Source organism: Caretta caretta, chromosome 12 (assembly GCF_965140235.1).
Source record: "Caretta caretta isolate rCarCar2 chromosome 12, rCarCar1.hap1, whole genome shotgun sequence".
Classification (NCBI taxonomy): Eukaryota; Metazoa; Chordata; order Testudines; family Cheloniidae; genus Caretta; species Caretta caretta.
In genome coordinates this window covers 4,133,274-4,255,169 of record NC_134217.1, presented here as the reverse complement: position 1 = coordinate 4,255,169, position 121,896 = coordinate 4,133,274, and the positions used below count along the sequence as shown (strand labels likewise).

General features: G+C 50.5%; 1 protein-coding gene across 4 annotated transcripts; it reads left to right on the top strand.

The window, feature by feature from the left end:
* The first annotated feature begins 1,932 nt into the window (after positions 1–1,932).
* ST3GAL2 (ST3 beta-galactoside alpha-2,3-sialyltransferase 2) lies at positions 1,933–87,064 on the top strand. Of its 4 annotated transcripts, none has more exons than XM_048816857.2 (7): positions 1,933–2,100; positions 64,575–65,859; positions 72,102–72,295; positions 79,002–79,181; positions 80,543–80,588; positions 81,223–81,342; positions 85,693–87,064. In XM_048816857.2, the coding sequence occupies exons 2-7, from the start codon at positions 65,530–65,532 to the stop codon at positions 85,696–85,698; spliced, it is 876 nt and encodes a 291-aa protein (XP_048672814.1). In that variant the 5' UTR covers positions 1,933–2,100; positions 64,575–65,529; the 3' UTR covers positions 85,699–87,064. The 4 variants fall into 4 exon arrangements, with proteins under 4 accessions (XP_048672814.1, XP_048672811.1, XP_048672813.1 ...); XM_048816854.2 differs by having other exon boundaries at positions 1,936–2,100; positions 82,467–87,064; XM_048816856.2 differs by lacking the exon at positions 1,933–2,100 and adding an exon at positions 2,405–2,647 and having other exon boundaries at positions 82,467–87,064.
* Positions 87,065–121,896: the final 34,832 nt, after the last annotated feature.

Sequence of the window (121,896 nt, the reverse complement as noted above, 5' to 3'; positions counted from 1 at the left end):
TATGAGCTGAACTGTGTATTTAAGGAAAGTCTCTAAGGCTCAAAGCAGTTTAACTTTCAAATGAGCAGTTAATTTAAAGCAAGAAGAGCGAGTATGGCAGGACAGATAAACACATGGGCCCGGATCTGCAAAGGGACTTAGCGTTGCCATGAACATCATCGTAGTGCCTAATGAATCACGGGAACAACACTGTGATGCACAAAGCGTGAGGTAGGTTCCCAGGCTCCCTATACAATGAATGGGGAGAGATAGGTTCCTTAGAGTGGAATGCAAACAAGCCAGCACACTAGGCCTAAGCTAGCCCACTGGAAGAGTCAAGAAAGATGGGAACAAGGATCTCCTATCTCTCAGGCATGTGCTTTAACCACTGAGCTATGGATATTCTGATAGGAGAGGCCATCAGTCTCTCCTGTTGAAGCTGTTCTACTGTGGATTAACTAATTAACTAGTCATTAGGCCAGAGAGATCGAAAAAGCAAGCAAGTGGAAAGGACTCTGTAACCCAGTGATTAGGACAACCATTTAGGAGATCCAAGGTCCAATCCCCCTTCCATTATTTGTCCACAGTGGAACAGCATCAACAGGAGAGATTGAGGGAGTACCCACCTTGGGGTGACCAGATGTCCCGATTTTATAGGGACAGTCCCAATATTTGGGGCTTTGTCTTATATAGATGCCTATTATCCCCCACTCCCTGTCCCAATTTTTCACACTTGCTGTCTGGTCACCCTAACCCCCTTCCTCCCCCAAAAAATCATAATACCCCATAGCTCTGTGGTTAGAGCACCCTCCAGAGAGGTGGGAGAGCCCTGTTCAATTCCTTTCTCTCCCTCTTGCAGATGGGGAGTTGAACATGGGCCTCCCACATCCCTGAGTTATAAGGTGGGTGGGTGCTGCTACGACCTCTGCATGCCAGATTGTGAATGGGATCTGACCTGGTAGGCAGCCTCTGAGCATGCCTCCCAGACCCAGCCCTGCTTGTGACTAGGAAGATGAACATCTGCCTCCCCATTCCACTGAATTGTTTTGGGGCTTAGGTGGAGATAGGCAACCCGATGCCTCAAAACTTAGGTGCCTACAGGGTTCAGCGGGAGTTTGGTGGATCAATCTGCAATGGAGCCAAAACCAGAATTTATGCATTTCAACCTGAGACTAGGGCTGGGCACCCATGTACCGCTGTGGGTCTGGGCCATGGAACTGTAGTGGGGGGTGAGTCTAGGCTGCACTGTGCACGTGGGGAAGGGAGAGCCTGTCACAAGCCATGTCGCTGGTCGCTCTGTGGGGCTGTGTCTGTGTCAGACCCTGGGAATAGCTGACCTGTTCCCAAAACATCAGAACGGCCAGACTGGGTCAGACCAAGGGTCCATCGAGCCCAGTGTCCTGTCTGCCGACAGTGGCCCGTGCCAAGTGCCCCAGAGGGAATGAACAGAACAGGTATCATCAGTTGATCCATCCCCATTCCCAGCTCCTGGCAAACAGAGGCTAGGGACACCGTCCCTGCCCATCCTGGCTCAGAGCCATTGATGGGCCTGTCCTCCATGAACGTACCTAGTTCCTTTTTGAACCCTGGTATAGTCTTGCTTGGCCTTCACAACACCCCTGATTTCCTCCTTCCCCTGACACCCCTGCAGCAGCGCGTTCCCCTTTCTGATCACAGCCCGCAGTATTTGCGGCTTTTAGTCTAGGGGGCGCGCTGCATGCTGGGAACGGTAGTTTCCCCTGGCCAGGCCCTTCCCGGGGAAGAAAACCCCAGGAGGGTCAGGAGACTACAAGTCCCACCAGCCCCGGCAGGAGCCGCGGCTCCGCGCGCAGCGCATCATGGGAGCTGTAGTTTCCTTCCCTCAGAAGCGCTGCGGCTGCCGGGGGCTGTTGGCCCCGCGTGGACTACAACTCCCAGCGTCGCGTGGGACCGCCCCCCCCTCCCTCCGAAATCTCTGCCCGCGGCGGGCGAGGAGCCCCCGTGAACTGAAGTGGGGCTGCCGCGGGTGGGCGGGTAGAAGGGCAGCAGCTGCCGGCCGGGAGCGATCGAGGCGCCCGGCCCCGGCGGTCCCGCAGCAGCGCCGAGGGGCGCCCGGAGCGGAGCGGAGCCGAGCCGAGCCAGGTGCCGATGCTGCCGCGCGCGCGGGGGGCGCGGGGGGCTGCGGGCCCCGCTCACCGGCCGCTGGCCCCGCGCACCGGCGGGCTGTCCCCCGAGCCCGGCCCCCGCGGCGGCAGGGACAGCCGCCGCTTCCCTCGGGCTCTCCAGGCTGCCCGGCGGGCTCGCTGCCGGGGTCCCCGGGCGGGGCGCGGGGTGACAGCGGAGCTGAGGGGCGGTGCTGTGTCTTGGGGGAGGGGATTTCCCGCCCGCCCCCTCGGGCCGCCGGGCCGGCTGCTCGCAGCCGCAGCCGCGGGCTTTCCCGGCGTGCCCGCGGCCCGTTAGCCGCGCGGTTCCTCACCCTGCGGCGCGGGGTTCGCACCCGGGGCCGGCCCTGCGGAGTAGCGGGTCGGAGCGGCTCCGGCTCCGGCTCCGGCTCCGGCCGCGGTCTGCCCTTCCCCGCCGCGCCCCCGGCTTTGGGCGCCTTCCCCTGGTAGGGGCGAGCGAAGCGGCCCCGTGGCCGCAGCCTGCGTTACGGACCGTCCTGTCGGCGGGACTCTGCCTTGATCTAAATGTGCGTTTCAGCGGGTGGCTGCCTTGGTTTACGTAGGTATTGTGGCATTTGAGTCCAAGCCGTGTCCTGGGCCCAAGAGGGAGCCCTGGGTTAGCGCGTCGGGATTGCTTTGTGGCTTTTTGGTAGCGGCCCGGTCGGTGTCTCCTCCTGAGATGAGCCGAGGGTCGCTGAAGGTGGAGTCAGGGTGCCTTGAAACCTGTTGGGGTCAGCGCCTAGCGACTCTCTGCTAAAGGTCTGAAATAAGAAGGTCGCACAGGCAGCTGCGGCTTGGTGAGAATTGCTCCTCCCCAGGCGTGTGGGGGGGAAAGGAAGGGGAGCTGTGCTGTGGAGTGGAGAAAGCCCTACATGCCAGCGGGCTTTAACTGGGCACCCGGTGCGGTTTGTGACTGTCTCTAGCACCTTGCTGGAGGTACGCTACGGGTGGGCTGGTTTGTTTTGGATTATTTGCCAAGATGTTCAGCAAACCTAGCGTTTCCTCTCCTTTTGCCCTCCCAGTGCCATATGGCTTCTGGCCTTTGTGCATTGTGGCATGGGCACTAGATGTCTAGCGGAGGGCAAGAGCCTGGGCCTTATGGCCGAATTAGAGGGCCTTCCATCATGAAGTGTCTCCAAGTACTTCATGAACTGACTGATGGTATATGCCCCGGCTCCTCTCGGGTGGTGGATGGCATGCACTAGCAGTAGGAAGAAAGGGACTCTAGAGCAAAGATTTAGGGACAAACCCCTTCTTTTCCTAGCACTTCCGTGGGATACTTGCTGTGAGTTTCTCCAGAATCGAACTGCTCTAAAAACCCGCCAACAGACTACTGGGTCAAGAGATCCTGAGTGCCTCTCAGTGACATTGGTATCCTGTCTTCTCAGTTCTGAAGTGAAAATTAATTTTGGCTTCTCCCCAGCCCTTTGCTAACTCAAGTCTGGGATCTCAAAGTCAAGCTGGGTTTTTCCTGGCATATGCCTAGTCCAGGCCAGGCGAGATTCTGTAATTGATGTTCTCTTGTTGTACAGCGCAGAATGGAAATGAGCTCTCAATGCTGGGTGACCAACATTAAAAAAACGGGTACAACTTGAAAGTCCGCAGCTGTGGCACCCAGCAAGTGGTACCCCTCCTTCACAGGGTCTTCTCCTGTTAACTGGACTCTTAATGTCCATACACAGGAGACAGGACTTCTACTAGGCAGGTTCCAAAAAGGTCTTGAAGCTGTAAAGCCAATAGGGTTCAGCTCCATTCTCCAGAAGGATGAATGGCTGAATTGGCCATGTCGGCATGTGGACCTCTGGGGGTTGGGTTCTCTAGGTATGTCCAACCTGAGGCTCTGAATAAGCCATCCCCTCTGAGAGTGCTTCATGACCCCTATGATGTCAACTCTTCCTCCCTTCTGCTAGGGCTAAGTGAGTACCACATAGGCCAGCGTGTGGCCTGCTGCTTCCTGTCCTCTTGCTCCACTGTTGCGTTTTCCTTGCGCTCAGTATGGTCTGGGGGGCTCCTGCCTCTCCTTAAACAAACCCACTCTTCCATCCCACTGTGTGTTTGCTGAAACAACGGCCATTAAGCCCAGCAGTGGGTAGTTCGGCATTGATTTCTATTTCTCCCTCCTCTCCATCAGCTGGTTGTGGGATGAGCCTGTTCAGAGGTAACAGGCTTTCATTAGCAAAGCCCACTGTCCACCATGCTGCCTGCAATGCACTGCTGTTAAGAAAGGCCTAGGTGTGCTCCTGGGGACTGTGCTGTCTTCTGCATCATAACCACGCTGGTGGGATATGGGAGTGGTGGGTACCTCTGCAAATTGGGATCTTATTATCACCCCTGGGCTGATCAGAGCCTCTAACTCTCTCTGCTCTAGAAAACTTACGCCGAGGATGGGAGTGTGCTGCTGCTGCTGCAGTGTGCACGTTTTTACTTCCCACTTGGATCGCTGCCATCCGACGGAGCTCGGCCGTGACCAGCGGAAGCACGGATGGGAAGCCCATTTTGAAAGTTATGCAGTGTGCAGGAGTGAGCAGATTTGATCAGAGCCAGATGTTCTGTCTGCAGCAGAGACCGGGGCGGGGGGGAAGGAGGGGGAAAGGAAACTGTTAACCTTGTAATCCGAGACAGGGTAGCCTCTGCAGCTACTTGGGTTCGCTGCAATTTTTTTTATCTCTCAGGCAGCCTTTGGGTTTCCTGTTGTTGCACTGCAGATGCCTGTCCAAAGGGTTTTCATTGTGGTCCCATTTACTTGGTGCTGACAGTTCAAAAAATATATCTAGATACCCAAAGACCAAAGGGAAGAGACTTAACCATGGGATAGAGTTGCTGGAGTCCTAGATAACAGGATGGAGGTTCTGTCACCGGCAGTAACCTGTAGCTCAGCACTCAAATGCTGTCAGTTTAGTAGGCCTGAAATTGGCAGTTTCCCAGGTTTATTAAAGGCTCCTGCCAAGCGAAGGTGGTGGAGTTGGTTGGACTCTGTCAGCAATTGTTAGTTAGAATGGAAACCCGAAGAGAAGCCTGCGTGGTGTATTCCTGGCTTGGAGTCCGCTGCTTCCTGCCAGTTCCTGTCCTAATGAGCAGGAATGGGGGTTGCTGCTTAGCATTGACCTTGGGCCCCATCCTGCAGGGTCTCTGTGTGCGCTGACCTCCCTTTTTGCCCTACGGGAGTCATGTGCATGGAAGAACCCTCCACTGGGAAAGCAGGTGATGCTTTTTCGTAGCTATAGCAGCCCGTGGTGCTTTTCTGTAGCCTTCCAGGGTACCTGATCCTCAGTTCTTGAGAACTAAGGGGGGAACAGGCCTGTTCCACAGCAGGGGGAGCTGAGGCACCTGGGAGATCACACAGCCCGTCAGCTGCAGTTAGGACTAGGTGGTAGCCCAGGTTGTCCTCCAGCTATTTAGCAGAATGCTTTGTCTGCTGAGCCCAGTTCTTCAGCTGATGTGTATATATTTGGGTACACTGCCCCTTGGGGCTGCTTGTCTAGTGGTAACCACCAGAGCTGCTTGCTTTAATGACCGAAGAGTTCTTACACCAGCCACATTGACTCCCGAGCCCTGCAGGCGAGTCTAGCTCTTCTGTCTGGTGCGTCAGCAGCAGACCAGAACGGCCCCTTCTCTCTGCAGAGGTCGCGTTGCTGGGGATGGTGACCAGGCAGGGGGTAGTAGAGTAGGGCTGGGTTGCGTGTGCCTTGGGTGCTCTGAGCTTGCGGTGCCAGCAGTTGGGGAAAAGCGTCTTTCCTTGTGAGCACGGCACGTTTGCCGTCGAGTCACTGTGTGCGTCAAAAACTGACCTTGATGTGTTTTAAATGAAATCTGAGACCAGCGATCAGGTCTCCTTCCTGCCTGCTAGTCCTGCTTATTCCCAGAGGTGGGGGAGTGGGGGGGTCGCACCCTACATGCTACTGTCCTATGGAAGTTCCCATTTTGCGGTAATGACACCAAATGCTGCAGTGTTGCTAGCTTAAGCTGTAGTGGATTTGGGGGCGTTATGGTAGAATAATGGGACGTGCATTTTTTTAAAATGGTCCAGTGTGCCAGTAAAGTGACTTTTAAAATGAGATTTGATGCCAGAGGCTCTTATTGGTTTGTACCATACTGAGCACAAGCGCATCCGGATTGGTTACCTTCAGGGGCTGCTACAAGTCAGATAATTAAAGAAATGCAAATAACTCTTCCTTTCCTGCACTACTATTCAGAGCAGAGGCACGCATTGTGCAGGTAAATCACCACCTGACACCTAACCGCTAATAAAACCACTACACTGGGAGAACATGCTTCCCAGAGAGGCATCTAAACATCCGCCTACAAAGAGAATGTGCAGTGGTGAAGAAGGTGGGAAGTAGTTCTCATGAGTCCCCTGACTTGCTCCCTGTCTTAGGAGAAGGTACCCATAAGACAAGTGTTTCCATGCTTTGACTGTTCACCCGTGGAAGGAGGAGCGTTTCTTCCCCTGTTGTAAAGGCAGTTCCTAGCAATGGGCAGCAAAGCCAGTAGGAGTGTCCCTTCCTGTGTGTGCTTCAGAGAGAGTGAAGATAAAACCAGTGAGGAAATGTATCTAAAATTGAACAGTATCCTGTGTGCTCAGCTCAACAAGGCTACTCTCCTCCCCAGCCCTGTTTCCTCGGGTCACGGTTCATCCATTCCCACCCTCCCTTCAGAGTCACTCCCAGGGCTCCAAAATAAAATTTTAAATTAGGCTTGGGATAGCTGGTCCTTTCCCATTGCTTCTGGGTGAATCCAGAGCTTCCAGCGTCAGCCCTGGCAGGCTGCAGAGAGATCTCTACAGATGGCGTGTGATCCTGATTAGTCAGTGGAATACACTGCCCTTGAACTCCTCCAGCCTGGAGTGTGGCTGGCAGGCAGGTTGGAAGTCCCCCTGCATGAAGCTGTGACTTGCTTTTCCCTTCAGCCTGACATCTTCCCCTCCCCCTGCCAAAGCTTTAGCTTGCTGGCTAAGAGCTCCTGGGAGCCTGTGTGAGTGCAGGAATAGCCTGCATGATGGGGGAAATCCTAGCACTTGTGGTGTGGCTGGGAAGTGAGGGCAGAACAGAGCCGGTGGAGCCTCCCGGCAGACTGCGCGTCAGTCACTGTCCCTGCTCGGTGTCCCTGCTTTGTGCTGATTCCCTTCCCCATTGGTGCAGATGGCAAACCTGGCTGATGCTATTGCTACCTGGCCGATTCTGTCCCTAATGTCATGCAGGAGACACAGAGACTGAACGAAGCAGGCAGGCGGAGGAGGATTGTGACTGGGGAAGCTATTCACACACATCTCTGTAATCGGGCCCTGTTCAGGGCAAGGGGAGGGAGCGTGTGGGAAGGATGACGTGATGGAGTAGAGCTGCTAAGCTTGCATGCATTTAGTCTATGGTGCATGAGGCAGGGGCCCTATCCTGTGTTTGCTGAGCATCCTCCCGTCCCGTTCGGGGGGCATTGTCCAGGATTTTCCCCTACCGAAGGCCATGTGTGCTAGCTGAAGAACACCACGATACCAGTTTGTGACCCCCTCACGCTACATCTCACTTGGTAGGTGCCCCATGGCTACAGAGCTCGCTAGGGTATTTCTCTAGCCCCTGTGACCTCCGAAATGGCCGCGTGGCTTTCTGTTTCTATGGAAGTTGGGGGCATTTGAATCCTGTTTCTTAATCCCTTCCCAGACTGTAGCTGTCCTGACCTCAGGAAGCTGGAGATCCAGTGTGGCCCTGGTGGGGGCGTGGCACACTGGACTTTCACGCTTCCAGTCGAGTTACACAACAGCCGTGCTATTTTGAAGGTGGGGATCATGGCTTAATTTTTATCCTAGATCCTTGGACTCACTTTTTGTGGGAAGCGTCCAGCTCCTGGAGGGAGATCTTTATTTCTCCCCTTGCTTTAGCAGCTCTTCTCAAATGCTTGCTCACCGGCGGCCAGGGTAAAATGCTGTAGGTGTCGCACTCCGTCCAGGCCCCCATCCCTCACGCACCAGAGTTTCTTGGCCGCTGTGGCGTGCTCTGCTTTGTACCCCTTTCTCAGCATCCTGGGTGCTGCTGCGGCGAGGAGCTGTCTTCTAACCTGCCCAGCCTCCAGCCTCCCTCTTGGGTCCAATGTCACAGCAAATAGCTAGCCTGCCAGCAGCGCTGAGAAAATGGACATGATGCTCGTCAGTGTTGCTGCCACCCACAGGTTCTGAATGACGGAGATGGATGAGGCTTGGCTCAGTTTTCACTTAGCTGCTTCTAGAAGAAGGCCTGATCTCTCTGTAGCTAGCTCAGGGGTGGGCAAACTACAGATCAAGCCCGCCAGCCGTTTTAAGCCGGCCCTTGAGCTCTTGCTGGGGAGCAGGGTCTGTGGCTTGCCGCGCTCCAGTTGGGAAGCAGGGTCGGGGGCTTCTCCATGTGGCTCCCAGAAGCAGCGGCATGGCCCCACTCTGGCTCCTATGGGTAGAGGCAGCCAGGGGGTTCCGCTCTGCACCCTGCCCCCGCCCCAAGTGTTGCCACCGCAGCTCTCATTGGCCAGGAACTGCAGCAAATGGCAGCTGCAGGGGTGGTACCTGCGGATGGGGCAGTGTGCAGAGCTGCCTGGCTGCGGCTCCGTGTAGGAGCCCAAGTGGGGACATGCTGCTGCTTCCAGGAGCCGCTTGAAGTAAGCGCTGCCCGGAGCCTGCACCCCGAGCCTCTCTCCATGCCCCAAACCCCTTCTCCTGCCCCAGCCCTGATCCCCCTTCCACTCTCCAAACCCCTTGATCCTAGCCTGGAGCATGCTCCTGCATCCCAACAAAACGCCCCTGGACTAAATTAAAATGGTCTTGGCCCTGGCAGCCTCCTTGGGGAAGGATCAGTATTTCAGCTGCTCCAGGAAGCTTGCCAGATGCCGAGGCCTTCTTCTCCCTGATCTCATGAAGGCAGGGATTGTATTGCTCACATACCTGCAGACTGTGGCTCCTTCCCAGCTCGCTCCTCACTTGAGCACTAATCCACCCTCCTCTGCAGCTGGGTGAAGAGACTGTGTCATGGCTGTCCCAGGCAGAGCTCATTGAAGCAAATGGGTCTAGGTCTGAGGCAGCAGCCTGTGGAGCTCTCCAGAGACGCACGGCTTGTTCACCCCGGCTTGCTACTGCCAGAGCGCCCAAAATGCCTCTTCTTGCCACATTAAGGGTCAGATCCTACTTGACCCTCATCCCCAGAGAGGCGCTGTGTTTCAGTGGATAAAAGCACTGGACTGGGAGTCAGGAGATCTGGGTTCTATTCCCGGCTTGGCCAGTGACCTGTCTCCCTGTGCCTCAAGTTCCTTTCCCATGCTTTGACTTGTCTAGTTAGGCCATAGGTTCTCTGGGCTGTCACTGTGCAGTGCTCAGTGCCACAGGGATACTGCAATGCCATTCACTATAGTGGAGTGCTCAGGTGAGCAGGGTTTGGCCCGTATTGCTGTTAGCTGTCATCCAGCCCAGGCTAGTCTGGTGGGCTCTTGGAGGCTTCAGCAATTGAGCCCTAATCCTCCCCCTGCTTGACTGCAATTTCTGTCGCATGCAGACATGTGAGGGAAAGCCTGTGCTGCCATGGGATCTGCAGGGAATCAGAGGGGTGGAGGTTGCAAGGGGCACATGAGGTATAAATCCTTGCTCCCAGGAAGGACTGGCACCATCCCACAATTGGGAATGAGCAAATGAAGCCAAGCAGATGGGGCTATCTTCACCTTGTCTCATTGGTACACTCCAATGTGAGTTTCTTCTAACCAAGTACAATGGGCCACCCTGGGTGGGAGGTAGGTTTAAAACCAAGGACCTTCAGCAGCACAGTATGAGCAGCTCCTGCTTGAGCTACAGGAGTAGCTAGGCTAGCTGGTGGCAGCAGTAGGCTGCTGACCTTTAGTGAACCAGCCAATAGAGGCCTCTGGAATGCCCTATGCAGTCCATGCTTTGCCACTCTGCTACATGACCACTGTAGTTGTGTGATTGGGCTCAGCCATTTGGGGTGGGGTTGGAAGGAAGAAGATATAGAAGAACATAAGAATGGCCAGAATGGGTCAGATTAATGGTCCATCTAGCCTGGTATCCTGTCTTCTGTGTGGCCAGTGCTAGATGCTTCAGAGGAAATTAACAGAAGAGGGCAATTTCAAGTGATGTAGCATTGCAGCCTGAACATCTGAGAACCACTGTAACAGAAGTTTTAAAAACTTGACTTAAGATCAGTATTTAAAATCAAATCTCACTCGTTAAACGCATAAATTCCTCTTAACTCAGCCTTTATGGAACATTTTGTTCCATCTTCACTATGAATCCTTGTGGATAACAACACAGCCTGCGGTTGTGTGAGCACCCTCTTAGTCTCAAATACCCTTTCCCCTTTTCAGTATCTTAGGTAAGCGTGAGACAGTGGGGAAGGGATATCTCAGTGGTTTGAGCATTGGCCTGCTAAATCCAGGGTTGTGAGCTCAATCCTTGAGGGGGCTGTTTAGGGATCTGGGGCAAAAATTGGGGATTGGCCCTGCTTTGAGCAGGGGGTTGGACTAGATGACCTCCTGAGGTCCCTCCCAACCCTGGTATTCTATGATTCTATATCCTTAAGAGAAGGAAGTCTGATTACATATGAAGACTTATTTCACCCACGTGCTATATTTGAACAGAATAGCAAAGCAAATTATAGCCTGGCAAACATAAGGGCTCACTGTAAAGTAATGACATGAACTGTTGTGAAAACTGGAGCACAATCAGTTGGTTTGTGAAAACTGGAGCACAATCAGTTGGTTCATTAACTCTTCCTACTCCAGACAATGGAACTAGATACGCGGTGCTTGGAAACAACCTAACTTCCTGTCAGTTTAGGAGGAGTCTGTTATAGATGTGATGTTGGGGAAGGAGTGGGGAATTGCTTGGTGGAATTGCCAAACGGAAATTTGAGTAACTCAGCATGGTGTGATTTGTTTTGGGTTTTTTTGCGCCATAGTCTATTTCCCTCCTCCCTCCACCCCAGTTCAAAGGGATGACTTCCAATCCTTGTGTAAAGGTGCTGTATTTAATAGTCTTAAGAAGATTCATTGGGAACTGAAATTAAAAAGTTTCTAGTCATTACAGTGAGATTCTTTTACGTGACCTGCTCTGAGTTTTATTAATGTTGTTTTAGAGCACGGTTATAAAAAAGGGGGCCATTTAAACTTTGTACCTCAGTTCCTCATCTCTAGGCTGGGGATCTGAGGCACAGAGAAACTAAGACTTGCCCAAGGTCCCACAGGAAATGTATAGCTGTGACATTCTATACCACTGTAACCCCCATATTCCTCATTTTCATATAATCATGGTCTTACCTTACAAGGCATGGTTTATATGTATCGGGAAAGGTTATGATCTGCTGAAAGTCATTTCTCTATCCATATATGTGTATCGTTGATGCATATGGCGTTATGAGAATTGTGTTGTAAAGCATGCTGTAAATTGGGGATCAGCCAGATATTAGCTCCCCAGAGGCAACAGCAAGGAAAGTACCAATGCTCGGGCGGGGTGTCAAACAACCATCAACAGCCATTGTCCAGCAAGGGAGCTACAGTACAATGACTCACCTGCACGAGGCCACACCAGGGGAATTACTCAACCTTGCTGGGAGAGACTCACCAATGCCCCCCACATGTGCCTGGACTAGTGTTCTACAGGCACATGGACTGAGGGTATAAAACAGACAGAGTGGACACATACTGGGCCCTTCTCCTGACCCCACCTATGGTGCAAGCAACCAAGACACTGAGAAGAAGACAAGACTCCAACACAGGAGACTGGCCCAGGTTTAAGGAACAAACCTGTATATTAAGGACTGCAATATCCAGTGGGGTGAGAAAAACTGCTTAATCTAGTTGCTGCCCAGCCTAATAGGGTTGAGAGTTTAGACCACATGCTTATATTTTATTTTATTTTGGTAACCACTCTGACTTATGCTTTGACTTATAATCACTTAAAATCTATCTTTATAATTAATAAATCTGTTTGTTTATCCTACCTGAAGCAGTGCGTTTGGTTTGAAGCGTGTCAAGAGTCTCTCCCCTTGGGATAACAAGCCTGGTACATATCAATTTCTTTGTTAAATTGACGAACTCATGTAAGCTTGCAGCCTCCAGTGGGCATAACTGGACACTGCAGACGGAGGTTCCTAGGGTTGTGTCTGGGACCGGAGATATTGGTTAATGTCATTTGGCTGCAAGTAGCTGGGAGCAGCTTACATGCCAGAGGCTGTGCGTGAACAGCCCAGGAGTGGGGGTTCTCACAGCAGAGCAGGGTAAGGCTGGCTCCCAGAGTCAAGGATTGGGGTGGCCTAGCAGATCATCAGTCCAGACAATACCAGAGGGGAACATCATGGTGGCAGAGCAAGGAGTTGGGAGCCATAGCCCCCCCAGGTCCCAAGCTAGCTCCCTAACATCTGGATCATGCCCCCCTTGAGGTCAGATCCGCAGCTGGTGCAAATGAGACCACCAGACGTATCATTAGGGGAGTGCGTCTGGGGCGCATGTGGCATCCTGGCATGGGGTGCAGGATAGCGCCTGGGGGCCAGGAGCTGGAGTTTTACTCCCTGCTGTGCTGCCAACCCTGGTGAATTGCTTCACCTGCATGCGCCTCCATTTTCTCATCTGTCAAACAGGAAGTCCTGGAGGGCTTCGCAGACACTGAATCTCCATGTCCAAGAAGTGCTTCAAACAGGAGATAACCCAGTGTATCTCTGTACTCTCCCACTGCTCCCCCCTCTTGCTCTCAGGCAGTCTAGCCTGTCCAGACCTCCCACCTGACTGCAGCTTTTCCCCTTGCAGTTTGTCTCTGTGGAGCATGGAACACCTGGGGGAGGCAGTATTTACTGCTCTGCACCATAGGGATTTCAAGCAGGCATGTCCCTCATCTTGGCACCAATGGGCTTCTCTCCCAGGGCCATCTGTGGAAGTACCTGATGCCGGGGTAGCACTGGGAGCTCCCCTGACCCCACCCCTCTGCTGTTCCCTATTGATGACGTGCAGGCAGTATTCGCTTTGCCCCCTGAGCAATCCCTGCGGATTGATCCTGCCTTCCTGAAATTGAGAGGGAGCTTGGCTACTGACTCCAACTAGGTCAGACATTGGTCCTTCAGTGGCTAGGGACCCGTCCTTTGCCACCTGGGGCTCTCATGAGATGGCCCTTGAGATCTGCAGGGCGCAGCATTGTCATGGGGGCGGGCACTCCAAGGACCCAGGATCTCCAACTCCTGGGACCAAGGCCAGGTGTTGGGCTCCGGTCCTGCAGTCTAGCCAGCAGGGAGTCGGCCCGCATGGTCCTTGGAGCTGTTGCTCAGCTATCTTCCTAATTCAGCCAGCGCCAACACTCCAGAGAGCAGCCAGTCACTGTGCTGGCAACTCACAGGATTTTATCATGAGTCTCAGGGTAATTATTGTTCTCTGTAAAGCCCCAGCTCCTGGAGTCAAGGTGCGGATGTGATGAGTTCAACTGTCCTTCTGAAAGAAAAAGTAAGTCTCTAGCCCTTGTGGCTGGGGAGAAAGAGGTCACATTTTGAAGCTAATGGCTCAAAAGGTAAATAAAAAGAACCCCAAATCTATTATTTGTACATAATCTCTGGATTTTTAAAGCCAGTCTCGTGATTTTTGAACATTTGGGGTTGGCAATACAGCAGTCACTCTGCCTTGGCTCTGCTTCCCATCATGCACTGCAAGTTGTGTGATGTTCGGCTCTCCCGAAGCAGCCCCTGGTTCGAGCAGGCATTTGCTTTCCTTTCAGACTTCCCCTTGGAAGCCAGACACCCGTGCAAGCCACCAGTCCCTCCCTTTTATGAACTCTAATCCTGGACCTGCTCTCTGGGCTCACTTGTATTAATCGAGATGCAATAAAAGACCCAAAGAGGCAAGTAGGCAATGTCAAACAGCTTTAAATGAGGTTTGGTATCCAGAGATGCCAGCCTGCTTATAAGGCGAACGCACCATTAAACATCCATTTAACCTGGCACTGGCTACCGGAAGACAGAATACTGGGCTAGATGGACCTTTCGTCTGACCCAGTGTGACCGTTCTTATTAGATACTGAAAAAGGAAAAACAAAGCGTTTGCAATGTAAGGTATTAAGTCAGGCTTCCATTTTAACATCTTCCCTTGTTTCTTTTAGCTGGAGAGAGTCTTTAGAAGGAAAAAAACCCTCGTTTGACCATCTTAGGTGATTTGAAAGATGATAATAACTGTCTTTTTGGGAAAAGAGAAAAAGTTGAGTTGAGATGGGCTGGATAAAGTCTGATCCCATTTCCTGCAAGACAAACACACACATGCAAAGGGAAAGGAAAGAACAATGAAGGAAAGAAAATGCAGCTTCTGTCTCTGGGGTTGACTCTTGTTTGCAACCTGGCTGCTGGAGAAACACAGGTTCAGCCCATGGGCAGATCAGCCACACACAGACCTGGCAAACTTGTCCAGGTATTGGGCTGTTTAGGGCATTGCTTTTATCAGCTTTCTGGTCACAGGCTTACAGCAGTGTTGCAAAATTACAGTCTTGGCTGGCTAAGCCCAACTCTTATTAGACTGAAGGCAACAGGAAAGAGAAGAAACAAGGTGGGGAAGGAAAAGGACACGCTGGGAGAAGGTGTCTGTGTTAACGTCTCACATACCAGGTGGTGGTTGCAACCTCCACCGGCTCTGGCTAAACCCTATTTGTCCTCTTGCTCCCTCTCTCTCTGGCCTGGTCTGGTTGGACATCTCTCAGGATTAGGATGAAGAAGATCCAGGGTTCCAGGAGACTGGGGGTGACAGCCCTGGAAGTGCGCTCCTTCCCCTTCTGTCATCTTGCAGCCAGCCAGTGTCATAGTAGGCAGCTTCCCCCCAAACCAGTCCCTTTTTTTTTTTTTAGGACCCCAAAAGGGAGAGGTGGGTGGAATAGCCCATCCCCTTGTTATTTTGCCACCCATTAGGCCTAATTTCTGACACACCAGTTTTGGGCCATTGATTTTTGGTCCCACATTTCTCTTGTTTACCAGCATGATCATAACATGATCCTTGAGGCCTCTTTGTTTGGACTAATTCCCTCTGTCTCCTTTTCGTACCCTTCCCCATCACTGTTTGTTCGGTTATTCTGCATGAGCTCCCACTCACTTTTCCCAGCTGAGCTTGCAGTTAGAGGAAATTCGTAGGGACAGATCTTGCCACACGTTCCTAGCGGAGATCTATATGTTAAGGAATGGGGAAGCGGCATGAGTTGATGGCTTCTCACACTGCCTCCTGCTGGCTGATCTCGGTAGCACTGGTATCACATCTCTTCTGGTCAGAGGACTGGAGCTATGGCCCTAGCTGTCTAGAGGCAGGAGGGCTGCAAAACTGGTGTGGGCCCAGTGGAATAGCCCTGCGCTGCTCACTCTTCTAGTCCCTAGAGGAAGAGGTGTGGCCAGCGAGCAGTGTTGACTGCCCCCTAGTGGGCCAATGCAGTTACATTGGCAGCTAACACAATGTTGTGTGCCCCCAAAATCCTAGCAAATCAGTGTCACCTGGGAGCTTCATGTTGACAACAGGGCTGAAGCAGGAAGCCTCCTTATCCAGTGGCTCAGGCCCCTCCCTCTGGAGCACAGCAGTATAAGGCCTATGACACAGCTTGGGATGTCTCCTGGTCTTCAAGCATCTGCTAATTGTTACAGCCAGCGAGGTGGGGCAGTATCTCTGCCCTGGCTGCATGGGACGGGTGTGTGTGTGTGTGTGTGTCTTCCCATGGCCACCCAACAATAGGCAGCAGAGCTTGGTAGTTGGTGTCTCCTACAGAGTGTCAAGGTGTTCTGATGCCACCTTTCTTACCCCTCCCAACAGCGGTGACCACTATTCCTGCAGCCAGGCCTCAGCTGGGGAGGGCAGGTCAACCGCCATCTGGCGTGCAGAGGGTGCTCAGGGGGGCCAGGTCTGAGCCAGGCAGATGAAATGCTCCCTGTCCTGCCAGGACCTGCGAGAGCTGCTGTGCTTGGCACTCCCCTGCCTGGTCCTGGAAACAGCTGCAGGTCCTGGTCAGCCAGTCCTCCTTGATGGATGCTTGTGGGAAGATGGCAGACAAGTCCCATCAAGCTGCTCCTCCCCTTCCCCACTGACGCCAGCTGAGCTCTTATTTACACCCCCAAATCTGTCCTTTGGATGCAGGGCAACCCCACTTGCAGCTGTCGTTCCTGGGCCATGTCACAGCCCTGCTGAGCCCCAGGCTGCAGCACAGTGGGAAAGCCAGTAACTCACGGCTCACTCCTCTGGCCTGGGAGACCAGGCCATGGCTGAAGCACTGGACCAGTGACCTTAGAAGGGGCTCCTAGGAGAGCTGATCTCCTGCATGGGTAGCTGGACCTGAGCTTGCCTGTCAGCCGGGGGAAGGCCTGGCAAATGCTGCCTGCCGGGCAGGCGGCAAAGCATGGGGCACCCTCATCTCTGATCCAGAGCCTGCAAGGGATGAAGAAGCTGTGACTCTCCCAGTGATCAGCTGGCTGGAGGAGTCTCCAGATGTTGGCATGCCCAGCTCAATCCCTCTCTTAAAGGTGCGCTTTTTGTTTACAGTGACTTTAAGTGAAGTATGTTGCCCTTGCCCTTCTGGGACTCGGTGTGGGTCTGTGCCAGATCTTCCAGTGTCGGACTCTCGCCCCCAGTGCCTGCACCCATCTGTTGGCCTTTCCCCAGCTCAGGGTTAGGATCCCGGGGAGGGGACGTTGCAGGTTAACCTTCTATAGCAAATTTCTGTTAGGCACGCTAGATGGAGCCGAGACCCCCAATGATCTGAGGTCCTGGCTCTGGTGTTCAGGGAAGGCTGCTGGCACAGTCCGTCTAGCAGCATGGGTGGATGTTGGGAGGGATTGACTGGCACCCTCCAGCCAGGCTGTCTGCTACATCCAGCTACTGCTGAGTGTTATGCAGACAAAACTACACAGGATCGTTTCAGGGGACAAGACAAGATGTCACATTTATTATAAAACAATTTGATTTATGACCAATAACTAATATCTAACACCTAGGTGTATATATACGCCCACATGCACACCAAATTTTCTGCAGCTGCTGTATAGTTACCAGTCCTGAATGTAGCTTGAGTTTGTTGCTTGGGTTCGTAGCTTGTGGCATGCCCTTCCATGTTGGCAGCAGAATGTTACCCTCCAAAGTCTTCCCTCTCATCCATCCTTTTTGTAGGCTTTAGTTTGAATCCAGAATCTATAGGTCTTGCTATGTCACGCTGTCTCTGGGTTCGGTGTGATTGATCACCCGTCAATTGCAGACATGACTTTCAGCCTAGGACCTGGCTTTGATGTTTCTTCAACTGTACTTTGTTCTTTTCTTTTTAGGGTGGACTCTTCTTGCTTCTCAGGGCTATTGTCTGCATCTTCAGCCTTTGGTGTTTACACTTTATTTCATCAGGACAGGCTGGGGCTGGAGGTTGACTCCATCATCCATACATACCTCATTCACACATCTAAACTAAGCTCATAAGATTACAGCAGGGTTTTGCAAAAATGAAAGTTGCAGCAAGCTTTTACAAAGTGGGGTGAACATTTTAAAATGGAGTTTGGGACAAGTTAAAATGGAGTTTGAGTTACAGTATGAACAAGTGTAAGGAATGGCAAACAGTGAGCAGAAGTTACAATGTTGAAGCAGTGCAAGTTTCAGCGATTTAAGCAGTAATTGGATTGAAAGTGAAACTCAATTAGCCAGTTATTCGGGTACCTGGTTTTATGAATGAATGTAGTTTCATTCATAAAACTTTACTTATGAAGTCACATTAATAAAGTGAACAATTAAAAACAATTTCATTGATCAGTTCTGCACAAGTGCCCTGGGATAGAGTGCAGGGGTGGCTCTGACCTTGCCAGCCGGCAGTGTTCCTCCGGGGGCCATCCTCTGGCCAGGGTTGACTGGAGCACGTCATGCTCTGTGCTGCAGAGGGCTGAGACCTTGCCCATTGCAGAGTCTGCAGCAGGAAGTTCCAATGAGTCTCTACTCACTGTAGTATCTGTACCTCCTCCGAGCATGTATCCTCACAACCTACCTGGGAGGAGGAGCGTGCTATTATCCCCCTTGCCCAGATGAGGAAGCTGAGGCACAGACTAAGTGACTTGCCTAAGGAAGTCTTGTGGCAGAGCAGCTTCTGTTTGCCAGAAGCTGGGAATGAGCGACGGGATGGATCACTTGATGATTCCCTGTTCTGGTCATTCCCTCTGAAGCACCTGGCACTGGCCACTTTTGGAAGACAGGATGCTGGGCTAGGTGGACCTTTGGTCTGACCCAGTATGGCCATTCTTATGATTGAAGCTGGGTCTCAGGCTAGCTCCTGTTCTTTCTTTTGAGAGTGTGGTCTGGTGAGATTCTACCCCTTCTCGGGTCTAGGAGTGATGGTTAGACAAGAAGATACTACAAGACGCGTAACTTGCTCCCAGTGGCTATGCTGCTCTTGTTCTCTTTGCCATCAGAGGATTCCTGTAGGACAGTGAGAAGTTGGGGATGGGGGCGAGTTTCTCTAGCCCATGACACGAGGCTTTGTGCTTGCATGTGGGTGGTGGGATCCTCTCTGGGAGGAAGGGGTTGGAGCTCCCTGCCCCCACGAGGCTGGACCTAGCCCAATGGGACGTACAATCGAACAGTGCCATGAGGGGCACCACGAGGGAGCTGTGACGGGGGAGTTCAGGAGCCCTGACTTAGCTGGTCAGTTGCCACCATGTGAACTCCAATGGCAGGAATTGGCTGTCCCTTGTTCCCCAGCAGAGAGAGGCGCATGCGTGTGCTGCCACCAACTACTACCCCCCCCACCTCCCCCCACTTAGGTAGTGCCTATTGGTATCTGGGCTTGGAGTCAGACCAGTGCTGAGCTGCCTGATGCTACTGGGGTGAATCCAGGGGTTCCCCTGTATTGCGCTTCCTGCAGTCCAGAGGCTTCCCTCTGAAATCTAGCCAGTTTCCCATCACTGGGGACATGGAGGGAGCTATTTTAGTCAGCAGAGGCAACAGCCATGACCTCTGAAAATGGCTAGGTAAAGCCAGCGCAGTCACTGTTTTCTAGGGCTGGGGGGTCTATTCTCTTGTTTTCCTGTCTGTCCGACTCGGAGTGTGAACCACTGAGAGGGGGCAGGCGCTGCTCACCCAGCCTGCTGCTGTTTACATGGGGGGCAGGGGAGGTTGCCCTCAAGGCTGCTTGAGAAATCCTCAGTAGGAGCGTCTGTGTGTCTGTCTGTCAGTCCGTCCTTGTTCTCCTGACTGGGTTCCTTATGACTCACTGATGACAAACCTGTTCCTTCTCCTGTTTGTACGGATGCCCCTTCAGATTCAGTTCACCACAGAGCCGAATCCCAGCGGCTGTAGGTATTCGCCGTGGCAGGGAGGGAGGGAGTCTCTGCTCCAGTGTGACCTATATCTGTTTTTTCCTAGCCTGGGAGCTGTCTGAGCCATTGCTGATCTGTCACATGATGGGATTTTACTGTAACTCTTTCTCTCCCCCCACCCCCTTACACATTGCTCTGTAGCTGCCTGCACAGATCATGCAGGGTCTTGTGATGAAGAATGAATGGGGAGCTTAGCAGGCCCTAATTAGGTAGCCCCCAGTCCTGCCAAGCACAGCCCGCACCAAAGGAGAAAAGGGAATTGATCATCATGGGGAGAATGAAGTCTGACACAGCATCCACTTCCTGTCTCAGGCTTGTCTTCACTGCAGAGTTATAACCTGAGTCCCGTCCGCAGACACAGCCCCTCCGTTTGAGTGCGGTGGCTGTCTTGGCAGGGGTAGCAGGCTAAGTGAGCGCAACTCTTCAGCTGCTAATGTGACCACTCTGCAGTGTGGACACCGGCGAGCGCCCTAGTCTTCCAGTGCCTTCCCCCCCTCCCTGTGCCCAGAAAGGACAGACAAATTGTCCCACAATGCACTGGGAAAAATCAGAGCAGCTCAGCCTGCTGCAAAGAATCATGGGCTCGGCCCCTAAAAGTCCTAGCTCCACACTCAAGCTGTGGCATCCACGCCGGGATTCGTGGGGTTCACAGTGGGGCTGTTCTCACGCAACAGAACACTGTGCAGTGAAGTCAGACCCCTAGAACGCAACTATGTGATCTGGGACTGCTCATTCCTACCTCTAACGGCTCTGGGGAGAAATTGAGGAATGGAATAGGCTCTGGGGGGGACGCCTCTGCCTCTGTCTGCAGATACCAGGGGCTACCCCTATGGTCCTGGCTTGTTGTCTCTGGCACATCCCCTAACTCTTGGCTGTGGTGAGCTGTTGCTATGTGTATGTATAAAGAATGATAGCTGTCTATATAGTTTCTGCTGTCACAATAGTTGACTTGTTACCTCCTATAACACTGGGTTATTTGTTACATAATTTACCTGCCATATAAAACCTAATCTTATTAAACTGTGGTGTTACATGAAGAGGGAGGGATAACTGAGTGCCCAATCTGGATTGGGATTGGAGTCCATGGCCCTGTATAGGGTGGTGGGCAGGTATGCCAGCTGGAAAGTTAAAATAAAACACCAATTCTAGACCAGTCCAGTTTCTTCCAAGCTGGCTTTATTCAGTCTAGGAGACATCGAAACAGTCTCAAAGCCTTAGTCTACACTAGGAGTTGAGGTCGAATTTAGCAGCGTTAAATCGATTTAACCCTGCACCCGTCCACACACTCAATGCCGGCGGCGTAAGATCAGCATCTTAATTTAATTTTAAATGAAGCTTCTTAAACATTTTGAAAACCTTGTTTACTTTATATACGACAATAGTTTAGTTATATTATATATAGACATAGAGAGAGACCTTCTAAAAAACGTTAACATGTATTACTGGCATGCGAAACCTTAAATTAAAGTGAATAAATGAAGACTTGGCACATCACTTCTGAAAGGTTGCCGATCCCTGACTTAGAGGAATGGTTTCATTTTCATTTTCTTGGTGCGCTCTGAGTCTAATCTTGCAGGTAAGAATTGCAAATGTCTGATATTTCCTCTATACACTTGACCATTATTAGTCGTGACCTCAGAAGATTGAGGTGCTACCTTTTTTTCGTTACAATGGCTTTCTGAGCCCGCTTTCTTCCATTATAGATATGTATTCTATCATTCGGGTTCAAATAAGGTAGTTTATGTGATCCTCTATCGTAATTCTTCTGTTACAAACCTTGACTGATATTTATACTTATTCCTTTCCTTACATCCTCCTTGAAAGAACGTAACTAATTTGTTTCTAAGCTTTCTGTTAAATGACAACTATGTAGGTGATAAACCTTGTCATGGCGATTATCTATAGTTTAATAATGCAAAATATAAATAGTTTTTTCAGCTTTGTTTAATAACCTTTTTACTATTTGAACACTATTGTCAAGTAGTCCATTAGATTGTGGGTAATCTGAACTTGATGTAATAGGTTTGAAATCATATGCTATGATAAAACTTTTAAACTCTTGACTGTGAAATTGAGATCCATTATCAGTCATTACGGTATTGGGAATGCCATACCTGGCAAAAAATGATTGTATTTTATTAATGACTTGTTTGGCACACGTGTTTTATAGGGCAGATACTTCAGGAAAATGTGAAAAATAATCAAGAACTGTAACATATGCATGTCCTTTACATTCAAATAGCTCTAAACCAAGGTCTTAAGTTTTCTTGGTTTTTCATTGGTTTTTTAGCCTGAGCATTTCTATGTTTTTGACACATGTCACATTCTTTTGTATAATCCTCTCTGTTTTGCTTCATTTGTGACCAATATAGAACCTCTCCTGCTGTACGCTTACATTTTTTCTGTGCCTAAATTTCCCTCATGTATAAGTTTCAACATCTCTCTTGTTAACCCTAAAGGAATTACTACTCTCTTCCTTTAAACAGAATTCCTTCAATTACTGATAAGTCTTTGAATAAACTGATTATATGGCTTCGGTAACATTTTTTATTATCTCCTTTTTCAATAGCTGTAATATTCCTTTGTAAATTCTCATCCTCTCTAGTTGCTTGTACAGTTTCTTCCTGTATTCTTTGTGATGTAGGAAACCATTTACGTACATCTACATGTGCCACATCATTTTCTTAAATTACATTGGTTACATCATAAGCTTTAAAAAGAGAATCAGCAACAGTGAATGATTTGCCTGGCTGATATTCTAATTTTAAATCCTATAAATACAATTGAAAAAACAATCTTTGTAACAGAGGCAGTGTGTCTGTCATGTTCCCTTTTGAAATATTAACTAATAGTTCATGCTCGGTTTCTGCCATTACAGATCTACCACCATATATAAATATGTGAATTTTTTTTGCATGCAAAAACCAATGCTAAAGCCTCTCTTTCTATATGAGCATATGGACTTTCCATGTTTGACATAGCTCTAGATGCATAAACAACTAGTTTCCATAGATGACAACACTTTTGTAACCGAACTGTACCTAGGCATCAATTGGATGCATATGAAGACAATTTCGTTAATCTGTTACTATCAAATAGTTTTAATATCGGAGCTGTTTTTATTAGTTGCTTAAGCTGCTTATTTTTCAGAGCAGCCGCCATGTTAGTCTGTATTCACAAAAAGAAAAGGAGTACTTGTGGCACCTTAGAGACTAACCAGTTTATTTGAGCATGAGCTTTCGTGAGCTACAGCTCACTTCATCGGATGCATCCGATGAAGTGAGCTGTAGCTCACAAAAGCTTATGCTCAAATAAATTGGTTAGTCTCTAAGGTGCCACAAGTACTCCTTTTCTTTAAGCTGCTTAAAATCCCAATGTTGACAGTTGCATCTCCGTTGATTATTTTTACAAAGTAAAGCACTCAAAATTTGTTGGGTTTTTTTGGGCTAGGTTACGTATGTATTTTCCCACAGAATTAATCATAACCAAAAATGTCTGCAACGATTCCTTATCTTTTGGGTAAGCAGTCTTATCAATGGCTTGTATCCATTGTGGATCAACCTACAGCCCCTGACTGGTCAGCTTTTCTCCTAGAAACTTTAATTCTTGCACTCTAAATTTACATTTATTTTTAAGTTTCAGTCCTTCTTTTGCTCTAGATAATGCGTTAGTTAACCTTTGTATCATGCGTACATAGCAATTGACTTTCTTGCTCCACTGGTATTTGCCAAAATCCAATCAAAACATCTAAAGAAGAAAAATATCTTGCTCCTGACATTGGTCTAAATATTTCTTCCCTGGTAGGTATTTTAATATGTTCCCTCTTAACATTCTTATTTAAGTCTTTTGGAGTTAAACATAAGGATCGATCTTTCTTTTCTACTATTACTAATGAATTCACCCACTCTTTTAATTGTATCTAAATTAACTAGCTAACCTTTCAAATTCCTTTTGCACCCTGTGTCTTAAAGTTAGGGGTATTTTTCTATTTGCACGTATAACTGGTTTCTTTTGTTTCATTTAACTCTATTTTATACATTTAATCCAATTCACCACCTATGAATAACTCTACACTGATGTTCTATTTCTAATGTTTCAGAATCCTGAAGATTCTGAATTCAAACAATTAGATTTAGCCCTAAACATGTTTCTAAACCTAAAATAGAAATACCTTGTCCCTTTTAGAAAAGATAAGATTTGTAGCAGCAGTGGAGCTGGAAGTAGGGGTGCTGCACCCCCTGGCTTGAAGTGGTTTCCATCATCCAGAGTAGGGGTCTCAAACTCAATCTACCTTTGGGCCAGTGCCAGTCCTCAAATCCTTCCAGTGGGCCAATAATGTCACTCATGTCACCCAGAAGCCATCCCCCCAAACTCTGCCCCCCACCTGCCTAAGGCTCTGGGAGGGAGTTTGGGTGCAGAAGGGGTGAAAGGTTGGGCTCTGAGATGGAGTTTGGGTGGGGGAGGGGGTCTGGGCTGGAGCAGGGGGGTGGGAGTGCAGGAGGAGGGAGTGGGGTTGCAGGCTCTGGGCCGGAGGAGGGGGAAGTGGTGCAGACTCTGGGAGGGAGTTGGGGGCGGGAGGGCGTGTTTGGGAAAGGGCTGGGGGTGCGGTGCTTACCTGCGGCTCTGGGGCGGGGCGGGGGGCCTCCATGCGCTTCCTCCCCCTCCAGGCACTGCCCCCGCAGCTTCCCATTGGCCGCAGGGGTGCTCGGGGCGGGGGCAGCAAGCGGAGGCACCGCTGCGCTGCTGGTGGTGGGCGGGGCCTCGGGCCGTTTTAAATTGCCTGGGGGACATGCGGAGCGCCTGGGGACAGCAGGCAGGGCCAGGGGAGAGACCCGGCCCCAAACTTGCTGGAGCCCCGGGGGCCACAGTGGGGAGGTTCTTGGGCTGCAGATGGCCAGGATTTTCAGACCGCTGATCTACAGGGTTTACAGGATGGTAGTTTTTTCTGTTCAATGGTTCTCAGCACCTCCACTGTACAAATTGTCCAAGCACCCCTGTGTAGTAGTCGTCATTAGCTATGACCTGTAATTTACAAATACCCAGAACAGGAATATTTTCACCACTGTAAGATTGTAAATTAATACATATTTGCTGTTTTACTATGTTTTACCTTTAGCCTTATCATTTCTTTTGAAATTTCATTAGTTTGTGCATCTGTATCTGTTGCATATGAAATAAATGTCCCATTAGTAGATAGTGTAATTGTCCAATACTCCTTGTACTTTGCAGAGTGACTCTTGTTTCTGGGAATTTTGAAATAATTTTCTTCATCTGTAGTGGCAACTCTGCATTCCTTATTAGTTATCTTCTCTGAGACTTGATTTTTGAACTAAAAGTATATTTCTATGTTTTCCCAGACTTCTGTTTACAGACTTTTCCTAATGATTCCGTTTCTTTTCGATGTGACCATATGCTGGAGATTGCCTAGGTTGGTGCCTCCTTCCACACCTAGACCATTCTTTCAGGCCTGCCGACAGAAATTCTGGGCCCCAGGGCCAGGGCCGTCCCCGGGGGGGCCCAGGGTGGAAGTGGCAAATCAGTCCCTTCCAGGACCGCCCACGCTGGCCAATCTGAGCCCTGCAGCCCACCCAGGCAATTTAAAAGGGACCGGGGCTCCTGGCCGCTGCTACTCATAGAATATCAGGGTTGGAAGGGACCTCAGGAGGTCATCTAATCCAACCCCCTGCTCAAAGCAGGACCAATCCCCGACTAAATCATCCCAGCTAGGGCTTTGTCAAGCCTGACCTTAAAAACTTCTAGGGAAGGAGATTCCACCACTTCCCTAGGTAACGCATTCCAGTGTTTCACCACCCTCGTCGTGAAAAAGTTTTTCCTAATATCCAACCTAAATCTCCCCCACTGCAACTTGAGACCATTACTCCTTGTCCTGTCCTCTTCCACCACTGAGAACAGTCTAGAGCCATCCTCTTTGGAACCCCCTTTCAGGTAGTTGAAAGCAGCTATCAAATCCCCCCTCATTCTTCTCTTCTGAAGACTAAACATCCCCAGTTCCCTCAGCCTCTCCTCATAAGTCATGTGTTCCAGTCCCCTAATCATTTTTGTTGCCCTCCGCTGGACTCTTTCCAATTTTTCCACACCCTTCTTGTAGTGTGGGGCCCAAAACTGGACACAGTACTCCAAATGAGGCCTCACCAGTGTCGAATAGAGGGGAACGATCACGTCCCTTGATCTGCTGGCAATGCCCCTACTTAATACATCCCTAAATGCCATTGGCCTTCTTGGCAACAAGGGCACACTGTTGACTCATATCCAACTTCTCGTCCACTGTAACCCATAGGTCCTTTTCTGCAGAACTGCTGCCGAGCCATCTGGTCCCTAGTCTGTAGTGGTGCATTGGATTCTTCCGTCCTAAGTGCAGGACTCTGCACGTGTCCTTGTTGAACCTCATCAGATTTCTTTTGGCCCAGTCCTCCAATTTGTCTAGGTCCCTCTGTATCCTATCCCTATCCTCCAGCGTATCTACCTCTCCTCCCAGTTTAGTGTCATCTGCAAACTTGCTGAGGGTGCAATTCACACCATCCTCCAGATCATTTATGAAGATATTGAACAAAACTGGCCCCAGGACCGACCCCTGGGGCACTCCACTTGATACCGGCTGCCAACTAGACATGGAGCCATTGATCACTACCCGTTGAGCCCGACAATCTAGCCAGCTTTCTATCCACCTTATAGTCCATTCATCCAGCCCATACTTCTTTAACTTGCTGGCAAGAATACTGTGGGAGACCGTGTCAAAAGCTTTGCTAAAGTCAAGGAACAACACGTCCACTGCTTTCCCTTCATCCGCAGAGCCAGTTATCTCGTCATAGAAGGCAATTAGATTAGTCAGGCATGACTTGCCTTTGTTGAATCCATGCTGACTGTTCCTGATCACTTTCCTCTCCTGTAAGTGCTTCAGAATTGATTCCTTGAGGACCTGCTCCATGATTTTTCCAGGGACTGAGGTGAAGCTGACTGGCCTGTAGTTCCCAGGATCCTCCTCCTTCCCTTTGGAAAAAGGCTAATGTAGTGCCCATCTTTAAAAGTCATCTAAGACCTCCCCCGATCGCCATGAGTTTTGAAAGATAATGGCCAATGGCTCTGCAATCACATCCGCCGACTCCTTTAGCACTCTCGGATGCAATGCACTTACTGTGGCAATGGAGGCAGCCAGCAGCCCCGGACCCTTTAAAATCACCCGGGCCTTTGGGCAATGCCCCTTTTACACCCCTCCCTTGGAGGGCCTGCATTTTTATATGCTCATATGTTGTAATTTCAATATTTTTCACTCTGTTTTGCTCCAGTGACTTACTTTTTTTACTCTTCCTTATTAAGTCTACATTCACATCAGTTTGTTTGCTTTCTAAAATATGCAATCGTTGTTGATTAAGTTCAGCAGTTTGGCAAATTCTCACTGCTTTTTTAAGATGTAGATCTGACTCTTCTAACCATCTTTTTCTTACGTTGATCAGATTGTGAAGGGGATAAAAAGATATCCCTTACCATTGGCTCAGATTGTGGAAATTTCATGTCTGACTTCTTATCTTTAGATCTATTAAAAATTATTCAAAAGTCTGTTAGATTTCTTAAGTGAAACTGAAGTGTTTCAAATGTTTCCTTTTCGTTTTGGTAAACAGTACCCCTAGGAATCTTTAAGACAAACTCATAGTCAACTTGTTTTCTAACATTAAGCTTGAAATGAATTCTATAATGAAATTGCTTTACTATGTGCACTGTTCAGGAAGGTGGCAGTCTCTTGCTTCACTTCCAATTCTGTTTAAACCTTTTTTCAATTTTCTGCAGCATTTCTTGACTTTTTTTAGAAATGTGTGAACTCTTAATGGATTGATCTTATTTCATACAAACTTGGTTTTCATTTCTGAGTAACTTTTACTTGAGTGATAGGTTTCAGAGGGGCAGCTGTGTTAGTCTGTATCAGCAAAAATAACGAGGAGTCCTTGTGGCACCTTAGAAACTAACACATTTATTTGGGCAGAAGCTTTCGTGGGCTAAAACCCACTTCATCAGATGCATGGAGTGAAAATACAGTAAGCAGGATATATATTACAGCACATGAAAAGATGGGAGTTGCCTTACCAGGTGGGGGGTCAGTGCTAACGAGGCCAATGCAATTAAGGTGGACGTTGCCCATTCTCAACAGTTGACAAGAAGAGGTGAATATCAAGAAAGGAAAAATTACTTTTTGTAGTGACCCAGCCACTACAGCGTTTGAGTGTGTTTTTAACTTCTTCCTTCTTTCTATCACGTCCTTCCATTCCATGTATTCTCTTACATTCAAGTAAGCCGCTAATCTTAATAATAATTCATTGCCAGTAATTGAACAGTCTATTAGATGCATAGGTAACATATAGACAAGCATCTTAATCCTGGTCAGTCTGACCTAAAACCAGCCATCAGCTCCCACACCCTGTAGACTCTCTCTTCATTCTCTTCAAGCCACAGTAACACCACAAGTTCTAAGGTATTCATTTATTTTCCTATGACTTGTAACTTGCTTCTCCCATGTGATGGCAACTGTGTGGCTAACTTCTCTCCGGCTGCGCCCCCCCTTCTGAAGGTGGGGGGTGGCTGCGCTCCTGCCATCCTCGCCCCTTGCTGGTGTGGGGGTAATGATAGCTTGGCATCCATGGGACACTCAGTCTCACTGCTAGTGGTGGGTGTTGGGTACCACGCCAGGTGAGAGAATGGCGTGCTGGTGTTGCAGGGACATGGGCTGGCGCAAACTGGCAGCGATGGGTCACTTTAGCACCCCTCCCTCTGTGCATGTGGGCCTTGGCTTGCTGGATGGCATGCTGCTGGGTCATGCCCTGCAGGGCCTGTGCCCTGCTGGGAGTCCCATTTCATGGGCTGTTGCTGGCTTTCTGTACTGATGGTGTGCCCTGAGTCATCTATCTGCCACCCCGACCAGGAAAACCGAGAAGTCTGCTGCTTGCCAGGAGCTAGGATTCACGATGTGACGGAGAGACTGCTGAGACTCATCAAGCCCTTGGATCGCTACCCCTTCCTACTTCTCCACGTGGGCACCAATGACACTGCCAAGAATGACCTTGAGCGGATCACTGCAGACTACATGGCTCTGGGAAGAAGGATAAAGGAGTTCGAGGTGCAAGTGGTCTTCTCTGCATCCTCCCTGTGGAAGGAAAAGGCCTGGGTAGAGACTGTCGAATCATGGAAGTCAACGAATGGCTACGCAGGTGGTGTCGGAGAGAAGGCTTTGGATTCTTTGACCATGGGATGGTGTTCCAAGAAGGAGGAGTGCTAGGCAGAGATGGGCTCCACCTAACGAAGAGAGGGAAGAGCATCTTCGCAAGCAGGCTGGCTAACCTAGTGAGGAGGGCTTTAAACTAGGTTCACCGGGGGAAGGAGACCAAAGCCCTGAGGTAAGTGCGGAAATGGGATACCGGGAGGAAGCACGAGCGGGCAGGGCTCCTGCTTCATACTGAGAAAGAGGGACCATTAGCGAGTTATCTCGTGTCTATACACAAATGCAAGAAGCCTGGGAAACAAGCAGGGAGAACTGGAAGTCCTGGCACAGTCAAGGAATTATGATGTGATTGGAATAACAGAGACTTGGTGGGATAACTCACGTGACTGGAGTACTGTCATGGATGGATATAAACTGTTCAGGAAGGACAGGCAGGGCAGAAAAGGTGGGGGAGTTGCACTGTATGTAAGGGAGCAGTATGACTGCTCAGAGCTCCAGTATGAAACTGCAGGAAAACCTGAGAGTCTCTGGATTAAGCTTAGAAGTGTGAGCAACAAGGGTGATGTCGTGATGGGAGTCTGCTATAGACCACCGGACTGGGGGGGATGAGGTGGACGAGGCTTTCTTCTGGCAACTCACGGAAGTTACTAGATCGCAGGCCCTGGTTCTCATGGGAGACTTCAATCACCCTGATATCTGCTGGGAGAGCAATACAGCAGTGCATAGACAATCCAGGAAGTTTTTGGAAAGTGAAGGGGACAATTTCCTGGTGCAAGTGCTGGAAGATCCAACAAGGGGCAGAGCTCTTCTTGACCTGCTGCTCACAAACTGGGAAGAATTGGTAGGGGAAGCAAAAGTGGATGTGAACCTGGGAGGCAGTGACCATGTGATGGTCGAGTTCAGGATCCTGACACAGGGAAGAAAGGATAGCAGCAGAATACAGATCCTGGACTTCAGAAAAGCAGACTTTGACTCCCTCAGGGAACTGATGGGCAGGATCCCCTGGGAGAATAACATGAAGGGGAAAGGAGTCCAAGAGATGGCTGTATTTTAAAGAATCCTTATTGAGGTTACAGGGACAAACCATCCCGATGTGTAGAAAGAATAGTGAATATGGCAGGCGACCAGCTTGGCTTAACAGTGAAATCCTTGCTGATCTTCAACACAAAAAAGAAGCTTACAAGAAGTGGAAGATTGGACAAACGACCAGGGAAGAGTATAAAAATATTGCTCAGGCATGCAGGAGTGAAATCAGGAAGGCCAAATCATATTTGGAGTTGCAGCTAGCAAGAGATGTTAAGAGTAACAAGAAGGGTTTCTTCAGGTATGTTAGCAACAAGAAGAAAGTCAAGGAAAGTGTGGGCCCCCTACTGAATGAAGGAGGCAACCTAGTGACAGAGGATGTGGAAAAAGCTAATGTACTCAATGCTTTTTTTGCCTCTGTCTTCATGAACAAGGTCAGCTCCCAGGCTACTGCACTGGGCAGCACAGCATGGGGAGGAGGTGACCAGCCCTCTGTGGAGAAAGAAGTTCGGGACTATTTTAGAAAAGCTGGACGAGCACAAGTCCATGGGGCTGGATGCGCTGCATCCGAGAGTGCTAAAGGAGTTGGCGGATGTGATTGCAGAGCCATTGGCCATTATCTTTGAAAACTCATGGCGATCGGGGGAAGTCCCGGAAGACTGGAAAAAGGCTAATGTAGTGCCCATCTTTAAAAAAGGGAAGGAGGAGGATCCTGGGAACTACAGACCAGTCAGGCTCACCTCAGTCCCTGGAAAAATCATGGAGCAGGTCCTCAAGGAATCAATTCTGAAGCACTTAGAGGAGAGGAAAGTGATCAGGAACAGTCAGCATGTGTTCTGGGCCAAAGTGTTCGAAGCACCGCAGGCCAGCAGAGGTACTCTGAAAAATGAGACCCACATGCAGCTAAGCAGCGAGTTATTGGCTTTATTGAAGATTAGTGACACACCCGCAACGTGGACTACAAGCGTTGCTGTCGTGGAGGCGGAGAACCCAGCACACTGGAGCTTTGCCTGGGACGGAGTCCAATGAAGGGGTGAACAGCAAGCCATAATAAGCACTACACAGAAACAGCTCATGAATATATAGTTTGGTACTTTCCAAAAGGGGCTTTCCGCTACCTGGCAGAGGGCCATGCAGAGCAGACAAAATTGGCCTAAAGGCTGGTTATAGCTGGTTTCCCATGTCCTACAGTGTCCGGGCGGCCTCGAGAAAGCGAAAGTTCCCTAGCTAGGCCGTAACAAAGTCTTTCGCAGTCCCTTACAGCATGGATTCACCAAGGGCAAGTCATGCCTGACTAAAATAATTGCCTTCTATGACGAGATAACTGGCTCTGTTGAGGGGAAAGAAGTGGACGTGTTGTTCCTTGACTTTAGCAAAGCTTTTGACACTGTCTCCCACAGTATTCTTGCCAGCAAAGAAGTATGGGCTGGATGAATGGACTATAAGGTGGATAGAAAGTTGGCTAGATTGTCGGGCTCAACGGGTAGTGATCAATGGCTTCATGTCTAGTTGGCAGCCGGTATCAAGTGGAGTGCCCCAAGGGTCAGTCCTGGGGCCGGTTTTGTTCAATATCTTCATAAATGATCTGGAGGATGGTGTGAATTGCACCCTCAGCAAGTTTGCAGATGACACTAAACTGGGAGGAGAGGTAGATACGCTGGAGGGTAGGGATAGGATACAGAGGGACCTAGACAAATTAGAGGATTGGGCCAAAAGAAATCTGATGAGGTTCAACAAGGACAAGTGCAGAGTCCTGCGCTTAGGACGGAAGAATCCCATGCACCGCTACAGACTAGGGACCGAATGACTCGGCAGCAGTTCTACAGAAAAGGACCTAGGGGTTACAGTGGACGAGAAGCTGGATATGAGTCAACAGTGTGACCTTGTTGCCAAGAAGGCAACATTTGGGATGTATATGTAGGGGCATTGCCAGCAAATCGAGGGACGTGATCATTCCCCTCTATTTCACATTGGTGAGGCCTCATCTGGAGTACTGTGTCCAGTTTTGGGCCCCACGCTACAAGAAGGATGTGGAAAAATTGGAAAGAGTCCAGCGGAGGGCAACAAAAATGATTAGGGGACTGGAACACGTGACTTATGAGGAGAAGCTGAGGGAACTTGCCTCTTGCCAAGAGACTCTCTGCATAAGCACAGAGGTCCCCAGCATCACCCCAGAGAGGAGTGGACGTCAGTCACTGTTTCAAAGGACCTATCAAACAGAGATGGGAAGAACCATCTAGAGTCACCTCCCCGCACTTCCCTGAGACGAGACACCTCTCCCGCAACCATGTGCCAGCCCTCTTGGAGATTCACTCCTTCCACACCAAGGACACCCCCTAGGCTGGCACTACCCACTGGGCCTGTGTGCATTGCAGTCTGAAGGGGCAACTAAAATCCTCAGGGCACAGACCATCTCTGTGTCTTGTAGGGCATAGAATCATAGAATATCAGGGTTGGAAGGGACCTCAGGAGGTCATCTAGTCCAACCCCCTGCTCAAAGGAGGACCAATCCCCAATTTTTGCCCCATATCCCTAAATGGCCCCCTCAAGGATTGAACTCACAACCGTGGGTTTAGCAGGCCACAGCTCAAACCACTGAGCTATCCCCCCATCCAATATGGATGTTGTGCTTTAGAACTGTAAAAATACCTGCTCTGAACCTGTGAACCCAGGCTGAAGGGGGGTCAAGGAGGACTGTCAAAACAAAATGGGCCATTGTGGGACATGGCGATACAAAGCCAGAGTTAATGGCCCTCTCGCACCCATAAAGGATGCTATGCGAAGGGCAGACATCCCATGAGCCTGAGTTCTGGAAGAAGGAAATCTAGATAGCTGACATGAAAAATGTTCATCTCTCTTGTGCTTTTCGGACTCTCCCAGGACTGGTGCTAGGAAACAAAAGCTGAGATCCCCAGGGTCAACCTGGGTCAGCCCTAAAAGGCAGTCAGTGCTGACCGATCACAACAACTTTGTCACCTTTTTGGAACCATGGACTGTAACTCATTTATGTATATACACTGCCTGCTTTAACCTGTAAATAACTCTCGTGTCTTTTTTCCTAGTTAATAAATTCTTAGTTTACTGTAGGATTGGTTGCAAGAGTTGTCTTTGATGTCAGATCTGAGGTACAAATTGACCTGGGACAAGTGACTGGTCTCTGGGGACTGGAAACAACCTGAGTCTTTTGTGCTTTTCGATGTGTGACAAACAACTATCACTGAGTCCAGCTTGTCTGGGTGGCAAGACAGACTGGAATGCACAAGGGGGCTGTCTGTGACTCCATGGTAAGACTGTTGTACTGATCCAGGTGATCACATTTGTTACTGGCTTGGTGAAATCTAATTATAGACCGTACAATCAGTTTGGGGCATCTGTCCTGCTTTTTGACAGCCTACCCTGAGGTTGGTGCTCACGGTCGTGAACCAGTCTAGACAGCGTGTCCGTCTTGGTCTTCTGTGGGTTGGTACCAGCCCTTGCACTAACAGGACCGTTTAATGGGTAGGGACCTGTAGCACCCACGTGGCTGGCACATGGCAGGAACACAATTCCCTGCCCCAGAGCTTCTGACCAATGTCCAGCATGACCCCACCGATGAGGGTTATGGGGTGAAGGTCCCGCACCACGACAAGGTGGGAAGTTGTGTTGGGGTGTGTATGGGGAGGGGGGGCAGGACCTGTTTCATCCAACCAATCTCATTGGGGAGATTGAGGAGAAAGTGCATCTGTTTGCAGGAGGGTTTGTTCCCCTCTTTGTGCCACCCCCTGGTTCTGGGCACATGCCTGGCACCCAATGAGAGGTATGCAGTGTGTGGCCATGGGCCCCCATCTGTGCCCGGTGTGGTACAGAGTTAACCAGGCGGGGAGGGCGCTTTGGGGACCTCCCTCTGGAAGGATCCTCCTCTGGTGTCTGAGCTTCCCAGAAGCACTGTGCTGGTGCACCTTGCCTCTAGTAGGGGAGGGGGGTCTGTATCCAGATTGCTTGAGGTAGGGGGAGGGAAAGGGCTCAGCAGCTTGGCATAATGATGTCATCTAATGAGCATAGCCTGGGTCATCTGCTTGGGGCTGGGAGAGGAGGAAATGGCCCCCTCCCTGTGACTGAACCGCCTGACTCTGGGAGGAACCTCTCGGAGCTGAGAGAGCCGTTTCCTCCTCTCCCAGCCCCATCTGTGTTTGATTTATGCCTTTCCCTTGGCGGCCATCCAGCTGTGCGCAGGGAGTGACTCTTCCCTCTTTTCTTCTCTGCTTCCAGCCTGCAGCACAGGAATGGGGACCCAGCGTGTGCACGGAGTGCCCTGCCTCATCCCTCAGGGCCCTGACCGCACGTGTGTTCTGCATGGCCCTGGGGCCCAGTGCTGTGATCCCCACTCAGCCCAGTCCAGCCGTCACTAGCCGGCTGGCTCAGCCAGGCGTGTCCCCCACAGTGGGGCCATGGGGAGGGGAGGGGGTGTTCTGTGGCTGCATGTTGCTGATATCGGAGGCTGCTCCCTGGGCTCCAGCAGCTTGGTGTCGGCCCAGGGGATGAGGCATGTCTGTCTGTCTGGGCACAGCCCCTGCCATGTTCGCTGGGTGTGTGTGTGGGGGTTCTTGCCTGGCACAGCCAGCCATGAGTGTGGCGAGGCTGCACCCCAAGCAAGAATGGTGTTTTCTCTCTCCACAGAAAACCAGCAGCAGGAAAGGGAGAGCACTCAGCAGGGCAAAAATGGCCCTTACCCAGGGCACTGTGCGGAGGGGGTGGGTGGGACGGTGGCTTGACCTGGGCACTGTGTGGCTGTCCCTGAACGCATTTGTGGCGGGATCTAAGGGTGCCCCCCACCCCCAACTCTGCCCAGGTCCTGGCCAGCACATGGGCTGTGTCAAAGGACCGTCAGGGTCCATCTCAGCATCAGATCTGCGCCAGGTTCGTTTGGGGCATGTGGTGGGCGAATGGAGTAACTGGACCCCCAGCAGCACGGTGATCTGTGCAGTGCAGGCAAGCCCCCAGGCTCCCTGAGCATGCACAGCTGAGTTAAGCAGGCGCTGGCTGACCCATGCGTGGGCACTTGCTCCTCCGTCCTCTGCAGCTGATGCTGCTCGGGGCATCCAGAGCAGCTGCTCCCCTAGCCCAGCCATGTGTCATCCTTGTTGGCCTGTCTCTTGGCAAATGCCAAGGAGAGGGAGGGAGGCGCCCGGCTTCCCTGTGGCTCTGCCCGCACAGCCATGAGCAGTGACCTTTCACTGGCTAATTCAAGGCCCTGAAAGGGGCTATAGAAACTGAGAAGGCCTGGCTGATAAAGCAAGATGGTTAAATGGCTCTCTTGGCTCCTGTCTGTATTTGTAACACATGTACCTTTTTAGGCTCCAAGGGGAAGGTGGCTTGTTCCTATGTGCAGAGCTTGTAGTGATGGTGTTGCTGTGAGAAGTCTTGGACAGCCTCAGCATCGGGGAGTGGGGGGGGGATCTCCTTTCTGAGCCTTACTGTGCACAGCTGGGGCGCTGACCCAGCAGTGTGGTGTGTATAGTGGGGTGGGAGGAGGCCCTTTGATGAGCTGAGATTGTTTGGGGTATGATAGGGGGCAGGGTTACTTCTGGCTCCCAAACTCTTTCCCCCTTTAGGAAGTTGGCTTGCTGGCAGAACTCCCTTCTAGCCGCGTACTGTCTAAACCATGCTTAGAGCCTAGTCCTTTCTCCTTAGCTCCTTATGCAGGGCCCATCACTGTGGTGTCTAACCATCTGACATCTGTGGCCTCTAGAGCAAGTGGGAGCTGGTTGAAATGGAGGACTGGAGATGGGTCTATTCCCAGCTCTTCTAGGGCAAGTCACCTCCCCTCTCGCTCCATTTCAACGGTTAGTTCTTTGGGGCAGGGATGTTCTCGTCCTAGTGTGGGTAGTCCAATGGGGCCCTGATCTCAGCTACGCCTTCGGGGCGCTGGTTTTAATGTTGATGTTAAAGCCGGCATGGACAGCAAAGTTCATGCTGCCCAACTGGAGATCACTGAGAGCAGCAGCACCTGTAAAACAGCCACTTCAGAAGGGGCTGACGATGGCGGCTGTCAAGGTTCCTTCCCCACTCTGAACTCTAGGGTACAGATGTGGGGACCTGCTTGAAAACCTCCTCAGCTTACTTTCACCAGCTTAGGTTAAAACTTCCCCAAGGTACAAATTAATTTTACCCTTTGCCCTTGGATTTCCACTGCCACCACCAAACTTTATCTGGGTTCCTGAAAAAACGGAGTTTGGACACTTCTTTCCCCCCAAAATCCTCCCAACCCTTGCACTGCACTTCCTGGGGAAGGTTTGGTAAAAAATCCTCACCAATTTGCATAGGTGACCACAAGCCCAAACCCTTGGATCTTAGAACAACGAAAAAGCATTCAGTTTCCTTACAAGAAGACTTTTAATAGGAGTAAAAAGAAAAGAATCACCTCTGTAAAATCAGGACGGTGAATACCTTACAGGGTAATTAGATTCAAAACATAGAGAATCCCTCTCGGCAAAACCTTAAGTTACAAAAAAGACACACAGACAGGAATATTCATTCTATTCAGCACAGTTATTTTCTCAGCCATTTAAAGAAATCGTAATCTAACACATACCTAGCTAGATTACTTACTAAGTTCTAAGACTCCATTCTTGTTCTGTCTCCGGCAAAAGCATCACACAGACAGGCACAGACCCTTTGTTTTTCTCCCTCCTCCCAGCTTTTGAAAGTATCTTGTCTCCTCATAGGTCATTTTGGTCAGGGGCCAGCGAGGTTACCTTTAGCTTCTTAACCCCTTACAGGTGAGAGGATTTTTCCTCTCGCCTGGAGGGATTTTAAAGGGGTTTTACCCTTCCGTTTATTTTTATGACAGCAGCCCTTAGGAAGTACCTCTGACCTGAATGGCCAGACTGTACAGGCAAATAATCGCTTTCCTGCTCAAGGGGTAGAGCAGTGGTTCCCAAACTTGTTCTGCCACTTGTGCAGGGAAAGCCCCTGGCGGGCCGGGCCGGTTTGCTTACCTGCCACATCCGCAGGTTCGGCCGATCATGGCTCCCAGTGGCCTGCGATGCTTCCAGCAGCTCCCATTGGCCTGGAGCAGCAAACCACGGTCACTGGGAGCCGCGATCGGCCGAACCTGCGGATGCGGCAGGTAAACAAACCGCCTGGCCAGCCAGGGGCTTTCCCTACACAAGCTGTAGAACAAGTTTGGGAACCGCTGGTGTAGAGGCTTCAAGGCACAATCGACTCTGCTGGCAGTAAACTCTCCCGGTAGCGATTTGACAGATCTTGCCTCTGTTTTTAGTTCAGTCTTTGCTCTTGAGCACTTTTTGACTTCTGTCTCCATGAGTTCCTAACAATCTTCAAAGCTGGCAAGGAGCCTCTCTTCTTCCCACCATGTTCCCCTAATAAGCAGGTCTGATTTTCCATTGTGAGAGAGCATGTCTCCATTCCAAGGAGCAAAATTAGAAGGGATGTTAATACCAGACGTTGCTCCCCCTAGCCCCACGTGCTTTGAAATATGGCAGAGGTTCTTTAAAGCTCTTCCACAAGGGATACTGATCCTCCTGAGTGGCGTACAGCTCCACCAGGCAGAGGCCACAATGAGTCTTGAAGACAACTAAAACTCTGGATATGAGGGCATGTGCAAGCAGTCTGGGATGTGGTCCGGGAGCGAGTTGTCCTAAGTGTGTTATCTGCCCTCACAAGCCGCTCACTGATCACTGGAGCTGTGGAGGCTGAAACTAGTTTCTGAGTGGTAAAGATTCCAGAGTACCTTGTGTGTGCCTCTTGAAACATGCAGTGATGCCTTTGCACGCAAACTAGCAGCAGAAGGTTTCATCTGCCAATGGGCAGAGCATGGTGTGATGCAGTAATCCACCTAGCTAGCTGCCTGGGACCAGAACCCCAGTCTCAAGTGGATTTTTTTGTTGTTGCTATGCCTGATGTCCTGCATCCTCTGGGTCTGAACTACGCTTGGTGATGACAGAAGCACCGGCTGCCCATTGCTGTAACTCCCTTCGTTCCCAGCAGCATTTGTGGACAAGAATGTGGTGGCGGCCGTAACGGAACTGGACTAACTCAGACTAACTGAATGAAGACTGTCCTATTAATTTTAAAATGCCAAACCAAAGAGGGACGGCAGTGTCTGCCACTAAACCATCCCCCTCCTTACCAGCATAGGGCAACACGAATGTCTAGTTTGATTGTATCTGTGTGAATAGCTCCAAAGTAACTCTTTAAAAATGGAACCCTGATATGCCCCTCTGTGTTGTAATATTACAGCCCCCTATCGTAGCTCCCGAGGGGAGTGTTAGAGCAGCAAGTTGGGCTGGGTTGCATCTGCCTTCTCTGGCATTTGAAATATTGTCACGTTCTCTCTGAGCTGTACTGAGATCCTTGTGCTGCTTTTACACATCTCAGAGTGCTTTGTATTGTCCGCAGCCTATCAATAATAAATAGCCTTGTTGACTTACTGTGAAAGTTGGAGTAGCAAAGCCTTTAGAGGCTATTGATGTGCACTCTGGATGCAGTGAACGTGCAGCAATATGTTGTAATCTAGTATTAAACTTGATTAGCCCAGCAGTCTCATTTGAAGATTGTGTGTGTGTGTGTGTGTGTGTGTGTGTGTGTTGCTGTAGGAAGATCAATCTCCTTATTCTGGCTGGACTTCGCTTAAGAGTGGCGTGTGTTAGGTTTTTCCAAAGAAGATGCTACGCAGCAAGAACAGGTGTGAAATGATTTCCTCCTCAGAGGTGCCCCTGGGAAAGCAGGGGTGGTGAATGGAGTGGTGAGGGTGGGCACCTGAAAGATGAGGCTAGAGATCTGTAGGCCTATTGCTGTTGCCAGCGCTGCAGGTTTTCAGGCCCCCCACGGGGAGGGCCGTGGAAGTCGGATTCTGCACTAGCAGACCTGACCTATCCCTTTAGATCTAAACAGGCAGGGCTGAAATCTGAGCCCCCCCCGCTTTCAGGGTGGCTTGATCAGCCTGTTAGAGAGGCTCTGCCTGTGAACTTTGGGGCACCTGTTAGGAAAACCTGTAGGAACCTTCCTCTTGATACTCACAGTCAGCAGCAACATTCACAGCATCAACTGCCACCTGCATCTGTTCTCCCCCCAGACCCCTCAAAAAGGACCCTAAACCAAGCAGAGTTCCTGTAACCTGAAACAGAGCATCTGGCTCTTCCCCCAAGTCCACCAGAGATGGCTATTGCTGATGGGCCTCTATGGGGAAGGGACTCAGACTCTGCAGTGATGGGAAGTAGGATGAGGCCCTAAGCTAGAGGACTCCAATCTCCAGTGCTGTCAGTCTGGCACCTTTTTGCCAACATTAAACATTCACACCCAAATTTAAATCTCAAATATTGTCCTGCACTTCTGGGCAGAGCTCACACTGCTCACAGCTCCCCCTTCCCGCCTCCCACGTGCATCTGTTGGCAGCCTGCTCAGGCATGAGATTTCCGAAGAGAAACCACTTGCTTCCTCTTTGTTTTGGGAGTTGTGCTGCTTTTTGGAGAGCCGAAGGCCAAGGCTGTTTGCTGTGGAGCTCTGAGGGCTGCTTCCCTAGCTGGAATAACTCTCGATCTCTGCCACCTTCACGTCTGGTGCCTAACTTCAGGCTTTGATTCCTGCTTCTCTTGTGAAAACTCACGTCAGACTTTTGCCCCAGTGGGGTTGTCTTTGGAGATTGAACTGGGACCCCCCAGATCAGAAAGCAGGAACCTCGCCCGCCTGAGTTGAAGGACCAGGTCTGTTGGCCAAGGCCAGTGGTCCTCAACCTTTTTTCACGTGCAGACTCCATTGGCAATCGATTGTCTGTATATACAGGTGAATTCTGTCCAGTCTGTTTTCAGTCTGTCCTTTGTGCATAGTTCATGGATCCCACCACAGGCTGAGAACCGCTGAGCTGAGAAGCAGTAGCAGACTCATCAACCTCTTTCCATGGATTGCCACTAGAGGGAGACAGCAAGCCACATGGCTAGGCTGGGTCATGTGACTTAAATACAAACTACCTTTCAGTTTTACAATTTGTTTTTTAAAAAGGCACCTACCTCTTACCAACGGCCTGGCCGTACAATTTGCACAATTTGGAGTCCTCTGCATTTCAGATCTTCAGCCACTGTGAATTGACACAAGGCTATTTTAAGTCAAGAGCATCTGTCCCTCTAACGCTTTTCCTTCTCACAACACCCTGCTCCACAGCTATTAAACAGCTTGAATAAAGATTCCAAATAGAAGAGAAGCCAAGAAATAGTAAATTAACCAAGTCTTGTGCCACATTGTAACCTCCAGTATTGGTATTCACACTGGGAAACACACAGGCAGAATTCCTCACTGTGCTTCACTTGAAAACTCTTCAATCAGTTCAAAATATAGAACTGAAATTAAATCTAATCTCAGTTTAAATGGAGTCTCGAGATCCAGTAGGAGAAGAATGTTCCGCTATGTAACTTAAAGGATGCCACAGGGCTTTTAAGTTGTGCGGTTTTTGGTTTGTTTTTTTAGGACAGCTGTTTTTCCAACACTTGTCTCTTCTACCACATGCCCTATGCAATGTATCCAGTCATTATTGCCCTGATCCAGCAGAGGACTTAAGCACGTGTGTGACTTTACATTAATAGCCTTATTGATATTCTCATGCTTAAAGTTGATGCTCGTGTTTCAGGGCTTCTCTGTACTGGGGCCGGGGGTTGTTCAGCCTGCTGTGTCCTTGGTATAGTATGTTTACCTGCTAGAAACAATGAATTTCACAAGCGGTTTCTACATTTTGTTATAGCTTCATTGTTTTGCCTTTAAATTCTCCCCACAGGAAGTAGTCTTGCTATTTCATCTTCCAGCAATACTTTTGGCAATGCTTTCAGCTTTTTGTAAGCAGTTTTCCCTCTCTAGGCAATATCAAGTTTATATCTGTGTTTACTTCCCCACTGCAGCCTCTCAGCACTGCTTGTGTGGCAGTCATTTCATGAACCACAGCCTTGGGGGGTTAGAATAAAATCGATAGAATAAATTTTTTTAAAAAATAGGTTTGCAGTGTTGTTGTAGATGTGTTTGCTCCTAAGGTATGAGAGAGACAAGGTAATATCTTTTGCTGGACCAACTTCTGTATAGTTGGAAAGCTTGTCTCTTTCACCAACAGAAGATAGTCCAATAAAAGATATTACCACCACCATCTTGTCTTTCCTTTTTTTTTAATGCTGCTATCTCATCAAGTTAAAGGCAGCTACAATCTCATTTTGCTCTGTCTCTTCCACTGGGAAGTCAGTCTTTCACCACTTCTTTGTAGTTTATTTTAACTTTAGTCAAACTGCTTATCTAGTCTACCTTTAACCTCTTTCCATTGAGAGTCCAGGAGTGAAATGGTCAGTTGTTCCACAACTTCCTTGTCTTATATTTCTAGTTATGCTATTTCTTTCTGCTGCATAAGAGAAGATTAGACTCCATCCTGTAATTGATGTAATTCTCCAGCCTCGAAGAGGTTACTGTAATATTTGCTGCTTTCTACAAGACTGTCCCAATTATTTAAACCCAGTGAAGCAAAACGTTGAATAGCGGAAATGGCTCCTCCCCGTGTGGTAACTCCGGTTACCCTGATAATGAACTCGCTCTGTCCCAGATCCTTAGCTGGTGTATACTGGCATAATCTGAGGATTTGGCCCAATGTCACTAAATTAAGGGTCTTGTTTAAGTATATGTTCCTTCTGCAGCGCCCATGGAAGAACACAAGAAGGTCTTAAATTGGACCAGGCTTTCCTTCTGAATCCTGCTTTCCATTAGTCCAAGCTGCAATCCTTGGTAACTCAGCTACTCAATAATACTGCATAAAGTTTGGGATCCTGATGAGGCCTCGCCCTGAGGATAGCGGTACAGTCTCTTCTGAACAGGGGCCCAAGAATCTCGGAGCAGTCTATAGCATTTCCGACCAGTCCTGGGATGTCTTTGTTGGGAGCCTGTGGAAGACATAAAATGTTAAGCCACAAGCTCATACCCTGAGCACATCACCTACCTAACGTAACTTATTCCAGACCCTAGTATCCTCTTGGAATTTTTCCAACAAAGAAGAGAAGTTGGCTTATCCAGGGCATCTATTGTATCCGTGTGATTGAATATTGAAGGAGCCCATGAGAACGTTGAGCATCTCTCCAGTTTCCCTATCAGGTATAACTGGTGTTCATGGCTTTTTTGTGAGCCTTTTATAACCTAAGACCTGATCACAGCTGGCTCCTGGAAACCAGCAGGTATGGGAGACTCCAAGCTGTTGGGAGTTCGGTTATTCTCCTTCCTGCTTTCCCACCCTCTGCTCTTCCATTGAGCAAGGCCTTGCTAGAGGGGAGGACTTGCCTCTGTTACCCTTGTGTTGCTATCGCTCCAGCGTCACGCAGTGCAGCATGGGCAAGTCTGTGCTGCTGGGAGAACGGGGGCTCGCTAGCACCAATGACCCTGTTGCCCAGATCTACCCTCCAAACTGCACCTTGATTCCCAGTGACCACACTGGGAATTGTGGGTGTGGATTGAGGGGAAAAATTTATAATTTATTTGCATTGCAGTAGCCCCGTTGAAGCATGCCCACACCCCCAGACCCTGCCCTGAAGAGCTTATGATTGAAGTAGAAGGAGCCAACAGGCAGATAAGGAGCACAAGGTACTGGTGAGATGGCTGTGACATGTAATGAGCCGTGGTCTCATCGCACACAGTAGCCACATGCTTTGCCGGCCTGGTGGTGGAAGTGAGTTTGAAGGAGAGATGTGGATGACTCTGGCAGACTCCTCCTCCCGGGGATCAGCAGTAGCCTGGGCAGAAGCGTGCAAGTGCTTGTGGGGTGATTTGACTGATGGGACCCAAACTGTTGCCTGGCCATCTCTTTGTGCCCTGTCGTGGACCTGCAGGGCGACCTGCAGCCGGAGGGCAGGGATCTGAACTTTCGAGGTAGTGCTTCCTTCTCGAGGTCTGCTCGTCTTGGGGCAAGAGAGCAGCTTCTAATGGACACTGTGGGTAGAGACGGCTATAGTGAAGGCTGCAGGGCGAACACACCAGAAGGCTGTTGCTGTCCAGTGTGTGCTCAAGCTATTTGGAGCAGCCAAGGTTTTGCCTGGTTAATTATTCACTGTTTTGCTCAGCTGTGGGTGCAAGGTCTGAATGAATAATACTGGGAATATTTGAGCTATACTGGGGGGGCATGAGATGGAGACATGTTCCCCCCATGCCCTCTCTTAGGCTGGAAAACAAGCCACTGGTGCCTGTAGAGTTTTAGTGAAAATATTTCATATTCAAACTGTTGAAATCCGAAACAACAACAGGGGTGTGGCACTGGCTTTTTTGAATGGAAACAGGTGAGTCACAGGCACGACTGGAACATGGATAGACATATTAGGCTAAATTTGTACTATGAGCTAGCGATGTGATTCCCTGAACATAAGAATGACCGCACTGGGTCAGACCAATGGTCCATCTAGCCCAGTGTCTTGTCTTCTGACAGTGTCCAGAGCTTCAGAGGGAATCAACAGAACAGGGCGATTATCAAGTGCTCCATCTCCTGTTGTCCAGTCCCAGCATCTGGCAGCCAGAGATTTAGGGACCCCCAGAGCACAGGGTTGCATCCCTGACCATCTTGGCTAATAGCCAATGATTGACATATCTTCCATGAACCCAGTTATATTTTTGGCCTTCACAACATCCCGTGGCAACGAGTTCGACAGGTTGACTGTGCGTTGTGTGCATTACTTCCTTTTGTTTGTTTTTAAACCTGTTGCGTATTTCATTGGGTGACCCCTGGTTCTTGTGTTATGGGTAAATGACACTTTTTCTCTGCCCCAGTCATGATTTGATAGACCTCTATCATCTCCCCCCTTAGTCGTCTCTTTTCCAAGCTGAACAGTCCCAGCCTTTTTAATCTCTCCTCATACGAAAGCTGTTCCATACCCCAAATCGCTTTTGTTGCCCTTCTCCAATTTTTCCAATACTAACAGTCCCAATATTAGAACTGGAAGAAGCTCACGTTCACACGCGCGCACTAGCTCAATGCGCGCGATGGGAAGTCTAAATAGCAGTAGCATAGGCAATGCCAAAGCCATGCCAGGTCCATACCCACCAGTTTCAGGTGGATCTGTATTCGGCATGGCTAAGCCGTGCCACAATTGCCACGCCCCGCACTATGGTGGCTACGCTTCTATTTATACTCCTGTTATCTCTCACTGAGCTAGTGTGTCCACGAGCAAGGGCGTCACCCTCCTAGCTTGGAGTGTAGTCGTGGTGGTGTATTCTCTCCCTAGAAATCAAATTCAACAGGTACAGAAGCTTTCTAATCAGGGGCGGCTCTAACAATTTTGCTGCCCCAAGCAGTAGCCGCCGAATTGTCGCCGTGGGACACGGACTGCCGCCCCATTCTAAATGCCGCCCCAAGCACCTGCTTGGAAAGCTGGTGCCAGGAGCCGGCCCTGTTTCTAATGTAGGACTTCAAGGGAGTGGAGGTGGAATTTAAGGACTGGTGGACCGTTATGAAAATCTAGGGTATAAGACCTCTTTTTAGATGCAGAGATTACCCGATAGAAAAGGATAAAGGGAAACAGTCTAAAAACGTTCAGTCGGGGAGAATTTCTGCTCCTCAGAAGAACAGGTTGGATGTTTGCTTGCACAACAAGGTGTAGGCCAAGTCAAATGGCCCAGACCCATAGGGCTAACTATTATAATTTTGGGGAAGAGACCTAATTATAAAGCCCATGGAGCTCTTTGCCAAGACAGTCTCTCAATAGAAGCCTGAGATGGAATGACCAGATGGGTCTCATCAAGGCTGCGTAAAGACTCTTATCAAGATGGTCTCCTGGGATATTGCTGGTCTCAAAAGCAAATCTCAGGATTTGGAAGGTAGGAGTTATATATCCCAGTTTGATTAATTTTCCTCCAGGAAACTTGGGTAGCCAAGAAAGGGACTTTATCTCCCAGACTTTGAATCCATGTTAGGGAGGGGTAGACCTGTCAGTTTTTAGTCCTCTTTGTTTCTATTTAATTTAACGTTATTAAATTATTTATTGTTCCAGATAAAGTTGTTCTAATAAGCCTGAATGTTTGCTTGTCTTCCCCTTGGCGTCTCCTTTTATGAGTCCCTCTGGGCAGAGCTGGACTCACTTATGGAAAACTACCCATTAGCTAACGTTGTTCTTCGGAGAGACTTTAATGCTCAGCTGGGGATGGAGAAATTTGTAATCTTCCCATTGACTTACTGAAAAAGGCCTTTCCTAGGCCATCCATGGGTGAGAGTGGGAAATACCTTGGGTTGCAAATTTTCAGTAATCCTAAATATCTTTTGCTTGGAGGTGTTGAATGGCAGAGGATGCAGTGCTGCTCAGGGCCATTTTGCATTTATCTCAATTAGAGGGAGCAGTTCAATAGTTTATTGCAGTTCTGATTTTTCAGCTGGTCCTGTTTCTCTAATTGTGCAGTGGCTTCTAAACTGGGCAGTGATTCCCCAGCTCCTTCAGTTGAACTATTGTTCAATTGTCCCCTTTCTACACGGGTTGGGGGGTAAAGTGTATTCCATTCATGAATTAGGTACAAATTTAATAGTTTCTAACATCCTATTACTCATGAAGAGCCAATTACTGGAATTTAAAGATGCATTACATGTCTGCCTAGCATTTACTGATTATTTTGTTTTTTTAAAAAGGGTATGATTTAGCTACTAAGAAAAGAGATTTTCATCCCATCCAAGATAAAATAATCTGGTGTGATATGTATTGTGCTGGTTAGAAGAAACAGCTTCAGATTCTTGTAATGCCTATTAGAGAAAGGGGCTTACCAAAATCCATTATGAAATTGGTTATTTTAGAAAGAACGATAAAGAAATGGTTTAAATAGGAAAAAGTTTGATCATCAAAGGGCCCGTTGGAAGGGATTTTAACTTGCTGCTGCTGAGAAATGATCTTTTTAGTATTTTGGATGTTGCAGGTGAGGGTAAGATCAATATTTACATTAAAGTTCTTATCACTAAATGTTGGGAGAGTTGGTTTTCTATGTTCTTGGATGCCAATCCAGTCACATGGTCTATGTCGATGGACTTTACCCATCATGCTCTTCTGGAATAGCTGCAGATCTCCATATAGAAGATGTCTATAAAGATATTGATTGATGGGCTCCTATTGCTAGCAAAATTATTGGTTATAAATAAGAGATTTCCCTGGCAGGCTGCTTTACAGGTATTGTCCCTCTATGAAAGAAGGTGATAGAAATTCCCAGGGTGATTAAAAGACTAATTGGATGATAGAAGTGGTCTTTAAAATCTATTCCAGGTCCCCCTCCAGGAGTTCAGAGCACTGTGCTGAGAGCGGAAACCTTTTTGCTGAGGAACAAGCCAGCTTTAGAATCACCACTCAACTATAGATAATCGTTTCATGCCCTCACATTTGATCTATAAATATGGGTCCCTGTAATGGTTGGGACTCACACCTGCGGCGCCTCCTGCTGGTCGTCCTTGGGAATTAGCTCTTCCAGCTCCTGGAGTGCCTTCTGCAGGCCGATGTCCAGCTTGTTACTGGCCCCCGTGTCCCACCTGGACCACAGTGCCCCTTTACCCAGGGTGCTGCCCCCTGCAGTACTCCCCACAGATCTGGGTCTCCCCCTCCCAGGGGAACCTCCACCCACTATCTACACCTAGCCTCAGGATATGGCTGCTGCCCAGTCACCATCTAGCCCCCGTTCACTGGGGCAGACTGCAGTATATAAGCCAATCATCACAGGCAAGGGGGGTTTGGACCTGCTGCCTCTGCCTACCCGTGGGCTACCCCTTGCAACCCCAGTACCTATCTTAGGCCGTCTGCCAGGCCTCCAGCCTGGGGCTTTTCCAGTCTGGAGCCTCCCAGCTCCTCTGGCCTTCCCCAGCCCTGCTTCACCTTAGGTACCCAGGTACGCTCCCCAGCAGCCAGGCCCTTCTCCCTCTAAAAGCAGAGAGAGAGTCTGTCTGCTCCTGGCCCACGGCCCTCTTATAAGGGCCAGCTGAGCCCTGATTGGGGTGTGGCCACAGCTGAGCCTGCTTCCCCAGTCAGCCTGGGAACTGCTTGCTCCCAGCCACAGCCCTCTCCTGGGCTGTTTTAGGCCCTTCAGGGCAGGAGTGGGTGACTACCCTGCTACAATCCCCCATGGGGGATAAACTTCACATGGCGCTCATTGATTTGAAATCTGCTTTTGATGCTGTTGACACAGGTCATCTCTGGGGGAAACTCACAAGGGCTGGGAGAGACCATTTTGGAGAGTCCTTCGTGGCCAAACTCGATTAGGCTAGGATGGAAGGGTCAGGTAAGTGACCCTGTTCCTGTTACAAAGGATGCAGATCAGGGATGTTTATTGATCCCCCCGCCCTTTTTTAAAATTTTCTATCAATGAGGTAGATGGGCTATTGGAGGAGGAGCAAGATTTTTTCCCCTAAAATTCTGACCCAGCCAGTGTTGGTTGTCTAGTCTAGTCCACAGATGACTGTGTTGTCCCACGCTCCTTTGGGTCTGAAGTGTTTGTTAAATGACTTTAGCACTTTCTGTCAGCAGGAGTGTATGATTAAAAAGCTGAAATAATTTGGCTGTAGACCAAAGTTGGTTAAACAAACAATTGATGATAATTGTATTGAATGGATCAAGTCCTTTTCCTTATCTGGGTATTTTGCTTTGACATACAGGGGTGAATGGGCTAAACATATACAGGAGACTAAGGGGAGAGCCTTCCATGCAGGCAGGTTTTTTTTTTTTGGTTATGTGCATGGCGACAATTTGATTGAGAGCAGACGCAGATACAGAGGGTTCAGGGTTCACATTTGTGCCCCATGGTGTGGAAATTTGGGGCTGAAAAGAAGTTAGGTCATTAGAGGCAGTGCAAAACTTGAGAATGCTGTCTCCCTAACTATGCTCCGGCTGCTGTGTGTAGAGCAGGGGTGGATGACGTTCTGTTTCAACCAAAGCATAGTGCTTCTTGATTATTGATTATGAATTTATATCCGCTACCAAGGCAATGGCTGGAAGAACAGCATAAGTCTAACCCTTAAGCTCTCCTGGTTTTGCAAGCCCATTGATCTATGCGTTCTTGGAGTATTTTGGGACTAGATTTGGTCAAGACTTTCTTAAACATTAAAATTGTAATTCAGTTTAGAGCTGAAAATATTTCTAAACAACTGGAAATGGCAGATGTTAAGGCAACAAATGTCTCCCTTGCTTAAAGACCTTCCCTAGATTTGAGAAATACTTGGGAATTCTGAAGAATAAGCCAGGGCAGAACCTTCATTGCTCTCTGTCCTCAAACAATGAGGCTGGTTTATCTTGAAAGACGCAGTGCTGGCTTTGCAAGCCACGTGGGTTTGACCAGGTTGACGATTTCCCACACTACTTATTAGGCCATCTCTTTTCCTGTCCCTCTGTATCTCATGGCTATTACCCATCTTGACCCAGAAACCTTTTGTCTCATTTTCTCAAAAAGGAGCACATTGATTATGGAGTTATAACGTTTAGGATTATGCAGGCAGTTTTCCTCTTGGCTAAAAAGGTAAAAACAAGAAAAGAATTTGTGTGAAGTTAATTTTCTGTAGGGATCAAATTTTTCTTCTGTGGCTTCACTTTTTTTAATGGGGTGGGGTTTAAGTGTAATCTGAATTCAGGAGAAGGGTTGAATCTGTGTTTGTTTTTTGTATTGCAGCAATTTCCTTAAATTTATCCTGATTCTGTTGGAACGTTATGGCTAATTCCTGAGATGCTAGACCAATAAATCCCTCGAGGGGGGAGTTCAGATCCTGCCCTCCATATCGCCACCCGTCCCCTTTCCTTGAATCCAAACTCCTTCCCTCCAGTCCATGCTTCTCTCTTGGAGCCTGGCAATGTCCTCTGGTGTCCCTTGCAAGCTGGCCCCCATTTGGGGGTGTCAGTCCGCTCTGTAGTGGGATGAGGACAGTCTTCATCTCCTCTTTAACCCATCCTGGGAGGGAGGTGAGGGCTGCATGCCAAGGAGGAGCTGCAGAGCTCCAGCTGTTCTGGCCGCAGTCAATGGCCATGGGACTAACTGGAAGCTCTGTCTCCATCCAGTCTGTTCCCTTTGACCCCCTGGGCCAATGCTGTGGGCTCGGCCTGGCAGGATGTGGGAACCTTTTGAGCATGGAACGATGGCTGAGCCCCATCCTGGCTCAGCCGCCCACATGGCTTCTGTGGCTTTCTTTTGTATCCATAAATCATTTTTAATGTGATTAAAATAAATGCTGATTAGGGCTGCATGAGCATATTCCAGGAACTTACAGGCCTGCTGGGGGGGAACTAGGGAGGCAGATTTCAGCTGTTCTAGAAATAAAAGCTGATTGGATCAGAGGTATTAGCATAAGCCTTTGTGCCGGGAGCAGAGGAGATCATTAGAGCTGGAGACGAGTGCTGGGGGGCAGGCGGAGGGGATTATGGATAACGGGACATTGCCTCATTTGATCTCTTGTGGGGCATCTAAAGAATGTCCGAAAAATCTAATTTGGGCAGCTTGGATCCAGGCCAGCCTTCTGACTGGATCAGTCACTGCTTCAGGGAGTGGGCGTGTGAGACGAGTTAGGACTATGATTCTCCGTCCCCGTCCCCCCCCCACGGCCAATGGATTCAGCATAGGGCTGGATCTCTGGCACCGGGACTACAGATGCCCCCGGGCTGTGGCTGGAACCTGATCGGAGGTGAGCGCAGCTCATCTCCTTCCTGTTTTTAAGGCAGTGGGCCCCTTTCGCTAGTCTAATGCTTTGGCGATGCAAAGTATCCACCAGGTTCTGAGTGTGGTAAAGAAGCTGGCTGCCAGTGCTCATGTGTGACTCCTGGCAAGTAGCTTGCGTTGATGTCCACGGGCACCCTACATCCCACCCCAGAACTGGATGGACTCTGAGAAACTAGGACTCTGCACCTTATTGGGGGGTGGGTGCTGGGTACCAGACCACAGCCAGGAGGCCGCTGCCCTTGTAGCGCATGTTCTTGAAGGCATCTCGCGGAAGAGATCTCTGCTGTTCTTGTACTTCTAGCTGCGGGACACCAGACCAGCGGGCATGTGGGGAAGGGGCAGCTGCCTCGGCCTTGCCTCTGTTTTGAACAGGACTGCTGCTGAGCTTGGCCTGTGGGGTAGGTCATGCCTTCAGTGCAAGCCTTGTAGTTGGACAACCGGGGCGGGGCTGCAGCATTTCTGTCCTTTCCCCACTGTCCCCAGCACCAAATGATATGCTCACCAAGTGATGGGGCCGTATAGCTCTAGCTCCATTGCACTGGAGAAGGGTCTCAAGGGACCCATTGCAGCTGTCCCTCCATGTGTGTGACTGAGGGGGGGTTCAGCCGAATAGTGGGCTCAGGTGCATGCAATCACCCTCCAACTCGCTTGTGGGTGGCCCAGCACTCTGGGGGATGGTTCCCCTTGGCTTGTTCTGCCTAGTGAGTTCCTAGCCCTCTAGCAAAGGGATTAAACAGAGTCCGATGTCTAGTGTCAAAACACTGATAAGATCCATCAGTGAGACCAAATGAGTTTGGGTGGAATAACTGGTTCCTAATCTCTGTTTTTAATAAACCTGGTTGAGAAATCCTAGCTCCAGAGCACTTTACAAACCACAGAGTCACAGCAGTTCCTTCCCCAGGACTGAAATGCAGCCACCTCTGGAATGGAGCGCTAGAGCTGGTGCCCGGTGACACAAGACAGGTGTTTAGTACTGGAAGTGACCTACTGTGACTGCTGGGGAAATGCATTCACCCTGGCAATACGCATATTCGGAGGGCACATGGCAGGGGATTCTGCTCGGCCACAGAGTGGGTCAGGACCTTGCATCAGGTCGCATTTATTTTTGTGCAAATGTCTTAATTTCTGAAATATTTTTTTCATAGATATTTAGGTCAGAAGGGACCATTATGATCATCTAGTCTGACCTCCTGCACAACACAGGCCACAGAATTTCACCCACCACTCCTGCAAAAAACCTCACACCTATATCTGTGCTACTGAAGTCCTCAAATCGTAGTTTAAAGACTTCAAGGAGCAGAGAATCCTCCAGCAAGTGACCCATGCCCCATGCTACAGAGGAAGGCGAAAAACCTCCAGGGCCTCTTCCAATCTGCCCTGGAGGAAAATTCCTTCCCGACCCCAAATATGGCAATCAGCTAAACCCTGAGCATATGGGCAAGATTCACCAGCCAGATACTACAGAAAATTCTTTCCTGGGTAACTCAGATCCCACCCCATCTAATATACCATCACAGGCCATTGGGCCTATTTACCATGAATATTTAATTACTAAAACCATGTTATTCCATCATGCCATCTCCTCCATAAACTTATCGAGTTTAATCTTAAAGCCAGATAGATCTTTTGCCCCCACTGCTTCCCTTGGAAGGCTATTCCAAAACTTCACTCCTCTGATGGTTAGAAACCTTCGTCTAATTTCTAGTCTAAATTTCCTGGTGGCTAGTTTATATCCATTTGTTCTTGTGTCCACATTGGTACTGAGCTTAAATAATTCCTCTCCCTCTCCGGTATTTATCCCTCTGATATATTTATAGAGAGCAATCATATCTCCTCTCAACCTTCTTTTAGTTAGGCTAAACAAGCCAAGCTCCTTGAGTCTCCTTTCATAAGACAAGTTTTCCATTCCTCGGATCATCCTAGTAGCCCTTCTCTGTACCTGTTCCAGTTTGAATTCATCCTTCTTAAACATGGGAGACCAGAACTGCACACAGTATTCCAGGTGAGATCTCACAAGTGCCTTGTATAATGGTACTAAAACCTCCTTATCCCTACTGGAAATATCTCTCCTGATGCATCCCAAGACTGCATTAGCTTTTTTCACGGCCATATCACATTGGCGGCTCATAGTCATCCTATTATCAACCAATACTCCAAGATCCTTCTCCTCCTCCATTACTTCTAATTGATGCATCCCCAGCTTATAACTAAAATTCTTGTTATTAATCCCTAAATGCATGACCTTACACTTCTCACTATTCAATTTCATCCTATTACTATTACTCCAGTTTACAAGGTCATCCAAATCCTCCTGTAGGATATCCCGGTCCTTCTCTAAAGTGGCAATACCTCCCAGCTTTGTATCATCCGCAAACTTTATTAGCACACTCCCACTTTTTGTGCCGAGGTCCAGTAATAAAAAGATTAAACAAGATTGGTCCCAAAACCGATCCTTGAGGAACTCCACTGGTAACCTCCCTCCAGTCTGACAGTCTAAACACCTGTGGCTCCATAGGTCCTACGGGACACGCCCCCAACCTGCAGGCTGGAGCCTCTGCTGGGGAAGCGTGGAGGGCAACTTGAGTCTGATGCCCCCTGCAGCTCTGTTACCTTCTGGGCTACTGGGGGGTGGAGGAGATTCTTTGCAGATTCTTTGCTTCATCAGGCAGACTGAAAAGGCCCTGGTTTTAAGCTGGAGGCAGCCTGACAAGCAGTGATGCTTGTCCAGCACTGGGAGGGTGTTGCGACAGCTTGTTGACAGTCTAATCTGGAAATGACATTGTCTCTCATTTACATTTTTGAAAATCGGCAGCTCGAAGAGAATCTACCCAGTGTCCTGGCCTGCACCCAGGCCTCTGCTCTGAATAGCACAAGCTGTCAAAGCCACTCTCCCTTCCCTGGGTCTCCTAGATGTACGGATGCTGCATGTGACATCCGGACACTATCAGCTTGGCACAGGTTATCGCGAGCTGTCTGTTGCCACGTTTTGGCGAGAGCAACTCTCTGCCACCTTGCAAACGGCCCCTATGAATCTTGCAAGAAAGATGGCCTGACAGGAGCGGAGGGGCTGAGCTCCTGGGAGATTTATCACAGGCTGTGATTTTTAAAGGCTCTCCAGAGATAATGGCCTCACAATGCAATTGCACCTGTTTGGAACAGCTGTGTGCCTCAGGAAATGCTTCAAGGATCGGGCTTTAAATGATCAGATTCTTAGCAGAGCCGTGTCCCTTTTAAAGACACCGATTCCTTGGCTATTTGTGCTGCCTTCCCTCTCTGCCTCTTCTTCAGCTTGGGGGGGGAGAGGGGCGTGAGCTAGTCCTCTCCCCCACCCATCCCCTTCCAGTTCTCATGCACTAGTGCAGTGCTGCAATGTTTGGCTCACTTGCTGCCACGGGATGTTTTTCCATTGGAATCACTCTTTAAATCATCTCATTCGGGGATTTCTGTCCACCTGGAGCTTTTTATTGGTATATTTTTACAAAATCTGAATTGGGGGCCAAGGTCACCCTGCTGCTGGTGTCCTTGCAAAGCCGCACAAAGCGCTCTGCCCCCTCGTTCTGGGCCAGCCCTCCTGGTCCGGGGCTCTGCGGGGCAGAGAAGGGTCAGCGTTCCCCTGGGCTGAAAGTGCTGTTGAGGCAAAGCGCCATCCTGTGCCTGGGGAGAGCTGGTGGCTCAGCTGGCCGGAGGGAGCATCTTGCCGATGATGTGTGAGGTGGCCAGGATGTGGGCACTCGGGGGCTGTGATGGGAAGAGGAAATGAGGAAATATTTCTGGCTGTCTAAGGAACTCTGCTCTAGACTTTGCTTGTAACTCCGCCGGCGTGCTGGCACATCCTCCCTTTTCATTTGCATTTACCTTGTTACGAGCAGTCTGTCCCCAGAGCAGGAGCGAGGTCATAGGGGAGGGAGCTGTGGAAGAAACGTCCTGGCCCTGGCCGTGGCAAGAGTTGGTGCCAACGTCTGCAGCCCGGGTGGTGCTGGTTTCCGAGGTGACTCTCTCTCCTCTCACCTTGTGCTGGAGAGCTAGAAGGGAGTTCTTGGGGCAACTTGCCAGGGACCCCCGTAAAGAGAGCGGCCCCGCGTCTGACGGGGAATCACAGATGTTGCCTCCTCTTCAGGAAGTCATGCTCCTGGTGCAGTGCTCACCCATCCCAAGGCTCTCCGTGCTGCTCCAGCCCTGCGCAGAGGGGTGTGGGCAGGGCGGCCATGAGGAGCAGAGCTCCTCCGTGCCAGCTCTGGGGAGGCTGGTGCGCAGAGGGGTGCTGTAAGTGGCAGGGCTTTGGGATCTGTTTTTGGGCCCCCCTGGGTCGGGAGCCCTGTTTGGAGGGGCCACAGCTATTATTCCAGCCCCTAAGATAGGGCTGGGGGTTGGCTGGTGAAGTGATATGCAGACCACGGAGGAAGAGCAAGGGTCCTGCCCTCAAAGGGGTGGGGACGGGCTACGTTCTGCACACACAGTCACTTACTTGGTCACTGCACAGGGAAGGATGAACTCTGCTGTGGATACAGTGCCCATCCCATGGAGAAGCCAGACCAGAGATCTGTTGCAAGAGCAGCCGGGGGTGAGGTCTGGGCCCTGACAGATGCACATTTCATAGCCAGGCAATGCCTCTCCTCCTGCCCCCAGAAGCCCGGCTCTGGGGACTGGCAGACAAAGCCTCATCGCTGATGGCAGAACTGAGGGGGGACAGTCTGCCTCTGAAATGACTCTGAGCCCAGTTAGCTCAGTGGCTCTCAGTTATGGTATGAGCGCAGTGTGGCCTGTGAAATGAAGCAGAGAGCCAGGGAGGGAGGGGTGTGGGACAGGGGCTTTGTTCTGGTGGGCGGGGATATGGTCTCCGCCCTGCATGGTGGCGGAGTTCAGAGCCATTGGGTTAGGCCTTGAGAGAACAATATGCACTGTGCACCCACCCGCTGGCAGCCAGCACTGATGCTGGTTTTCTGTTGCAGGTAGCGGAAGGGGTGGGGGCTTGCACGAGTGAGCAGGTGGTCAGCTGACTGGATAGAGGAGACACCTGAGGGGGTGAGTGAGGTGGCTGGGGCTGCAGGGAGGGATTCAGTCTGAATTAGCTCCCCCTTCTCCCCACTTTGATTCGTTTTGGCTCCAGTTCACAGGCTCCATGTTTAAACACATGCCCCCATGCAGGTTTCCTCCTGCCCAGGGAAGCTGTGTTTGGTTGCTTTGATCTGAGGTGGAGCTTTGTTAGGGTAACGAGGTGTTTATTCCCTGAGAGAAATGATGGATCCCAGGAAATGTTGCCAGGAAATGTTGTGAAGGCTGCATCCCATGTGCCACACAACCACTGCCTGGCGCTGCACTTGCCTGCTGCGTGCTGACCTGCTGCAGAATATGCCATGGCCTGCCTGGTTCATACACAGCTCATCTGCCTCCAGGTCAGAAGCGACTACATCTGCAGCATGGCTTCTCTTTTCCTTTCCCTTTGCAAGCCACCTCCGCCTCTCGCTCCATGCCAGGCTGGCATCACTGGCGTGGAGCTCCTGTTGGCTTGTGTAGCCAAGTCAAAAGAAAAACCAGGTCCTTGGGGGAGACCAGCTAAAGCGACTGGATGTGAGAGACCGCTCATGAATATGTAGCTTTCAGTGTGGAGAAATATCAGAGTCCAAGGCTAGCCTGGCAAACCCTCTTGTGCTACTGGCTTAGATTGGGCTCCTTGTATGAGCCAGGGCTGCAAGACTGGGCTCATAGCTGCAATTATCCTTTCCATTACGGTACTATGGTGACTTTCCCGAAATTAATAATAATGAATTATAAATCAGATGTTAGGAATTGTAGAAAACTGACATGGATCCCAAGTAAGATAGTGGAGAGGCTGGTACAGGACTCAATTTAATAAAGAATCAAAGGAGGGTAATATAACTAATGCAAATCAGCCAGGGTTTATGGACGATAGATCCTGTAAAACTAACTTGATATCTTTTTTTTGTTTTGTTTTTGGATGAGATTACAAGTTTGGTTGATAAAGGTAGTCGTGCTGACATACTATACTCAGACTTCTGTAAGGTATTAGACTTGGTACTGCACATTTTTATTTAAAAAAAACAACTAGGATGATATAAAATAAACATGACACATTATGTGGATTAAAAACTGGTTAACTGATAGGTCTCACAATGTAACTGTAAATGGGGAATCTTTGAGTGGGTGTGTTTCCAGTGGGCTAGTTAATATTTTTATTAATGCACTGGTGGAAAACATAAAATCAGTACTGATAAAGTTTGCAGATGACACAAAAATTGGTGGTAAATAAAGACGAGGACAGGTCACTGATTCAGAGAGATTTGGATCGTTTGGTAAACTGGGTGCAAGCAAACACCATGCATGTTGTTATGACTAAATTATGAATGTGTACATGTAGGAACAAAGACTGTAGGTCATGCTTTTACACCATGAGCAATTCTATCCTGGGAGGCAGGGACTCTGAAAAAGATTTGGGGGTTGTGGTGGAAAATCAGCTGAACATGAGCTCCTAGTGTGACACTGTGGCCAAAGAGGCTAATGCGATCCTGGGATGTATAAACAGGGGAATCCCGAGTAAGAGTACAGAAATTATTTTACCTTTGTATTTGGCACTGGTGCAACTTCTGCTGGAACACTGTGTCCAGTTCTGCTGTCCACAATTCAAGAAGGATGTTGATAAATTGGAGAGGGGTCAGAGAAGAGCCATGAGAACGATTAAAGGATTGGAAAACTTGCCTTCTATGATAGATTGAGCTCCCTGAGTCTGCTTAGTTTAACAGAGAGATTAAGGGATGACTTGATTATAATCTACATGGGGAGAAAATATTTAATAATGGGCTCTTCAGTCTAGCAGAAGAAGGTCTAACACAATCCAAAGGGTGGAAGTTGAAGCTAGACAAATTGAGACTGGAAATAAGGTGTAATTTTTTAATAGCAAGAGCAATTAACCATTGGAACAATTTGCCAAGGGACATTCTCCATCACTGACAATATCTATATCAAGCTTTGATGCTTTTCTAAAAGATCTACTCTAGGAATGATTGTGAGGCAGGTCTCTGGCCTGTGATGCTGGAGGTCAGGCTAGGTGAGCACAATGAATAAGCCACTTGCATTGGTATTTTCAATTGCTGTCACATTGCCTCTTCTGAGGGGATGGGTAATGGGGATACGGTGCCTCTGACCCCTCAGTGACCAGTCTGAATTCAGCCCAGCTTGACCCAGAGGAAAGCTGTGGCTGTCTGGCTCCTAGGTGGCTTAAGATTTTGTGGAAGTGGGGTCTTGATGCAGGGACTTGCAGCAATGCCACCCTTGGGACCTCCTTGCTGTTGTCCTGCACTCAGAGGGCACAAGATTGCTGTGGAAACTGGCGGATCCCTCTAGGGAGGGCTGTGGCCTATTGCTGGTAGGGGGTGGGAGGTGCAGCGTGGAGGAAGGTTATGCTGGCCCAGCTCTAACTCTAGGGAACTCGTTAGCCTCCAAGCTCGTAGTGCAGTTGATTGGCACATTGTATCTGGAACCCATCCTGGATGTGGTCCATGGAATTCCAACCCCATCTGTGCCTCGGCTGCGCATCGGGGACAGGCTCTGGTTGTGCTCTCAGCAGAGCTCTTTATCTGTGGTGACTCACCATAGGATAACATTTTAAGTGGGACACTCAGCCTATCCCAGACAAGCAGCCAAACACACAGCAGCAGGGGTTCAGCTAAGTCCTGAGTGCTGGAACAGGAAATAGATCAGAATTTCCTCAATAAACACTCAGCACGGGGATGCGCAGGAGTGAAGAACATAACAATGGCCGTAGTGGGTCAGACCAACAGTCCATCTAGCCCAGTATTCTGTCTTCCCACAGTGGCTGGTGCCAGCTGCTTCAGAAGGAATGAACAGAAGTCTGCTTTGGACTTAACTACATTGGGTAATTTTACTTACACTTATTACTATTTAATTTATCAATTTGTTCCAAAACCACCTCTATTGACACCTCAATGTGGGACAGTTCCTCAGATTTGGTCACCTAAAAAGATTGTCTCAGGTGTGGGACTCTCCCTCACATCCACTGCAGTGCAGACTGATGCAAAGAATTAATTTAGTTTCTTCGCAGTGGCCTTGTCTTCCTCGAGTGCTCCTCTACCATCCAGTGTCCCCACTGGTTGTTTAGCAGCTTCCTGCTTCTTAGGTACTTAAAACTTTTTTTTTTTTTTGCTGTTAGTTTTTGAGTCTTTTGGTAGCTGCTTTTCAGATTCTTTTTTGGCCTGCCTAATTACGCTTTTATACTTCACTTGCCAAAGTTTATGCTCATTTCTGTTTTCCTCTGTAGGATTTGACTCCCAATTTTTAAAGGATGCCTTTTTGCCTCTAATCGCTTCTTTTGGTCCTCTTACTGTTCTTTTTAATTTGGGGTATACATTTAATTTGAGCCTCTATTTTGGTGTTTTTAATATTTCCATGAAGCTTGCAGACATTTCATTCTTGTGATTGTTCCCTTTAATTTCCATTTAACTAGCTTCCTCATTTTTGTGTAGTTCCATTTCTGAAGTTCAGTGCTACTGTGGTGGGCTTCTTTGGTATTTCTCCCCCCCCCTTCACAAAGGTGTTAAATATAATTATATTCTGGTCGCTATTGCTGAGCAGTTCAGCTATATTCACCTCTTGGACCAGAGCCTGTGCTGCACTCAGGACTAAATTAAGAATTGCCTCTCCCCTTGTGGGTTCCAGGACCAGCTGCTCCAAGAGGCAATCATTAGTGGTGTCTAGAAACTTTATTTCTGCATCCTCTCCTGAGGTGACATGTACCCAGTCAATACTGGAATAGTTGAAATCCCCCATTATTATTGAGTTTTCTATTTTTATAGCCTCTCTAATCTCCCTGAGCATTTCACAGTCACCATCACCATCCTGGTCAGGTGGTTGCTGTATATCCCTACTGCTATACTCTTATTATTCTAGCCTGGAATTTCTATCCAGAGAGATTCTATAGTACAGTTTGATTCATTTGAGATTTTTACTACATTGACTCTACACTTTCTTTCACATATAAACCCACTCCCCCACCAGCGCAACCTATTCTGTCATTCCTATATATATATATTGTACTCTGTACATGTCCCATTGATTGTCCTCATTCCTCCAAGTTTCTGTGATGCCTATTAGATCAATGTTCTCATTTAATAGCAGGCACTCACATTCACCCATCTTAGTATTTAGACTTCTAGCATTTGTATATAAGCACTTATTAAATTTGTCAACTTGCACCTATGCTATGGGGATTTGCATATGGGAATGGCCCAGTCACAGCTGGGCCAGTATGCAGACTCCAAGTTTATACATGGGACTTCTGTCATCTTTGTAAATCTGGCCAAGCAGTGGAATTTGATGAAGATCTTGACACCGCTAAGCTAGGTGGCAGAGGAGAGAGACTCCTCAGGGCTGCTTCCCAGACAGTCTCTGGAAAAACACTAGTCTGAAAGCATTTTAATCACAAACTGTGGCCCCTGGCTTCCTTCTCCTAGTCACACTATTCCTTTATCCCAGCTGTCCTGCAATCTCAGATTACCCTTGGCCCCAGGCTATTACGCCTTCCCTCTGGTACCAGAGGCAGCCCCACGATGGCAGCCAACAGGCACTGTTCCTGGCAGGGTTAATTTAGCTTGCCTCCCCCATTCTCTGTGGCTTAGTCATATAATCATGTTGTACCTCATTAATAGCTGGTCCCTGATCTCCTTACGGGTGCCTGGTTCCTATCCCATTCTGCAGAAGAGATGCACATGTCTGTGTCCCGCTTGGGTGCGAGGCCCACTCGCAAAACTCTGTCTTGGAAGGTGCCTGTCACAGGTGCAGGGATGTGATTTCAGTAACATGTGAATCGACACCTTGAATGATGCCCTTGTCTCTGCTCCAAGCACCTTCTGGCTTGCGGTTGAAGCTAGAATTTCCATGTGACCTTTGACTTCCTTTCCAAAGAGCTTAGGGAACCCACTCTGCATTTGATGGGTCCAGGAAATACTTTTTGCTTTGTGCTTAAAGTAGCTCTGAGCTATCCCCATCCCAGTCTCTCCCAGCAGGAGCCCTTGTGTGGAGGAAATAGTACAGGGATGGACAATATCCCCATGGAGATCAGGAGTTCCCCCATTTGGGGCAACTCTACCAGTTCATAAGCCAAAGCCCTTGCTGGTAGTAGCCTGTGCATCTTACCTGCCATGGGGCATAGCCTATTTCAAAGGCCAGTCTTGTGTCATGCCTGAGTACAACGGGCAGCCGTGGTGCCCCAAGCCCAGTTCAGGGCCTCGGAGCAGGAGCCTGGATTGCCAGACACACATCCCTGAAGGGCCTGGGGTCGGGAACAGCTAGTGCAGAAACTTAGAGGAAACTTCTCTCCATCCTGTGTACAAAGGGAGTTGCCCCAAGGGAGTCTTGTGGTGGGGTGTGGCAAACCGGTGTGCCTGGGAGCTGGCAATGCGTGAGATGAGGCAGGGATACTGTCAAGGGAGCGTGCCCAAGACATCCATGAGCCAGTGGAACCAATGGAGGCTGTGGGGATAGCCTTGCTCTACCCCTTTCTGAGCTGCCTGGTGCTAGATGGGCCCTAGAAGTGTCTACCAGGACTGCAGCTCTGTGCATAGGAGGTGAGCTCTTCTGACCTGGGCTCTGCTCCCTCCCTCCCGGCCTCATTTCAGTCTGGACCTGGCCTGCGGCAATGCTGTTCACATGGACTCACTGTGGTGAGCACAGGGGACTCGACCTCTCCCGGCAGGCGTGCTCCTTGTTCCCAACCCCTGCACGCAGAAATCCTTAGGCCCTGTATTCTCTCCCTCTCATTTCAATCTGCTCCCAAATCTTTCCCTGGACTCCCAGCGGGCTCTGGAGTGCTGCTAGGGGCAGGGAAGGAAAGTTGAGCTAGCGTTTGAGGCACAGGAAGGGCAGTGGGCTGTTCACTGCATCCTTGGGACCAAAAGCTCGTGCTGTGTCTCTGCTCCACAAAGCTCCACCCAGGGCCACGTTTGGGCCTCAGAGGATCAGTTAACCTAGTTAAGCTAGTTAACTTAGAGTTAAAACTAGTTCCAGTTCCTATCCCGGCCCTGCATCCCCCTACCGGGTGCTGTGATTTTACAGCTGGATTTTCCTGTGTTTTCTGGGGTCTTTCAAACAGGGAGAAAAGATCCACCCCAACAGGGAAGGGGGTGGACGTTGCAGAGGGATCTGTGATGCTAACAGCGCACGGTGTCTGCTCTGCCCATGTGATGGCAAACTGAAAAAGGAGCTTAAACTCCCTTCCTCTGATACCCGTCAACAGCTGTGATCGCAGGTGCCACCGAGAGTACCAGCAGGTCCTGCAAAGTGCTGGGTTTTTCTCGTTCCCATTCTGCATGGGACGTTCCTGCTTTCATCCCATTATCCTGTCTGCTCTGGGCCTGGAAGCCAGGATCCAGCTGGACTTTCCAGACCTTGTCTCTGGCAGCAAGTCACATGGCTCCCAATGACTGGGACTTCAGGCTCTTGCAATGGGGTGGCCTGTCCACAGGGCCCACTCCTTCATGCCAGGGCCCTGCCTGCCCTGCCAGTGCGTGGGCTGAATGAGAGGCAGGCTTTAATAGCCAAGATCTTACCAGCTGTGGCCCGCCACCTGAGGCTGCCCAAGGTGGTATCCAGGCCTGGCAGTGCGGGGGATGTGTCTCCTGGCACACTGCAATGACTGAACATATAGGTCTCCAATAAGCCATGCACTGAACTTGCCTTTAAATTCCCTGTGCTGCCAGCCTATCAGACTGTAAAGCTGCAATAGGGTAGAAATCCAGAGAGGCACCACTCGCCTTGGCACTGCTGCCAGGCAGGCAGGCACTGCAGTGGGAAAGACTGTCCATCTTCTGCTTGGCTGGGTTTGTGAGCAATTGACTGCAAGCCTTGGCCGGTGCTGCGCGCCTCTGCCTTCAACAGCACTCGGGGCCTCCGCCCTCGCAGAAGGCTTCTCCCACATCCTTGCACAATCCAGTCTCAGGGAAAGCAAGGGGCAGCAGAACTGAATGCAGTGCGGAGGCTTTTCTGAAAGGCCATGCTGCCCACTGCTCGCAGACTGGAACCGCAGTTCACTAGGTGAGAAGGATCTGCTTCCACAAGAGACTAGGCAAGTATAAATAGGCCCCCTAGTAGCCGCCTGTAGGCTAACGCATGAAATGAAATTCTATACCAGGGGTGGGCAAACATTTTGGCCTGAGGGCCACATAGAATCATAGAATATCAGGGTTGGAAGGGACCTCAGAAGATCATCTAGTCCAACCCCCTGCTCAAAGCAGGACCAATCCCCAATTTTTGCCCCAGATCCCTAAATGGCCCCCTCAAGGATTGAACTCACAAGCCTGGGTTTAGCAAGCCAATGCTCAAACCAAACCCTCCCCCATCTGAGAATAGAAATTGTACAACGGGCCACGAACACTCACAAAATTGGGGTTGGGGGTGTGGGATCTGGGGTGGGGCCAGAAATGAAAAGTTCAGGGTGTGAGTGGGGGATCAGAGCTGGGGCAGGGGGGTGGAGGGGTGAGGTCTCTGGCTGGGGGTGTGGGCTGGGGATGAGAAGTTTGGGCTGTAGGAGGATGCTCAGGGCTGGGTTCAAAGAGTTTGGAGGGCAGGAGGGGGATCAGGGCAGGAGGTTGGGGCACGAGGAGAGGCTCAGGAGGGCAGGCTCCAGGCAGCGCTTACTTCAAGCGACTCCCGCAGCATGTCTCTTCTCCAGCTCCTACGTGGAGGCACAGCCAGGCGGCTCTGCATGCTGCCCCATCTGCAGGCACCGCCCCTGCAGTTCCCATTGGCTGTGGTTCCTGGCCAATGGGAGCTGCAGGGGTGGCACTTGGGGTGGGGACAGCATGCAGAGTGGAGCCCCCTAGCTGCCCCTACACGTGGGAGCCGGAGGAAGGCCATGCTGCTGCTTCCGGGATCCGCATGGAGCGGCCCCCGACCCTGCTCCCTGGCTGGAGCGTGGCAAGCCCCAGACCCCACTCCCCAGCGGGAGCTCAAGGGCCAGATTAAAATGGCTGGAAGGCCAGATCCAGCCTGCAGGTCATAGTTTGCCCATCCCTGTTCTAAACATACCCCTGTGTACATTTTCCTTGTATCAGAAATGCAACCATTTCATATGGACCGTGCTTTGAAAAGCTGGATACACACTGGCTGAGTTCCCCAGGCAGGGGCATCAGACCAGCCCTACAGAGGCTCTGCACTCCTCCAGCACGGTCCATTGGTGAATCTTCTTGGGGGCAAAGGGCATCCTTGTACAGCGCCTGGCACTGCTGCATGCTGGTCCATGACTGGGGCATCTGGGTGCTCTGATAAGACACTAATGAATTGTACCAGTGATTTATTTCACTGATAGAAATTATCTCGCATGTTCCCCTCCCCTGTTTGAGTGGGCGGGAGGGAATTACTCACCCCTAGTGCTTACTTGGGGGCTGGCCTGCACAGGGTGGTGCAGTGAGTCCACTGGCAAAGCTGGGAATAGAACTTGGGTCTCCTGATGCCCCAACCCCTCGCACACACCTATACCTTCACCACTTGCCCAGCCTTCCTCTGCCTCTGGTACCTACCTGTCACCATGGTGTCTGAGCATCACCTGTGGTTGATGTGTCTATCTTCACATGGCTCCCCCCTGTGGAGGGCAGGCCTGCTGTACCCATTGGACAGATGGGAACTGAGGAATAGACCAAGCCACTTGCCCACAGGAAGCTGGTGGTGGTGGAGACCGAGGGTCAATTCTGTAGAGTCCCAGATTGGCACCTGACCCCCTTCTCTTCTCATTGCTGCATGTGGCCTCCTGCATCTCTGAGGAGCGTGCTCTCTTCTCAAATGCAGGAGGAACTGGACTAAGATCACCCAAAAGGCTCTGAGGTGGGGCGGCCACTGATGTGAGCCAGGTTTGAACTGGCCACCTAGGAGTGAAAGGTCCTAGACACCATTGCCAATCCTGAGCCACGTGGCCACCATAACTCTTGCTCATCCCTCCATTAGCCAGTCCTGATCCGCTCCATGCATAGGCAGCGCCTTCCCTGGAATGATCTGTAGCCAGAGCCCTTTGCCTGCTGGTGGCATTGGTTGCTCTGGTTTGGCCTAGGGCAGAGGCAGGGATATTCCTCCTGGCAGGGGTAGGTCCACCGGAAACGCTGGTCACGTCTTGGAGGTTGCTGTGGGGGGAGGGGGTTGAGTCCCATGGGCTCTGTGGATCTGGGTCAGGCCCTGCTTCTGAGTGTGTCTAGTGCCTCGGGTGTTGCAGTGGGGGGCTGACGAGCAGCCTCCAGGTGGAGCAGGGAGAGGAGTGTGAGGAGCGGGTTCACGTTGTGTCCCAGCAAACCCGGGGAGGGTAGGCATCAAAGAGCCTCCAAAGAAGCATGGTCTTATTGTGACAGACTGCCGGTCTGGGGGCTGCCCTTTCCATCCTGACAGCTGGGCCCGAGCAGCGTCTCCCAGGAGCTGCAGTGACTCCGCTGACCCTCTGGAGGTGGTCACGGGCTAGCCCAGAGAAGCAGTGTGTTACCTGTGCAGGCGGACGGCACGTCGCTAACCTGAACTCTGGTGGCAGTCGCACCTGCTGGCTCCAACGGGACCTATGCGGTCGGGGCATGGGGCAGGGTCTCCAGGCAGTGAGGGGCTCCCTATACAGTGCACCTACCTACACAGAGGAGGTGATCTGCTTAGCACCAGCTCCTCCCCCAGACAGCTGTCGGGAGGCCTCTGACCTGACCTTACAGCGCCCCCTTCTGGTTTAGGGCTGAGCTCCCCACGCAGCTCAGTCTTGGCTTGCAGTACCCCTGCTGTGAAAGCCCTGGGCCTCTCCAAACAACCGCTCCTAACCGTGCTATGTCTCTTGTGATGGGAGGGCAGAGGGGGATTTCCCGGGATTGACTCACGCAGGGACCTCCAGCCTCCCTGCGCTTTGTGACCGGTGCCAAACTGAACAAGAGACCCATGCAAAGTGGTCTCGGAGCGGGGGTGTCCCTTCCTCTTCTCCCACATGGCCTACCATGTACATGGCTGTCTTCCATTCAGGCGGAGCCTGGGGAGGACTGGGAGAAGGGGGCATGTTTCAGGCCCTCCCTGGCCGCTCACCAAGATCTTCATCTAGTTTCTCCTCTGCTCCACCAGCCCCAGGAGGGCTGCCAGGCTCCAGCTGCCCCCTGGTGAGTTAGGCTTGTGGTGGCTCTGTGAGGCTTAGCAGTGGAGCTAGTTTTATTTGCTGTTAATGATTTTTTTTTTTTAATCTCTCTTTCCTCCCCCATCCCTGCCCCCTTGCAATTCCAGGGCTTTGTCGCAGCAGCAGCTCCTCCAGCCGAGCAGCAGGGGAAGATTGCCAGGGGATTATTGAAAGGCCTGCACAGCGGAGAAGGCTGGCTTCCGGAGAGCATGAGGGAGGCTGCAGCTGAATGCCAGCTGGGGGTTCCTGAGAGCCTGTGGAAGGGCTGAGCAGGAGCCATCGAGAGACCCCCACCGAGCTGCAGCTGTTCCCGGGCCTGCTACAGATGTGGAGCTCCTCAAGAGCTCAGCTGTCTCCCAGGCAACTAGAGCCGGGGAGGCCCCCTCAGCTGCGAGGAGACACTGATGGAAAGCAGCAGCCAGCCAGGCGCAGGCAAGGCGCAGTGGGAACCTGGCTCTCTAGCCCCTTACACAGAGTTCCCCTGAGATGCATTTTTCTTCCCCCTCCTGGTCAGAGTCTTGCAGCAGGTGACCGGCAGACAAGGGGCTAGATCCTGGGTCTGCGTGCACCAAGACTTGCTCCCTTCACTCCCCGGGCCAGCAGAGATTGCAGGGGATGAGAAGTACGGCTCCCCTTTGGGGCTCAAGGCAGAGGGGAGCTGTTTGCCCATGAGAGACCAGGGCTCCTGTTGCTTATTAATCCAGAGCTTGGGGACTCTGCGAAGAGCCACGGGGCCTGGCAGCCAGACTTCCAGCAGCTCCCTGGATCCCCGCCTTGGCTTGTAACGGAGCATCTGGGGCCCAGCTGGGCTCTGTAGCATCCAGAGAGCCGTGACTGCACCTGCGGTTACTAAAGAGCCCCCAAGGAGCCGGACGCATCTCTGTGCTGATCTCCAGTGTATTTCCCCCTGGCTTTGTGTGCCTCCTAGCCTGCCCTATGCCCTTCTGCCACTGCCACGGAGAGGGTGGCACAGGCCGGCTGGGACGTCAGCAGCCAACGCAGCGGACCCAGTGACCCCACCCCTGCCCCGGCAGGGTGGTCCTTTCTTCTCCCCCCTCCACCATGAAGTGCTCCCTGCGGTTCTGGTTCCTCTCGACCGCCTTCCTGCTGGTATTCGTCATGTCTCTCCTCTTCACGTACTCGCACCCCAGCATGGCCTACCTGGACCCCGACAGCCCAGGCAGCTTCCACCGGGTCAGACTGGTGCCCGGCTACGCCGGCATGCAGCGCCTCAGCCAGACCAGGCGCCTCGGGGAGGGCTGCACCTGCCACAGGTGCACGGGGGACGCAGGGGCCTCGGAGTGGTTCACCAGCCACTATGACAGCAGCATCTCCCCGGTGTGGACCAAGGAGAACATGGAGCTCCCGCTGGATGTCCAGAGGTGGTGGATGGTGAGTGAGCCCCTGCCAGGAGGCCCTGGGTCAGTGGATCTCAAGCACTCGCGCTGGGAGGGAGTCCCCTTCTCTTCGTCCCCCCCACCTCCGGTCCGTGCTCTACTCCAGAGCCGCCCTCACCCTGGCCCGCTTGCCACCCGCTCTGCAGCTCGGGCTCTGGAAATAGTGCTCAGCCCCTGTTTCCCTGCAGTTTGTCTCAGCCACCCGGAGGCCGCATGCTGCTGGGCAGGCCGCGTTCCCTGGCCTGCTCGAATGACTGACCCACTCCCCTCTAGGGGCCCAGAACCTGCTGGCAGCCTAGTTCTAATCTATGACATGTCTCTGTGCAAGTGGCCTGCCGGGGCGCCACCTCCACTGGCTCTCGGGGCCTCCCGATCAAATGGGCCCTGGCCATCGGGCAACGAGATGAGCCCCTGCTGGTACTGAGCCCAACTGTGCTCCTAGCTCATGCCCCCCTGATGATACTCTCCCAGGCTGGGCGCTGCCTCTGACCCCTGTGCCGCCCCATTGCCTTCCCTGGGGCTGGGTGCACTGAACAGAGAGTGGAGTTTGGGGAAGTAGGGGCGCTCCCATGTCTAGCCTGTGGGGAGCAGCGTGGTCTAGTGGTTAGTGCACACAGCACAGCCGGCAGTTGGAGCTGACCCTCCATTGCCTGCCTCTCATCAAGTCACTTCCACCAGGGAGCAGAGCTCTGCCGTTCTGCCCTGCCGGCACAGGTGTAAAGTCACACCCCAGTGCATGTGGCAGCAGAGAATCGGGACCCCTGGGCTCCCATCCCAGATCTGCCATTGACATGCTCCCTAGCCTTGGGTGAGTCACTCTGCTGGCCTTTCTTTCCCCAGCTTAAAATGGGGTGAACCTCACCTCGCAGGGAGATGAATGTATCCATGGAGGGGAGGGGTGGTTTATTGCAGGATGGGTGGGTGAGATTCGGTGGCCTGCATTGTGCAGGAGGTCAGACTAGATGATCATAATGGTCCCTTCTGACCTTAATATCTATGAATCTATGAAACGTCAACTCGCATGGGCTGAAGGCTTCCCCTGCTCTCCCCACCCCAGTTCCTAGCGTGTGCTGTCGGGGATTGACCCCCTCTGCTCTGGAGACAGGCAAAAAGAATTTTCTGTAGTATCTGGCTGGTGAATCTTGCCCATATGCTCAGGGTTTAGCTGATGGCCATATTTGGGGTCGGGAAGGAATTTTCCTCCAGGGCAGATTGGAAGAGGCCCTGGAGGTTTTTCGCCTTCCTCTGTAGCATGGGGCACAGGTCACTTGCTGGAAGATTCTCTGCTGCTTGAAGTCTTTAAACCGCGATTTGAGGACTTCAGTAGCTCAGACGTAGGTGAGAGGTTTTTCGCAGGAGTGGGTGGGTGAGATTCTGCGGCCTGCGTTGTGCAGGAGGTCTGACTAGATGATCATAGTGGTCCCTTCTGACCTTAGTGTCTATGAATCCGGTCTCATGTGCTTTAACCGTGCAGCAAGTAAAGATCCCATCTCCCTGTTACCCTGGCTAGAGAATCCTGGCACGTTCCTGGCGCAGACGGTCTTGGTGCTCATGCAGATGACAGGGGCTGTGGGAGCACCTGGCTAGGTGTGAGGCTGATGTCCTGAAACCCAATTAAGATGCCAGGGATTGCTGGGCATGGGGGGCAGTGAGGAGATCTCTGCTGCTGGTGTTGCTGCCTGTGCACATGGGAAAGGCGATGCCAACGTGAAAGCATTGCTTTTTAGATCTTGCCCTGCTGCCAGCAGCCGCCCTGCTGCTGGGTGCCATGTGCCACAGGCAATTTGGGGACCATGACACAGAGACGCCTTGGTTCTGGGTTTCCAGCCAGCTGTCCAGCTTCCATTCGGGTTGCTCTTCTCCTTGCTCCATGTGCAACACTGGCCTGTACTGCGGGGACCTGTCCTGCCCCTCCTGTCGGGGCCATTAGTTGATGTTCCAGGATTAGTGGCCAAGAGGTGGCATGGAGGCAGTAGCCCCTTCTTTGCCCAGTAGCTCTGGGCAATGAGCCCTCTGTCCATGGGCTCGCAGCCTTCGCTGCCTCTTGCTGCACAGCTCTGTGCGGAGATTGCCGGGGCTGTGTAATGGAGAGGCTGCTATTGCTTTGGCACAGCCTAGGCTGCCCAGCTGCTAGCGGAGGGGCTCAGGCTGAGCTAGCAGAAGGAGAGTCTTAGTCTGCTCTCATCCTTGGGATCTCCCATGTCCTTTCTGGGAGTCCACAAGAGCACCGGTGCTCCCGCCCGTCCCTGCTAGTGATTGTGCGTGGGCTCTCAGTACACCACAGGAGGCTCATTCCGTTACCGGGGCTCTTCTTGCAGTTGAACCCGATGCTGGCTCCAGGCCCCGAGAGCCCGACTCCAGTGGCTTAGTGGATAAACTAACCTAGGCTCCTAAATGAGAAGGGGGCAAACTCTGCCTCCCCACAGGGCCCCGCCTCCACCACTCTCCCTACGCTAGCCCTGGATTTGCGGTTGGTGAACGGGTAGGGCCGGGTGACATTTTTCAGCTGAACGGTTTGTTTGCTGAAAAAGGCAGTTTGGGGCTGACCCAAAGTATTGGTGAATTCCTGCCGAGTTCCCTGAATCGCGTCCACCAAATGGGAGAAGCCAGAATGTCTCCTTTGGCTAAATGTTTTCTTTGACCCCCACATTTAGTTTCAACTTTCAGGCATTTTGCCAACAGCAAGCCAGGTTCCCAAAATGGCCAGGGTGGGCCCCACCCTTGTGAGCTTTAGCCCCATGAGTAGGGGAGGATCTGGGTTCATGTCCCCCCCCCCACACTGCCTGATGTGGAGAAGGGCTTTGAGGTTGGCTCTTCCCCACTGCAGCAGGGAGCCCTGGCCACTGGGCTATGGGCTATTCTGGGATGGAGCTTTCTCAGGCTATCCCGCTCTAACAGGTTTCAGAGTGGTAGCCGTGTTAATCTGTATCAGCAAAAACCGTGAGGAGTCCTTGTGGCACCAAAATTTGTTAGTCTCTAAGGTGCCAGAAGGACTCCTCGTTGTTTCCACTCTGTCTAAATTACTCACTTTGGTGCCCACATCCAAGGTGAGTGCCCTAATCCCCGGGGCAATAGAGTGCTCCTCACTCTTTCCCTGACACGGCTGGATTGTTCATTTGGAATTTCTGTTAGCGCTGACCGTCTTCGCTCCCGCCCATGTCTCCTGTGCTGCGGAGAGTGCCTCGGGAGTGGTTATTTGCCCAGCACAGGAGCTTTACTGGCATGTTCCTGACTCTCAGCAATCCAGGGGAGCGCTGCTAACTGGGCATCAGAGCAGCATGCAGTGTCTCCCTTGCAGAACCTGCCTTGGACCCTGCCCGCTTCCACAGCACTGCGGCTGCCTGTCTGGGCACCCCTTGCGACTGGGGGCTGTCGCTGGAGGTGATGGCTGCCGACCACACAGCAGCTGCTGGAGTGGAATGGCCTAATTTCCCTCAGACAGCTGAGTCTAGCCATGGGAGCAGGAGCACTGGGCTGTTTAACTATTGATGATTGCCCTCATGCAGTGTTACTCCTAGACAGTCCCCACGCTGGGATGGGGGGGACAGGAACTGGGAGCTGCTCCACCGCAGTCGCTGGCTCCAGTATGACCTAGCTGGTCCTGCAAACTCTTACCATCCGGGGGGTGTTCAGTGACTGGTATAAAAGCCAGTGATGCTCTTGGGCCAGGCTGATGGGTGGGAGCTCAGGAGAGCATCCCTCTGCAGGGACGGGAGAGGTTCAGCTTGGAACCATCGGCGGGCACAACAGCGTGTTTCACGGCTGCCCTGGGGGTGTATCAGGGCCAGCACGGTGTCTCCGAGCCGGCACTCTGGTTCTCCGCACCAGGCTGCCCTTCCGCCTCCCTTTCTGTAGCCTGCTGCATTTGACTGCTGGGCAGAACAAGGCAGGTGCTTCATATGAGATGCTTTCAGGGCAACGTGGACCGAAATCGCCAGCTGGGACCTGTGAGGATTCCCATCCCTACAGTACCTGAGCCCCACAAACACTGAGTTCCTCCTTAACACCCCTGTTTTATAGATGGAAACCAGCGGCACAGGGAGAAATGAGAGACTTGGCCAGGGTCAGCCAGGGAATCTGTGGCAGAGCCAGGGAGCTGACCCCAGATCTGCAGAGACCGAGCCTGATGCCCAGTCCGTTAGAGCCTCCTGCCCTCCAGCGTGATTGTGTTTTTAAGCAGGGTGGGCCCGTGTCCACTTGTGTGTGGGTGTAACTCAAGAATAAGGAAGTGAGCGGAGTTAAGAACGGTGTGAGTGAGAACTGGGTCCCTCGTTGTCTCACTTGTCTCCGAAGCACCAGGCCTGCCCCTGGCACTATGTGAACCGTCCTTTTCGACACTCTTCCATCTGGCTGGCGATGGGTTTCATTAGAACTTTCCCCTGCAGTGCTGGCAAACCAGCCTGCTGCCACGCGAGTGTGACAGAGTCTGGCTGGGCAGTGCACTGGAAAAGAGGGTGACTTCATTAGCTCAATTCTGCTGTCCAAGCCGGGAGAAAACTGTAAAAAGATGGGCTTAGGGACCAGGAGGAGACCTCATGTGTAGGCAGATTATGCCTATCCTGGGGTCCCTGCAGTTGCTGGAGGAGGAACATTGATTAGATGGGCTTTGGGTGTGATCCAGCCTGGCAATTCTGTATTCCTGTTTAATGGTGCCGAATAAAGAGCTTTCAAACATAAGAACACGGTCTGGAAGGGTCCTCTTGGGTGGTCAAGTCCAGCCCTGCTGTCACAGACAACCCCATAATACCATCCTGGTCGTAAGCTCCATCTTCAGAAGTAAAACCAGATAAAACCCCACCCTGCCTTCCCATGTTACTAAGCCAAAATAGTGTAGATGACACAGGGAAGGAAACAGCATAGTTAAAAATGCAAATAATTTGAAACCTGATGTTGCTGGTTTTCCTCTCCAAAACGCTTTTGTCTCAAAAGGATTTGGCTTAAATGCAAAGTCTTACAGTCCGTTCAAAGTATTTAAGAAACCCAAGCTGCACATGGGGCATCATCTCAGCTAGGCACAGCTCACGCTGGCTTCCCCAACCACCCAATTGCAAGAGAGACTCTGAACAGGAGTAGCAGTGGCTGATGTGCGGTAGCTGTGTGCCAACTGCTTTGGCTTGTTATCCAGCCGGGGGGTTGAACCCAGGCAGGGTGAGTAATCCCCTTGGGCCCTCTGGGTGCTGCAGCAAAGCCTACTTAATGCTGAAGCTGTATTTCAGATTGCCAAGCCTCTGATGGGATCAATGCCGTCCCAAGGTCTTGCACTTTTAACTTTGTCTTTAAAGGCACAGGGGTTGAGGGGCAGTGCAGAAGTCTTGGGCCCAGACTGAACATATGTTTCTCTTCCTTTAACACAGGGGTGGGCAAACTACGGGCCAGATCCGGCCTGCCAGCCAATTTAATCTGGCCCTCAAGCTCCCGCTGGGGAGCAGGGTCTGGGGCTTGCCCTGCTCTGGCGCTCCAGCCAGGGATCAGGGTTGGGGGCCACTCCACTCGGCTCCTGGAAGCAGCGGCATGGCCCCCTCCAGCTCCTACACATAGGTGCAGCCAGGGGGCTCTGCTCTGCACGCTGCCCGCACCCCAAGTGCCGCCCTCGCAGCTTCCATTGGCTGGGAACCACAGCCAATAGGAGCTGCAGGGGTGATGCCTGGGGATGGGACAGCATGCAGAGCCACCTGGCCGAGCCTCTCCATAGGAGCCTCTGCTTTCGGGAGTCACTTGAGGTAAGCACTGCCCAGAGCCTCCCCCCGGCCCCAACCCCCTGCCCCAGCCCTGCCCCCTCCCACCCTCCAAACCCCTCGATCCCAGCCTGGAGCACCCTCCTGCACCCCAAACCTCTCATCCCCAGCCGAGAGCCCTCACCCTCCACCGCCCAGAGCTCCCTCCCACACCCTGAACTCCTCATTTCTGGCCCCACCCCGGAGCCCAACCAGAGCCCTCACCCCCTTCCTTTCTCCTCCCATTTCCCCCACCACCACTGGGGTCTCTAGTCCTGTCCCAGGACCGCTGTTCATGCTGCTCCCATGCCCATTGGAGCTTGCTGCTGAGGCTGGCACCATCTCCTTTACCCAGTGCCCCGGGAGCGGCTGCCAGTCGGATGTCGATGGGCGCAGTCTGAGCAGTGCCTGGCAGCAGGACTGTCTAGCCCAGGTGGGCTGCTGGGGCTGGGTGCCAAGGAGATGGGTGCTATAGAAACCTCTCCCGGCCTGACGTCTCACTGGCCGTTGTGTGTCTCCGCAGATGCTGCAGCCCCAGTTCAAGTCCCACAACACTAATGAAGTCCTGGACAAGCTCTTCCAGATCGTGCCGGGCGAGAACCCCTATGGTTTCCGTGACCCCAGGAAGTGCTGGCGCTGTGCTGTGGTGGGCAACTCGGGCAACCTGCGCGGCTCTGGCTACGGGCGAGAGATCGACAGGCATGACTTCGTCATGAGGTGGGTGGCCAGTGCTGCTGGGGAGGGGCTGTGGCTGGCTCCCATGGGGCGGTGAGCTGGGGGCGGAGGCACGGTCTCAGCGTTGGGCCGGCTTTTGCTTCAGATAATGTCTGAGCAAACTAGGTGGGAGCACTTTGCCCACACGTGCTGCTCTTGCCTGCATTTCAGAGCACCTTTTCCTCCTCCAGGCAGCTGAGCCCCCTTCTCACTCGGGCCTGGCTCTGTGCGGGGTGAACCCTCTGCCTCCAGGCTCCTTTCATCAGCTCAAGTCTCTGGACATGGCCGCTGGGCAGGGGAAGAGCTGCATGTATGGGGGCTGTCATGTGTCGCTGGGGGGCGGCTGTCTCTGTGACAAACAGCAGAACGCATGCACGCCGAGTGGCAGCCAGGCTGGGACCTGCCGAGAAAGCAGGGGTGTGCAGAGGGGCGGCTGCATCTGACCTGCTGCTGCAGTGTTTAGCACCGGCTGTGTCAGGTCGCAGCCCCTCTGGGTATGTCTGTGCAGCACACTGAGCCCGGGCTGCGACTCAGGTTTGAGCCCACAGCCTCTTCCATCCACAGACACATCAGTCTGCTGGCTGACCCGAATCACTCGGCACCCAGGCATTAGGAGCATGCTAGGAGGTGAGTCAGAGCCCGAGTCCTGCTGTGATTCAGGTCCAAGCCCTGTTTCATAGTGTGGCTGCAGGGCCGAGCAGGAGGTCTTAGCATGACTGTGAGACCTGTGTCCAGCAGCTGTCAGCCCAGGTTCACCATGCCGTGAACCACAAGCCCAGGTCCCTCAGCCCTGGGTTTACAATACAGTGTAGATGTACCCTCGGAGGCCAGGTGTGGGGCCAGAGCTACAATGGGAATGAGTCCCTAGCCCAGCAGCTACAAGGGAAGGCGGCTGCTCCCCGCTCACAAGTTCCCAGCTCCCTATACTCACCCTCAGCCTGACTGGGAGGCTCAAGCCAAGTACTCAGGCCCTTTTTAGTAAATGGTGGTGGTGGGGAGGAACAATCTTTCTCCATTCTTTTAAAGACCTTTCTGCACACCTATAATTGAAATAGCGGAACTATAAAATCTCTGTACCCAACTTCCCCATGGCCTCCCGCAATGGGGTGCGGTGGAAAGGCAGGTTTCTCAGCATGCTTTGGTGGCACAGTGCAGGCTCAGGGCGGAAAGAGTCGGCTACTTGCAATGTTCAGGATCACCAGTAGAAAAGCATCCAGGGTTAGAGACGCCACAACATGCTCTGGTTGAAGCACACGCTGAGCTGGGTGCAGAAATCGCTGGCAGAGATCGCCTGGCCAGGGTGGTGCAGGAGGTCAGACTACATGACCACGATGTGCCGAACTGGCCCTCAAATCTATAGCCGCTGGCCGATCTAGCACTGGCTCATCCGCCTTCGTGGTGGGGACTTGCACCTCCTTCCTTCTTGATGCCCCGCCGTGATGCCCATCTCTGCACTGGGGGGACCAGGGATCCCTCACTTGCTGTGCGTGGCAGCAGTTGTGGAGGCTGCGGGGTAGACACTGGTTGGGTGTTTTGGCCTCCATGGTGTTTAACCTTGCTGAGAGGACCTTCCTTCCATCCAGCCTTCGCTTCCTAGTCCAGCTACATCCTGAGACAGCTCTGCTCTCTGATCCATGCTCTGTGCCCGAAAGACGTGGCCCCAAAAATAAGAACGGCTGGGTGCAATTGCCCACATAGGCCCAAGAGCTCTTTAAATCTCTGGAAGATGGGTTCAGAGGCTCCTGAATCACCTGGGGAGCACAAGTCCTGGTGGAGCTGGTGTTCCTAAGTCACTTGGACCCTTTTGAAAACCCCACTGCTGCGTACCCTGCTCCGCATGCTTGTTTCCCCTCTTGGGAAGCCCGAAGGCCTCTTACCAAGAGCCTTGGGGGAATGGTCCAGGTGGATCAGCCACTCGCTGTCCATTTTCATCAGTCTCCCTTCAGCTGGTCACTGGATGACCCTGAGTAGCAGCTAGAACACCTGGCCATTCCCCTGCCATTCTCAGACACCTCCCTTCCCCGCGCTTTTTCTCCAACCCCTTCCCTGGCCAGGCCTGGCTCCGCACCACGGCGTAGCTAGGGCCGCATCACTGTTCCTGTCATAGACTCTCCTCCTCCCTCTTCCCTTAGCAGCTAGCAGGAGGAAAGCCCACAATTTGAGGACTTCAATAGCTCAGACATAGGTCAGGGGTTTGTTTTGGGTGAGGTTCTGTGGCCTGCGTTGTGCAGAAGGTCAGACTAGACGATCCTAATGGTCCCTCCTGATCTTAAAGTCTGTGATTCTAGTCTGTGATTCTATCTGGATGTGGCCCAGTTGCCTTTGCTGTCTCACCGCCGTGATCACTCCTGCTGGCTTTGTCCTCTGCCGGCTGGAGCTCGCCTTCTGACACAGGAGTCAATAAATCCCGGCCCTGGGGCTGCTGGCACACGTGGGGTTGTGTTTGTGCAGAGGCTGGATTCTGTGTGCCCTGGGACTGCCCAGGATCAGGGAGGGTATATTTGGGCCAGGTTGTCCTATATGCAGGAGGGAGGCCCGTGGGGACAAGCTTCCCATGAGGAGTTGCTGCTCTGCAAGGGAAGTGGAGGGACAAGAGAGGATGTCACCCTGACTCTGCGTGGGGCTGGGAAGGTTCAGCTGCATGGAGAGGTCCCTGTCTAAGTTAATGCTGACCCAGGGTTATCAAAAACACTGGAGCTTCGCAGCCATGGGAAATTATGGCTCCAAAAGTATCCAAACCCAGGTGAGGGCTCTGAGACCAATCAGGGCTCCTTGGATGCCATGGGAGGCTACCCTGTGCCTCCAGGCTCCTCTGCAGCGAGTGTCGGGTGCTAAGCGCTGAGATTGTGCAGTGTAATTTTCTGGGAGAATCCTGGGGAAACATTCCTAGCTTCTGAAGTAGGGCTGTGATCAGGAATGTTCTTCTCCCCAAAATCTCAGCTGCAAGACAGGGTTGGCAGTCTGCCTGGATAACTGGTCCCATCTATCTTCATCAATGCAGAGGCTTACCCAGCCATCGCTGACCAGAATCCGCCCTCACTGTGTGCATTGCTCTACCTGACTGTTATGCAGGATGCTGCCAGTCGATTGCCAGCCCAACGTCCTCTGTCCTGTGGCAGCTGCCTCTCAGTGGTGCTGCACTGCACCTGTAAAGGTTCGTGAAGCCCCGAAGAGCCTTTGGGATGGAAGGCGCTGTAGAAATGCCTGGCTGTTGTTTACTCTCCCTCTGACTTTCTGATGCCGTTCACTCACCTAAGACAGAACAAAACTCACTCTACCTGCCAGCTCAGCTTGGTATCTGAAAATCAAGCTGTTCCTCCTGCCCCATACGTAGGGTCCTACCAAATTCACAGGAATGAAAAACGCATTGCGGACCATGAAATCTGCTCTCCCCCTGGGAAATCTGGTCTTGTGTGCTTTTGTCCTACACAATATAGATTTCACGGGGGAGACCAGTGTTTCTCAAACTGGGGGTCCTGAGCCAAAAGGGAGTTGCAGGGGGGTCGCAAGGTTATTTGGGGGGCGGTATTGCCCCCCTTACGTCTGCTGCCTTCAGAGCTGGCTGGCCGCAGAGCGGCAGCTGTTGTGTGCTGCCTTCAGAATTGGGTGCCAGACTAACAGCTGCTGCTCTGTGGCTGCCCAGCTCTGAAGGCAGCGCCCCCATCAGCAGCAGTGCAGAAGTAAGGGTAGCAGTACCCCCACCCAACACTAACCTTGCGATCCCCCACACGACTCCTTTTTGGGTCAGGGATCTTACAATTACAACACCGTGACATTTTAGAGTTTAAATAGCTGAAATCATGACATTTATGATTTTTAAAATCCTACAACAGTGAAAGTGACCAAAATGGACGATGAATTTGGCAGGGCCCCACCCCCATGTAGCTAGCCGAGAACAGTGCTGGAACCAGAATGCAGCAGCTGCTGCAGGAGGCAGGAATCGTTCCATCTCCACCTTCGCTGCAGTCTCGCTGCCCCAGAGGAATTGTATCGATCCTTCCGTTAGGACGTTGCTCCAGAAACCAGCTCCTGACGCTGACAAGATTGTCTATTACTGCCCTGTCTAATTGCCAATCCTCAGGGAAGCTCACGGAGAAAGTTTTCCAGGCTGGCCTGTGCATGGTGCAGAGACCAGTCCCCGCAATGGCTCGATCAGGGATCCATGCTAGCTTATGTCATCATGCCAGCAGCCTCTGGCACTGTTTGTTTGGGGGGCGGTGGTTACTGGCCTGTGGATGGCAGTCAGAACGGCCCATAGCTGTTCATTATCTGAGCACTGCCCCATCCTGCACAAAATGAGCCAGGAGTGCTGCATGGAAAGTGGTCATGTCATTAAAGCCTGCATTGTCAGGCGTGTGTGTGTGTAACAGAACATATATGGGGTTAGTCACGTTCCACGTGCAGCCTGGGCTTCTCCAGAAACTGTCTCCTTGTCCAATTCCTGCTTCATTGCTGCAGCGTAGTGGTGAAATGCAGCTTGAACTTCGGGTGACCTGGTACAGTGCAGCAAGGAGCTCTGGATGGCGGAAAAGAGCAAAGTCACAAGAGAAACGTGACATCATGACTGCTGATGGCAAGAGCCATTGAGTTCCTATATTAATAGCGTTCACAGCCAGAAGGGACCATTAGATCAGCTAGCCTGATCACTTGTGTATCACAGGCCATTACATTTCACCCAGATAGCCTTGTATGAAGCCCAATAACTTGACTTTGATGAGATCTTCCTGAAAGGCATCCAGCCTTGATCTGAAGGCATCAAGAGATAGAGAACCCCCTACTTCCCATGGCAGTGTCACCCTGCTAGTCAGGTTTCAGAGTAGCAGCCATGTTAGTCTGTATTCACAAAAAGAAAAGGAGGACTTGGGGCACTTTAGAGACTAACAAATTTATTTGAGCATAAGCTTTCGTGAGCTACAGCTCACTTCATCGGATGCACACTTTTCAGCTAGTCACCCTGGCTGGGAACAATTGATGCGGGAATGGATAGCTCAGTGGTTTGAGCATTGGCCTGCTAAACCCAGGGTTATGAGTTTAATCCTTGAGGCAGCCATTTAGGCATCTGGGGCAAAAATTGGGGATTGGTCATGCTTTCAGCAGGGGGTTGGACTAGATGACCTCCTGAGGTCCCTTCCAACCCTGATATTCTATGATTCTATGAATTTGTGCCCAATTTCTGTCTGGCTTCAGCTTCCAGCCAGTGGTTCTCGTTCAGTCTTTCTCCTCTCGGTTAAAGACCCTGTTAGTACCAGCTTATGCTCAAATAAATTTGTTAGTCTCTAAGGTGCCACAAGTACTCCTTTTCTTTTTGTTAGTGTCAGGGATGTTCTCCCTGTGAAGGTACCTGCATGCTAATCTAGTCACCTTGCAATTGGCCTTTTGACGAGCTAAACAGACAGAGCTCTTTAACTCTCTCGCTCTAAGGTGTCTTCTCCAGCTCTCAGATCAATTTTGTGGCTCTTTTTCTGCATCCTCTGCAATTTTTCAACATCCTTTTTAAAATGTGGACACCAGAACTGGATGCACGATTCCAGTATCGGTCCTATCAATGCCATGTTCAGAGGTAAAATCACCTCTTTGCTCTGCACTTCCCTGCTTGTACAAGAAGGATCATGCGAGCCTTCTTGGCCACAGCATCACACGAGAGCTCATGTCTCCCCTAAATCTTTTTCAGTCACTGCTGTCTAGGGCACAGTCTCCTATCTGGCTTCCTTGCAGTCCTGGCCCTAGGTGTATGACTTTGCATTTGGGTGTACATATTTACCACATTTTGTTTGACTGGTGCCATCTTGCCAAGAAATTCAGATCGCTCTGTATGACTGTCCTGCCCTGCCCTCGTTATTTAGAACTCGGCCAATTTTTGCGGGGAAGGGGGTTAAATTCCCAGGGTTACTCACTCTGGCCCATGGAGCTGGTCTGCACTGAGGAATATTGGGAGTTGGGAAGTGCGTTCCCCGGGGCTGAGTTCTCCCATAGTTGCTACTGCAGGGTCTCTTGCTCATTCCGCTGAAGCATCTAGCCCAGGCTGCTCTCAGCTGGGATGGATCCCTGGCCTGGTCCAGTCTGGCAGTGTCTCTGTTCCTATAACTTGTTGAGGCTGAGGCCTCACTGGGCCAGGTGCTGTACAAACACCGACCGTGAGATAGTCCCTGCCCCAAAGTGGAAAACCGTGGCTTTAAAAGCAGCATTACAGTTTGGCGTTGAGTGAACGTTTGCTGGACCGCAGTCCTGCTTCTCTCTGTCGCACTGACACTGCTCACCGTGACGTCGTGTTACAGCTAAGGGCTGGCTGCTCAGCTCCCGAAACTCCGGGTGATGTTCAAAGGCTGCTGTGGGGGTTTAGCCTGGCTCCAGCTCGGGCCCTGGCTGTGTGCCTGAGAGGCGCAGGTGTAGGTATGCTGGCTCGGGATCGTGCCGTTCTGAACCCTGCAGGATTGTAGCTGGGATTGCTTTACAAAAAAATTGTTTTGTCTTTAAAGAAAAGAGGAGACAGCTGAAAATAATAAGCCCTCGATTAATGCGGCACCAAGGCTGGAGACTGACCAGTGGGGGAGGGAATAGAAAGGGTTCCTTGCGTTGATTACTAAGCACATACCCAGTGTACCTAGCTGACGCAGGATTGCAGTTTCTAATTGCTGCCCTGTGTGTCTAACCAATCCAATTGCTCTGTGGAAATGACCTGAAGGTCACGACTCGGTTGCTCTCTCTGCAGAATGAACCAGGCCCCCACAGTGGGGTTTGAAGCAGATGTCGGGGGCAGGACCACCCATCACTTCATGTACCCAGAGAGTGCCAAGAACCTGCCTGCCAACGTCAGCTTCGTGCTGGTGCCCTTCAAAGCCCTGGACCTGCTGTGGATCACGAGTGCCCTGTCGACCGGGCAGATCAGATTGTGAGTAGCCAATTGTGGGAAGAAACACGCCTTTGGCCAGCGAGCTCTGTGATGCTGTGTGCCAGCCCCTCTGGCACCACGTGGGGGTCACAGAGCCTGTCCCCATTGGGCTGCTGGCTCCCAGTACAGGGCTGGTAATGAACAGAAGCCACCGTCTTGTGATGCTTCTGCTAAGAGTCCGATTCTGCACCACTGAAAGCCAGTAGTGTGAATGTTCCCATTGGTTCCTTGGGCAAAGGATCAGGCCCTAAATGAGCCTCTCATTCAGCTTTCTGTGGTATTTAGAAGTGCCCAGGGCACGCCCCAGGTGGCAGCCCCTCTAGGTGGGGGAGGAGACTAGCTAGTAGGACACATTGCTGGGGAGGCTGGCCAGGCTCTGCGTGAGCTGGGCCTGCTCGGTGCTCGGAACGGGGGACTTCGATCTGCGGGGCTGGTAGTGTTCGCCAGCACGGAACTCCCTTGGAAGGCAGGAGGGCGGGGTGGGCGAGAGCCGGTGGTTTGACTGGGAGCCACAGACTGGGTGGAGAGTTACAGCATCTGCCTACTTAATTTGGGGCACCAGGCCACTGAGAATGTGCGATCCCGAACCAGAACCCTTTAACGCCTACTGTGCGAAGGGTGCCCTGGGGAGACTCTGAGGAGCTCTTCTTCCACCTCGTCTCTCCCCGTCAAGCTTGTTTAATGCTGAGCAGAGCATGCCCCTGCGAGTGTTGCAGTAATCCCTGCCTGCCACCCTCTGCAGATGCCCTCACAGGCTGGTAACTCGCCCTCGCTGCTTTACCCACAGAGTGAATTGGAACCATTCCTAATGCAGGGAGGGCCCCCTCACTGCTGCCCTCCAGGGGAAAGGTGTGGTACTGCCTGAGGTACCTAAGTATTCGGAAGGGCACCTCCTTCTAACACTATCCCATAATACTAGAATGAGAAGCCATTGCCAAGGTGACTGGAAGGTAAATGCAGGGAAAACAAAAGGAAATGGTGGGGGAAATGCATAATCTCTCTGGACCTCTGTTCCCCCATCTCTAAAGTGGGGGGTCTGTCTGTCTCCCCCCAGGAGGAAGGAGGAGTGCATTGGCAGTTCCCCCTCACCACAGGGCAGAAGGGGACCTTGGCAGGCTTGGATCCCTGTTTCAAAGGCCCTGATTCAGGGTGGTACTTAGGCATGTGCGTAACCTTAAGCACCTGAGCATTGCACCTGATGTCAGTGGGACCAGGCATGTGCTGCAGTACCCTCCTGAATTGGGCCGCAAGTGACTGACTTCTCCCATTAATTGTGCCGTGCCTTGTGTGTACCCTCTAACGATAAAGCCTTGTGGAGTGCTGTGTGGCTTCGGCGATAATCTGCCTCTCTCCTATTCCAGCACATATGCGCCTGTGAAGCCCTTCCTTCGCGTGGACAAGGAGAAGGTAAGGCTGGCTCCAGGCTCCCTTTCCTAGCCCAGTCCTGACTGCAGGGAGGCTGCAGAACACCCTGCTCAGCATCTTTCTGGCTAGAGAAACCCCCACTCCTGGTCCCCTCTGGGGCGTTCCCCTTAACTCTGCCTTGGCTCTTCAGCACTGAGAACATGGGCAACCGTTCCAGCCCAGTCTTTGTCCAACAGCTTCATCCCTGGTGCAGACAACGCTGCATGGGCTCTGGGGTAGCTAGAAGCCAGAGGATGTTGCTGTATCTTCACAATGAGGGGTAGCGTGAACATCTCAGACTCTTCGCTTCTTGTGGTTCGGGGGTCGCCTTCTTCCAAAGGTTGCACCATGTTCTGCTGCTCCCAAAGCTGATCTTGCATTCAGTTGTGTCCCTGTGAGAGGGGTGGCCTGGAGCTGGTCAGTACTGGGAGAGCATGCCAGATTCCTGCAGAACCAAGCAATGTGGGACTGACTTTGCAGTGCCCAAATTGGAAGACCGTTTCTGACCATCAGAGGAGGGAGGTTCTAGACCCGACTACACTCCTGAGCTACTTGTCCATGTGCTTCTCCCCCTCCCTGTGTTTGGTTTTAGGGAGCATTTACATAGCCTGACCTCTGCACCTTGGCTTTCTTGCAGGTGCAGATCTACAACCCAGCCTTCTTCAAATACATTCACGACAGGTGGACAGAGCACCACGGGCGATACCCCTCCACGGGGATGCTAGTGCTATTCTTCGCGCTTCATGTTTGCGATGAGGTGGGTTCAGGAATGGTTGGTGAGGCCACCGGGACAGGGCCAGAAATCTGGGGTTCCATGTGACATGCCCTCCCCTGCCCTCGCCACCTCACTACGCTGGCAAGAGACAAATTGTCCAGCAGGGCACTGGCCAGTAACACTCAGTCCTAGCCATCTTCATGCAGCTGGTACCATGCCTAGCGTCCCTGCACGGCAGCAGAGCGTTGCCAAAGTCTGCCCGTGGTTGCCAATGGTGACTGTCTCCTAGACAGCAGTTTGCTGCTTCTGTCTATCCATCTCGTGCTGAAATGACCTGAAAAAGCCAATCCAAGTTCCGCGTCAGACTTGCAGGCTTCCTTACTCTGGGGAAAGCATCGGCTCCCTCTGGGAGTGGTGGTGATTTGCCAGGAGTGGTGGCAGGGCTTCTTACTCGGGCTGGGCTGAGGGTTCTGCTTTGGGTAGCTTCTTCCCAGGGTTTATCTGAAGCCCACTGGGCCACTTGATACCTTTCCTTAGCCGCCCCTTAGAATCTCTTCAGTCAGGCAAAATGCAGACAAAACCTTCCGTGTTTCAGAGATCCCGAGTCAAATGGGGCCACGATCATCTAGTCCGACCTCCTGCATGACCCAGGCCAGAGACCTTTCCCCCCCTCCCCTCCCACAGTGTTACGTAGCACAGTGGTGCCCACTCTCAAACTGTGACCCAATCTTAAAAGCTAGAGAGACCTTAATTCTAGCCCATGCCACTGACATGCCTCACCAAACTACAGAATGAAGCCGTGCTCGTGACCTGCCTTGCATATCCAGGGTTATGCAGACTTTAAATTGGAGCAAAGAGGTTGCTTGTGGGATCAACTTCTCTGTCCGATGGTCCGCACATATCTCAGTATGATGACTCCGAATTCCTGGTGCACAGAAAGGCTTCCCTGAGTAGATTGCTGTCATGTACCATGTTAGCTCCCATGTTACACCGGAGTGCAGGATTTCCCAGGCTGGATCAGGCACTGGTCCAGCATCCTGGGTCCAGCCTTGGCTAATGCCTGATGTGTCAGAGGCAGGCAGAAAAACCCACAATGCACCTTCCTGCCCCGTGCTGCTTCCTGCCCAGCTCTGGTGTAATTGGTGTTCCCCCATCTCTGGCGGCAGGTGAATGTCTTTGGATTCGGGGCAGACAGCCGGGGCAACTGGCACCATTACTGGGAGAACAATCGCTACGCAGGGGAGTTCCGGAAGACCGGAGTGCACGATGCGGACTTTGAGGCGCACATAATTGACATGCTGGTGAAAACCAGCAAGATCAACGTTTACCGCGGCAACTGATGCTCTGGGCTCTGTCTTCGGCTTTCATTTCAGAATCAGGTTTCAAGTGACGGGACAGCTGTCACAGGCCTTGCTGTGACAGATCCCCGACCAATCACAATGAGCTACAGGGTTCGCTCTGAGACCCACCTGACCAGTGGCCAAGTGGGGGTACTTGGTTCTGCCGGCCAATCATGTTTAGAGAGAAAAGGAAACTTCTTTTTGTTTAAAACTTTCGGATGAAAAGGATTTACAAAGAAAACTGGCCCCTGGTTACGTTGGAGGCTTCCAGCCCGGTTTTCCTCATGGTCAAACCAAATGCTGCTCTTTTTTTAAAACCAATCCTGATAATTTCAGAACAAAGCCCAACCAATCATGGCCACAGGCTGAAGGCAAGCTGCATGTTTCGACCAATCAGATTTTCTTTTCCCCATTGGCCCAATCTCCCAGTGCAATGACACTAGCCTGTGAGCGTCAGCGCTGACTGACCCTATGGAATGGGTTGGTTTCTACATGAAACACCCAGGTGAACGTCGCCTTTTTTAATGTCTCCTTTTAGGCTCCAGTGACACTTTATTTTGTACAATCTGGTTCAAAATGCTGAGCAGCCAGTCAATTCCTTTTGCGTGTCAGCACAATCAGTTTGACTGGGAAAGTTCCAGCTTGGCAAAGGGAGGGGATGAGAGAGTTAGAGGAAGAGGTGTCGGGTGGTTCTTGGCTTTTTGACAGCCAGCTGGGTCCAAACCATTCGGAATGGAGCCTGCTGAGAAGAGTTCTTGCTGAGCAGAGGATTTTAAAGCCTTTGGAAACATCAAGAGGGAGGAAGACCCTGCCCTGGTGGAGAAGCAGCATTTGGGTGCTTCTGATGTAGGGTCTTGGCAGACTGCAAGTTTCTGAGACTGGTCAGTGGTTAAAGTTTGTCGGGAGCTAGTCTCAATAAGTGGGAGGAAAGGAAAAGAGGGGGAACCTCCGTTTAAAGCCTGGAGTCTGCCTTTTTACTCCCGTGAGAAGGAGCAGTGTCTTGCTCTAGGACTGACTGGTATGAAGAGAAGCCATGCCAAAGGCAGCTAAGAAATCTGAAGAGCCTGTGTCTTAGACCGCTTCCCCATCTCCATCCCAACCCCACCAGGGTTTAGAGAGGGAAGGGGGAATTCTCTAATCTAGAACCACACCCTACCGCCCCACACCAGTCCCTCCCCCACAAGTGTTGCCTCCATTATCTCTTCCACCAGAGCATGTTCTTGCAACAAGCAGTCCTTGTCTTTGCAAGAAGCCGGTGTTTTTACCAATTATGATGACAGGGAAGTGGTGGCCCGTGGCTGAGTAAGATCCTGCTTTTCCAGGTTCATTGTAAATTGCCCAGCTCATCCTCACATCAGAATGAAGCTGTGGTGGCAACTTCCAGCCAAATGGCTAGTTGCTAAGCTGTGGCGAAGGGATTGTCCTAGCAGATAGACAGCTGATCTCATTGCTGATGTTATGGGCAGAGACTCTCCTCTCTCTAGATGGCTGCTTCTCAGCATTGCTGATGCTAATTTGCCCCTGCAAAGAGAGAGCTGGGACAGGTAGTGAGAATTGGCTGGTGGGCATCAAAGGAAGACTAGAAAGGAGCTGGGAGGATGGATTTGTAGAGAACTTGCTAGGGAGGCACCAGCTGAAAGCTATCTGAATCAAGGTAGGGGGCCGTCCTTGATGGAGATCACAACATTAGTGCTTGGGCTGGGGGTGCTTCTGCACACTAGATAAAGAAAAAAATAGATTTCCTTTCTGTTGCAAGATGAAAGAGCAAATTGTAGAACACTTAGAACTTTGGTGAATGAAGTGTCTTTAAAAATAGAAAACTAAATCTAGACGGCCCAAATCTAGAAGAGCTTGCCCCATTTTTAATCATGACTGACCTCTAGGATTTGACTCATCCGTGGACTAATTGCCTTTGGGCGGGAGACTGAGTTAAAGGTAATGGGAAAGGCTTCTGTGAAATCTTATAACCACTGGAAGGAGTATCTCATACACTGACTTTCACAGGATCCCTTTCGCAAGCCGAGACCTCTTTGCGTACCCTTAACTCTTCTCACCCAATAGGGATGTCCTGCCCTTCCTGTGCATTCATTTTAGCTTGACTTGGACCATGCCACTGGACTGGAGCCCAACCTAAGCCATCTAAGCCAGTCCCTGCTTTGCGCTCTGCCTTCGTGGGGTTTAAGGCTACAGACACAGTTAAGTGAGAGCTCCTGGCCTAGCGGTATGATGCAAAGAGAGAGTGAAATAACCTCATCCAACTATAGAGGAGGCTTCCCTGTTTGTTTGGGGGGATTGGTCCAAACTGGGGTGTGTTCCATTAGGGAGCAAAGCCTGCAGCTATGAAATGTTCTCACAGGTATTAGCTAAATCAAAGGAGAATGGCTTCTTATTTCTTGGTTGGCTGGGTTTTTCAGGTAGGTATCTGATTAATTAAATAAAATGCAATCATGCCAAACAGTATAGAATGGAATAATTTATTCTGGTTTGTATCATAGTTGGATTGTGTGGTATTGGGAGACACAGGGCCCAGAGTGGCCAGATCTCCTTTTTGCAATAGTTATTTAAAGAAATTATGATAGGGAAAGGGAGTTCTTTTTGTATCTGTGACTTTTCTGTATGGCAGTCTCTCCCGTTTTTGAGGTTTCTTCTGCAGTTGTGAAATGTACGTTCTTGGGCCTATTACAGCAGCCAAACAGATGGCTCTTGTTTTCAGTCTACAGGGCTCTAAAGAAGTGAGGCTGGTGAAGGTCTGAGGCCGTTTTTAAAAACGAAAGGTTCTGCTTGTGATGTCATGCAATCACATGACCTGCTTGCCAAGCAGTCATTTTGGATAATCAAGGGCAAAAGAGGTAACTCCATAGTAGTGACCCTCTGAGGCTTGTAATAGTGTACTGGAAACCAAAAGTCAGCAAGTCATTGCATGCTGGGGTGTTTGACAGGACAGTAAAACCTGTGTTCTTTCTGCACCTCTCTCTTCTTGGGAACCAGGGGAGGGAGATGTGATTTAGTGCAAGCCCAGTCTCTGTATCTTTTTTTTTTTTTTTTTTTTTAGAAATAAAAAACAAACCATGAGCACCAAAGAGTGCCTTGAATCACATACTGTCTGTCATACTGGACTCCACCCACTGACCATGCTGTGTCTGGGGTTCACGAACCATGCCAGGATGTCGATGTCTGCTTTTAGTGGCAGTCTTGGCTGCTTCCTTCATTGTTTCCATGCTGCCATGTTAAAAACAAATCTGAGCAAGGTACTGGGGTTAGCTGAAAAATGCCACTCGTGGGGAGAGTAGAGATGCTGCCAGATGCCGCCTTTTCTGGAGCTGCTGCTGCAATTCCAAACCTGCTGCTGCTCTCGGTGCTGGCTGGTGCAACGGGATGAGAGAAGCACCTGATTAAAAATCCAGTTGCTGTCTTTGGAAGGGTTGGTCTCACTCCTGGCTCATGGGCAGAGGCAGGACTGGCTTGACAATCAAGGAGTGACAGGAGCCACCCTACCAACAAATGGGATGTTTCCATGCGGTCTCGAATCCAAGAGCCAGTCCTGTAGGAGGATGAATTATTCCATTTTCCAGTTAGTTCTTGGAAAATAATCTTTAGTTCACCCTGCTACAAGGACTTGCTAACACTTCTTTCCTTGGCAGACTGGCCAACAAACGCCTGCATGAGCATGCTGCAACCCACCCCCACGGAAAAGGGAACGTGGAGGCCATTCTCTACAAATACCACTGTACTGTACATAGAGGAAACTACACAGAGGCTATGGGCAAGGTGCACTGGTGCCTTCCAGAATGGAGCAGAGATGGAGAGGAGACTAGTGGAACCAGCTTGGATTCAGCTGAGACTGCCCCAGTTTGTTATCTCCATCACGATCAAAACAGTTCAGAAATAGCTCTGCACTTAGTCAGGGCTGCCCTGACATGCTGGGATCGGAGCAGCCCTGACATGCTGGGAGCTGCAGAGAGCAAGTTTGTCAATTCATGGCTGGTCCAGGGTGGTTCAGTCTTGAGGAACTTTGAAAGACGACCCAAGGTCCCAATTCTGCATAGATTCCTCCTGCATATGCTCAGGTTCATGCTGCTCCATTCGAGTCAGTGAGGCTGTTCACGTGCATCTCTGGTGGACTGGAGCCCAAAATCCTACCACCATCTGGAGAAATGGAGGGTTCCTCTGTGGTGCACCCATGGGTCCTGTGGTATCCTACTGAATTTACGGTCATCTTCCAGATGCCTTGCAGCGCTTGGCTCTTAGTAAAGGTGACTCATGGTCCAGCCCTGTCTTCATCCACTCTTCCTATAAACCAGTCTGAAAAGCAGCTTGGCAGCCTTCCCGATAGCCTCTGTGTACTTTGCTACTTCTACACACGACTGTCTTAAAACTTTTTTTTGTTTTGTTTTGTTTTTGTTAATAAAAGGATTTAATCTGAAGCCTTCTGTTCCTCTCCTTCTGTTGTAAGCAGCCTGCAAAGCTGAGCCTGCTCTCCCCTGCCCTCTGGTTTCAGTGTTATGCGCACTTCTGCTGTCTTGAAGGGGTTTGTTTTCTTTCATGTGCCACAGTTGGAAAAATGGGGTTTATTTTATGTTGTACAAAATAAAATCTGTATCTGTTCCTTCTCCTGGCATCTGTGTACCTTAGGCCTCTGGTGTCGCATGGTATTTCAGCTGGAGATGAGCAGTAGCTGGAAGTCACTAGTCTAATGAGGAAAGATGGTCAGATTGGCCAAAGCTCTGATTTCACGCTAGCCTTCTCTGGTCCATCTGCTGGGTAGGGCCTGAAAACCCCTGCCTTACCATACTCCATGCAAAGCGTTACATACATTAATTCCTACCCAATATACCTAAGAATACAATCTCACAAGTTCTTTTCACACTCACCTAAACCATCCTATCATAACACCTGCTAGGTCGGCCATTCCAATTCTTGTAATAAACATATGCTACTTCAACAATACAGAATATGAGGAAATACCCATAGGGCTCTGTTCTAATTTATTTGGGGATTTGATTCCTTTTGAAATGATTACTGCACATTTAATGACTAACATAAATTCAACAGTTTTCATTCAATAGTCTGGTATCTTTTTATAAGGCAAAGTGAGCTGTTCACTTTGTCCATAACACAAATGCTATTCAACCAATGTTAGAAATTACTTTCCATAAGACCCAGGGAATTATTCCTGGCCAAAGTCTAATTTCTCTCTTGCAAAATCCCTTCTGCGTTTTCAGGCTTTGTCTGTTCTAGGAAATGTTAGCAAAAAATTCCCCACAGTTGCTATTCCAGGTCTAGCTGTACAGAAATTCGATTTCTCTGCAAGGGCTGGGGATTGAGCCCTGTCTCCAGTGTAGGAGATTCTCCCACTCTTGAGAGAGAAATATAGGCATGTCTTATGTCAGTGAGACCGCAAATAAGCTGTGGAAAGGCTGGTGGCTTAGTGGTAGCATCGGTAATTCATTAGTAGACTATTACCGTGCTTTGTGGGAGACCTGATTATGATTCACAGCTGATACAATTGATTTTTTTCAATGTCCTGTCTCTGTACAATCCCACTGCAGGACCACAATAGAGCTGACAGACATGCACTGTCCATCATTCAGGATCACTGACCGTCCCGCAGAGCTGATTTTCAAACCCCAACCAAATGTCACCCACTTGTCCTGTTAGCCGAGTCATTGTTGTCACTACCTCGCAGCTGCAGCCCCTTGAGCTGTGATCATCTCTGATCCACAGGGCTGGGAGTTGGTCTGCACTGAGGACCAGCCATGGCAGGACAGGACCAGCTGACAGCCTTCCCTTTGAGTCACTCTTGAGCCAAAGCCACAGCCAAGTGATGAGGGACGGGTGCTGGCCGGGGGGAGCATTTTCTGGGGGTGCGCAGTCATGCAGAATTCCCCCAGGAGTAATTTCAAGACGCTGAGCAAGGCAAGTTAGCTTTTTGCCTGTCTTCCTCAGATTGACCTGTTTCCTCACCCCCATAGTTAGACGTGCTGGTCAGCTCCAGAGGGGAAGAAGGTGTGCTGGGCCACAGTCGTGAGATGAGGATTTGGCCAACGCCTTGCCAGCCCACTCTGGGCTCCTGGCCTGAGGGGCTTGCCAACAGGGATTTGGGGCACAGGGCCTGGGAGGGCAAGCCTCTGCGGCCACTTCCCCCACTTGCAGGTAAGTCAACATGGGCTGCTGGCCCTCAGGACTAAGTCACCAGGCCACAAGCTTGCTCCATTCGACCCAATGAGTTGACCTGGTGGCCAGAATTCTTTCCAAGATTTCCCCCCAAATAGCCCCCTGCCCCCCACCAGCAGCAGACTCCCCACACACAGGCTTAGCACATGCTGGGCAGGCTTGTGACTTGGTGCCCCCAAGGAAGGGGAGAAGCAGAAGACTCAGGCCCCTGAGGGGCAGGCTGGGGCTTCCAGGAGCTCATTCACTCACAGCCAGTCCCCCCGCCCTCTCCCAACCCATCAATGGGGCCCCGGGACAGCCAGAAAGGAGCAGCGATTCCCTCTGGATCACGGGTGCCCACGGCTGGCAGGCAGCCCCGCAAGCCCACTAGGGAGCACCCAGCTGGGCCAGAAAGGAGTGCTGGGCCACGCTGACTCAGACTCTACTTTGCTTCCTCTTCCTTCCACCCATTTCCCCCCTTCTTCTCCTGGGTACCAAGTCGCCCTCCCTGGCCCAGCAAGAGGCAGCAACACGATTCGAGCTCCCTGGGCCCAACCGCACCACCACAGCTTATGGCAGAAGGAACGGTGGCACTCGACTGAGCCCCGTTCGCCTCATGGAGGCGCTTAGCTTCTGCCCTGCCTTCCTCATGGTGACCTGCTTCTTTCGCCCCAGCCTGCCTTACTTCCTCCTTTGCCAAGGGGAGCAAAGGAGCCAGCGGGAGGAGCTAGCCTCCCAGGGCAGAGGAGGCCAATGCACAAGCCTCGCAGAGGTGACCGGCCTAACGCTTCCAGCTTGCCCAGGCAGATGTTACTGCTGTCTCTCGTGCAGCGGGAATCCCTGGTACAAGCCAGCGGCAGAAAGGGGCACATCTCCTCGGAGAGCAAAGGGAGCTGCAAAAAGTGAGAGGCTTTGTCTGGTGTTGAACTGGGGCCCTTTTGCATTTTAGGTAAATGTGATAACCACTAAACGACAGAAACTCCACTTGCTTCTGGGCGAACCTGGAAGAACCTGCTGTTGCTGCCCTTTGATAGCTCAGCTGGCAGAGTGGAGGGCTGTAGTGGGGGCTTGGGAAGTCAGTTGTAGGTTGCCGATTTGACTCTGGCTTGAAGGAGAGCTGCTTTTTCCTCGCCTTCCTGAGCAAGGCAAGAAAGAAAGGTCAGGTGGGCCACCGAGGTGCAGAAGCATATGCTCACACACTCTCCTTTGCTCAGGAGCTGGGGACCAGGAATTCTCATTGGTTAAAAGGGCGCAGCTGCACTCCCACAAAATGCATCACCAGCAAAAGACACCCTGGATGGAAGAGGCATGCCAAAGTCCAGGACTGAGCCAGGGACCTTCAGTCTAATGTGCTCACAGCTGAGCTACTCTGGTCCCTGCCTTTTGCTTGCTGCTACTCTCGTGTGGCTGTTTGTTCAGTCATGGCACTCCAGAAGAAAACTATTGCAGGTGGCCTAGCAAGGCAAGATTAGCTTTGCCTGCCATTCTCAGCTTGATTTCCTCCCTCGCCCCATTCCTACCTTACTTCGTGGGTTGACGTGGTGGCCAATCAGGACTGGGGCCCAGTGGCAGTGGGGAAGAGAGAGGGTGGTGAGACCCTGGTGGTAAGATGATCTGGCTACCTCCTTGCTGTCCCTTTCGGGGCTCCTGGCCTGACTAGCTGGCTGACAAGGATTTGGAGCTGGGAGGGCATCTCAGTGGCCGCCTCCCATGCTTGTTGGAGAGTTGGCTTGACCTGCTGGCCCCAAGGACTAAATCACCAGGCCACCAAATGGGTTGACCTGTTAGCCAGAATTCTTTCTGAGTAGGATTTGCCGCCAAATGCCCCCTCCCTCCCCAGGGCATTAAGCTTCCCAGCAGCAGAAACCTCCCAGGAAGGCTTAATACGTGAGCTGCTGTTGTGGTTTCAAACGTGGGTCATTCACAATCACACTGAGTGTCTGTATATAGCTACAGCCCTGGTCCAGGAACTCTGAACCCAGCAGCTTAGCAGCAGCACACCAACCCCACTCAGGCTTCTAGCAGCCTTGGTTACGACTTGTAGGATAACCCGCAACACAATCCTAGTCCCAAATCCCCCCCCCCCCCCCCCCGCGGTGTGTTTTGCATTGTCCAGCCCTCTCCTGGACATTTCAGATATTTTAGGTCTGTTGCCCCTGTGAAGGAGCAATATACAACGGTTTGCTACTTTAAATGGAGTTACCCATACAGTTCAGTTTAATGACAGCAGTGCATTAGTTTTAATTAAAGAATAAAACAAGTTCATTTAACTTCAAAGAGAGAGATTTTAAGTGAGTACAGCTGTAGGGTATTAGAGTCAGAAATGATTACAAGAGAAATGAAGATAAAAGGCTGCTCTGTACTAAAACTTAAAAAAAACTGGACTTGGTTTAAAGTGAAGTCCCTTACCACATGTTCCCAGTAACATTGATGACTAAATTCTCAGGCCAGGATCTGCTTCCAAAGTCTGTTTCTTTTGTCATCTTAAGTGAGAGAGAGAGTGAGAGCTACATTGGGGGTCATCTTGCTGCTCACTTTTATAGTTCATGCCACTTTTGAAAAGCATTTTCCTGAGGTTACCCCTAGATAAATTTTATTCCCACTGTGAGGATGGAGACAAGGAGTGTCATGGTGAAAGAAGTGACATGCTATTGTTTGCTAAAATGCAGATCTGTTTGTTCCTGGCTCCCTTCCTGCCAAAGAATGGCCACTTGACCGATGATTGCCCGAGAACTTTAATGACACTTGGCTTGAGGTGCAAGCTTGTCCTTTGTCTCTGAGACACTGTTTTACTCAAACTTGTCCAGTAAACCCATGTGAGACCTAATTTCATCTTGTTTATAACTTTATATATAATGATGCTACACATTTCATCATGATACTATTGACCAGTGAATTGTTAGTTTTCAAATGATATCTTCCAAGGCATAATCTGGATGAAGATTATTGCAGTAGTGTGTAGGGTGTGAATGCAGGGGTGCATTTGGTCACGGCTGTCCAGGTATGCTACTGTGTTCAGAATGTCCTGGAGTATATCATTAATAAAATGTCGGTGCATCACAGATGTGTTTGTCATCCAAAAAGCCATGAGATACTTGAAGTGACCATAATGCATTCCAAAGGTGGTCTTCCCTCCATCCCCATCTCTAATGTGTTCCAGCTTTTATGCCCCAGGCTGTCTAGTTTTGTGTACAGCTGGGTGATACTTACACGGCCCCTTAGCTTGGGCTTAGTGGTACCAGATATCATTTTCTATTGGTGACCTGATTTAGGGCCCACTACTCAACACATAGTCAGAGCCTTCTGTCATTTTTATTTTTAACAAAGAGGTTGGGTGCCCGGGCAGGTGAAGTGAATTTCTGAATAAAGACCTTGGCTAGGGCCAACAGATTTACAACAGTTTTGATGCTCGTGGACCACTCTACCAAAGTGACCCACTTCATCCCTTGCTCAGGCCTCCCCTCCACGGATGAGCCATCCCAGTAAGTCTGCCTCCCCGGGCTTCTGGAGCGCATCACCTCTGACTGGGGGGGCCGGGGCAGGTGGGGTCTCAGTTCATTCCCAGTCCCACCCCTGGCCAAGCACTCACACTTGCCAGTGCATCATGCAGTTGGGGAGGATGGTCCAGGCGACAGGAACAGACAGAAGCACAGTGTCACTCAGGGGGCAGCTCAGATACATGCATGGAGGAAGGCATTAAAGTGACCCCATGGTGGACCAGCCTGCTTGGAAGAAACCCCTTTGAATAGCCTCAATCTTTCCTTCCCAGCCATGTGGCAGGGGACAGGACAACCATGGAGGGGGCTGCCCGCACATCCCCGTGCCTGGCACCCCACCGTGCACATGGAGAGGCGTCCAAGGCTTTCAGTGTAGCTCCATCACGGCTGTGGGGCTGGCGGGGGCGGGGGCTGAGCTGGCACATGCAGCCCCATGAATCATCCTGCTGCAGCTTCACCTGTGGAAACATTTTAATGACTTTTACTTCCTCTAGATAGTCAAGTTCGACCGTCTTCTCAGCGCTCCGCCAGGGCCATTGGCCAAGCCCAGCAGGGCCGATCCAAGGACCTTACTAAACCGTTCAGTCAGTAGTAGTGACGAGTGGTGTGTACAACGAGCAGGGACGTAACGCTAACTTATGATCTGCACCTACCAGGAATGCCTCATTCATGGGGAATAATTGCAATCCCCAGCATGAACGGAGTTCAGTAAGTTACCTACACCTTTCAGCCTAGGGTAGACACAGCCTAGGCTAGCCTCTGTAGTGCGCATGCAACCTGGGACAGCTAAGGGTATCCCAAATCTGATATTGCTCAGCCTTGGGTGGCTGAACCCCACTTGTCCCACTCAGAAGTTGGAAGCTGGCTGCTCAGAGATCGCAGAACTGGTTAGCATGCCAGAGTCTCGTTCATTATCCGAATTAACCAGACAAGTCACTCCACCAACTAACAACAACCATCCACCAGCACCTGCTGGAACAAGAAGGAGCTATTAATCTGACAATCCTTTCCAGCTCTGGATTCGGGGAGGTTTCCTGTGATGAATCAAATTAGGCTGTAGGCTGCACTCCTCGTGGTGCCCTTTGATCATTTACTTTAAGTTTCAGCTTTGCAATCATCCTTTCCCCAGAACCTAAAGACTCTGGCTTCCCATAAGCTGCCCGGTAGGTCATTGGACTAATGCCACTGGATTGCCAGTCAGAATCATTTATAGGTGGAACTACAGTGGTATTTTAACATCTTTGTCCTCCGACTTTTGTTCTTGATTAATTAAAATATTCTTGGCAAATGTTTTCTCTTTGGTTTGTGTTGTGCTGGTCCAAGCATTTCACCTCCATTGACACAAGATGATTGCCCCTGGCCATCTCCCTTAATTATGGCCCCAATCCAAAACCTAGCACAATAGAACTGAAGTCCTGCTCCGTTATCCCTAGCTGGGGTATTCTGGCTACTGGCTTGCTCTGAACACTGTAATTATTTCAAAGTAAATGCCTCAGACCCCCAGGACACTCAGGTAAGAGTATCGAGGGAGCACTGAGAGGCAGGGGCTGGCAGAAGCAGAAGCTCGCCTCACTGCAAAGACTGCAAGGTTGATCCCAAGATCCATACAGGCCGACTCTGTGGGTGCTCCAGGGCTTAGCACCCACGAGCAGCCAAGCTTCCCCCTGCCAGTGCCGTCCGTCCGTCCGTCCGCCCGCTAGCGGCCCTGCTGATCAACTCCTCCCCCTCCCTCCCAGCTCCTCCATGCTGTGGAACAGCTGTTCAGCGGCATGCAGGAGGCTCTGGGAGGGAGGGGGAGGAGCTGGAATGGGTGCTCTCGGGGGAGGGAAGAGGCAGGGAGGGGGCAGAGCAGGGCTGGGAAGAGGTGGGGCCGTGGGGGTAGAGGTGGAGTGAGGGTGGGATCTGGGGCACAGGGGTGGCAGGAAGAGGCAGGCAGGGGTGGGAGCTTGGAAGAAGGAGTGAAGTGGGGGCAGGCTTGGGGGGGGTGTCGAGCACCCCCGGGTAGAGAGGAACTTGATGCCTATGCCAATATCCAACGACAAGCTTTTTAATTGCAGCAATTTCAATGTACCCTGTTTGAGCTGGAATTACCACAGCTGCTGGCACCAGACTTACGCTCCAGTGGAGTCTCGTTAAAGGATTTAAAGTGCACTCATTCCAATCGCAGGGCCTCAAAAGTGTCCCGTACTGCTATTTTTCAATAACTACCTCCCCAGCTTGAGAGTGGGTAATGTGGATGCCTGCTGCCTTCCTCAGATGCAGTAGCTGTTTCCCAGGCTCTGTCTCTGGAATTGAACCCTGATTTCCTGTTACCCGTGGTCACCATCTTAGCTACATGAAATACCATCAAAAGTTGATAGGACAGACATTGTTGCACCATCTCAGCACAGGGTCGTGTGTGTGGCCCAAGGTTATCTAGAATCACGAAAGCAGATGAGTGGGTTGGTTTTGGTCTGATAAATGCACACATCACCTGTGGTCAGATCTCATTGGCATGTCTGGAATTACCACAGTTCTTGAGGTAATGGGTACAGTGACCGAAGGAACTGTAACTGATTTAATGAGCCATTCCCAGTTTCAGGGTACTGGCCGTGTGTACTTAGACATACCTGGCTTAATCTTTGAGCCAACCATATGCTATTGACAGGAACAACCAGGTAGCAATGCTTAGGAAGGAGAGTACAGGCCCCACCTTAAGGACAGGGGGCATCCCTGGCAGGCCCCACCAGGCTTCCCCAGAAGGAAGGAAAAGGGTCTGCAGAGCAACATGTGGACTGACAGAGATGGCATTTCCCCCATGATTGGTGTGGGTCACAGCAGGGTAGGATGACAGAAGAGAGGGACAGCCATCAAGACCCCCTTCTCCCCATTTCTCCCAGTTCCCTGGGTCACACCAGCAAAGGACAGTGCAATATGGGATGGAGTATGGAGACCCCCTTCTCCCTGTTTCCCAAGGGCTTTCTGAGACAACATGGCTAGCTGGCATGGGGCCCATGCATGCCTTTGAGGTCCCGATCTGCTTCAACACTGGCACCCTGGGAGAGATGCTGGCCCATGAAGGGCCCTCCCTGTCACTCCAGGGAATGGTCAGACAGAGCGAGGGGTAGGAGCCAAGGCATGCACCCAAATCCATTCCCCGAGGGGCACCCGTGCCCATTCCCCGAGGACAGCATAGTTGTCCTGGGGTCTGGCAGGAGAAAAGGAAGAGGACCCCCATCCCACCCATGCCCTGGCACCCTGGGAGCAGCACCAGCGCACGGAGGGCCCTCCCAGGCAAGGCCACCCACTGTCTGATCTCAAGTCTGGGCCACTGGGATGGCTGCAGGGTCACCAGAGACCACGAGCCGGGGGAAACGGCACCGACTGGAAGGAGCACCGGAGGGCTGGTTCCCACCTTTAAATATCTGCCTTGCCCTCATATAGGTCAGGAACAACACTGGGATTGAGCCCCTGGGCTCAGCTCTGTTCTCACCAGGTGCTGAAAACCCTGTCAACAAAGTCTCCATGGACTTTTTGCACAGGAGTTAATGGGAAGGCACCTGGCCCCGTCAGTGGAGCTGTGCAGGGGGACGAAGCTGCCTGTGTGGTTTGAACAGGTGACAAACAGAATTCGAGTGGCCTCCTGTGGACAGCTGTGATATTACCAGCCGTTACAGCAACCAGTTGACTAGAATGGGGTCGACCTGATGGCCAGTTAGACTTAGAAAATGTTTTCTACTTTTTCTGCAGTTGACCTGTTGGCTGGCGGGACTTGGCCTGACGGTGTGGGGAGGCTCCAGTCCAAACTGATGAACCAGCCAAGGGAGCCCCAGAACTCAAAGGGGAAAAAAGGTCAAGCCCACTGGGACAGGCTGCCTGCCACCCAACAAGCTGTCTCGGGCTCTCCCTCCCCAGCAGTAGCAACGGGGAGCCTCTTTCTCAGCCAGGATCGGGCCCCTGGAAGTCTGTATTTTCTCCCACAGCCGCCGCACCTGGCTTCCTGGGGAGAATGAGAGAAGCCAATTCGAAGAACTGAAGGGGGCACCAATCCCCCCCTCCCAGCCTGGCAGGGCGTGTGGGGTTTGGTTTGGTTTTGGTTTTTGCAGGCTTGTGTGTCAGTACAGGGAAGCTGGCAAGGAGGCAGGGAAGCAGGTTCCTACAGGCTGAATGCACCCAGTCTTGTCTGATGTCGGAAGCTGAACTCTTGTGGGCCTGGCTAGTACTTGGTTGGGAGAACGTCTGGGAATCCCAGGAGGTATAGGCAGCGTTTCTTTATAATTCTTTCTTCCTGTTGCAATTGTTTTTTGCTTTTTTCTCCCCCCCCCCCCGTCTCCCCTCGGCCCACCACAGCTGACACCTGTGTCTCACCCATATGACCAGGAGTACAGGGATCCACCTGGGGAAGCAGGCCTGGACCCCTGGATAACTCAGCTTCCATCCTGAGCCCCTGGCTCCACAGGCAGGGTGAGGTCAGAGGTCCCAGCCAGAATGAAGGACGAAGGGAGTGCCTGCATAAGGTAGCATTTGTTCTCTGGATCACCTGAAACAGAAGCAACTTGAGGTATCCATGGCACTTGGGGGGAAAGGTCTGGTACCCCTGGGACTCCATCTTCCCCACCAGAGGTACAGAGAGCCACTTCAAAGCTACCAGTAGCCACCCATGCCTAGCCAAGCCTGAGAGGGAATTAGAGCAGGGGAGCGGGTGTTGACCCCCCCCACCAATTTCCTCCAAAGGAGACCCCGACCTCCAAAACCACCTGAGGCATCCCTGGCACTTGGGAGCACTTACCTAGGTCTTTGGGCTCATATCCTTCCCACCACCGACCTGTGGCACCCCTCCAAGCTAAGCAGGGTGCACCCAGGTCAAACAGAGAGGGGTGGATCAATTCCCACAGTGCACTTTTGTCCCCTTGTAAGAATCACAGAGGCTGGATGTACACGAGAAGGGTTTATTTACAGAGAATGACCAGTAGAAGTTTGGTAATGCTGAAAACAAGCACCCAAGCAAAGACCTGGCTTTCCTGCGTATTTGGGCAGTGGTAATGTGTATCTCACCTTTTCCCTTGCCTGCTGCTGGTTCTGCATCTCTTCTGTGGCCTCCACTTGCCTTGGGACTGCAGTAATCTTTGGATGAATTGATGAGTCAGTCAAAGGGAACCATGCTTCCATCTACCGCAGCTTGAACTACTAGCAAGCTGGATACAAGTGAGAGCTGGACATTTACAAAGGTGCAGTGAAAGTCTCCTAATGTCTGGTGGAAGATAACGTAAGAATTGTGCACAGTCTGCTGCATTACCTGGAAGTGCAATTTCTTGTGCCATGCCAGGGTTCTTGTGGTTGCATTATTATCACATTCTGGGGTGCAATCCAGACCACCGAGGGGCTGTGCAACCTTGAGTGCCTCATAATGGTTTGCTGATGTAGCTTCTAACCTGAGCTGCTTATAAACCTCCTACAAGCATGCAGGTAACACCCTGAGTGTCTGTGTAGAGCTGCAGCCTGCTAGCAACACTCCAGTCACTCTCTGGTTTCCACCAGCCTGGGTTACTAATTGCAGGGTGACCTCAACACACTCCCAGTCCCAAATTTTCCCCAAAACTTGTGTTCTGCACTGTCCAGCCCTCTCCTGGACAGTTCAGATATTACAGGTCCATTGCCCTTATAAAGGGTCAATATTTAACAGTTTGGTAACTTAGAAGCACCAGACTCACCCAGATGGGCCCTCCTCTATCAGGTGGCTAATTAAGCACTGCAGGCCCAAGTTGTGCAGCTGACCTCAGACAACCAATGACTGCAGGAGCAAGTGAGGCGGTTTATCGCTGAGAATCCTCTGCTGTGAACCAAGCATGCAGTGCCTTACCCCAAGCAGGGACCTGTAATACCATTGCCCCAGTGGTTTGACAGGAAATGCCGGGAGTTCTGGGGGTCCATGAACCAATGCCATCTTCTATTTCTGATGTGTCCTCCAATCTATGTGTTCTGATGTGTCCTCTGACCAGGTCAAGGCGGCCCTGGTAATCGGCCTGCTGATAGGAGATGTGTTCGACAAGGCTAGAATGAAGGGAGAAGAAAGGGGATGGCCTGCAGCCTCCCTGGTCATGTACCAGAACTCCAGCTTCTGTACCACCTGCCAAACCCATACAGGCCAATCTGGCTCGCCAGCAACTCACATCTGAAGAAAAGCACTATCTGTGCTTCTACGGTGATGAAACTGGCCATGTCATCTTTCATCTGCCCACTCTGAAGAGCATGGGGAAACAAGATGACCCAGGTCCAGTGGGCGAATATGACTGGAACTTGAGAGAAGGAAACTTTGCTGTACCCTAGTTCTCATTGAGCTGCCCCTGAACCCCATCACAGGCTTCTCATTTGCAGGTGCCTATCCAGCTGTACAGCCTGGGGGACCCCTGACAGATTCCCCTCCAACAGGCCCTTATTGATTCTGAAGCAGAAGGAGAATTTCATGGATGCAGCTGCAACTCAGATCCTACAGATAGCCCTGCTACGCAAGGCCATGTCTGACACAGTCAAAACTATTGAGGGGCAACCACTGTCCTCAGGTCCAGTTGTGAAGGAGACTGTCCCCCGGAAGGCCGTTATTCAGGGACACAGAGAAATGACCCAATTCGGTGTGATCCATTCCCCGCATGCTCCCCTCATTCTTGGCATCTCCTGGCTGATCCTTCATGACACCCTCATTCACTGGAGAGAACAGAAATTCACCTTCCCATCAGAATTCTGCCAACAGCATGGCCAGGGACCAATGAACATTTCACTCAGAGACAAAAAGGCTGGAGTAGGGGTAGTTGCCTGCATTGAAACACCTACTGGGGGAATTACGGCACTTCCCCCCAAGCACTGTGACTACACTGACATCTTTGAGAAGAACGAAGCAGAAAACCACCCCCCACATCGGGACTATGACTGTCCCAGAGAACTTCAGCCAGGGGCAAAGATACAATTTGGACAAATACAAATGTCATGCCCAAATTGGCAGCATTGCGAGAATATCTCCGAGAGAGCCTGGTCTGGGGGTTCATCCACAAATTGACTTCACCAGTCAGCACCCGGGTGCTTTCCATAAAAAAAAAAAAAAGGGTGGAAGCTTCCACCTCTCTGTCAATTATCGAACACCCTAAATCAGATCACAATACAGAACCACTACCTGCTACCCCTGATCCTTGAGTTGTTGGACCAGATGGGCGCTGCCTGCATTTGCCCAAAACTAGATTTTCATGGAGTTTACAATCTCATCTGTACCTGAGAAGGTGACAAATGGAAGACCACCTTGCAGACCCACTACAGCCACTTCAAATATTTAGTTATGCCATTAGGACTGACTAATGCTCCAGCAACATTCCAGCATTTCATTAATGATGTGCTATGAGAACTACTGGACCAGTTTGCGGTAGTGTACTTAGCTGACATATTGATGTTCTTGGATGACCTGGACCAACACATCACTTATGGCCGCACAGTCCTGGAGAGACTACGAGAACACGGTCTGTATACTAAACTAGAGAAGTGAGCATTTGATTATACTTTAACAGAATTCCTGGGTTTCATCCTGTCCATAGAAGGCATCAAGATGGATCTGCACAAGGCCCAGTCTGTCAGTGACTGGGCATCTCACTGCAATGTGCATGACCTACATTTTTTAGAAATATTCTGAACAGTGCTGAGCACAGCGATGGTGCCCAATGAATAATACAAATCATGACAAGAATCATCAGCTTTATGGACTTTTATTCTTTGTTCTGGAATTGGCCTGGATATAGCTGAAACCCTAAGAATTTGAGTTACATATGACACTGTCTCATTCCTTCCTTTTCTCAAACACAGAACAAAAAAAATGATAAAACAAAATGCTTTTCAGTTAAAATGTAAAATTGTCCAGCAGCCATTACTCTACAAATCAGCATGGGGCAGCAACCATAGGCGGAGAGTTCGATGGGCCCGTGGTGCTGGCCAGCACTGTTTGAGGCCGGGTCTCCCCCCAGCCTCACCTTCCACCCCCAAGTGCTCCCCCTGCACGTCCCCCAGGTGATTTTAAATGCCCCGGGGCCCCCACCCACCACATGACTGCCAGCCCCTCCCAGCGGCCCCTGGGTGGGGTGGGTCGGGTCTGTGTCCACGCATGCTGCTCCCGCCCCAAGCACCCCTGCGAACCAATAGGAAGTTGCGGGGAAAGTGCCTGGGGGTAGCAGTGTGCGGAGGCCCCCCCCGCACCTGCCCTGCTTAGGAGTCCCAGGTAAGTGCCACACACACCCCCAATTCCTCCCAGAGCCTGTATCCCCCCCACCTCTTTCCCACACACCCCCTCCTGCCCTCAAACTCCCTCCCAGAGCCTGCACCCCTATCCCAGCCCAGAACCTTCTCAAGACCTGAATGCTTCTGCAGGAGGAACTCTTTGAGTTGGTTTCTTAATGTCTTCATGCTGTTTCACATCTGACACTCCTTGATGAACCCTAGGAGCCTTGTCCTATAACAGGCTTATTCCAAGTGATACAAGCTACAAAAGTGAGATCTTGGAAGAGTGTTGCCCTGTTCATAATGCAATAAAAATACTGTTATGATAAATAATTAATAACAAACAGTTTGTAATAAGCATGTCATAAAAACACGTTATATTTCCAAGATCGCTGCTTTTATCATTTATACTCCGGTAAAGGATAAAATCCCTGGAAATGTTCGTTTTTAGGAGGGGTTTGTGAGATTTAGCATTTTAGTTAAAGGGGTTGGCGGGTTGTTAAAGTTTGGGAGCCACTGGGCCACAGCCAGATATAAACACCAAACAAACGGTCCTCAATTATCTACTGGATTTTTAACAAAGAAAATAACATGTGGCCGCTTCCGATTGAAGGGTCTTGGAGCACTCGCCTCACAACTTGCCGTCCTCTAGAGCTGTGACAAATGCCACCGTCACCTGACAAGTCTCCTATTTTGAGAGCGCGGCCAAACCCTGATGTAAGCAGGAAATACTTGCCTAGCTGTTTTATTTTTGTCTCAGTTTCTGTATGCATTTTTTTAAACACATAAGAACAGTTCAATTAATGACCAAGACTGGGACTGTCCAAGGCGCCTTTGAAAATCCCAGCCAGTACACTGGACACAGATTGCTCACTACACTCCTGTGCCTCTCCTCTCGCCACCAGTGGGCTCTCCCCGAAGACTGGTACAAATTATTTTCGGCTCCTGTTTCACAATTTCTGAATTCATGACAACTGAGGGCAGGGGTGCTGTGCGGTGTCTGTAAAGACGCTCCATGCCAACAGGAGAGCACTCTCCCTTCGGCATCATTACTCCACCTCCGCGAAAGGCCAAAGCTGTATTGGCGGAAGGGTGCCTCCCGCTGACATAGGGCTGGTGCGGACAGTGCTTACACCTCTGTAGCTTCCCTCTCTCAAGAGGTGTCTTTTTCACACCCCAAACAACGTAAGTTAGATCGACTTAAGTGTAGACCTGCCCTCAGTTTGGCTTGTGCATGGTGGGGGAAGGGAACAGATTTTCCACACAATAAAAACTAACCAAAAAGGGTTAAATTACTGTACGTGATGTCAATTAATAGCAATTGTAGTACAATTGTCATTTAAAAGGTATATAGAGCAATTTTTTCCCCAAAGGCAACATAGCTAAATGAAACAAAGTGGGTGAAATCCTGAGCCCACTGAAATCAAGAGGAGTTTTGCCATTGACTTCAATTGGGCCAAGATTTCAACAATTAACGGTAATGGGCTGGCGGTGTTTAGCTGAAACACTTCACCATCTTAGTCAGTGTTAATACATCTGGGAAAGAGACAAGTGGGTTTGGCTGATTCACTGAGGCATGTGTCTTGTTACCCCTATGTGGATATAAGAGGGGGGACTGGCTCTAAGAGATAGAGGCTTTTCCTAAGGTGTGGGCTGAGCAGTGGTGACAGAGGAACCCTCGCAGCAGCCGAGGTCTCATCAGTTCTTTAATAGTATCTTCTTCTTGTTTTGTTTGTTAATAAAGTTAAGCTCCATGAAGGGGGTGACTTTTGACCGGGGTGGGCAAACAACAGCCAGGGGGCTGCATCCAGCCCTTCAGACATTTTAATCTGGCCCTCGAGCTCCTGCCGGGGAGTGGGAGCAGGGTCGGGGGCTTGGTCTGTGTGACTCCCGGAAGCAGCGGCCCCTATGGCTCCTATGTGTACGGGCAGCCAGGGGGCTCAGCATGCTGCCCCTGCTCCAAGTGCCGCCCCCCACAGCTCTCATTGGCCAGCAAATGGGACCAATGGGAGCTGCAGGGTTGGCACCTGCAGATTGGGCAGAGCCGCCTGGCTGTGCCTCCACATAGGAGCCAGAGGAGGAGGGGACATGCCACTGCTTCCAGGAGCTGCTTGAGGTAAGTGCTGCCTGGAGCCTGCACCTCATCCCCTTGCCCCTATGATCCCCTCCTGCCCTCTAAACCACTTGGTCCCACCCTCCTACACCCCAGAGCTTGCACTCCCAGCCAGAGCCCTCACCCCCCAACACACACCCCTGTGCAGCCCAGAGCCCCTTCCTACACCCTGAAAAAATGGTTACTTACCTTCTCATAACTGCTGTTCTTAAAGATGTGTTGTTCATGTCCATTCCAATCAGGTGTGTGCACACTGCGTGCACGCCAGCTGGAAGATTTTTCCCTTAGCAGCAGCTGTAGGCCCAATATAGGGCTCTGCCAACCCCCCACCTCCTCAGTTCCTTCTTGCCGCCTGCTCCGACAGAGGGGTAGGAAGGTGGGTTTTGGAATGGACCTGAACACCACATCTTGAAGCACAACAGCTACAAGTTTCAGAGTAACAGCCGTGTTAGTCTGTATTTGCAAAAAGAAAAGGAGGACTTGTGGCACCTTAGAGACTAACCAATTTATTTGAGCATAAGCTTTCGTGAGCTACAGTGAGCTACCAAGTGAGCTGTGGCTCACGAAAGCTTATGCTCAAATAAATTGGTTAGTCTCTAAGGTGCCACAAGTACTCCTTTTCTTTTTGCGAACAGTTACAAGGTGAGTAAATGTTTTTCTTCTTCAAGTGCTTGTTCATGCCCATGCCAATCAGGTGACTCACAAGCCAAAGTTCAGGAGTTGGGGTTGGAGTCCTCCACTGACTGGAGCACGGCTCGTCCGAAGGCTGCCCTGCAGAGTGATTACGAAGTGCATGGTGAAAGTGTGTATCGAGGATCACGTGGCTGCCTTGCAGATTTCCTGTGTGGGGACCTGTACCAGAAAAGCTGTTGAGGCGGTCTGAACCCTGGTGGAGTGCACAGCGATCAGCAGAGCGGGCCCCTTCGCCAGGTCGTAACACTCCCAAATGCAGGACGTGATCCACAACGAGCTGCGTTGCGATAAGACGGGGAGGCCTTTCATCCTGTCTGCCACTGCTAGAAATACCGGGATGGACTTTCGGAACAGCTTCATTCTCTCCATATAGAAGGCTAGCGACCTGCAGACATCCAATGAGTGAAGCATTCGCTTCCTGCAACAGAAATGCGGCTTAGGCCAGAACACTGGGAGGAAGTGGTTGATGTGAAACTTGGAGACAACCTTAGGGATCAAAGCCGGGTGAGGGCTGAGCTGAACCTTGCTTGTCCTAGAATCATAGAATCATAGAATATCAGGGTTGGAAGGGACCCCAGAAGGTCATCTAGTCCAATCCCCTGCTCGAAGTAGGACCAATTCCCAGTTAAATCATCCCAGCCAGGGCTTTGTCAAGCCTGACCTTAAAAACCTCTAAGGAAGGAGATTCTACCACCTCCCTAGGTAACGCATTCCAGTGTTTCACCACCCTCTTAGTGAAAAAGTTTTTCCTAATATCCAACCTAAACCTCCCCCACTGCAACTTGAGACCATTACTCCTCGTTCTGTCATCTGCTACCATTGAGAACAGTCTAGAGCCATCCTCTTTGGAACCCCCTTTCAGGTAGTTGAAAGCAGCTATCAAATCCCCCCTCATTCTTCTCTTTTGCAGGCTAAACAATCCCAGCTCCCTCAGCCTCTCCTCATAACTCATGTGTTCCAGTCCCCTAATCATTTTTGTTGCCCTTTGCTGGACTCTCTCCAATTTATCCACATCCTTCTTGAAGTGTGGGGCCCAAAACTGGACACAGTACTCCAGATGAGGCCTCACCAATGTCGAATAGAGGGGAACGATCACGTCCCTCGATCTGCTCGCTATGCCCCTACTTATACATCCCAAAATGCCATTGGCCTTCTTGGCAACAAGGGCACACTGCTGACTCATATCCAGCTTCTCGTCCACTGTCACCCCTAGGTCCTTTTCCGCAGAACTGCTGCCTAGCCATTCGGTCCCTAGTCTGTAGCTGTGCATTGGGTTCTTCCGTCCTAAGTGCAGGACCCTGCACTTATCCTTATTGAACCTCATCAGATTTCTTTTGGCCCAATCCTCCAATTTGTCTAGGTCTTTCTGTATCCTATCCCTCCCCTCCAGCGTATCTACCACTCCTCCCAGTTTAGTATCATCCGCAAATTTGCTGAGAGTGCAATCCACACCATCCTCCAGATCATTTATGAAGATATTGAACAAAACCGGCCCCAGGACCGACCCTTGGGGTACTCCACTTGATACCGGCTGCCAACTAGATATGGAGCCATTGATCGCTACCCGTTGAGCCCGACAATCTAGCCAGCTTTCTACCCACCTTGTAGTGCATTCATCCAGCCCATACTTCCTTAACTTGCTGACAAGAATACGGTGGGAGACCGTGTCAAAAGCTTTGCTAAAGTCAAGAAACAATACATCCACTGCTTTCCCTTCATCCACAGAACCAGTAATCTCATCATAAAAGGCGATTAGATTAGTCAGGCATGACCTTCCCTTGGTGAATCCATGCTGGCTGTTCCTGATCACTTTCCTCTCATGCAAGTGCTTCAGGATTGATTCTTTGAGGACCTGCTCCATGATTTTTCCAGGGACTGAGGTGAGGCTGACCGGCCTGTAGTTCCCAGGATCCTCCTTCTTCCCTTTTTTAAAGATTGGCACTACATTAGCCTTTTTCCAGTCATCCGGGACTTCCCCGGTTCGCCACGAGTTTTCAAAGATAATGGCCAATGGCTCTGCAATCACAGCCGCCAATTCCTTCAGCACTCTCGGATGCAACTCGTCCGGCCCCATAGACTTGTGCACGTCCAGCTTTTCTAAATAGTCCCTAACCACCTCTATCTCCACAGAGGGCTGGCCATCTCTTCCCCATTTTGTGATGCCCAGCGTAGCAGTCTGGGAGCTGACCTTGTTAGTGAAAACAGAGGCAAAAAAAGCATTGAGTACATTAGCTTTTTCCACATCCTCTGTCACTAGTTTGCCTCCCTCATTCAGTAAGGGGCCCACACATTCCTTGGCTTTCTTCTTGTTGCCAACATACCTGAAGAAACCCTTCTTGTTACTCTTGACATCTCTGGCTAGCTGCAGCTCCAGGTGCGATTTGGCCCTCCTGATTTCATTCCTACATGCCCGAGCAATATTTTTATACTCTTCCCTGGTCATATGTCCAACCTTCCACTTCTTGTAAGCTTCTTTTTTATGTTTAAGATCCGCTAAGATTTCACCATTAAGCCAAGCTGGTCGCCTGCCATATTTACTATTCTTTCGACTCATCGGGATGGTTTGTCCCTGTAACCTCAACAGGGATTCCTTGAAATACAGCCAGCTCTCCTGGACTCCTTTCCCCTTCAAGTTAGTCCCCCAGGGGATCCTGGCCATCCGTTCCCTGAGGGAGTCGAAGTCTGCTTTCCTGAAGTCCAGGGTCCGTATCGTGCTGCTTACCTTTCTTCCCTGTGTCAGGATCCTGAACTCAACCAACTCATGGTCACTGCCTCCCAGATTCCCATCCACTTTTGCTTCCCCCACTAATTCTACCCGGTTTGTGAGCAGCAGGTCAAGAAAAGCGCCCCCCCTAGTTGGCTCCTCTAGCACTTGCGCCAGGAAATTGTCCCCTACGCTTTCCAAAAACTTCCTGGATTGTCTATGCACCGCTGTATTGCTCTCCCAGCAGATATCAGGAAAATTAAAGTCACCCATGAGAATCAGGGCATGCGATCTAGTAGCTTCCGTGAGCTGCCGGAAGAAAGCCTCATCTACCTCATCCCCCTGGTCCGGTGGTCTATAGCAGACTCCCACCACTACATCACTCTTGTTGCTCACACTTCTAAACTTAATCCAGAGACACTCAGGTTTTTCTGCAGTTTCGTACCGGAGCTCTGAGCAGTCATACTGCTCCCTTACATACAGTGCTACTCCCCCACCTTTTCTGCCCTGTCCTTATGGAATACAGTGTAAGGGGGCTCTGATCTAAAGGCCCTGAGCTCCGACACGCTCCTAACTGAGGTTATCGCCACCAGAACCCCACCTTTATGAGAGCTAAAGCAGGGAGCATGTCACCAGTAGTTCAAATGGTGGTTCTGTAAGTCTGGAAAGGACTAGATTGAGGACCCAAGCTGGGACAGGCTGTTGTACTTGTGGGTATAGTCTGTTGAGACCTTTAAGGAAATTGACCATTGGATTCGCAAAGACTGAGTAGCTGTTGGCACCTGGATGGAAGGTGGCGATGGCTGAAATAATGTCCCTTCCTAAGCAATATAAAACTTGGCAATCCTTTCAGCAAAAGTGGTCTTTCAAATAAATGGAACTCGTTAAAGAGCCAGCAGTTTTTTAAAAGATTCTTTAACCTATGAAATTAATACCATTAATACCATTTCTTGAAATTTGACAGGAAATGTTTAATGCAGTGTGAATTTAAGACACTCGTTAGATACTTTGGAACAGTTAACCTTTTGAACCTTTCTTAGGGTATGCTGACCCCTAAAGGTCTAAAGGTACTACATTTGAATTAACCATATGTAGAGAGGGTCCCTCGGGCTTCGTCCCTCTCCGGGTGGCGGGGAACCACACTGCCTCCTTTAGTCCTTGCACGGCCCCTTGGGGACTTGGTTGGGCCACAGGAGTCCGGCTCAAGCCATCCGGCAGGGGGCTGAGCACACACAGGTAACAATTAGTAGTTAACAAGCCCAAGCCCTGGCTCAGGGCTGGGCAACAATGAGTTTAGCGCTCAGGTCCTTAAGCAGGGGCTGAGCAGCGTTTATGTAGTCAACAGGCCCAGGCCCTGTGTGAGGGTGGGGTAGTAAAGAGTCACAGCTCAGGCCCTCAGGCAGGGGCTGAGCAAACACAGGTAAATAGGTTTCAGAGTAACAGCCGTGTTAGTCTGTATTCGCAAAAAGAAAAGGAGTACTTGTGGCACCCTAGAGACTAACCAATTTATTTGAGCATGAGCTTTCGTGAGCTACAGCTCACTTCATCGGATGCATACTGTGGAAACTGCAGAAGACATTATATACACAGAGACCATGAAACAATACCTCCTCCCACCCCACTCTCCTGCTGGTAATAGCTTATCTAAAGTGATCACTCTCCTTACAATGTGTAGGATAATCAAGTTGGGCCATTTCCAGCACAAATCCAGGTTTTCTCACCCTCCGCTCCCCCCCCCCCCACAAACTCACTCTCCTGCTGGTAATAGCTTATCCAAAGTGACCACTCTCCCTACAATGTGTATGATAATCAAGGTGGGCCATTTCCAGCACAAATCCAAATTTAACCAGAACGTCTGGGGAGGGGGGGTAGGAAAAAACAAGGGGAAATAGGCTACCTTGCATAATGACTTAGCCACTCCCAGTCTCTATTTAAGCCTAAATTAATAGTATCCAATTTGCAAATGAATTCCAATTCAGCAGTTTCTCGCTGGAGTCTGGATTTGAAGTTTTTCTGTGGTAAGATAGCGACCTTCATGTCTGTAATCGTGTGACCAGAGAGATTGAAGTGTTCTCCGACTGGTTTATGAATGTTATAATTCTTGACATCTGATTTGTGTCCATTTATTCTTTTACGTAGAGACTGTCCAGTTTGGCCAATGTACATGGCAGAGGGGCATTGCTGGCACATGATGGCATATATCACATTGGTGGATGTGCAGGTGAACGAGCCTCTGATAGTGTGGCTGATGTTATTAGGCCCTGTGATGGTGTCCCCTGAATAGATATGTGGGCACAGTTGGCAACGGGCTTTGTTGCAAGGATAGGTTCCTGGGTTAGTGGTTCTGTTGTGTGGTATGTGGTTGTTGGTGAGTATTTGCTTCAGGTTGGGGGGCTGTCTGTAGGCAAGGACTGGCCTGTCTCCCAAGATTTGAGAGAGTGTTGGGTCATCCTTCAGGATAGGTTGTAGATCCTTAATAATGCGTTGGAGGGGTTTTAGTTGGGGGCTGAAGGTGATGGCTAGTGGCGTTCTGTTATTATCTTTGTTAGGCCTGTCCTGTAGTAGGTGACTTCTGGGAACTCTTCTGGCTCTATCAATCTGTTTCTTCACTTCCGCAGGTGGGTATTGTAGTTGTAAGAATGCTTGATAGAGATCTTGTAGGTGTTTGTCTCTGTCTGAGGGGTTGGAGCAAACGCGGTTGTATCGCAGAGCTTGGCTGTAGACGATGGATCGTGTGGTGTGGTCAGGGTGAAAGCTGGAGGCATGTAGGTAGGAATAGTGGTCAGTAGGTTTCCGGTATAGGGTGGTGTTTATGTGACCATTGTTTATTAGCACTGTAGTGTCCAGGAAGTGGATCTCTTGTGTGGACTGGACCAGGCTGAGGTTGATGGTGGGATGGAAATTGTTGAAATCATGGTGGAATTCCTCAAGGGCTTCTTTTCCATGGGTCCAGATGATGAAGATGTCATCAATATAGCGCAAGTAGAGTAGGGGCGTTAGGGGACGAGAGCTGAGGAAGCGTTGTTCTAAATCAGCCATAAAAATGTTGGCATCCTGTGGGGCCATGCGGGTACCCATACCAGTGCCGCTGATCTGAAGGTATACATTGTCCCCAAATGTAAAATAGTTATGGGTAAGGACAAAGTCACAAAGTTCAGCCACCAGGTTAGCCGTGACATTATCGGGGATAGTCAAGAACACTATTATCATGCACATTGTAGGGAGAGTGGTCACTTTGGATAAGCTATTACCAGCAGGAGAGTGAATTTGTGTGTGTGTGTTTTGGTGGGGGGGGTGAGAAAACCTGGATTTGTGCTGGAAATGGCCCACCTTGATTATCATACACATTGTAAGGAGAGTGATCACTTTAGATAAACTATTACCAGCAGGATAGTGGGGTGGGAGGAGGTATTGTTTCATGGTCTCTGTGTATATAATGTCTTCTGCAGTTTCCACAGTATGCATCCGATGAAGTGAGCTGTAGCTCACGAAAGCTCATGCTCAAATAAATTGGTTAGTCTCTAAGGTGCCACAAGTCCTCCTTTTCTTTTTACAGGTAAATAGCACACCCAGGCTTCAGACTCCAAGCAGCCCAAGAGAGGGGGAGACTGACTCCCACTCCACTGCTTCCCAGCCCGGGGCCCTAGCAGCAGCCAAAGGCCCACTGCTTTGTCAGTGGGGATCCTGGCTGCAACCCACTGACACTGGTCCGAGGTACGAGTGACCCCTTTCAGTTCAATGTCGAAAGGTGGAGAGATGTGACGCAGTAGGGAGTGGGGTGGTGTGACACAGCAGGGAGGGGGGAGTGTTGACCTGGGAATGTTGCAGGGGAGTTTCATTGGGGATGGGATACTTGAGAGTCTGTAACCTGAGCCAAGAGTGGGATGGGGCACCTCTGCCTGGGAAAGTGGACAAAGGCTGCAGGAGACGGTTAAAAACTTATTCCTGAGATAGAAAAGAAAACAGAGAGAGCGAGAGATCACCATTCCTTGAAGCTTGAACTGGTCGGGGTTCCTAGGTGATGGTGGTAGCTCAGGGTCCTGAGTGCTGGAGACAGGCAGAGCCCCCAGCCCGCTCAGTCAGGAGAGGATGAAATCCCAGTGGAAATGATTCAGAGTTTGGATCCATGCATCAGAATACTTACTGGAGTGTAGGTAGGGTTTTTCTGTAGAGAAACAACAATGGTTCAAGGGAAAACACTAGATTTGTTTTTGATTAAACTGATGACTCAAGGGTTTTCTTTAGGCTAGACAATAGGAGCTGATCATGCTTGGCTGTGGGTAGTGTTCCTTCCAGGGAGCTCACAGTGCAATTAGGCAGCTTTAGTATTTTGGATATCAATCAAGGACTCATTACTAGACGTGGTCTGATAACTGCTGAGCTGGATGTGTGCTGGAGCAGAGATTCCCCCAGGATGCAGTGCTTCCCTTCTTTTCTGGTCGCAGAGTTCAGGGCGGTTCTTGCCTTGCATTCTCCATTCTCTGTGCTAATGGAGATGCCTCCCTGTCTCATCATTGATGCACATGAGGCATGGAGAGTTGCCTGAATCCTATCACCCTTCTCAGGAGGGGTCTAGGTGCGTCTCCCACTGCCCTTCACTGTTCTCTGCAAGACTTTTCTCTGATCAGTTTCGGTTCAAGCAGAGGCTGGGGGGGGTGGGTGGCATGTCCTTCATGAGTCAGACAGGCTGAATACTGCGCCCTGGTTCCCTTCCAACCCTAATCTTCAGTGATTCTATGAGTGGTGTAGCAGTTTATCCAAGGACCGGTAAATGGGGCTATGAGCATTTCTGATGAAGAGATAGCGATCTCTTATGGAGTCCTGCTGAGCTCTTTTCTCTCCTGGTACTTAGTGTCTGGTGTGATTCATCAAAGCAAAGAGTCACCGTGTCTGTGCAGAGAACAAAAAAATGTGGGTTTCTTGTGTCCGTTTGTGCTTCTATGTAATAGCCCCACCCATCTCTGCAAATCCTGTGCCTTCCTATTCCTGCAGGTTGCTTAACAATGTTCTTTTAATTATTGGACCCAAAGCTTCCGGGAGCTGGTTAATATCAGTAATTTTAAAGCACTCTAAGGTAGTCAGTCTAGCTTTTCCATCAGCCGGCCTGCTGTATGTGTGTCGGGGCTCACTTGATAACGATAGTCCTGGGAGGAAGGCGACCTGGATTCCACTCCTACAAAAATTTTACCACTGACTTGCTTTGTGACTTGGGTCATATAATTCAATCTCTCCACTTCCTTCTCTTTAAAACAACAACAACAATATTATTGTGATACTCTGGTGACAGGTGTCTTGCTTAGAATACCTTCAAACAGGGACTGAAGCCAGTGGGAGTCTTTTCGTTGGCTTTGTTTGGGTTTTGGATCGAGCCTGTTGAGAACTCTTCATCTCCACTTCCCTAAAGTAAGCTCCTTCTTCTTCATGGTTGCATTCCCCAAGCACCCAGACAATTAACTGAATCTTACAGTGTTGATACACATATTTTAGCAGGGCATTCATGTTCAGCAGACTGAGTTTTCAAATGATACCTCACCAGACACACTTTGTTCAAAAGAGATCATAACCTTATAAAAGTGGTGAACATGGGGGACAGAGTGTCACAAGTCCCCCATTTCAGAACTGCAAGTGTGTCAGTCGGTCAGTGGCTGATGCGAAGGGCAGTGTATTCAAAGCCCTTTTGTGTTTTGACAACATAACTCCCGAGTGTTTCTAAGCATTGTAATGTTAGCCACATTTGCTCTTGAAAAGTTCTGTGGACAAGGTAACACTTTGTGGACCAGTCTAGTCATCTCATGAGTCAGCAAGTGTTCTTCCAATGCAGCTGCTGCCTCTTTCTCTCTCAGCTGCAATTCCTTCTGTCATTCTCCTCTTCTGACGTTGGCATTCCTCCCTTCTTTCCTTCTGCCTTTAATTTGGCCAGTTTCTCATTTTTATGCTTTTCTGTTTCTATTTCTCTCTCCCAAAATAAGCAATCAAAAAATCATAAAACTGTATCCTCCTTTTTCAGCTAACCCAAGTGACCTTCATTAAAATCAGTACACCAGTCCTTAAAGTGCAAACTTCGTTCAGAACAACAAGCTGTGAGTATACTCTGCTAATTGCTGCACCACGGGTGTGTCACAGAGTCACCAGGCTGATGGTTTGGAGCTACTCCAAATGAAGCCAGTCAGGACTCTGGTGTAGCATGCTTCCCCACTGTCTCTAGGACAAGAAGTGGACACGGCTTCGGCCTTCTGGGTCTGGTCTTGGAGCATTCACCATCCCCTTGTCACACCGTGAGCTTCCCACAGCCTGGACGGGACCCTGCACCCCTACTCCGCAGTCAGTCAGCGTGTAAAACAGAAGGTTTATTCATCGGCAGGAACTCAGCACGGAACAAAACTTGTTAGTACAGAAATAAGTGACTCAGCTAACTCCATCTTGGGGGAACCCCAGGCCAGATGCCTTGGACTCCCCCGTCTTTGAATACCCAACAGCAGATTGACCTGGACCCAGCTGCTTAGCCTCCCTACCTCCCATTGCCCCACCTCCGGTCTTTGTCTGGCTTCCAGGGCAATGTGTCACCTGGTTGCACCCCCTTCCTGGTTCTTAGGTTATGAAAGTTATCCATTGCTAACATGCAGGCAGCTAGGCAGCCTCACCTGCCCCGAGGGCCACAGCAAAAGTTATACACCCATATTCCCACCACCTAGGCATTGGTGCAATACACAGAGAAACTGAGGTACACACAGTATAAATACAAGACTGTAAGACTCACATGCAACATAACAAGAGAGAAACCCCCACTTTGTCACAACTGGGACATTCCCCAGAGTACAATCTGGACTGTTGAACTGCTGTGTGTTCTCTAGCCTGGGGTGCTTTTGACACTGCTTTGCTGTCCTGTTCTTGCAGTCTTTAGAGTGGGAAATCATTCCCAGCTTAGTACCTGAGCACTCTGACTAGTGAGTCGAATTACACAGAGGGTGACACCTCCAAGTTCCATGGAGCGTTGAATGCTCTAAGGTAAACTAGCCGATTAAGACACACTAAATCATTTTTATAAATTATTACTTTTAAGAGGAAGAATAAAGTTACAAGCAAAAATTCTACAGACCATTTCTAGCGAACTTCACCATTTTTTCCCATGTTTGTAAACTATATAAACATGCTTGGCTCATATTAGAAAAATTGCCTTCAAAGTAGTGCATTAGAGAAAGGGTCTGCTGAATTTATAATAGGATTCTACTCTCCCTCCTTCCTAATAAATACAAGGCCTGAAGAAGACTGGATTTGCTATCAGGTTAAAGGCAGTGAAAGAGTTAAAATTATTATACCAATAAAATAAAAACCAGCAGGATCTTATTAAAGCGGAAAAGGCAAAATGCCACGTTTATTGTGAATACAGAAAGACTCATAGTAAGCAGTTAGTTATAGCTCTAACATTCCATTCAATCTCATATTTATTCACACATTCATTCATACACACACACACACACACACACAGGTTCTGCAGGGTTGTTATCATAGTTACCAGCCTTAGAGTTGCTCGTGCCGAGCCACTGGCCAGGTGGCCTGGACATGAGGAGGGAGCAGGGCCTTGGCAGATGCTCATCTGATGCTCCTGGAAGTTGGTTTGCAGAATCAGACCCCAAAGTTCTCACTTTTTAGAGTCTATTTTTACAGGAATTTATTCCTATGCCAGTCTATGGGAATTGCTTCATCCTGCTGTTGCTGAATCAATCAGCAGATGGCACATTCCTGACGGATGGAGTTGGGGTGCAGGAGGGTTGCAGGCTATGGGGAATTTGAGTGAGGGGTGCAGGCTCTGACCTCGGGTAGGGGATTGGGATACAGGAGGGGGTGCAGAAATGTGGGCTCTGGGAGGGAGTTACCAACTCAGCACGTTATGTAAGAGAAAGGAGCTGCAGTGATTTCATATACACATAGAAACTGATAGAAGACTCTTTTACATATTCAAAATGTGAGAGGCAGAGTTTGAGGGAGGGCGTGTCTGTACAATATCAGTCTCCCCGGTGGAGCAGGAACATAGCACGGCTGCACTTGTATGTGGTAGAGAGGAGCTGCGGTGTCTGACCATTGACAGTCTAGGGATGGGGCGCCCCGGGCCCTTAAGAACCCGGTCCCAGGAACCCGCCCTTTGCTCCAGGACTGACATGCAGCGTCCTGGGTGGGGAACTAAACACGCTTTTGCCCCCACCCCTAGATTTGCGAGCATAGCAGGTGGCTCATTACAGGGGGTAACCATTACCCCCTCTCCCCTTCTGGAAACAGGGGCTTTGTCCCCCCACAGGGTCTGGCAGCGTCTCCCACCCCAGGCTTAACCCCAGCTCCCACCCCCCCCACCCCCTGATTTTTCCCCTCCAGCCCCTCTCCTGCCGCTATCTACAGTAGCTTGATCCCCCCGGCCAGTAAATTTCTGCCCCCTGCTCAGATGCTGACACTTCCCGGCTGCGATTTGCCCCTCTTGATCCTTTTAAACCCCTCCAAAGAGGAGGCAGCAAATCGTCAGGAGAAGTGAGGGTAGAGAGAGGGCAGTGGCAACAGCAAAGGTTACTGGGCAGGCTCAGTTCGGGTGCGCATGCTCAGTGCACCCAAAGTCGGGAATTGGGAGCGGGAGCTTACAGGCGACTCCTGCAGGTAACGCTAGGGTTACCATACCTCCGCATTTTCCCGGGCATGTTCGGCTTTTTGGAAATGCCTCCCGGACGGAGATCTAGGAAGCAAAAAGCCAGACATGTCTGGGAAAACACGGACGTAAAAATGCAAGTTCAATGACATTTCTCTTTTCTTTATTCCCTCGTTTTCCAGTAATGGTGTAAAAAAAATGGGGGGGCACCACTTTTTGGCACCTTAGACCACCGCCTAGTTCGCCTCGTGGTTATACTGTCCCTGGTGCTGCCCTTGCCTGCGGGCACCCTTGCCTGTAAATCAACAATCTGGTCATGAAATCTGGTGCTTCTTTTTGCTAACAAGGAGGATGAATCCTTCCTCAGATACTAAATCCTTTTAGCTGCCAACAGCCAGGCAACAAGTAGCCAAACATTTAACATAAAACAGAAAGAGAAACTTCACTGACAATTAGAGACCAACATGTATGCTGTCTCCATGCACATGTAAACCTGCAGGGAGCTCTTACTGAATAGGTCTCTCTTTAGCTAGTTGTCTCAGGGGAATGTCCACAGTCTGCTTCTGCTCCGCAATTAGATTCACAAACGTATGCGTAGGTTACAAACAAGAGAAGAGCATTTAAATAATTAAAAAGAGCAAACAGAAAACCTGACCCTGCCGGGGAGGGTTAACCCACACATTCCATTGGGATCTTACTGTCAAGGAACTACAAAGCAGAATTGCTGTGCAAAAACGACCTGCTGCTCACAAACCGGGAAGAATTAGTAGACGACCTTTTAGTCTTACCTCACGAGAGCCAGACCATACGAAAGGACCAGTTCATGCGATTTCATGTTGGCAGACATACCCAGGATTTTACAGAGAATCAGATCTACAGTGCAATCCACAGCTAAAGGCATTCTATGCCTATACCTAGATAGGGCCCTATGAAATCTGTGTTAACGAGAACACAAACAGAATCACGGAATCAAAACTTTAATGGAGAATCCTGCTCTCCACAGCACTAAGAGGACCACAGCGGCAGGCAGGCAAAGCAGGCTGCATGGCTGAGCTAGGTGCAACAGCACTTAAGAGAGTTGAGCTGCTCCGATCTGGAGCCTCCTGATCTGCTGTGCAGAGCAGGGAGGGATGGGTTGATGTCAGGGTGTCCCCCTCCACCTGCCAGTGTACCCAAGCTCCACTGGGATGGGATGGGGGGATACAAGGACATCTGTCTGTGCACCAGCCTCTGGCTCTGGAGTAGTGGTTGCTGCCAGCTGCTGTCCGAACAAGTGTTCAGGCTGGTGAGTACCCTGCTTAAAGAGAGAGCATGTTGACACACTCACTGAGCCACACACACATTTCCCCAACACACAAACACACTCCCCTTCCCCCTCTGCCCCCACTTCCGTGGACTTCTAGTGTTACTGTTCAGCAATGTCAGTTTGGTCATAGTGACAAATGCTACTTTAAAAAGTGATTTAAAATGTGTCACTTTTACCGTATACTGTAAATCTGCAGGGTGTATTGTTTAAATTGTAGGATTTTTTTTCTTGGTCAGTTATGGACCCCCCTGAACTCACTTGTGGATCCCCAGTTGAGAGCTCACAATAGTATGAAAATGTCCAGCATTTTCATGTGGGGTCTTCATAATAGGCCAGGTTATGAAGCTGTCCAGAACCGAAAGAAATACACTCTGCTGCCTTTGTGTGAAGTTTGGCTGCCCAATGGTTCGATCTGAAGTCCAGTAACATCCAGGTGTTTCTTGCAGAGGATCGTCAGTGCATTTCTCTATTGGTTGCCTTAGCTGTTGTTAAAGGTAGACACTTTTAAGTGCTATAAATCCACATGGTTACTCAGATGGCCTTGAAACTTAGTGTGCCTCATTGGGCTGTGGGATAGGGTTAGTAATACAAATTTGGAGTTATTTGACTAAAAGATTCTTGAGATACAGCCTCCCCAAGAATAATAGGATTTCTTAAGGCTCACAGAGTCTACTACCTTTTTCTGCACAGACCTAGGAATCAAACCAGGGCTCTGATCTTCACCCTTGTGGGGGAGCAAAATTGAAAACCGTATTTCAGGAGTATTTGCCAAAGCATGTAACTCTCAAGATAGCCACATGTCTAATACTTGTATGCCAAGCAGATTACACTAAGCATGTGAAGTCTTAGCATTCAAGAGGGTTGCTAGCCGGTTGTGCCTCAGAGCACCTGTGTGGCACAAGGGAAGATGTTCTGGCTGTTGAACCTAAGTATCACACAGCCACTAAGTTTGAACCAAACCCTGAACAGAAACTCGAAAATAAAAAAAGGAGGAAGGTTGTTAGAATCAGTCAAAGGCTTTGTTTGGGAGGGTGATGTAATCTAAGTACAGCAGAAAAGTGTAGAAGGCACTCAAGCTGTTTTTTAATATAAATTATACAGGTGACTGCTTGCTGGGAGGAGAATTGGGGGTGTGTGAAGAAGTACAGGGCATGGGGGGGAGAGGTTTGAGACGGCAGGAAGGAGGGGTGGTATTACTGGCCTAGAAGACTAGGGGAAGCTGTAGACATACGTTGATTTTAGTAAGGCTTCTGACAGTCTCACATGACAGTCTCATAAGCAACCTAGGGAAATGTGGTATAGAGGAAATTACTATAAGGTGGATGCACAACTGGTTGAAAAAATATTCTCAAAGAATAATTATCAATAGTTTGCTGTCAAACGAGGAAGTATATCTAGTTTGGTCCCACAGGATCTGTCCTGGATTCAGAAAGATTCAATATTTTCATTTGACTCAGGTAATGGTGTGGAGAGTATGCTTATAAAATATTCAGATAACACCGAGCTGGAAGGGATTGCAAGTGGTCTGGAGGATAGGACCAGAATTCAAAATGACCTTGATAAATTATAGAATTGGACTGAAATCGACCAGATGAAATTCAGTAAAGACAAATAAAGTCTTACACTTGGGAAAGAAAATATCAAATGCACAACTTTGAAAGGGGAAATAACAGGCTAGGCAGCAGAACTGCAGAAAAGGATCTAGGGCATACAGTGGATCACAAATTGAACCTGAGTCAATTATGTGATACAGTTGAGAAAAAGACCAATATCATTCTGGGGTGTATTAACAGTAGTGTCCTATACAAGACATGGGAGCTAATTGTTCCATTCTACTTGACACTGGTGACGTACCAGTTGGAATATTGAATGGTTAAAATCCATTGCTGATGTAATAACCTGGTATATGGATTTGTGTATAGGCCCAAAGTCCAGAGTTTGGTCAAGAGGTCAGAGGCCTAGCAAATAGTGATGAGCTAAGAGAAAGCAGAATAACCAAAAGATAAGCTTGCTTTTGGCAAGATATGCCTGGTCAGCAAAACGCCAGATGTTGGGGGCAATAATTGTGTCTTATTCAAAGTTGCAAATAGAACAAAGAAGTCCTGTTTCTGTTGTGTTAGTTTCTTCTGTAGGGAGTTCTTCCCACACATCCAACCTTGAGTTTATGAAAGGTTCAAGCATGTCAGTTTAAGATATGGCCTCCTCCCTTTCCCAGGGACCAATGCCTGCCGTAAAACACAAATGAACAACTTGAAAGACAATCTTTATTACAATATACTTTCATTGTTTCTTTGCTTTTACCCCTAGATACGTACCTGTCAGACAATCAAAGGAGCTACTTCATTCATATGGACCCCAAATCAGAATTCAACATATATATTTTATATTAATACATTTATTAAAGTACTAATTAAATGTTAATTTGACAACCTGAGACCATGGGCGAAGACATTATGTAACCTTTGACCATTGGCTACTGTCCTATCATGTCTTGCTGCTAGACCTATCCAGGGGGTGTGGGACTGCCTACCCAGTCACTTTCCCGCACCCATAAAAAATCCATATATTCCATTGTAAGGGGAGAGGGATGGCTCATTGGCCTGCTAAACCCAGGGTTCTGAGTTCAATCCTTGAGGGGGCCATTTAGAGATCTGGGGTAAAAATTGGGGATTGGTCCTACTTTGAGCAGGGGGTTGGACTAGATCTCCTGAGGTCCCTTCCATTACTGATATTCCATGAATTAACAGTGTCTCGGAGCCTTACAAGCAAGGTGACACTCCATCAGCGCTGTACGTAATAAACTCCTATGCTTGACCTCTACACGGTGTGGATTTATGTCCTTTAAATATTGTGTCCAGTTTTGGGTGCCACACTTTAAGAATGTCATAACTATAAAGGGAAGGGTAACCACCTTTCTGTATACAGTGCTATAAAATCCCACCTAGCCAGAGGCAGCATCCTGTTACATGTAAAGGCTTAAGAAGCTCAGCTAACCCAGCTGGCACCTGAGCCAAAGGACCAATAAGGGGACAAGATACTTTCAGATCTTTTTTGGGGGGGTGTTTGTGCTCTTTGTTTACATGGTTGTTCTCTCTTGGGACTCCTGCTCGTACTTCCTCCTGGTATCGCACTTACCTCAGGGCTTTGGTCTTCTTCTCCTGGTGAACCTAGTTTAAAGCCCTCCTCACTAGGTTAGCCAGCCTTCTTGTGAAGATGCTCTTCCCTCTCTTCGTTAGGTGGAATCCGTCTCTGCCTAGCACTCCTCCTTCTTGGAACACCATCCCATGGTCAAAGAATCCAAAGCCTTCTCTCCGACACCACCTGCGTAGCTATTAGTTGACTTCCACGATTCGACGGTCTCTACCCAGGCCTTTTTCTTCCACAGGGAGGATGGATGAGAACACCACTTGTGCCTCAAACTCCTTTATCCTTCTTCCCAAAGCCACGTAGTGTGCAGTGATCCACTCAAGCTCATTCTTGGCAGTATCATTGGTGCCCACATGGAGAAGCAGGAAGGGGTAGCGATCCGAGGGCTTGATGAGTCTCGGCAGTCTCTCCGTCACATCGTAAATCCTAGCTCCTGGCAAACAGCAGACTTCTCGGTTTTCCCGGTCGGGGCGGCAGATAGATGACTCAGTTTCCCATACTGCAAGGGCTTGTCTACACTTAGAGCATGGCTACACTTGCAGACGTAGAGCGCTTTTAGTTAAACCAGCCTTCGCAGAGCGCAGTAGGGAAAGCGCTGCAGTCTGTCCACACTGACAGCTTCAAGAGCACTAGCTTGGCCACAGCTGCAACACTTGCAGCGGCATTGGGAGCGGTGCATTACGGGCAGCTATCGCAGCATGCAAGTAGCTGCAATGTGCTTTTCAAATGGGGTGGGGTGGGGTGGGGTGGGGTGGAGTGTGACAGGGAGTGTGTTGTGTATATGTGGGGGGAGAGAGAGTGGGTTTTTGGGGGGCTGAGAGCATGTCAGCATTCTGTCTTGTGAGTTCAGACAGCAGCAGACCCCCCTCCCCCCGCCTCTCTCTCTCTCACACACACACAGCATTCCACACCAATGGTTTGCTTTGTCTCGGAGCAGATAAGCAGCCAGCTGTCAGAAACGGAGCTTCCAAAGGGTATTTCTGCATTCCTCCAGCCGATTCCAAACAATTACAAGAGTGGCCATAAGAGTGGGATTATGGGATGTTTCCGGAGGCTGATCAGAGCGCAGTAAAGCAACACCTCGTTCACACTGGTGCCGTGGCGCTCCAGCGAGGGTGCAGCAAACGTTATTGCACTCGCTGAGGTGAGGTACCAGCAGTCAAAGCGCTCTACATGCCTTGCTAGTGTGGACGGGGAGTGAGCTAGTGTGCCCGGGGCTCCTTTATCGCGCTGTAACTCACACGTGCAGCCACGCCCTGACATTTTATACAGCTCAAAACTTGCTGGCTCGGGGGGAGAAAAATCTCCCCCCTGAGCACAGCAAGCCTAAGTGCTTTAAAGTGCTAGTGTGGACAGGCTCCCAGTGCTCAGAGCTAATCCCCTCGTGGAGGCGGATTACCAGGAGCGCTGGGAGAGCTCTCTCCCCGTGACCGCGGCAGCGCTTTGAAGTTTCTAGTGTAGCCCTGAGCTCCTGTTCCCTAGCTCCTCGGGGCACTTAGGAGTGGGCTTTTTAAAGTCTTGTTCTCCCACCCTGAGGAGCCCCAGCCCAGGGTTGCCAACTTTCTACTTGCATCATGCCGAACAGGTACCTGGACCTTGGGCTGACCCAGCATGGCCGCTCTTCTGGTCTTGAGAAAAGTTACGCTCGGAATAGCTTGTGAAGAGTGTGAACTGTCCCTCAGTAATCAGGACTGTAGTCCCTGAATACATACGGTCCACTAAAGAGTATTCTGGCTACTTGCCTGTCTTGGCTTCTTCTGGAGACTGAAGCTCCTTTCTCCTGGTATTGCTGAGGTCTGGGCTCGGTTCTGAGGCGCTGCCCCTTGAGCACCTGATGAAATACCTGGAGGAAGGCGCGACAGGGCCATGAGACGCGAGGACGGGGACGTGGCTGACCTTGGCCGCTCGTGGGCCCGAGCTCCCCCCAGGCAAGGTCCTCGCCAGCCCCGTCCCTGTGGGCTGGTGTGTCCGTTCTTGGCACAGTGCCCCGGGCTGTCGCCCAAGGGGCAACGGGGCGGACTCATAGAATCATAGAATATCAGGGTTGGAAGGGACCTCAGGAGGTCATCTCGTCCCACCTCCTGCTCAAAGCAGGACCAATCCCCAATTTTTGCCCCAGATCCCTAAATGGCCCTGTTGCCGGTACAGAGTGCCCGAGGCAAGCAGCAGCTGGGTTCGTTGCCTGGTGTGCATCGCGCCAATGACCACAACGGGGTGGAGAAGCAGAGAGATTTATCTGGAGCTCCAAATAGGGCGCAGGGAGACTGAGCTGTCTCAAATCCCGCAGCCCCGCATGCAGATACCAGTATACATTTTATACCTTTGCCTACTTCACTACACAAGCTTATGCAACCAATTACCTGTTGCCCCGTACAATACCGTAGCCAATCGGCTAGAGCAGCCAGTTGTGTTTTTCCTCAGTAGTATTGCCCAAGCCTTGCCTTATTTGGGTCTGTTACTAGTTTTTGCTAAACATTTCTGCCTCATCTCTACGTTTCCCAGGCAGAAGCTGGCCTTGGCTGGCGAGCCGTGAGCAAACCTGCCTGTTTGTGTGTTAGCTTCCTCACAGTTGTGAAGGGTCACAGAAAGTTCAAGGAGCAGAGGGGCCTCAGTTTGTCCAGGCCTAGAGCAAGGGGGCTTCATCGACCCTCGTGGTCTTCCACCCTCCCGAGTTACCTAGAGTAGTGCCCAGTGTCACCAACAACTCCCTCCTTTGAGAACACTCAACAAGCTTGCAACTGAGTTGTCTCATATTCCAAGGACAATAAGTGATTCAGCGCTCAGG

Excerpts from the sequence above, each read along its gene's own strand:
- ST3GAL2 (XM_048816854.2), top strand. The coding sequence starts at position 65,530 with ATGAAGTGCTCCCTGCGGTTCTGGTTCCTCTCGACCGCCTTCCTGCTG. Across the intron at positions 72,296-79,001 it reads AGGCATGACTTCGTCATGAG|AATGAACCAGGCCCCCACAG; the intron begins GTGGGTGGCCAG and ends CTCTCTCTGCAG. Across the intron at positions 81,343-82,466 it reads CGCTTCATGTTTGCGATGAG|GTGAATGTCTTTGGATTCGG; the intron begins GTGGGTTCAGGA and ends CTCTGGCGGCAG.